This window comes from Oreochromis niloticus, linkage group LG9 (assembly GCF_001858045.2).
Source record: "Oreochromis niloticus isolate F11D_XX linkage group LG9, O_niloticus_UMD_NMBU, whole genome shotgun sequence".
NCBI lineage: Eukaryota > Metazoa > Chordata > Actinopteri > Cichliformes > Cichlidae > Oreochromis > Oreochromis niloticus.
The window spans coordinates 29,587,771-29,731,949 of NC_031974.2; the positions used below are offsets into that span (position 1 = coordinate 29,587,771).

Genomic DNA, 144,179 nt, shown 5'->3' on the forward strand with positions numbered 1-144,179 from the left:
CATGCAGACTCCCATCACGTTCCGTGATACATGTGAATCCATATTGTACATATTCGTCCGACCACTTTCTTCTTTTAGCCGACATAGTTAGTATGGATTAAAATGTTAGAAAAAATCACACTAAGTACTACCACAACATTCACATGTTGACTACTGCGTGCACTACATTCCCCGCAGCGCTGATTGGCCAACCAGTGTAGCATGATCATCTGCAGCCAGTGATGGCCAGAAGGGGGCATGTCATCACAAATTTACACGATAATTCGGGTGTGTCTGGACCTCTGCGACCTCCGTGGTGGAGGCTCTGCCAAACCCCTGAGACCGACTCACCGAAACCCTAGGGTTCGATCGAACCCAGGTTAAGAACCACTGATATAGAGAGACGAGACGATGAGGCTCCAGTTACAGCAGTGCAAGTAAACAAACAATAAATATTTAAGAGTAAAAAAATAAATATACACTTTAGGACTTGGGGTAAAGGGATCAATAACAATTTAAAATGTATATTTTATATTTTGCTGATTTAAAGTCTCACACACAACCTGTTTTTAAAGTTTAAAAAAAAAAGAGAAAAGAAGAGGAGGAGTGTAGCGACTTCTACAGTCGCTAGAGACCGGGGACTGAGCCTGCCTATTTGCCTGACGCGCTGTCAACTTTACGCAATAATGCGAGAGGCGGAATTGCTTGCTTGTTTATTAAAGTGCTTGAAAAGTTTACAGAGCAATGTGATCGGCTCGCGATTCAAACTCTTAAAACATCACAGGCTCTAATGCAACAAGGGCAAACTCGTTGTGCTGCGGTCAACAAAAACTACGGCTACCCAGCCCTGCTCTGTCAAAATCAAACCAGTGAAAGACAGACTGACAACGCCCTCTTAATGTCGCCGCTAGCACCCACGTGACTCCCGTTACATATCACCATAGCAACCAAACAAATGAAAACCCAGTGATCATTAAAATTCAATACATTTAATTATGGCTCCTACAAGGAGAAACGAGCAAAAGATACAGGTAAGCAGATGTGTCATTGCATAATGGCAGGTCATGTATCCTAAAACATTAGGGATCAGAATACTTTCTTAATCCCTAAGGAAATTATGTGGGTTACAGTTCCTCCAAGAAGAAATGGTAAAAATAGTAACAGTAACAGACTAAACTCCAAGCAATATATACAATAATATAATATTAATTAGTCAGTGTCAATTGTTGATTTGTCCTGTTCTCATTGTATGACGAATTATGATGTCTGTTTAGTAGCCATTTGCATACAATGCATACTCTCTCTCTCTTCATGGGTGTGTGTGTGTGTGGAGGGGGGGGCAGAGGGGGTGTTCGCCCAGGGCGCCAAACAGGCTAGGACCGCCACTGAACATCACTATCAATAAACAAACATATAATGAAATGATAATGAAAGATTAACTCCAGAGTTACTAACAAAAGTCTATATTTGTTTTCTTTTTGCTCTAAAGGTAAAACCTGATGGATGCGGGGTTTTAACATTTTGTTAAAAGTATTTTTAATGCCGATGTTCCGATTTATTTGACAACATTATTGACTATGTATGTGGATAAATACGAAATAAAGAAAGCGCAGATCCGTTTGACTTCCACAAGATGGCAGTAATTCACATTTCAGGTTCCTTTGAAGTACACACAGAACGTCAGATCAAGTATTTACATGTCTTACAGAAATGTAAACCGGAGAGCTTTACAGTGTGAACATCTCTCTCATAAATACTAAGAGTCTAAAAAAGAAACAGTATGTCAACTCTGTTAACTCTGAGATCACTCACCTGTTAGTTCTTTAAACTGATGTTTCAAGTTCTCCAGGATGTTGCCTGTTTTAATAAGTACACTGAGAACAATCCCAGTTCCTTCCATGTGTAGTACATAGACAGGATTCAGGTTTTCATTCTGTTCTTATGTGTTTATACAACACTCTGCATTTAATCATTACTTTTTGTAGCACCCTCAAGGATTGACGTACGCACGATGTAGTTATAGAACAGGGTTTATTCTGGTCTTGGCAACCCGTGAGAACTGCTCACGGACAAACAATAAGACAAAAACATCACATCAAAATGCGCTCTTGTACTTAGTGTCAATCAATCAAAAATCCTTAATTACAGAAAATAAAACATTTAAAACACACAAACCTCGTGAGCTGACATCCAGGAGGTGCTAAATAGTCCTTTATGGCCTTATCCTCCATCTTCTTTCTCAATTATTTCCACTCTTTAAACGATATTTTCTCCATGTGTGGAGCTAACTGTGAGCTGCAGCATGCAGACACCAGTCGTGTCCAAATTCATGGGCTGCATCCTCCTGAGGCCGCATTTGTAGACCGATTACGTCACAGCGACGCGCCGAAGGCTATCCAAATTCGTAGACTCCTCCGAATGCAGCCGACAAATGCGTCCTCCTTTTCCCCGAATTTGAAGGATGGGTCGGGTGTGTCCTTCGTGGCCCACCATATCCCAGAATTCATAGCGCGGCCCAGCCAAACTCCAGTTTCCGGCAATGGCGGCCGCTACTAAGTTTTAAAATTACTTTTATTAATCTTTCTGGGTCACAAAATAAACTTTTAACATATTTTCAGGCGAGAATGTAGCTGTGTAAACTTCAAATATCTGCTCGGTTTATCAAGGTATTGCATATTTGCAAAAGTGCTTCGACGTTTTCGGAGACGTCTGTTACCCACCAGCTTGATAGCTAACCGATAGCTAACTGAGAGCTCGAGGGTCACTGAAGCCGCCGAGAACGGCACAACTCCCGGCACATCATTTTCAGATCACCGCGGACTTTCGCTACTGAGGTTAAACGTAACATATAAGTCACTTAGACAACCTAAAAATGATATTGTTTGGCTTTTTTCAGTGTTTTATTTGTTCATGAGTAAATCGGTTTGGCTGAGATTAAAGATATTAGATTAGATTAGATAAAATAAAACTTTATTAATCCCCTGGGTGGTTTTCACACAGCTGAATAAACGTCAAACAGAAAACCGATTAAACAGAAGTGTGAGATGGTCGAAAATTTACGCCAGTGTCCTGTTATATTTTAGATAGCAAGGAGCAGACGGCTGAGTTCATTAAACTCCACCGAGACAGCGGTGACGTTACTCAGAAGGCTAGACCGTCCAATTTCACAGCCGTTTACTTCCGGCCTACCCGACCTTCTGAGGACCCGGCCCACGTAGACCGCGAAGGCCGGGTCCTCAGGAGGATGCAGCCCATGAATTTGGACACGACCACCATGTGCGCTAGCAAAAGAAAAAAGTGGCTGGGTGGAGACCCAAACAGCAAAGCTGTACCCTACACAGTTCACCACCAGAGGGCGCAAAGGAACAAAATCCAGACATACAGCTTAACAAACATCAAATCCAAAAAACTTAAGGTTATGTATATAACCCCGGTTCTCTGAGTAGCATGAGTGAGTGTCTCACTATGGGGAACGCCTCCTGCGTGACCTCATCAGAAGCTCAAATACCATTACGCCAGCCCTTACAGGCTGGCTAAGTGACGCCCATGTCAGGAGGGGCTAGCACCTCCCTATATAATAGGCTGACATAGCGTCAGATGTCATTCAAAACAAGCCCACCTCTTCCTCGCTTCCATAGCAAGGAGGGCGGTCTGGTGAGACACTCACTCATGCTACTCAGAGAACCGGGGTTATATACATAACCTTAAGTTCTCTTTCATAGCATTCGTTTCGTGTCTCACTATGGGAGAAATACTGACTCCCGGATTGCCAGACATGCCTGTTAAGAAGACAACTGTCCCCAACAGCACTTCACAGGGGAGAAGCTCCCACCTGGGAAGAACCTGCACTGAGGACTGAATGCGCCAGGTTAGGTGCTGTTACATCTAACCTATAAAACCTAGCAAATGTGTGAGGTGAGGCCCAGCATGCAGCTGCACACACCTCCTGAATAGAAACTCCCCTAAAAAGAGCCCATGAGGTTGCCAGACCTCTAGTGGAATGCGCACGCAAGCCAGCAGGAGGCTGAAGGCCCCTGCTAGTATAGGCCAGGGCAATTGCTCCTACTATCCAATGGGAGAGGCGCTGTTTAGACACAGGCTTCCCCATGTGTGGTTTAGCCCAGGACATGAACAGCTGGTCACTTTGTCTGACATTCTGGGTTCTGTCCATATAAATGCGCAGAGCACGGACTGGACACAAAGTATGCAGCCGCTGTTGCTCCTCTGAGGAGAAAGGCGGTGGGTAAAAGGCTGGCAGTTCTATAGGGGAACATGTGCCAACAACCTTTGGGATAAAGGCAGGGTTGAGCCGCATACTGACCCTCGTATTATCCGAGGAGAACTGAATGCATGACTGATGCACTGAGAGAGCGTGGATCTCTCCTACACGCTTAGCTGAAGCTAAAGCAATTAATAGAGCTGTCTTCAAGGACAGAAATTTTAACTCAACCTGTTCCAGGGGTTCAAATGGGCAACAGGAGAGCGCAGCTAATACTGTGGGAAGGTCCCATGATGGAGCCAGTGGCCTAGATGTAGGCAATTTACGCCGTGCACCCTTCATGAAACGGCATATTAAGGGATGCTGACCAACAGTCTTTCCCTCAAAACCAATATGGCAGGCTGAAATTGCTGCCAAATACACCTTGATGGTGGAGAAGGCTTTACCTTCATCAATCAGGGCCTGAAGAAATGACAAAATCACAGCCACAGAGCACTGAAAAGGGATGGCCTGTGATTCTAAGCACCAGCTTTCAAACACACGCCACTTGTGCTCATATAGCGTCCTAGTAGACGATGCTCTAGAACTCTGAATAGTGTCGATAACACTATGAGGGAGCCCCACTGTGTTCAGGTTAAACCACTCACGGGCCAAGCCCGTAGAGCTAGCCTCTCTGGGTGGGGGTGGAATATTTCCCCCGTGCCTGAGACAGGAGGTCTCTGCGTAGTGGTAATGGCCAAGGTGGACCGCACAGCAACTGAAAAATCTCCGCCAGCCAGTGCTTCCCTGGCCAGTGCGGGGCTATCAGGATCATATAATGACCTCTCTCCCTCACTCTGGCCAGAGTTGGAGAAATGAGGGCCACTGGGGGAAAAGCATAGAGGAGGGTTCTTGGCCACTCGTGAGCTAGAGCATCCACCCCGAGTGGAGCTCTCTGATCGTGCAGCGAGTAAAACAGGGGACACTGAGCATTCTCCCTGGATGCATAAATGTCTACGGTCGCCTGACCGAATCGCAGCCAGATCTGCTTCACCACCTCTGGGTGAAGCTTCCAGTCCCCATACAGCGGGTTGCCCCTGGAGAGAAGATCTGCTCCAAAGTTCAAGATTCCCGGCACGTGAGTTGCTCTCAGTGACAGCAGGTGGACACTGCTCCAGACTATCAGTCTGTGTGCCAGTGTGTGTAACTTGGGGGACCCCAGACCCCCCTGTCTGTTGATGTAGGCAACAACAGTGGAATTGTCTGACCTCACTAAAACAAGATGACCTCTCAGCCAAGGGAGAAAATGTTTTAGCGACAGGTGAACTGCCAGCAGTTCCAGACAGTTTATGTGGGCGGAGCGCATGTGAGGGCCCCATTCCCCATTCACTGTTCTGCCTTCGTGGGTGGCCCCCAGCCCGAAAGAGAGGCATCTGTGGAGACCACCTTCCTGGCTGAAACTGCCCCCATGGCAACGCCCTGAGACAAGAAACCTGGCTTCTTCCACTCGCGGAGAGCGAGTGAACAGTCTGCAGAGACTCTCATGCGACAGTGGCCGTCTCGGTGAGGGTCTAGTCCCCGCGAGCCCACCCAGCGCTGAAAGCCTCTCATGTGCAGGCGTCCCAGTGTTATCGCCACTAGAGAAGAAGCCATCAGACCTAGCAGCCTCTGGCACTGTTTGAGGGTCACTGTGTTGCCTCTGCGAAACAGTGCTAGGGATGACCGTATGGTCGCTGTTCTCTCTGGGGACAGAAAAGCTCTCACCCGGAGGGAGTCTAGGCTGAGCCCTATGAAAGTAATGCACTGAGTTGGCTTCAGTGTGCTCTTTTCCATGTTTATCTGGAAACCCAAACTCTCTAGGTGGTGTATGAGAGCATTTGTGTGACAAGCCGCTTCCTGGCGGGTTGGGGCTGCCACCAGCCAGTCGTCGATGTATGTGGCCACCCGAATGCCCTTTTCTCTGAGCGGGGCCACTGCTGCCTCGGTGCATTTTACAAACACCCTGGGGCTCAGTGAGAGACCAAAAGGCAGGACTACAAACTGGTATGCTATCCCCTGGAAAGCAAATCTTAGATACTTTCGGTGTGGGGGATATATGGGAATGTGGAAATAAGCATCCCTCAGGTCGATTGATGTGAACCAGTCGCCCGCTTGTACAAACCGTAGCAGCGAGGCGTGCGTCAACATCCTGAGCTTGTATGTCCTTAAATGCCTGTTCAGGGCACGGAGATCCAGAATGGCTCTCATCCCCCTCCCCCCTTTCTTTGGCACAAGGAAATACCTTGAATAAAATCTGCTGTGCATTTCCTCGGGAGGGACAACTCTTATAGCTCCTTTGTCTCTCAAGGTGGAAATTTCCTCCAGGAGAAAGCCGGCAGACTCGCCCAGAGCACGAGAGTAAATGATTTCTTTGAAATGTGGTGGAGCGACATTGAATTGCAGCCTGTAGCCCTTTTCCAATGTCCTCAGCACCCATGCTGACTGAGTGCAGGTAGCCCAGCTCTTTATGTGGAGAGACAGAGAGCTCACTGGCCACTCCACCGAAGATAGCGTTTTGGCGCCCCCTTGTGGTTGTAGCGTGAAACATACGCCATTTCGGTGTCCCATCACCTCTGTCGCAGGCGAGGGAGGTGACGGGCTCATCTGCACTATCACAGCCGTGGAAACGCGAGTCTCCACGGGCTGCGTTATGGCAGACGTTGCTCTGTTTTTCAGCATGTTTGATTTTTTCATGTGTTTTACAACACTCAACAGCGCCCTCGGCAAACTGCCTGGATGCGCGTGTCGGGGCTTTCTTAATACAGAATGCATGAGAGAAGTGCTTGTGAAACAACACTGCGAACTTTGGCTCTCTTTCCCTCTGGCGGGTCCAGTGACAGGAACGCCGGCCAGAGTTATGCACTCTGTATGGAGCATGTCCCGTTGAACTTGCTCTGGAACGGAGCTGGTTGGCGGCAGAGCGGCCCATGAAGGGGGGAAACTGGGCTCGCTCTCGCCTAGAGGAGAGGTTGTCAGGCCGGCCGCTTCTTCCTCCTCACGGTCGCGGCAGCGGGGGAGGAGGAGGGGCCGCTCGAGGTCTGGCCTGGGGAGACTGTTTCCGAGTCCAAGGATTCTTAGGAGCCCCAGCAGCCTGGGGGGCTGCCTGCGTCTTAGGCACTTTGGGGATCCTGAAAGCGGGGACCGGGTGAGACGCTGCCTGCGCGAGTGACTGGCACGGTGCCGCTGGGGTGGCGTGCTGGGCCCTCCTCGGCAGGCAGAGTTTCAGAGCCTCATCATCTCTCTTTTTCTCCTCACATCTCTTCTGCATGGATGTAACAGCCGCACCGAAGAGACCTTGAGGGACGACAGGGGTGTCGAGGAGTTCCTCTTTTTCCTTAGTCGTCAGGTTGGTGAGCCCGAGCCAGCGTGCTCGCTCCTGAAGAACCATGAGGCCCATGGCTCTCCCAGTAGCCTGTACGGCTACCTTGTGGAGGCGGAGGACGTGGTCAGTTATAACGCAGATTTCTTCCCACACTGTGGTATCTGGTTTAGCTGTCATGTCCTCTTCTAGCTCAGCTTGGTAAGCCATTAGCATAGAGGAGGCGTTGTGGGCTCTTACCGACAGAGCCGCTGCCTTGTAGCACTTATCTGTAAGGCTAGACTGGAAGCGGTCTGTCTTGGAGGGGAGAGATGGAGCTGATGAGGACAGAGACGTCTTCGGGTGAAGATGGCTCGCTACCAACGGCTCCACTTGTGGCATCTGGCGGAGGCCGATAGACTCCATCCCCTCACAATCCAGCAGAGAGCTCCCCGCGATGGGGTGTTTCTCGTTGTAAGGTTTTGCTTTCCACGTCACCGCTATCTCATCGAGTAGCTCCGGGAAAACAGGTAACACATGCTTCCCCGTCTTTTTCGCCTTCGGCAATTTCTTACCGTCAAAACGAGATTTTACAACCTCTGTTTGTATGGCGGGCCACGGGATGTTGAGCCTAGCAGCTGCGCGCTTGCACATGTCCTGCATGTCGAGATCCAGGGGAGACGGCGGTGTCGGTTTTTCAACCTCGCCGGTAGCCGAGTGCTTTGCAGCCCAGCTGATGCTAGCCAAGGAGGTGGAATCTTCCTCCTCCTCGTCAGACAGCAGGAGCTCCGAGTCAGCCGACTCATCTCCGTCCTCGTTAGCATCTCCTCCCCGGGTGACTCCAGCATGGGGGAAAAACTCACAATCTCCGTGTGCCTCCAGCGACGGGAAAGCGGTCGCGATGGGCTGAGGGTCTACCTCTGCCCAGCTCGGCCCTGGCGTTGCGGCCAAATCATCGGGCATCTCAATTTCTCCTTGCACCGCAGCAGCCTCACACAGCAAAGGGTCGCCACCCGACAGGTTAGCCTGGCGAGCTAGCCTGCGGCGGAGTAGTTTGCGTGGGAAAGCCGCGCAGTGGATACAGTCGTGTGCGGGTGTCAAGGCAGCCTGAGCGTGAGATAAACCCAGGCATGCCGCACACACGAGGTGTGTATCCCAGGCAGAAATCTTCTTGCCGCAAGGACAAAGTTTTGCAACTGCGTTGTCAGTCGTAGCCATGGTTAGCTAGAGGGTTGCGCACGTTAGCGAGACCGACACTGAGTGTGGAAAATATTGCTATTCCTCAGCTAGCGTGGGGTGAAAAGTAGTGCTACTTTTCTACAGGTATTGCTACCTAATGTGTAAAAACCGCTAGCGCCGAAGGGTATTGCTACCTGATGGTAAAGCTAGTGGTACCTTTATTAGCAAAGTGTTGCTACTTCGCTTTGGGAAAGTATTGCTACTTGACACCAGCACTAGCTACAGAACAGTATTGCTACTGCTTGTATGCTAGTGGACAACTGAAATGCGGGGAACAAAGCGCCCGGCGACCGAGTTGTTCACTCGAATCTGTGGACAGTTTAGCTTAGCACCCAATAGCACAGTTGTCTACAGGCTTCTGTGAGACGCAAGAAGAGGTTTTTTGAATGACATCTGACGCTATGTCAGCCTATTATATAGGGAGGTGCTAGCCCCTCCTGACATGGGCGTCACTTAGCCAGCCTGTAAGGGCTGGCGTAATGGTATTTGAGCTTCTGATGAGGTCACGCAGGAGGCGTTCCCCATAGTGAGACACGAAACGAATGCTATGAAAGAGAACATCAAATGCAACAAACATCAAATGCAAAAGACCGTTACACTTTTTATTCATTTCTGGCTCTCTTCCACAGCGTGTCTTTTGTTCTGTCTTCGTGCCCTCACTCGCAACTGAATTCCACATTAGATAAGAGTAAGACGTTGAGATATGTAGAGTAGATGGTAAAGTGATTAATAGTGCTGGTTGGCTGCTCAAAGCTTAGAATGGTAGTGTCAGATTTGAGTCCTAGTCCTGGATATCGGTGTTGAGTAAGTGTCATAGGATTACGAGATGAGAGGGCATATGTAGGCTGTTTAAGTTGGGGATAGACTGCAAAAGTGTATCCCCAACTTAAACCTCAGTAAAAGGTTTCAGAACAGAGATGTGTGAGCCTGCAGGTCAAGCTGACCTTGGATTGCTGTTTCATATGGTTCAGTAAGAATTTTGCCCTATAATTTTAATTTATGATCCACTTTTAAGAACTCGAAACACTGAGGTGGAAATGATCTTACCCTCTAATAGTGCAATCAAGCTTCGTTCAGTCTCCAATAGGTGTAGAATGATAGCCTCCACCCTTCTAACTACACTGATATTCGTGGGGATGTTATTCCAGATGTAAACACAGTGCCTGGGAGTGTTGTGAAAATTAGCCAGGGCGAGATGTGAGGATACACTTTTTTCCCTCCAAACCACGTGGACAGCAAACAGCTGGCTGCAAGCTCTGTTTTTACCGGGGGGAGCGGTGATGTGGAGGCTACCATAGGAAATCTGTATTCTTGTTGACAAAAGGATGATAGTTTTTATCCAGCTTTAATGAGCTAGGTGTCTCTTTGGTTTTTACACAATATGTGTCTGTCTGCACAGCGTTTCAGCTCCAGTGTGCGTCACTTGACCAAAAAGATCCAGCTGTTGTTAAACCGCTGCGGTCTATCCACAGAGGAATTTTACAGAATGTTTCCAGCGTCTCAGTAAGAAGGCCCAAAGGTCCACTGCTCTAACTAACATCTTCCTCCTCCTCTACACCCTCTGTCTCTCCATTGTGACCAAAAATCAGAGAAAAAAAAACAAGTAAGCATTGCAACACTAAGACTGTCGCTGTGGCAGGCAGTATTTTTTTTATTTGCCGGACTGAAAGAGTAGAAAATCCAGAGTGAGGGGAACATCTGGCACAGATCAAGCGAAGAAACTGAAGAAAGGCTCTGTGTGGATTTTCTGGAATGAAAACTTCCGAGGCAGAACAGCCTCACTTGAAATGACATTGCAAAATTATTTGAGAGTTTTGGGAGCACACAGTGAAAAACATGACTTCACTTTGGGGAAGGTACGCCCAGATGAGCATCATGAATGCTTGGCCAGCTGAGAGACTTTGTGCTTTGTACCATCACCAGCTGCTGCATTCATAAGTCCTGCATAACAGGCCATTTTTTAGTAGGCAGCCTCCTTTTGCATCTGACCAATTATGTAAATTACCAAAGTATATACTGTATGTCAGTGGAAAGGAAACCTGCTTTTAATTATTCAGCCTGTATAACAGTTGGCCATAAACATTACAAGGCCTAACCATCAATTATGGATGAAGGTTAGAGACCTGAGTGGCACCAGAGTTGCTTTGAGGAGACGAAGCGCTGAAGGTTTATCCTGTCAAAGCAACAGATAAACCTGTTATATACACATGTAAAGGCCCATGTATTGTGTTCAAAAGATATCAGCCTAAGTTTAACTGGGCTGGGTTTTACTTTTGTCTTTATACAGATATATACCACACTCATGATGGTGCAGCGATTCAGTGTTACCTTTGAAGTGAGGAAGATTTGTCTATTCCTGTCACAGAGGTGGCAAAAAGGACCCAAACACAGGACTCACAGACAAAAACAAAGTAAATGAAAACTAACATGTAATTAGGGTTGAAAATGAATGAATAAAAGTTGCAAAATCCACAGTGGCACATACAATATATTGCCAAAAGTACTGACTCATCCATCCGAATCTTTGAATTCAGGTGTTCCAGTCATTTCCATGGCCACAGGTGTATAAAGGGCAGACAAGTCCAGACAACACTGATGAGTGTTCAGTGAGTCGACCTGGTCATGGAGCAATGCACAGGAGCATTTCTGTGGGTCAGCCTGAGCCAGGCAGTACTGAAGACTGGTTCAGAGGTTCTACCCAGAGGATGAGCTAGGCTGAAAAACCCTTCAGGAGGCCAATCCACAGGCTGAGCAGAGCAAACAGACCTCTCTGGAGGGCAAAGACCTCTGGGGCTGGCCCTGTTTCCAGGCAGCATCATTTCTGTCAGGCCAGGCAGCTGCCAGGTTTGGTACTGAGTTGCTGCTGCTCAGACGAGGCTTCAGTGCTGGACTGCCACAGTGATGAAGAGGAAAGTGGAATTTGCACAAAAGATAATAGAGCAGGGATGTCAAACTAATTTTACATCATGGGCCACATGCAGCCCGCTTTGATCTTATGTGGGTCAGACTCCAATTTCTGTCAGTGTAAAGTTTAACTACACATTTAATCTGTGCAAAATTTTAATACTGTATAAGCAATATCAATAGTATGTCTCAGTTTTTCTGCATGATAAAGAAATGATAGTGTAGTAAATGAAAGAAAGCTGTCAGCAGAGCTCTCTGGGGTTAAACTATATGTAAATGTGCAAAATGACAGAAATCTATCATTAAATTACTTTTTGATTGTTGTGGATGACCACAGGTGAGCACTGTATCTATAGGAAAGGCTGGAAAATGTGAAAATACAGCTAAAAGTCCACAATTTATGTCTCGCTTACATTTTCCAAAGCCATCCAGTGGGCTGGACTGGACTCTTTGCTGGGCTGATTATGGCCCCAGGCCTTTTGTTGCTACCAGGGTATAAAAATAAATAGGAAGCAACAAACAGGATGCAAATACTAGAGACCACTGGGGAAGAGAAATAAATATAAACCAGTACTCAAAATGTGAACAGAACCAAGAGAAGAAAAGCAACCAAAGCTAAAGGCTAAAAATCCAAACGACTAAACTGAGAATACAAAACTCAAAACTCTGAGTCCAAGACACAGGACCATGACAATTCCTCAGTTATTGTTAATGAATAAGCTTTGAGGTAAAAGGTTAAAGAATGCATCCAGGCAGTGAGGTTCCTCATAAACATGGCCATGCAAACATGTGTCCACACCCTAATTTAAAGTTGAGCAGGTCAGAGGTTATCAACAAATGGAAAGTTTGGAGGGTGGCACACATACAGAGAGCTAACCTTCCATTTGCTACTGGCTTTGTTGATCAATATGAAATTACCTGCAAACAATGCCAATTTTTAGCTGATATAATTGAAATCATAAAATATACTTTTGATATTTAATACCTTTTAATAAATGTTAATGAACAAAAACAGATGTGATAGCTATGGAATTTTTAAATATTTATGTGAATGACAGCAAACTTATTTCTTGTTTACTGTAAGTCTGTAATTGATTTTATATAACTAAGTACTGGTTACAGGACCTGTGTTTAGTTTATTATCCTGCCATGAGTCCACAGTTTTACTGTGAGACCCCACAGCTCACTGCACACTCACTGCTGTGGCCTGCTGCGTGGCTACTGAATTCATTCAAATGAATTCATCTTGACGGTGTCCACATTTTTGCACGTACAGTATGTCCAGTATGCACAGTAAGCTACTGTTGATGTGTATCATGTGTTCGTGTGGGCTGAACGCACTGGAAACTTAGCTTGACTGACCACAAGCAAATTCTTCAAGTTGTTGCCATGTAGTGATTAAACCTAGACTTCTTTTCCACATAACTGGCCGATTACAGTTATCAGCAGGTTCATCGCATGTCCTGCTTCTGTCTGCTGCAGTCCAGAAGTCCTGTTCCTCTGAATCTACGAGGGCCGTGCGTATGAAACTGAAAATGCTGACTTTGATAAAGAATTTTTATGAGGATGTGAAGATCAGAGCAGGCCAAGAATTTATCTAAAAGATTTCTAGCCGGCCTGCAGCGGACTGAAATGTTGTCTGTGCTGACCACAAAGTTAGTTTAATTAAGTTGCCATGACAACTGCGACCTCCCCCAGTATCCTCTTTGCCCAGGGAATAGAGAGACCACAAGTTTGTAATCTTTCCCCCAAAGCCAAACCTTTCATTTACTTAAAATAATTTGTGTTCCCATTCCAGCCAGCTCACATTCCCAGGGTGTCAAATACTGCTGTTCTGGCTGTATCTCTGCTGTTTCTGAGACATGTACAAGCTCTGTTTTGACATCAGTGCCATAACTCACCAGATTATGGCACTCCAAACTCATCTCTCATTAATGACTTGGCTTCTCATGTAAACGCGCTGGGTAGCTTTACGCATCATTTTTTCACATCAGGGAAAAATTTTCCATTTGTTGAACAAGGACAACTGTGACACACAACAGCATGTCGGCATTAGAAATTCCAATTGTACAGAAGGTAAGCGATAAACTTCTTGAAAACCAAATGCCAAGCAAAGCCTGCCTTGTGTTACAGTTGATGGAGATAAATATTCAGTCCAGCAACAACAGCCATTTGCATCCTTCAACATCAAAAGAGCCACTTTAGTTCCTCCTAGCAAACTCAGCTCAGAAGGTAGAGTATGTCGTCTGCTAATCAGAAGCATTTTGGTTTGAGGCCTGGCTGCTCCAGTCTGCATACATAAGTTGCTCTCTGATGCATCCATTGGTGTGTAAATGTTAGATAGAAATCACTTACATAGAAAAGGCATTGCAAAATGAGGTAAGTTAAGTAAAGTGCTTTTCTACTCAGAGTAGAAAATCACTATAAAAGAACACATACAACTACCAACAACTCTTACAATTTGATCTCCTTTAAAAAAAAATGGAGACAATAACTCTATGAATTGCGGCTTCAGCAGCTTCCAGCATCAGATTTTACACTAAAGTTGAAAACTTTTCCACTTGTGCAGATGTTTATTTGGCTTTATTTGCATGTCCCAGTGTGCATCAATTCATGATTACATTTGGTTTGAAAAAAAAAACACTTCCAAAAAACACTTGGCTGTCTGATAGCTGTGATGCACATGCAAATAAGTACTTTGGTATATTTACATTGACTATAAATAGGTTGTGAGCAGTTGCAGTGTACTACAAGTGTATGAAAATGTTTCTAAAATACTTATCCACATTTATTACTCTTACAGTGTGGACACTGCTGTGTGTCCTGAGCAGAGAAGCTTTGTTATAAATGTATGGCAGCAGTGGGGTTGAGAAGAGGAGAGGATGGATGTACTGAGAGGTGGGAAGGAGTGAGGTAGTACTAGTAAATCAACATAATCACGCTGACAACAGGGGCGGACGAGTTGGATGACTGCGGTTGTAGAGACCACCCTGGATCTGGCAACCCAACAGACAGAGTCAGTGACCGAGAGGCCGGGCTACTGCTGTGTCGCTGACAGAATCTGACAGTGACCGAGCAGCTGTGGTGCCATAGAGGTTGGGTTTCTGTTGAGACAAACACTCATGCACATACAAGCCAGGGAGACGTAAACTAGGTCACACAAACAGGCCAAATGAGACCAAACAAATGCACAAAATAGCTCCAGGCAAATAGATTAGTGCAACTATACACTACAAAGTCATTGACATCCATTTTAGATGTCTATGACTTTGTTTTTGTTTTTTTCCACGTATCCATGTATATTCATTCATATGAAAAGAGCCAATCGGGTCTTGGGAAGCAGCAGATGATATTTGACTCTAAGGAGGTAACTGAGATTTATGCTTCTCCACAAGGTGTCACAAGTACAGACATGGTACTTCTTAATTCTCAGTTAGATACAGGCTAAACAGTCTACATTACCTTCCACCTTTAGCATGTTCCCAAACAAACATACTCTGTTCCCCACATTTGGTCTGTTAGTTTGTCTCATTCAAGAATAATGCAGCACTTGTACAGTTTAATCAGTTATGCCATATTTGTAACTCTTTATTTTGGGTACAAGGCTTTACACTTGTGCCATATTTGACTATTTCAGACATCACAAGCTCTAAAAAGTATTTTATAAACACATTATGAACTCAGAAGTTTTCATAATTATTTGAACTTGAGGAGAAGTGTAGATTGAAGTGATAATATGTTGCCTGGGGTTTAAAATTACACAGAAACATTTAAAGCATTTTGGAATTTTCAGTGAAGTAATCATGAAGAAGGAAATCAGTCATGAAACCAAAACCCTTTTTGTGCCAGGCTGCTGACATGTCTATTACCTCCGCCAAGGAGTTTACGTTTTTGCTAGCATTTGCATTCAGGCATGTTATTCTTTGTGTCTGTGAACACAATAAAGTTATGAAAAAATTCTGATAAAATTTTGTAGGGGTGTAGAGTCAGGGTCATGTAATAATTCTGCCTTAAGTACACCAAGGTCCTCAAAAACTGAAAAGAAAAGCTTGGGAACTCTGATCCTTAAAAGTGTGGTGTGTATTGTCAACATATTTAAAATACTATAAGTATTTAAATATCATGTCACACTTGACCTCTGACCTTTCCTTCAAGGTCTAGATTGAAGGTCAAAGTACTAATAATGCTAGAAAGAGCTATTAAAAAATTTAATTCAATTGAATTCAATTCAGTTTTATTTATATAGCGCCAAATCACAACAACAGTCGCCTCAAGGCGCTTTATGACAATAATAAAATGACAAAAAGTTTTCACACTGACAAGAACATGCTGGCCTTGGATACTTTTCACATTTGTATGAGTTTATGTGCGTTACAGTGATACTTCATAACCGTACAGTAAAATATGTTTCTGAATATTTATTTATGAAAAAAACAAACTTGTGATCAAAAACCTTTTTCATTTATTATTTATTACTAAACATTTAAATGAATTTTACTAAACAATGAAATGAATGCTAAACATGTACAGTATCCACATGAATGAATAAATTAAGTATAATAAAATGGGTTTCAACAGAACAAACAAAAAAGCCTGCCTCAAGTGGTCATTTGAGGAACTGCACTCATGTTACAGTATTAGTTCCATGTTGCGATGCTGTATGTTATCTTGTCTTGGAGTTTGCTGTGAATTCTGCAAGACTGATGTTACAGTTTATTTACTAGGAACACTTTAATGTTTCTTCTTCATTTCTGGTCATTTTCTGCATTGATGCCAAGATGGAAGTACAGCAACTCTACCGTCAGCATAATAACCTTAAACCTTTCACCACTGCATCACCAGACTTAACACCTGCTTTACCTTTAGGCCCGCAAAAGAGAAAACAAAGCCTCTCATTTCACAGGCTTGGTCTTCACAACCATAGAAATACTGGATTACACACATGCAAACAAGTTGTTTTGATAATCAGCTCATACAGCTGTCTTTCACTTGTGTTTCCTCCCCTCTTTTCCTGTTCTCATCTTGTTATCTTCTCAATTCCGTCATGTTTTCTGTTGTCCTCTGTCTCTTGCGTGCAAAGATTTCCATCAACACAAGTCTCACTTGTAAGCAACAAGAAAATTGTTTTCTGTTCCCTCTTTAATCTGCACAGCCCGCTGAGCTGTTGCATTATTTATATGTTTGTCATTATTCTCCCTTTGAGCCCCAGAGGCACACGCTTTTCTCAAATATTGTTCATTTTTCCATGTGACTCTGGCAAGAGAAGAATACCAGGCGTGGTTACACAGATACTGATTGACTGTGGCATGCATGGTTACAAAGGCTGAAAAGGTTGTGTACAATGTAGCAACGGGACAGCTAATTAATGCCATCCGCCCATTTGCACAGATCAGGCTGAGAGTGTATCCAGCTGCCACTCACTAGTCTCCAAAATTTAGTTTAAAAGCAAAAAGAAACAAACTTTCTCATAACTTCTGTGCTTATGAAATCAATTGTGCTCTATTTGCGAATAGGCCTAATATAGTAGTTTTAACCGTGTATTGGGTAAACGAGGTCTTCTGCCGCAATCACCTCTCAAAAGTCTGTGATTATCCGTGAACCACGACCTTACTTAAAGTGACTGCACATTATATCATGCACTCCTTCCAGCCCACATCCCAGCCATCTCACATAGTTTGTTGTTACTTCACAATAATCAGCTGCAGATGTGAAATTCTCATGGCCTGGCCTCATTGCGGGGTTGTAATCTTAGAAAAACACAACCTTAAGAAAAGCCCTATGACATACAGTTTCCTTAATTCGCCAGCACGTAGGACTTACAGTTTTTACACCTGTTTTTCATTTCTACCCACACTAAAGGATGACATATGCACCATGATTCTTCATGCTGACTCTGATGCAATACATCAAAGGGCTAACAATCATGTTTAACACAGTACAGGGTCTGTTATTTACCAACTAAATAATTGTGAAAATCACAGTACTACTAGAGCAACATTCAAAGCTGAATCAGTAGTATTATTAATAATGCACACATGAAAAACACAGTTGTCAGTTCTGTTTAAGTCTTCTCAGTAACTGATGTAATGGGTACAAAATGTAATCCACCAAGTGCTATTGTATCAAATTCTTTCCTGTTTGAGTCAAATTTTCCACACATGATTAGTTCAAATATGACAATTTTAACGCCACTCATGCTTTCAATCTCACAGATTAACGTGAAATAACCGCAACCTCTTTCAAACGCGTTATGTGGTGGTGGCATGTATTGTTTTACAATTATGTTGCTACGCCACAGAGTAAAAGGCAGTCAGTTCACAGCATTGTTGTGGTAGATACATGAATTCCCTGGTGGTGATGCTACATAATAAAAAATAGTTGTCAGTAAGAGGTGCAGCATGCGAATACACGACTCACACCATGGAGAACTGGATCAAAATCCCTTGTGGGGACGTAATAATTAGATGGAAGCAGTTTTTACTGTTGGTTTTGTAGAAGTTTGGGAAACAGAATTATTAAAATGTGGTCATGTGAGTAAACTGATTTCTACAGCGCAGGAATGGAAGCGTGGTCTTTTCATGTATTTCTGAGAAAACAAAATATTTTTAGCAGATACTATATGTACTTGTGCAGCTAGCAGCTAGTTAGCCTATAGTACTTTATATTCTTGGCTGACTGGTCTCTTGATTGGGTCACATGCTTTCATAATTTCTGAGCCTAATTTAATAAGGAGAACTGTGCTACAGGAATAGCTAACCAGGATTAATACATTATTTTTTCACCATCAACCTGTAACAGTGACAAACTGATTGATTGAAGACCAGGCCTAGCCTAAAGATGAAGTAGGTTTAGCTATCCAATAATTTTTTCTGCATATCCAGTCAGAGTCATGCAGGGTCTGGAGCCTACCCAGTATATCATAGGCTGAGATTAAGGGCACACCCTGGACACTGCGTCTTTACCAGTCGATCACAGGCATAATTGAGTAAAAGACAAGTTTTCATGCACAGATTTAGACTTATGGCTTTGAGAGAACCTTCACAGGCACAGGAAGAAGAACACCACACAGAAAGACCACAGCCAGCTGGATTCAAACCCAAGACCTTGATATGAGGCATTAGTGCTAACCACCACTCTGCCCAAAGTTAAACACTTTGCCTTAATCTGTCAAAGATGTGTGACTCTTTCTTCAGCCTGCTGGTTGCTATCTCTTTTTTCCACAAGGCTATGCTAACGTAGCCCGCTGATATCTCCAGCTTTACATTAAAAGCACAGATACTATATAAGAAAGTTTGTGAGCTCCTATTAAAATTCTCTACAGGAAAGTCATTTAAAGATTAAAAGTTAAAGTCCAAGAAAATCAAAATGATAAATGTTAAAAAATTTTTAGTAAAAGTTACTTTGGTGTAAGAGCCTCTTGCTTACATCAAAGTAGCGAATGCTCTCTCAGTCAGCTTAATACCAGATCAACTGAACCATCTCTTTCAATATATATGTTAAACAGGTATGAAAACATGTTGGGAAATAAGGCATTTATGTTATAATATTGGGTCAGTTTGATGCACTTTTATGTTTCAGTGCCACATTATTTACCTAATTTACCATTAAAACAATTCTGAAAGTGACAAGTTGAATTGGATTTTTTTCCTGCACCATCACCTCAAGCCAGTACTGTTACCAAAGGCCATTGAAAGCATGCAGATGTAATTTGTAGGGCTTAACAAGTGGAACAAATTTATGGGGTCAGTCTGGAATTAAATCCTAACAGCCAGTGACTTACAATAGGTCACTTCCACCCCCTGCCTTTATCCTCCAGTCAGTGATATAATGTGGGCACATTCAGAACCTTCATGGAAACAGTTAAGGAATCTAACAATCATCCGCATGTATTCCAAAACTGTAAGTATTTTTCAGGCTTAAATAATGTCAAATATGCAGGTTATTGGCTTTGATTTGATTAATGAGATTAGATTAGAGCTCTATGTTCAATTCTTTTTCTGCCCCAATTATTCTGCATAGTTCAGAGAACATAGTGAGTGGGCTGTAATCACAGTTTATAAGATCTTGCCCCAGAAATGTTATTTCCTGGATCAACATATCATAGTTTTAAAGCAAGTTCTCATGGAATGGCTGAAACACATAAAGTATCTTTATGAATAAATTTTAAATTCACATGAATTTAAATATTATGCCATACACAACTTTGCACTGCTGACCAAAATAATAATAATAATAATCTCTCTTCATCGGAGTGCCAGAGATTGTTAGTTTTGTTGCTGTTGTACATTTGAAGGTGTAAACTCTAAAAATGGAAATGGTTTGCTGACAGCATCTTGGCTGGAGTCTTTTTAACAAGCGCATCATTTATGTGAGAACTTATCCTCATATTAGCAACCAAGCTAGCAGGCTAGCCAGTCAACAGTTGCAAAGGCCACATAACAATGAAACTGCAACCTAGATGACCGCTTGTTAGTTTATCTGTATGTTATAAATATATAAATAAGTACATCATTTTAATAAACTGTGTGAACCAGTTAGAATGTAAACTTGGTATAATGTTGGAGCCAGGTTACTTGCTAGTGGGTTAGCCATTGGGAGCTAAAAGTCCATCCATTAAAAAAAATTCCTTTTTCACCATAGGAATTTCATATATAGGAAGATTTATGGTATTGCTAAAGTCTTAAGGCACATAGATTTATTGGTATATGAACCAAACATTCGCTCAATAAGAACTTTGACTTGCAGAGCTTCCAAAGCAATATGGTGCAAACAAGTTTAAGTTACATACAAAACTTTTTGCTTATTTTTATGTTTTAAAACACAATAAACGTCTTAACTGTGGCAGATTCAAACCTTTGATTTTTAGGCATGTATCAAAGTGAGGCAAAGTTCAGCTTGCTGAGTGTGTTTGTTCAGGGTTACACTATACTGCATACAGGCTCTGGCTGAGAGCATGATATATTATTGCTGTGCAAAACTAAACTGTGAAAATGTGTTGTGCTTCTTCTAAAACATAAAGAGAGTCAACTGGAAGACAAAGTTCTGAGCTACACAATGTGGTGTACAAACAAAGCTCTAGGGGAGACCGGGGATAGTTGTAACGTGGGTCAGTTGTAACACTTCCAATTTCTCCAATCAGGGCTAAGTTTCAAATGATGTGATTCATCCTGTGCATGCCCAATTCAGTTCTTCTATGTGAAAAATCAGCACATTTTGTCAAACACAGACAATTTAACAAAAAAAAGTAATTTGTATGCCAAAAAGTAAGTTTTTCTACTTTATTTCAATTTCTAATAGCATTATCTGCTTTGCAGTTAAACTCATTAAACTTAAATGATGTTATTTGTATGTCTATGGGGATATATTCTGTGTAGGTCTTTAGTGCTAATGTTTTAGCCGTTGGCTGTAATGTTAGCTAGTTCATGGCTATAGGAGTCTGGGTCAGTTGTAACAACAACAGTCTGGGTTAGTTGTAACAATAATGCAGATGTTACAACTTACCACACTATTACTTTAACTTATATTAAACAAGTTGGGGCAACGACATCAGCAGAGAGAGGTTCACTGGTCGCCTTTGTATATGCGGTTAATGCCATTGGCAACACAATTCCTCCACTGTTTGTGTTCCCACACATACATTATGCAGACCACTGTGTCAGAGATGGACCAGTAGGAAGTATTGGTAGTGGTAATAAATCAGGATGGATGCAAGAAACAGATTTCCTCATCTTTCTGAAGCACTTTGCAAACCACACCAAGGTAAGCCATGATAAAAAGTAATGGATTTGCGATGCTGGTGCACAACTACATTTTTTCAGCTTCATTGTTATGTTCAAAATTGGTGCAAGAGTTGTAGGTTATAATGCCCACTGAGCCAATGAGGCCAAACTCAAGGAAGACCAACCAAAATTAATGAAATATTCAGTTGCAGAAAATTCCATCATTTGTCTTTTTTGGGGGGTTGGAATATGTTCAAAAGCTAGATTTCTGCATTCTGTCACACACACATAGCTACATAAATGGCTCTAAGTGCATTCATGTGTTGAATAAAAAAGATTACATGTTAATGTTTTGTCAGTACCCTTATTTCATTGTATTACATTTCACCCCACGATATGTTACAACTAACCCAGACTATGGGGTTAATTGTAACATTTCACTCTTTGTGTTTGAGACCATACCATGCAATGGGTAATTGTGCTGCAGAGAAAATAGCTGCACTATTTAATAGCAGAGACATGTAAATACTTTGCATTAAATTTTCAATCCACTACCTTAAAAGAGCTCCAATTTACAGACAGAAATGTCAAAAATGTTACAACTATCCCCGGTCTCCCCTACTAAAGTCCAAGATTACTCTCATTAGAGTACATTATTGGCCTTGAATAACATCTCATTTAGCCAACTTAGGCAGCCACTATAATTTAAATGCAGAATATAGATTGCACTGGGTGAAATTGTTTAGCTTGAAAAATGCAAAATGTTGTAGCTGGTGGTGGGTTTTTTCTCTCATTAGGCCATTTCCTGCTCTCATGCCAATGGAGGTCCATCACCAGGCATACTGATGATGAAGAAAGTTTTCTTGAAATCTTTTCCTCATATAATTTCTCTGTGATAACCATTATGAGTCCTGAATGCTGCATTTTTCTCCACAATAGGCACAAAAGCTTCTGCACTCAATCGATATTGTCAGTGGAAATTAAAAGCAATAAAGGGAAACGGCCTTTGAAAAAACATGGCTATAAGGTAAACAACACCGAGTCTAGTCCATCCAAAGATACAACAAAAGGGAATAAAAGAGGTCTTGTTAGTGTTTCTGAAGCTGCCAGAGTACATTGCTACTTTGACCTCATTACTGGGGGCTTACTAGTCACGGGGTTGATGAGGGGCAGAGCGGCACAGTTAAATGCCCAAGAATGCATACTCATTTACAATGCAGCAATGAGACAGACCCACGCAAACCCAGCTCGACCATTGCTCTGAAACCTCCCAAACATGACTATGTACAGCAAGGGCCTGAAACATTACTGAATAACATGCAAGGCTGTGAAAATAAGAGCACATACATGACAGTCCTTGTATTTCAGGTGACTTGTTCAGATAAACTTTCAAACTATAAAGTGGTTGTTTAACTCATCACATTTACTGGTGGAAAAATGCACAGTGTTGGTGCATTAAGTGTGTAACCACATGTTATCATCAACATGATGGGAAAGTCATCATCTCCTAGCTGTGCCTCTGGAGTCACATTTGAAAACCTCTTTACTCTTTGATGCCTTCCCAGTTTGGTTGGAAGTTCCTGACATACATTCCAAGAGCCCAGTCTTATCATTATCTTTCCATTGGTGGCCCATGGTCGGCCTTTTTGAATTGGCCTTATGCATTTTGGTGTGACATTAGGGGCAAAACTGTTTTTGTTTTTGTGTTTTTGCTTTTTTTCACTTCTTTTAACCAATGGTCTGGAGGGCTTTGACCACACACCCAAGTCTGCTTTGAACCATGAAGATGCAGAAGCCTGTTAGTGGAACCCTGCCTCTGCCCAAAAAGCAAGAAAACACACGGTTGTTCAAAAAATCCATTCTTTCTTGATGGATAAAAGCATCACAGTAGCCCAAACCAGTACACCTCCTCCACCTCGTTGCCTTCTGACTCTAAGTGGTGTCCTTTGTCCACTCATGATCCAGCCGCGAGTCCATCAAAAGTCCCTCTTATTTCATCTGTCCATAAAACCACTGAAAAATCTGTCTTCAGTTAGTTCTTTGCCCAATCTTGACTATTCAGCTTGTGTGTCTTGTACAGTGGTGGTTGTGTTTCATCCTTCCTTACCTCAGCCATGTCTTTGGGTACTGAGCATCTTGTACTTCTGGAAGCTATTAGCTACTTCAAAAGTGCTGCATCCTTCTGAAAGACTTTTTTTTTTCTTTTCTTTTTTTTTTTTTACAATTTTTGAGCTATCTGTATCCTTTATGTCCCTTTTTTGAACCATTTTGCCTGAGGTAAAGAAGCTGCCTAATAACAGTGCACACTTTGATATGAGGTGTTCCGCATTCTGGGCCACATTACACAAATAAATATCACCTGAGAATGCTTAAATCCAACAAGTATTGCGGTTTATGTAGCTTGGAGTGAAAAAATATGCATAGAAATAAAGATGAGGTCAAAATACTCACTTGCTTAATAATTTTGCACAAAGTGTATATGCCACAAAAATATTATGGCCCTGCCATTCCTACTGTAATAATACAGAAATAAATTATAGCCTCCATTAGCAACTTGGAGTTAGTGAGAATAACCTGGAGGTACCTGCATCATCAGATTAGGCTAACAACAGTGTAAGCAACCTGCAACGGATCAGATGTTTCTGTACAAGTGCAGTTCTACAGCATTTTTTGCAAACAAGCAATTTTTTGTACCATTTCCTGACATTACATTTCACGGGAATTGGGAAATGGTCGCAGTTGTATTTTCAGAGGATTCAATTTTCCAGGATTAATCCATATTGTGTCCAACTTGAAAAGCTCTGAAAGTTCCCTGTGAATTTGTGAACTTGTTAAGCATATTAATCCTTTCAACTGAAGGTATTTCCTTCAGTGACACTCTCAGGAAAGACGTATTTTTAACTCCATTGCTTGTAACACTCTAAGAATGGACAGAAAAAAGATCATTGTTCTCTGCATCCGTTCATCCAACGCATGACAAATTTCAGGATGTAAAGAAATGACAGCCTGCAGGGATCACTAGAGGTGCTTCTGACTTTTAATTTTACTTGAAAAGTAACATCATGTCCATTTGGATTGTCTGAGCTTTACAAAATCACAGAAAACTTCTTTGGTGATATATTTTTTTAAATCATAAATTGTCTCTTAATTCTTTTGCTTTGACAAGATTTTGACAAGATGTACAAGATGATGATGTTTTTCAGATGGCTTCCACTCAGCATGTCTGTGTTTTATGTAAAGGCTGAGCACATCGCGGTTATCCTGGCTGTTCAACAGATGTCAGAATCATGTGTGCAACATGACAGCCTCAAAGGTCAGCTGGAGCCACATGTGGATCTTGTGGAGTGAGTGCCAAATGGAATTGCCATCAAACCAGTCCTGAAGTGCTGGAGAACCTGGTTTTGCTTATAAACCATAACACTCTGTATTTCTGTCAGACTAAAGGGTTACAGTTAGAACAACAATATGGAGCTCATGATACGCTTTCCCACCATTAAAAAGGTGAAATTAGTATTGGCCTTCATCTTTTTCCAAGAAACAGTGCTGGTAGAGTGCGCACACATACACACAAAGGTGCTCGCTTGAAATGCAATATGGCAAAAGGGAAAGGGGGGGAAACATTACTGTAACCTAGATGTACTGTGATAATGTTATGTGAAAACAGCTTCAAAGCCTGGTATGAACCTGGGGAGCTGGGGAAGGGGGAGAAAGAATTCCCGTGATGGTTGGTGGTCCTCTTACAGACAAAAATGGACCCGGTGGGTTGTTTTTCCCCTGAAGCTCTACTGACGGAAGGCAGGATTCTCAAATTTGAACGACTTTGGTTTGTTAAAATGAGAAGTAAATACATTATTTTAAAAAGCAGACATTTACACCGAATATTTCACTGAGAGAATTCAGTTAATTTGCTGTGGCTAATTATTTCCCCACCCTCAGAAGTAGTAACACAAGCTTCTAACTTAAACTTTCTTACTTTCTTACATTTTTGAAGGATTTTTTCAACAAATGGAACCGATAAAGTACATAAATCATCTTCAGATTGTTTGATTTGATTTTAATCCAAGTTTATAATTAATGTTAGTTTTGAATTTTGATTGCTCAACCATTTATACCAATTTGGTATGTTTCTAAAGTCCCATCTAGTCTGAGATCAGGCTTAAATAATGCTATAACTACCAGCTGGACTGACATAAAATATCCACCATGAAATGCTTTGCTGCTTTTAAAATGTTTGAACTAATGTTTTTTTTTGAGTCTTTAGAGCATAAAATCCCAGACCCTTCATTTAGCAGCATTGTTTGGTCTAAAGTTTAACACTTTTGTCAACCAAATACCTGCTTTTCCATTAACTTATTGCTAATTAGCATGTTAGCATAGTGCATATAACATGATATTTACATGTTGTCATTGTTCTAAGCATGTCAGCATTTAGCTAATAGCTGTGCGTACGAGTGAAAGCTATTTGCTGGTCTAAAGTCTTGTGTCTTCTTTACCTTTTTAGGCCATTTTAAATACAAGACAGTAGTTTTTCTACAGTATTGGGTCCCTGGCACTTCCTTCGGGATAATATTATGCTGTTTATGAAAGATGGTAAGGTACTAGGTATAAATACTCTGTCTTTGCCGAGTCTTAAGGCTATGCCAGCATGAAGCATGTCCAGCTTATCAAGTTAAATAACCATTTGCACAACTGCTTGATGGACCCTTGCCAACCTGTTTTAATTATCAGGTATTCATTCTTTCATCAATAATTAGAGAAATCATACAGGAACAGGTGCATGTACACAGACTTAGCTGTGAGCTTGCCTTACTGAATAAATAAACATCACAGCTTCACTAAAAGCTTATGATATTAATAAACTGTTTCCTAATAGTTTTTATGTGGATGATACTGTAATATTAATATGTTTAATGTGTCCTCTCGCTCTTTCTCTCACACACACACTCACACACACACAAACAACACAGCACCTCTTGTATAGTTTATCTCTCGCTGTCTGTTACACTTGGTACTCATATGTAACTCATGCTCATGGTAAAAACAACTCTTTTGTGATCTGACCACTTCAAAAAGGAATGAACACTTTTATTTATATTTGTCAGGAAAATGAAAAAAACAAACAAATAAATAAAAATAATAATACAGGCAAATAAATTTCCTCAACACTCGTTTTTCTTTTTTTTGTGAGGGGCAGCAGGCGCTTCCCTGATGAATGTCTTCATTTCGGTCCGTCCAGAGTTTGGGCTCATAAATCCACTGTGATTGTGAGCTGTTGTTACAGCTGACCTCCAGATTAGCTCGCATGTTGTCTTGTCTCAGCAAGTTTAACGTTAACTGCTTCATGTTTTTATCTGAATTGAATGGATTTTAAAAAGTCAATTTTCAAAAAGGTTTCACATTCGTCATTGGCTAACCTCATTTCTACCTGGTTCATTTTTTTGGGAAGTAGTCTATCAGCGATAGTTAGATGAGTTTGAGAGAAACTACTAAACTCAGCATTGCGGGGCACGAAGGGGCAGGTGAAATATGGACTACTGTATATAAGCAACAAATATAGGCCCAAGATTTTCTTTGCTTCTTTTCCCCTTTTTTGCCTCTTGGATGGGTCCCCAACTCTGCGTGAGCCCCTGAACATGTGTCTTGAATGTCCATTACATAATCTGGCCAATGCAGAAAGTCACCCTTCGAACTGAACAGTAAACTCTTTAACTGTCTTTTAGTACAACTGAACTCCAGGGAAGACTAAACTGGATCCACTTGGACTCTCACTAAGAATGACATTTCTCTTCATTATTGAAAGCCATTAATGTAAAAATTCACACAAGCTGATGTCTTTCGTGAACTGAAGAATGAGCCAGAGACCAAAATGGTTTTAAAAATGTCCACTGGATGCTTTAACATGAGCACAATTTTAAGAGCTGCAGTTCCTGGCACTTTGAGCAAGGTGCCATAGGAGCACATCATGGCATTTCATCAAAGTGCCTGTTGGAACCCACTGGAACAGATTTCAACATAAGAAGCCTTTTAAAAAAACAACAGCAAAAAAACCAAACAATATCAGATGCCTTGTGTTCACATCCATCCAGTGTTTACTGAAAGCAACCTGTTTCTAATCAGAGAGAGCTAAGAAATCATCTGATATCAGCAGTAACAGCAGAAGGTCACTTGGCAGCCTTTGCTCTATCTGTCTGTCTTGTGTGTGTCTGATTTACAGCTTTTATATAGCTGGTGGCATTTATGGAATGCTCTATTGAACATCATAACTGTGATCCTTTTCAGCAGCGTGAAACATCTTTGGTAGCGTTTCAGCATCAACAGAAGCATTATGTATGAGTCCTCCTTTGTAAACAAAGAATCTTTGCTCTTTCATGGTTAGCACATAACTGCAACAATAAGACAGAGAACTGCAACCACAATTCTGCATAACTGGGAATATTATCCTACACTGCAACTAGCAGGTCCACCCCGCTCTCTCAATGTTTTCCATATGGCTGCTGGAGAGTTTCGTGTTTACTACAGGCTCATCAACTATTCTGACTGTGGTTGGGGATCATTTGTTTGCCATTGGCCTGTTTCCCTTAGCAACCTGCCTCAAAACCTGCTGCTGCGCAGACCATTCAAAGGAGGCAACGCGAACAAAGAGCAGAGGTGACAAGTCAGTCAAACAAAGTCACATGGTTATCTTTCCACCTCAGCAACTCACATCTGATGGAACACTTTTAACCTCCAAATAATGTATCCTCTCTTTCAATGACAGCAAGTAAAAAAAAAACCACACACACACACAGACCTATTCACCTACAGCACTTTGCATTTTACAAGGCTGTTAAAGGATGGAGTCACAGAGATAGGAGTAGCTCAAACTGTGGTCACGCTGAATGTTGATCTGGGCTTGTTTTTAATGGAGGGGACATGTGGATGGTTAACTCTGCCATTAGAGCAGAATGGGAATTGATTGTCCTTTGATCTCTTGAGTGCTTTGCTTTGTGTTTCTGTGCATGTGTGAGTGTATCAGGGAGATTGCTGGCATACAGGCCAAGCAATACTTCATGAAGAATGAGGAGGAAGTAGCGGCTTCACTTTTAAACACAGGCGCAGCAGCGACAGATGGCATGCACTTCCACATTGATTCTGGAGAGAAAAGTAAATGTGCTGTTTGAAAAAGAATAGAGTCAAGTCATACTGTAGAGCTTAACCAAGATACTGAGTTCAGCGCTAATGGGATGTTGCCTTCAGAATAAAAGTCCAAAATGTATTGTTTATACTGTTGTGTTGGTGAGATCACTTTTGAAAATCAAAATCAGCTGTGAGTCATATGAAAATAATAAACTGAACTGACTGCTTTTGATGCACATTTCTCAGTTTTCACTTTTAGAGGGGTAACATGACATTTGTTCCCTTCTCATAAAGGGAACTGAAATGTGATGCACATTTGTCCCACTTTATGTATGACGACACAGCATTTTTATCTGTCCAACATTTTGACTGGCGCTGCTATTCAGACGCCTAGGCCGCAGGGAGGATACTTGTAAGTAACTAATGGCTTTTAAGTGACAGTATAACAGTGAAAACAAATACAAAAGAAAATAGTCCAGAAATAAATATTTTTTGTTTGTTGCTTATTTATTTCATGTACAAAATACATTCATTACACAAGGGAAAAGCTGTTTTGTACCAGATTTAGCTAGTAGCTAAATTCCACCTGCTGTCTCTGGAAATGAAAAAAAAAAACAAACCCTGTGAGATAGTTTAAATCTATTAACAGAGACACACGTACACACAAGTACACAGATACAACTAATTGAAAAATACAAATATGAAAATTTGTATCTTATATATAGAAAATTATCTTCAAATTCAGCTTATTGCATTGCAGAAAGCAGTTATCAGAATTAAATTAATGCCCACAAAACTACGAAACCACTAAAAATCTTTTTTTTCACGTCACGAGACGTTTTTAAATTACTTGAAAACATATTTCAGGCAATAATTGCTTTATTTGCTGCGTAAAAGCGGTGCTACAGTCTCCCTTTTATGGTTCCTATCAGCAAAATATTTGAGTAAAATACCTAAACGCCAATCAAATCACGATAATGTTCAAAAGAAGAACTGAATTATGAAAGCAAACAGACGCTTTGTTACAAGTGTATGTTTGGTTGGCCAGTGTTGGCTATTTCAATTAAGCTTTTATTTTGAAAACCTCCTGCCGGCAGCTCTCCTTGTAGATGCAGTGGACTTGAAGTGAAGGCGTTTACAGAGGGCGGCGGATTTATGCGTGTGAGTGACAGTCTGTGCGCGTGCTTGTGAGTGTGAGAGTGTGTGTCTGCGGGATATTACCCGAGTTTGCGTTTGGTAGTGCTCTCACAGCCCTTTAGAAACAAGCTCTTCCACCCGGGACAGCGTCGGTAAGTGAATGCGACTGAGTGTTTGTGCGTGTAAACTGAGCTAGTGCGGCTTTCTAGCTCGACGAAGAACTTAAAACATCGTTTGAACTTGGCAGTTTTTTCTCAGAGCTGCAGAATAAGTGGAGTTTAAGAAGTTTGAAGGCTGTCAGCGCGATAACTTGTAACAAGACGCGATAGGAGCTAACGTTTGATATCAGTTCTTGAGCGTCGGTGCTTTATTTATTATTATGGCTCTTTATATAATGCATTTAAATGTGGGTGTATTTCAAACATAAAGCGGTGTGGCATTTATCACGTGAGCCTTGAAACACTGGGTCGCGCGCGGTACGGTACATCCAGGTGAGCCCATCCTCTCTACAGGTGGAGGAGGCTGCTCATATTAGGCGTCACCATCCACACATTACAGGACGGCAATGAGGCTTGGTTTAGACAGCTAGTGAAACTAAAGACTCGAAGCTTAGGTCACAGTAGACATTTTTCTTTTATGTTACCATGTACTATGACACCTAAGACCGCTGCAGGGAGGCCGACACTGCTGTATGGAAGGACAGCAAAGCCAAGCTGCGTTCTGTGTTGGTAACTTGTACATAGCCAGCAGGATGGACCTTTAGGTTTTGCACCAACCAGTACACCCCTGACTTTCATGCAGCATGTATGTGCTTACATTTACAGAAATGGAAAAAGAAACATTTTCTCTTCTAAACAGTGCTGGAGTCATCCATCATTGGACTGCAGGGTAGTGGCAAATGTGCTTACACACTTGGATAAATGCACATTTAGTCAAATTATATTACACACTTTATACAAACCCACACCCACATGCATACACAGAGTAGCGTCCAAGTGTATTTTATCCTTTCCTCCTTCTTTGGCCCATACTCTGCTGCTAGGAGTCTGCCAAAATAAATAACCTGCAGGTAATTAGGTAGGCTACTTCTGTGTTCTGTTTTCACTGTTGGAAGTGCATAGGGAAGTTAATTAGCGGCAATTCCCCTTCACCAAACTGATGTGAGATCAGCAAACACAGAGGGATCGTGACAACGCTCTAGTACCCTGTGCTTGATTACTCTAATAGCCACAGAGTGGACTGACTGTAGACTGAGGTGTGAATTTTGAGCTTTCCCTGTGCCAAATTTTGGCGCTTCCCTCCCTCTGCGGATCACATTTAATGTGACCTTTTGTGGATCCTTTTAAACAGCAAAAGAGTTTGTCATGGTTCTGAACAGGAAGCTTTTCCCTTTGTTCATGTTGCCCTGTCTACATATTGATGTGTAGCTTGAAGAAAGTAAGATCCATTTCAGTTTTGTTGCTGTTTTCTTTTTTTCTTTTTTTTCTTTTTTTGGACACTGGCTTCATAATCTTAATTTTAAGTGGTGGTTCATAGCTTTTGTACATGCTCCCGTTAAACTGACTCTAAGTCCACTTAAAAGCTTGGCCTTCAGGGCCTCTTGGCTTTAGCCTGCAAAAGAAACAATGTCCTAAAAGTATAAGAAGAAAGAACTCTTGATCGCTGGTGATGATACCTGGGCATGTGTAACTAGTGATTATTATCCAGAGCCTTTTAGAGAGACGCATATCAATCAGTGAGGATGATTAAGCCTCCAACCTGTTGGAGGACTTGATAATAATCTGTGGTGATTAGTTGTGTAACCAATCTTTTTATTTTTGCAGTCTTTTATATTACAGATTATTAGTGCTGACATCACTACACCAGCTATAGAAGTGTTTTTTTGTTTTGTTTTTTGAAAAATTGGAAATATTTAGGACTTTACTGCAGTGGTAACACTTTGCAAATCCATCCAGGGGGATAAAATGCACCCTTTGGTGAGCCGCTGCTGGCCCATGATGTAGGCCAGTGGTGTTAAACATTACATCTAGGTTAGATCTGAGTGAGCGTAAACCCCAATTTGGCCTAGATGTTACCTAGATGTGTGGCCCGTGAGTTTCACAAGGATGATCTTATGTTTGTTTTGTTTTTTACCCATCCTCTAAAATTTCACACAACTGTATTACACCAGTTGTTCTAAATCCATGATCCACTTGTTTTAGCTAGTGAACTCCGTGGTGTTGTGTGTATGGGATAAACAGCATCCAGTCTGAAAACCTTGAACAATGTAAACATGGACACCATCTTCCGGAAAGGTCACAGTGTTTTAACTTTTTTATTCGTAGTCCTAATTTCTTAAAAAAAAAAAAAGTGTAATATTCATGACTTATATTAAAAAGAGAGAAAAAATTACTAGAATACATGTTTGAACAGCTTTATGATGACCTATAATTATGTTTGGTTGCTACTTCCCCCTCTACTGGCCACAGTTATGTCGGAAACAAAGGAGGAAGTAAAAGCCGTAGAATCAAGTATGCGTGGGGAAGAGTTTGGGTTGGATGGACTGATGATGATGGTCCTTTCAAGCTTTGACTCTTGACTTGTGGTCAATCTCTGGCATAAACAGTGTTTTATGTTCACAACCATGCCTTTCCTACTAACTTTCCAAGTTTGTGCTAATTGCAGCCTTGACTACGTTTCTGTTATTGTTACCTTGATCGTGAATTTCATCCTAATTTCTTTTTCTTTTCTTTTTTTTTTTTAAAAAAAAATCCCAAACCCATTCCCTCCCATCAGACTTGCAGATGTTTGGGAGTGGTTATTGCAGCCTAATGAGTTATCAGCTCAAGTTACGCCATCTTCTCTTTTCCTATTGTGCTATGTGGTTTACTTGTGGCGCAGCTATGTTTGATTCTTGATGCTGATCAGGAGGATGGTGTGATTTTTCTCCTCACAGCTTTTTGCTCTGCCAGTGATTATATTGTTATACATGCTTTCCAAGCTCAGTTGGGTCATGTAGGCATTTTGGAAGGGCCGTGTACCTTGATTTGCTCATTTTTCCTCCTCATAATAACTGAGCTCTAGCATGAGAACTAGTTTTTGCAGTGCAGCTTTATTTATTTACACAGTTAAGTGCAAATGGTGACCTATGTGAACTTGCTTTTAGGCTAAGTATCAATTTCCAAACAGCTGGTATGACTGGGCTCCAGAGGAGATGTGGTTGAGAAGAACCCTCCTCTGGGTCATTGTATGCAAGTACAAGCGCATGTGTGCTCTCAATTACAGTGGAGTGTTCCCAGGGTCTCCACCTTCTGTGTTTCAGAGTGAGAAGCTGCTAGAGGAGGTTGGTTACATAAGCCTGTTGGGTGTTGCATCATTGTTTTGGGGGCCCCAGTTCAGAGAGCTGGGGCTGAGACTTCAGTTGGGTCTGACCCACTGCCTCCCACAGACCCCCCCGCCCCATTGAAAGCAGATGCTCAATGACTCTCCTGCTGGGAGACATGGCTCAGTATTGGCAATGAAATGAGGCTCCACCTGTAACATGGATGGACCGCTTGCATTTGTCTATCAGTGTGTGTTGATTAGCTGATGTGGAAATCTGTTTCGGGTGGGCTCGGTTGCCATGACATCAAAGAGGAAAACATGCAAAACAGCAATGATTTATAGATCTGCAATCCTCCAAACATCCCCACCTCTTTAGCCTCGGTACCAGTAAATCAACCTCCCAAAATCTCATAAATATTCATAAAAACGTTGTGGGTCTGAGTTGGTTTCTAGTTAAATACAGTGGTGTTTGAGAAACAAAACCAAAAGCAATACCCTCTGATTGTCCTCATCAAACGATCGGGAGTGGATGTTTTTGCTTTTTTAGTGTTTCTGTGAACTGGATCTTGGGAACAAACGGCACAGAAAACCCGAAAAGAAAAAGTCTGGAATTGTGTGCTTTTAAGTGGCTGAGTGACCTTTTGGGTCTGCACTCGTATTATGTTCCACATCAGTGCTCTTTGAAAACAAGCTTGTAAGTAACCCAGAGTTTCCCTCTGCGTGCTAGAAATTCCCCAGACCTGCAAATGTAAGAGCCTCAGGTGTGTACCAAGTAAGTGAACTGTACTGCAGAGTCTTTGGTGTCCCTCTCCTGCTTTATCTTGTAGTCTGGTTAATTTCTCTTGTCATAAAAATAAAAATCAGTTCTAAAAGCTGGCTCTCATTACAGTACCCACACCCTGTCTGTCGCCAAGTAACAAATGTAGAGCGTTGAGCAAGAAAAAATGAGCATGGCCGCCTTTATTGGGTGGAAATGTAAATGGTTTTGGAGGATGAAGTGTTAGTCGAGTCAGTTTTTAGCACAATTAGCAAATTCATGCAGAACAAAAATTGACCAAAGTGCTGCAAATGTTTAAGTAAAGGGATCATTTAAACCATTCTAAGAAATTACATTTAATGCACGACGGGAGGGGGGTGACCTGATCTGGAGGGCGAGGATGTTCCAGAATTTAGAAACTGCAACTGAGAAGCCCAGCGGGCTGTAAAAGCCAGTCTGAGAACTCACAACTATTAAAAACTGCTGGACAGCAGAGCTAAGCAGAAAGTGTAGCTGATTAAAAATGGATGGATAACCTGAGGGAAGCCCCTGCAAGTGAGCATTTTTATTTTAAACATGATCATACACTTCCCAGGAAGGTAGTGGAACAATGCAGAAAGAGATAAAATGTCTCAGTGTTTAGTCCAAATATGACGCAGCGTGCACTCACATTAGGACTACTTTACAGTGTAATGGCGGATAATGATGTCGTATGTCTACCCTGTTGAAACTACAGTGTCCTAAAGATGAACTACAAAAAGTGCCTCTTAGACCAGGGGTGGGCAATCTCAGTCCACGAGGGCCGGTGTCCCTGCAGGTTTTAGATCTCACCTTGGGTCAACACACCTGAATCACATGATTAGTTTGTTACCAGGCCTCTGGAGAACTTCAGGACATGTTGAGGAGGTAATTTAGCCATTTAAATCAGCTGTGTTGGTTCGAGGACACATCTAAAGCCTGCAGGGACACCGGCCCTCGTGGACTGAGATTGCCCACCCCTGTCTTAGACACTTAACCCATCCCGCTGTTTCATGCAGGCAATATAGGCATTTAACGCAGTGGTAGAGGCTTTCCAGTCACAAAGTGAAAAGTGTTGCTCACACTGCTGTCTGCTCATTTCTCTTACTGCTGAAGAATTAATAATAATCATGAAAGCAGGAAGATGAGTTACATTTGCACCATTCACATCACTTTTATCATTTCAGTAAATAATCTTCTTCTTCTTCCTCTTCCTCCTCCTCCTCCTCCTCCTCCATCTTACTAAATGCTCCAAAGAAGGAAATACATTTAGAAAAGGAAAACTGAATACAGCAGCACAATGTTCATCGTTTGTTTGCAGGAATCAAAAGTTTTTAAAACATAACTACATATTAGCAAGTTATCAGATAAGATGGGAAATGCAGCAGAAAATAACTTGGTGATCTGTGTCCCTCCTCAATTCTGTTGACTGTTTACTAATGGAGGTAGTAACAAAGGAAGTACTGAGGAAGCACCTCTTCTTAATATTTAGATTTTATTTTTGCAGCCACGCGATGGTGCCACGTCAATCAATTAGGAAGTTTCTAAAGTAAAACTGACTGCAACCTGTGTTCACATCTACTAATCAGAAGTCCAGCTGTGGCAGTTTGATCCGAATGCAATCCTTCAGTCTCAGCTGGGGAGCTGAGACTGAAGTCACTTGGATGACTGACGAAACGTTTCTTCCACTGAAAACGCTACATCCAGATGAACAGAATCCATTTTTTAAGAACAACAACAAAACTGCAGGAATCTTGTCATGATACGATGAAAGCATAAATGGCCTTCTCAAGACCATTAAAGGGAAGAATGTATTGGGCTGTTCAGGCTGGACGGTGTTTGCTTTGATCCTGACAAATCTTGAAACACCATAAATTTCATGGCATTACCCATGGTGTACTGGAACCTGCTGAGATTCTGTCATTAAGTGCTGTCAGGCACCGAAGCCTGTTCCTCCATATTGGCTGATGTAAGTCATGGAGACAGTGTTGCACAGGCATGTCATTAGCTTTTGTAATAGTTCATCAGTTCATTTCTTCAATTTCATACTTTTCCTCTTGTCCACAGCATTATAACCTGTTATGTTGTGAAGAATAACCAGATATTTTCACACTTGATTATAAATATGAAGCTATACTCCTTGTTTTCATTTATGTCCGTGCAGTTACAAGAACAGCACACAATGTTAATTTGTTTTTGTTCTCTGTACTTGCTCTGATAGAAAGTTGAAATTTCCAGCATGCTAGTGACTGAGTTGATGATTTGTTGTTTCAGGATCAAGTGGCATTGAGAGGTGTGGATGGTGGAGGAAGAAAACTGAACTCTTAAGTGTTCATCTTGTAAGTATTTAAGTTGGGTCCATTTGTACCTTTTGTTAAAAAGCGACTCCTCTGAAACTTTGAATGTTTTGTACGATAGAAAGAAAGAAGAGGACAATCATGTCCTATATTTCCTGCGGTCAGCCATCCATGAACCTCTGTGTGTTTGGCTGACCAGTTATTAGTAACCATTTATCAGGGACATAATAATGTGCAGCGATAATGAGGTGAATGAACGTTGCCCTGGCTGTGCATACAATACACGACTCCTCACTGGTGCCTGCTGTTATGTTATGTTTCCAATTTTCCATCAGTTGATATTTTCCTCTCAAACTCTCTTCCTTTTAATGAGCTTCCAGTTTTTGATGTGGTTTGATGTAGTCTGCAAACATTTACTTAATATTAAGTAATGTTTAATCAGAGTCTGGGATATGTTTATGATATAATGGGGGGAAAAAAAGCTGAGATCGGTAAAGTCCTTTGAAATATTTGTATTCACATTAATTATGCTGTGTTTTTTAAAGCTGCCAGAACCTTTGTTTTTAGAGAATTTATCTTGCTTCATCCCTATGCAAAAATAATTCATGAAGGGGTATTTTGTGGCAATATTATATTGTGTATTCAGCTTTTTTTAAACAAATTAAAATACCCTGGAAATGCAAATAATTGCAGTTTAATTTATAAATGCAGACAGTTTGCCGTCAAGTCTGAATGTGTCTTTGTCAACGAGCACAGCTCAACTGGCTGCCAGCTCATTATATTCTGGTTATATTCCTATAGTGCAGAGACTGAGACCAAATGTAATGGTTAAATATGAATTTCTGCCTATGTAGACAGCTGCAGACGCTTGATTTTATTTTTAATTTTTTTAATTTTTTTTTTTTTAATTTTTTTTTTTTTTTTACAAGTAATTGCCGTACTGTCACAAACGGATTAGATGTTATTGCCAGCCTGACTCCGTTTAATAGCTGGCTGATAGCTGGCAGTCTGTCTTACTGCAGGTTTTAGTGGCAGTAATTGTTTGTTTGACAGCCTCCTTTGTAGCTAAAAAATTAAAAAAAAACTGATCTCACTGGATAAAATTATATTTGTAGCTGCAAAAGGTGAAAAATTGCAATATGTATTATTACAATACTCAACCACAGTACCGCAAGATGTTAAGTTACAATAATGTATTGTCAGTGAAGTATTGTTATAATACTGTGTTGTATTCCTGGATCTAATTTATTGTAAAAGACAAAATATTTTAAGTTTTTAAAATATCAAAATAAAACCCAGCTCAGTTTGTTTTCCTAACATCCCTCTTCCTCATTACTTAAGTTCACTGTTGCCACCTTGATACTTTTGTCACTGGATCAATCCTCTTTATACCCATAAAGAAGGGTTTTACAATGTTGCTTTACAATGACATCTTGCTCTTCTTGCACAGGACCCGTCTTTGTCTCTCTCTGCTGTTTCTCTGCTGTTTTAATTGGATGAATGAGCAGTAAGGCAGAGCAGCATGTGATCAGTGCACATTGTGGTGTGGAGAGGATGAGAACCCTTGTGCTGCGTCTAACTTTTTCTCTGAGCCATCATTTTGCATGTAAAAACAGCTGAAATCCCACCATAGCCTGTCTTCATGGTTTTGTTCATATTTGCTGCATTTAGAAAATCTGACCTGATTTGTTCTCCTGCTGGCACTTGCCGGCGTTATTTGCCGTTGATTACCACTTAAGCTCTAAAGCTCAGAGAATGGTATTTGGGTCGGCCCTTTTGTTTACAGAAGTTTCTAGAAACTGACCAGATTTATTTACACCTTGGACTACTTCAGATTTCTCTGAAATGAAGCAAGCTCATTTAATGGCAGCAATGACACAACCTGCTCAAAGACTTGCAACACTGAGGCTCTTTTCTCATTGTTGCCTGTTTTCTCATTGTTCATTTTACTGAAGCTGAGTTAAAGGTGAAGAAGAAGAATGGGTTGCTGAAAAGCTTCATATTTCTCTGCTAGTCTTTAACAACCTGGAGGAACTGGCCCTGACAGTCTGTTCGGGTTTTATTGTTGGCTTCTGGCTGGCCTCGTGTCTGTTTCTCCCCATTGCTTTGTACCTCTTTGGGGAGCCTAGCACATACAAACAGTTCCTCCTCTGGGCAGCTGACTTTCTCTCCTGTCCACATGGATACCTGCAGGATTTAAATCACATCAACCAGTTCAGATTTATAGTGTCTCATCCTGCTGTTGTAGCAATCATGGTTGTGTGAGGGTACGCAGAGCTTATAGTTTCTTATTGGTTCTTCCAAAGCAGTTATCTAGGTAGTTTACACTAATAATTCAATATTTTATTATTAATTAGCTAGCACCGTCACTGCCATTAATGGCCAAACTTTCTGCTGTTTATGTTGTGCGTCTTTGTAGATGTTACAAAGATTGGACCTCAGCAGCTGTGTGTTGCCATAATAGGGTAGTATGTTGCCAAATACACACACACGGGCTTAAGTGGCCTAAATATGACACTGAGTGGTAGAATGCACTGAGTGCTTATATGGAGACCCTCATTGAGTCACACCAATGTTTTATTTTTATTTCTATTGTTACAAATAATCAAATATATTGCAGTTCTTTTTTTCTTAAGAGTGATCGGTGGTCCTGTAATCTAGTGTAGTTGGAGAAAAGGTCAAAGTTATTAATTGTACAATATTTTATTATGAATATCGATTTGAAAATCAATTAAAGAGAACTTTTAAAAAGTTTACAGTGTATGCTGCCAGAGGTCTTAAAAAAAAATTGCATCAGAGTAAATGGGTAATTTTTAAACTGAACTCGGCAGTAAAGCGGCAGTAAAGGAACAGTTGGTGTTCCATTTTGATCACTTGTGTAGTTTTATTTGGTTAATGTTTATATATTCAGACAGCTGGAATTTGAATGCTGGCAAGTTTTAAAGGTGGGAATCTTCAGATTACAACCTTCCTTCCCACAGAAAGTGAACCTGGCTTTAACCTGAGATCTGCAGTAACAATCCAGAGTTTTTCTGAGGCTAAGAAAACACATGTAACCCTTTAAAACCCTGTGCTTATTATCCATCCAGTCACTCATTCATTTTCTCCCACTTATCCAATTCAAGGTTGTGGAGGGGTTAGAGCCTACCTCAGTTATTGCAGGCCAAGAGATGGGCCAGACTATTGCACAGATAAACCACTGAGGCTTCTATTCACAACTACGGCCAATTTAGAATTAACAATTAACTTAACATGTGCATGCCTTTAGTCGTGGGAGGAAGTCGGAGTACATGGATACGAGCAGGGAGGACTTGCAGACTTCACACACAGAGGCTCTAGTCGACCAGTGGGTTTGAATCCAGAACCTCCTTGTTGTAATTTTTTCTACCACTTGGAGGCTAATTCTGGTGAATTATCACCAGGCTGCCCTTTGTCACCCATAATGTTTATGGACAGAATTTCCTGACATAGCCAAGTGGCTTTCCCTTGGGTGGTCTCAGAATCTCATCTCTGCTTTTCGTGGATGATATGGCTTCATCAGGTGACGGCCTATAGCTCGAACGGTTTGCAGCCGAGTGAGTATCAGCACCATGGCCTCAAGGCTAAGGCCTTGGTCCTCAGTCGGAAAAGGGTGGAGTGCCCATTCCAGGTCTGGGACAAGTTACTGCCCCAAATGGAGGAGTTTAAGTATCTCAGGGTCTTGTTCATGAGTGAGGTGAGAAGGGAGCGGGAGATCGACAGATGGATTGGTGCTGCAGCTGCAGTGATGTGAACGCTGTACTTGTGAACGTTGTGGTGAAGAGAAAGCTGAGCGAAAAAGCGAAGCTCTCGATTTACCTGTCGATCTATGTCCCTACCCTCACCAATGGACACAAGCTTCGGTAGTGACGGAAAGAACAAGATCACAGATACAAGCAGCAGAAATGAACTTTCTCTGAAGGATGCCTGGCCTCTCCCTTAGAGAGAGAATGAGGAGTTCAGCCATCCAGGAGGGCCTCAGAGTAGAGCTGCTGCTCCTCCACATCGAAAGGAGCCAGTTAAGGGTGGTTCGGGCATCTGACTAGGATGCCTCCCAGATGAAGAACCAGGACACACTGGAGAGATTATATCTCTCGGTTGGCCTGGAAACGCCTTGATGTTCCCCCTGATGAGCTGAAGGAGGTGGCCAGAGAGTGAGAGGTCTGGGCTTCTCTGCTTAGGCTGCTGCCCCTGTGACCCGGCCCCAGATAAGCGGAAGAGGATGGATGGATTCCTTCCTTCCTATCTTTTTATATTGGTTGCTGGCATGTTGTCTTTCATAGTCAGATATTAGATTCTCACCCATATAAGGTAAAGTGCTAACGTATCAGCTAACAATAGCTAGCTTGGGTAGTAAGCCTTATTCTTAAAGTGTAAAGGAAGAATACAGAGAGACACATGGACTTCTACGTGCTAACTAACACATTAATAAAACACTGGACTTGAGTCAACAGAACTGAAGTTTCTGGAACTTTACATACCAGACAGCCATAATATTAGTCAAATAATCCACTGAAAAAAGGCTCTAACAGTGTTTATGCACACACAGTTTAATCGTGGATGTGGCCTTTTCAGACACTGGGTGTCTGGCTCCAGTACACCTGTCAGTCAATGCGGCTATAATGATGCCTTACAGCTGGATGTTTAACATGGAAGCTTGTAGGGAATGACTCAGATTTTGAGTACCTACAGGATTCACTTCATGTTTCAGCTCTGGAGGTTGCCCAATGGTCTTGACATTCACTGTGTTTTGCAGCTTGCCTGGTTTGGTGGAGGTATACATATTTTTTTTTCCCTCTATTTCTGAAACAAAACCTCTTGGTTTAAGCCTTTGGATGAAGTTGTTCTGTGAACTGGAAGAAACATTGTGGCCTTCAAAACCAGAATCTGTGCATATTTGAGTAGCAGAGGAGTCTTTGCTGACAGGTTTGTTACAGCTTCCTGCTGTTTGCTTAAACCATAATTTACTCCAAGTTTTCCTGAGTTCCTTCAGTCTCCATACATACACGGACCCACCTCCAGTACAAATAAACACTCTCTCCAAATCCACCCACATGGTTCTCTCCATAAATTAGGAGTATGTGTATGTTATGTGTCTACAGTACATTCTTATTACGAAACTTTTTTTTGACATTCACCCATCAATTTAACTTCTCTCTCTTTCTCACATATATAAAATCTGTGTATGTGTGTGTGAAACTTGTAGCTCACAGAGCTGTGTGAGATAAATATGACTCATGCTGAAACAGGATACTCTCTATGACAGCAGGCCTGAAACAAGAAAGAGGTTGCAGTTAGGTCATGTCAGTTGTGTCAGTTCAAATATTTGAAATTAGTTATACTTAGTCATGTCTGACTGACTGTTATGGAGGAGCTCCACATGGCTTAATCATCCAATAAATGGATTGGTTTGGCCAAGAAAACGAGAAACCTGACGCAGCTGAGTGAGGTCATGATGTGTGATGTTACCAGGTGCTTCCAGGTGCTCCCATCATCACCCTTCCTCCACCCTGTCACGTCTAGGCAGTTAGGGCTGAACAGAAGTAGGTGATGACTTAAAGATGGCGTCATCACTAAGTGCCACAGGCTGACAGACATACAGGAACGCACACCTACACCTGGTGCCGCTCATCATTGTCCTTGGTCTACTGCCACACTGAAGCTTACTTTCCTTTTATAGGAAAGCATTTGTGCAGGATGCCTGAGATGGCATGGCCACGTGGCTGTATGTGTAACCTTGATACACAATTGTAGAGCTGCTGAAGACTTCTGAACACACCGGTGATACTTGTTTATTTGTTATTAATCTGATGATGCATTTCCTGCTGGTTATGTTGAAAACCAGTTAGGTTACCAAGAGCTTTAAAAATCAGTAGTAGATTTTAAAAATGACAGTTTTACTTGTTTTCCTTTCCACATCTACACACTCTCTTGTTGATTTTGATTACCCTAAACCAGTCTTTACTTGGGCTGTTGGTCAGCTTAGTCTGAGATGGTTACTGCACTTTTTTCACAATAATCATTCTGCCTTAATGCTCTTAAGTCAGATTTATTTGGGTTTGCTGCTCTTGTTGCTCGCTGTTTGGTTCACTTTCTGTTCCAAGCAGCAGGCAGCTGCTAATAATAATAATAATAATAATGCATTGGATTTATATAGCGCTTTTCAAGGCACCCAAAGCGCTTTACAATGACATTATTCATTCACGCTCACATTCACACACTGGTGGAGGCAAGCTACGGTTGTAGCCACAGCTGCCCTGGGGCAGACTGACAGAAGCGAGGCTGCCATATCGCGCCATCGGCCCCTCTGGCCAACACCAGTAGGCGGTAGGGTAAAGTGTCTTGCCCAAGGACACAACGACCAGGACAGAGAGGCCGGGGATCGAACCGGCGACCTTCCGGTTACAGGTGCCCTTCCCAACCCCCTGAGCCACGGTCACCTTGTTGCTCGCTGTTTGGTTCACTTTCTGTTCCAAGCAGCAGGCAGCTGCTAAACCCTCTGTTCTCCGCTCAGTGAAAGTGGAGCATTCAACCTTAACATTGACAGATGACAGTGCATTGAAGACCAAACCGAAGGTCCAAATGAAAAATGTTGGTTTATGTTTGCTGATTGCTAACTTTTTAAGACTTTGATGCTTACAACACCATCCTCTTTAAACTGACTTATGGAAGAAGTGATATTTTGTTTTTATTTTTCACTTCTACAGATATTTTTTTTTTTTTTCTTAAGTCCAGGATAATGTAAAAGATGCTTGTAATCATATTTAAATTCCGTACTCTGTTTCTGAGGCTCTCTGGTTATGACTTTTTTTCACAGCAGATCTTTTGAGTCCTTGCGTCATATGGTCAAAGGTGGTTTGGTGGCATCCAGAGAACCAACAACACAGGGTTTTCACTCATCCTAAGATAACGTGGGTTTAGGTTATTCTGCTGATTTTCCAAGTAGGCAAAAGCTTATAAAAGTCTTCATAAAAAAGTATTTGGGAGTCTAAGGCAAAGCTGAAGCTTTCTATAACCTTTGAACAGTTGTTGCTTTTCATAAGCTTTAAAATGGTAGTAAATCTCAAAACTTCAGAAACTTCTTTGAAAGCAAACAGTCTATTCAGGTCTCACTTATTGGCTTTATGTGCTTAACTTTTAACTAAAGATTGAAGATTATTAAGATTCATATTTTTCATATTTTTAGACCTGCTAAATACTCTCACAACATGTAATGTAGAACCTGAATCCTGCTTGTGCCTGCGTTTGTTGCTTATGGCTGTTGGGCTGCAGCCATATGGGAAAGTAGCAGCCTCTGTTTTTGAGCTGTTGCTTTTTCTGGTTTATTGTTCCTCTGTTTGAGTCATCAGGGCCGCTGGAAGGAATGGTAAGGGATTCCTCCCCTTCCTATCTTTGCCGGGTGACTCGGCCACCCCACCCCGTTTTCATTCTCGTTCTTTGTTGGAGCTCATTAGGACAGATTCCCATTTCTGTTCATCACCAGCATGATGTTAGTGACCGCGGTCAGACACACTCCTAGTTGTACTTCCCCTGACTGGTTTCATAGTGATCCCTTCCCAGACGTCTTGCTTATTTGCTAACTGTTGCTGCCTAAACAGGTCAGCACTTGTCACTGCCAAAAACCCACCCTGTTTTGATTTGTAAGCTGTGGTTACTGGTGAGCCACCAGTTGATTCCACACTGGTCATTTGATTCCTAGTCCGTCCAGTCCTAACCTTCTGATAGTCTGACACTCTCTCCGTCCTGCTTCTTTCTTTTTCTTTTGACTGTGGATATTTTTCCTGGAGACAATCTGTTCATAAGGAAAAACTGGAAGCAGGGGAGCTATGAAAGGTACAGCCCACTCATCATGCCCTCTTTCTGCACTGGTCAATCATTTACTAGTCTCAGCTGCTCTTTTCTCATTTTTGTCCCTTTTGAGCTGTATAATTGCTCTTGTGTTGGACATATCCGCCCATTAATGTCCTTTGAAAGCCTGTTAGCCTAACTGGGGGCCCAAGCGGCAGGCTTTGGTGAAACAGGGGTCTGGTTAGTGTAATGTCATTTCTGCTGCTGCCGAGTAGACATGTAGGTCAGTGGCAGTGTAGGATGATGGAGGCGAGATGGGGAGAGAAGACTGGAGAGCTGATAGACACAGAGGGAGCAGAGAGCCTGGAACTGTTATCGACGGGTGCAGTCAAGATAAAATTTTGGCTTTGTAAATAAAGCTTTGGGGGGAAAAATGCATCTTTTATGGTCATCTCTTTGCTTTTCTTTGCAATTTTAACTTTTAATCCGACATCTTTTTTTTACCCCCACTTTTTTTCCTTTTTGTTTGACCCTCTAACCCCTTTATCTGCCCTCTTTGAAGCTCTTATCAGCTCTTTAACTGGCTATTCATGGCCACTGAGTGACACCTTGAAATCTTGTGCTGCAGTATAAGGTGCTCATGGAAGGTCTGGACCTAATGCACATTGCACTAGAAGCTGAAAGTAGAGACTGTGAACTGTTTAACAAGAGAAAGAAACTTTGAGTGCGGCGGCTCATCTGGATGCTTAGTGTGTAGTTTGAGAGAACAGAGCTGTGTTGAATGAAGGTTCAAGCTGGGCTGTAATGGGCATAAACAAGCAGCAAAATCAAGGTGAGGTTTGAAGTTTTGCTGTGTTACTGAACATGTGAATAGCACATGTCCACCTACTTAAATTTTGTAGATGGAGCATTTAGTTGCAAAATATTTGGTGTACTTTTTATTCAGCTGATGTTTTAAATTAATTCACTGGATGTTATGTATTTAAAAACTAGACGTCTAGGTTAAAATAGATTTTGAAACTTGTCACTTTTCTGGAAAATTAGCAAACATTTGGGAGATCCAGCTTTTTGAGAGTGCTTGCTGGTTGTTCTCATTTCATTGACTTGTTACATTTGCTCATTACAAAAGTATGACAGTGGCTTTTCTTTCATTAAAGTCTGAATCATATTCAGTCATGGAAAACAGTTGATTCTTTAGTTACTTTATTTATTTGCGGTTTACATGTAAACAGTCACAAGAAATAATCTCCATGCAACTCTTCTCATAAAGATTTAAAGGATTATTCAGGTTTATTTAAACAAATATTTTCGCTTATGCTGTGGTTTTGTGCGTAAAACCTGCTACAGGGATTCTGCAAAATGATCTATGATGGTGATTACTGTTTCAAAGCTAGGTTGGAAAATATTAATTATCCTTGCAGACACAGACTGAATGCATGTGTTAATGGGCCAAAATATTACTTTCATTGAAAGCATTATTTAAATTTATAACTTATTTCTAATCTTAAATCTAGAGCCCGACTGATATATCAGCTAATATTTAATATTTGCTGATATATTGCTATTACCTTTTATCATGACCAATAAATGAAAATGTAAAAAGTAAAGAAGAGTCAAGAATAATTGCCCTTCATCAATCTTATTAAGAAGTAATGCCTGCATTAGAGAATTTTTTTTATTTTTTTTATTTTTTTTTTTGATCCCCTAACCACTTCAACTGGCTCCTTTCGATGTGGAGGAGCTAATGTGCTCCAAGTCCCACTTGAATGATTGAGCTCCTATCTGTAAGGCAGAGCCCAGCCACTCTTGGAATGAAACTCCTTTCCGCTGCTTGTATCCGCAACCTCATTCTTTTGGTCACTATCCAGAGCTCGGGACCATAGGTGAGCGTAGGAATGTTATTTTTTTTTTTTTTTTGTGCTCAGCTCTCTTCACCACAACAGATCTGTTCAGCTGCCCCAATCTGTCAGTCTTGCGGACTTGTGGATAAGACGTCAAGACACCTAAGTCCACTTTACACAAACTGCTCCAGTCCAAGCTGGAGGTCACCACCTGATGAAGTCAACAGAACCACATCATCTGCAAAAAGCGGTGTTACAAATCAATAATGTTTAGAATGAATTTGAGTATTTGGGCTTAGAGTTTTAAGGCTGATATGGATCTGTTTTAAAAAAGGGAATTACCCCCCCCCCCCAGCTCTTTGCTAAAACATTCATTATGGCTGTCTTTAAGTAGCTTTTTCATGCTCTAGGTGGATGTCATCCAATGCTGCTGGGTGGGTTGTATAGACACAGTGGCATGCTCTATTGTATCTCAGTAGCCATCTACTTCACAGGCTCTAATGTGGTACAGAGTCTTCCTTTAAAAGAGGAGCTGCTGAGTATGCTCAGACTGCCTGCATGGCTGATCCTCATCAAAGGACATCAGCCAATGAGGGGAGAGGGTTTAATAGTAGTCATAGTTCCAGTTTTTCTGCATCCCGGGGCATTGTTGTGGTCTGTCTGCAACTGTTTATGGAAAAACAGGAGTGGAGTGCTTTTTGCCCTGATTTTTCTGTTTTGCTGACAGTTCAGTGTGGTCCGGGCATGTTTGCAATCAGCATTCAGTTCTGACTTAACAAGGGGCTAAATTGAAATCACATTTGCTCCCACAGTTCTCTGCTGGCTTTGGAAGAGCTAATGTTTCTCCAACTGCTTTGCTCTGCTAATTAGCTCTGGAGCAGCTGAACCCCATCGCTCTCAAAGCTCAGAGCACAATACTACAGAAGCTCAAAGCTTGGCCCTGTGCCCACAGCTGCTTTTTATACCAGCTGAAAAAACTTTGAATTACTTTTACAGTTTACCTTTTCACACAGCCATAAACAAGCCAGAAATTCTGGAGAATGAGGTGATGTCAGGAATTGGAAAGCTACTGAGGCCTGTATTTATACTGTGGTTATGCTGCATGACCAGCACTAGATGGTGCTGTTTGCTGTAAAGCTTCAAACCACAGTGGAAGTATTTGTCTCTGATTCTGTACTCCAAAATATGTATAATAATATTTATTATTATTCTTATTCTTATTATTATTCTTATTATTATTTATTAGTATTATTATTATTATTAAAAAACCAAAAGACATGTAAAGTTTTCTCTGCCTACCTACTACACGAGGCTGCCTGTCACGATGTCCTGTCCTTTACCCGATGTTCTCCATCCAGTGGCCAGCTGAAGCAGAGCCCCCACCCTTATCTTTGAGTCTTTGAGTTCCTTCCTCTCAGTCTGTCCAAAGACTGGACAGACTGAAAGGAAGGTGTGATAGAAAGATGAAGCTTTCTCTGCTTCTTGAACAGACTGTTTACAGACCTAAGCTCATTACTAAGCCCATGGTTTATGTGTTTGGAGACCAGTAAGATGACCTGAGCTTTTTGTGCGAGTCTGGCAAAATGCACATGCATTTGTCTGTTTAGTTTGTGTACACTGGAAGGATTACTGGCCTGACAGCTGAAATTGATCCAAAAGACCAGCAGAGGTCTATTTTAGGGAGATTGAGTGCTGTCAGAACCTCAATGTCAAAGTTCTTAAACCAGTTTTGCCAATGACTTTATTTTTAGACACCTTCCATTAAAAGCAAGTTACTTTTATGTCCGAGGGGCAAGCATGGAAGAAGAACTCCCAACTATTCCGTACAGTTTTCTTGACCTCTGCAGTACTATACTGCCTGTAAGAGGAGTGGTACTATTAAGTATTATAAATAGTACTATTAAGTGGGAATGTTTTGGAATCAGCAAATTTCTGCATAGATAACTGATGTTTATCAAAGTCACAAACTAATTTGGCTAACCTAATAACTCCAGAGTTTGTCAGGTTTTTATTTTTTTTTAAACTTAGGTGTTATCTTAGTTACCATCAGAAAATATAGTGTGTGTGACCACTTTTTGCATTAACCTTTTTTTTTCTTTACTCTCAAAAGAATACTTGCTTACAATTTCTCCAAAAACTACTTGGAGTTGGATGTTCCAGTTAAAGTGATGTGGGTTGTAAAGATGCCCTTTCTCACAAAATCTGTTCTGAAGACAGACTAGTTGTTGTGAACCATGCATGAACCACATTGTTCAAAGGGAACAGATTGAATTCAGTACCTGCAAAGATTGCATCTGACCTTAAAGAAGTTAAATAGAAGCAAAGGTAAACTGCAAAGCACACTCAGTGACTCTAAAATGGTAAATGGTCTGTTATTTATATAGTCCTTTATTTATAAGGTTTATAAAGCAGCTGCTTTGTTTTCACAGTGAGCAATAAATTCTTAATTTTATCAATAAAATTTAGAGGAGTGTCATGACAGCAGTTCATAACCTGAAATCTAAGAATTGATGTTATACAACAAGAAAAAGTGTGATGGAAAACGTGTAAGTAATATATTGTTTTTGTTTAGGTTTTTTAAAAAGAAGGAAATTCAGGTTTGGGATGGTCAAATCAGTCCTTACTATAACTATGAGCTTTTTTAAGTTCCTAAATTCATCCCAAGTTTATAAATGTAAATTTCAATTCCAGCTTTTGAGTGCAGCGTTTTCCTTTGATTTGACTTCCCACTGTCCTCGGTTTAATTGGCCTCATGACTAGTACTTGTGATTTTCATCATTTGATTGATCTGGCCTGCCGCTGTTGGACTGGGAAAGCACCGTTCTAAATTTGTCACCCACCTACCCACCTCTCGAGTTCACGCCTGCTGTAGATCTGGCCACCGCACATGCGCCCCTAAAGGAGGCTTGTAGATAGAAGGTGGGTGGGGGGTATCTGGGCCTGTGGGCCTGTCAGTCTATCTTTATGTCCCAGTAGTCCTATCCCACAAGCCTCCAGAGCGCTGACCTTCCACAGGGCTTAGAACTGTTAGACCCCAATATCCTGGAAAGAGTTCTGTATCCACCAGAAACACTAAGGATCCTTGGCTCTTTGATTACCTACATCATCAAGGTATGTTCTCTATGGCTAGACAGCTAGTTTTAGATTGTTTCCTATGAACACCATAGTTTTCAGACTTGCTGTTCTAAAATGTCATTTTTAAGTTGTGTCGTTAAAATACATTTTAGATTATAATACATACAGAGGCTTTAATAATAAGCCGGTGTATTTGAACGTTTCTCAACTTTAACAGCTTTAAATTGCGCCAGCCTATACATGCCTACTTTTAACAGCGACTTGTTGCATATTTTATATATGATTTTTGTGGAAAATATGTCGGGTGGGAGTTATTCAGTGATTTTTATCTGTGTACGTTTCAAGCAAACAAATGGCCTGAGTGAGATTTGGAATCTGGGGGGCTGGTGAGCTCCTCCATCTGTGATTCATTCAGTGGTGAGTGACTGGTTGGGGAGACTACAGTTGCTCATTGTGCTGCACCTGCTCTCGCTCCGTCAGGACACACAGACAGAAATAGAGCCCTGCCTAACAGGGCAACACACACAAAACATTTTACACAAGCTTTTCCATTTATACAAACCCCATCTTTAATTATTACTCATGACGAGCTTTAGCAGTGTTCTTGAGCCAGCTACAGTCAAACTGCCTGCAGGTGGTGTGTGAGGAAGTATTTCTCAAAAATGTTTTTCGTGGAGAAAAAAAAAACAAAATAAAGAAAACACCCAAACTGTTTGGAATGAAACATTCAGGCTTCATATACAAACACTCCTGTATACATCATTTAGTCAGAAAGCCCAGAGCAAAGGGAGTTATTTTTACCTCTGCTCCAAAAATACACGAGCCCTGGTTCACAGTCACTTAATTGGCTGAGGTCTGATCTGATTTCCGACTTTGAGGAAGAAGGGAAAGCAGAGCGGTGACGCTGTGACCGTCTTCGGTTACACATTGTCAGTGGTTGACTGTCATTTACTTTTCTCAGCTGTTTGTCATGATGTCAGACTTTCTATGATTTCACTGGCTGAGATCCAAAGCGCCTAATCCAGGAAGCGTGTGTGTGTGTGTGTGTGTGTGTGTGTGTGAGAGAGTATTAATGTATGTGTTCTGTCATCTACAGAACTTGAGGCAGTGTGATTGTCTATCATTTCCTTCCAGCGACTTGAGTTCAGGATCTGATGGCTGGTTTACTTGTCAGGATGCTAGTTAGGTCCTGTGCTGTTCTATCAGAGGACATGATAAATTTGACTTGGACCTTTATTTAATTGAATAGAATAATCCTTTTATTGTCCCACAAGGGGAAATTTGGGTGTAACAGCAGCAAGAAAGACACATATACAAACAAACAGTACACAAGACACAGAACAGAAACATACACAATTCTTACATATTTACATCAGGGACAATGGTTACCAAAAACAGAGTTCTGGAACAGGACGCGCCTTTATGAAGGGTTTCTCTCTGACTGAACAATCTTCACAGTGTTGTTCACAGCTTTATTTTAGCCTGGACATCCTCTTGTCATTAGCCGGGGTTCACTAAACACAGGACTGATGCATTAAATAGTACTTAGAATAGCTTAAGCTTTGTTTTGTTTACTGTTCTGTCATTACAGATCAGCCTTTAACCTTGTAAGGTTCCTTCCTTTGACATACTTTGCCTTTGTCAAATCACTGGATCAGTATGACACGTGACTTCACAGGTCATAGCTTTACCTTTCCATTGTTTGATTAGCCATTGAATATTTTTAAGGTAAGTGATCATAAAATTGTGAAAAATGCCACTAGAAGTACACTGGCTTCCCGTGGCTTGGTTATAGCTCCTTCTGATCTTTCTGTAACATTTAAAAACTTTTTAAACACTGAATTTCACTTAGCACTGTGCTAATGTGTCCAAGTAACAAATCTGTGTTGGCACAGCACAAAAAGTATTTCTACCTTTTTAATGTTTTAGTCAAACACTGGAGAATCAAAAAGCATAGATTGCATCTGATGGATGGGTTTATCTCACCAGTTGGTTAGTGAAGACTTACCAGGGCGTTAATCCTCCTTTCTGACTCCAATGACCAAAATTTACTAACTGACCTTTCTTCAGTATGACCTTGAACTAGCGATTGAGCCAATAAAATCGTCAGGGAAGTGTTTGATGGGCTCACAGAGTGAGGAATCCACAGACTGTACAACCTAAATTCTTTTTGTAGCCAGAGCAGTCGCCCCCTACTGGTCTTTATAAGAATGCTTATTGAAGGCACTTCGGCACTGGCTTCACTTTGTGGAACCATGAGCGTAGTCTGTTTTTATATTGTCTATGGTACAAAGGTTTGAAATTTGGTACAGTCATTTGGAGAAAGTCCTCTGGATTTGTGTTTATGCTAGCATTTTTTTTAACCATGTCTCTGTAACATCTCACAAGGTTCTGGAATCCTGGACTTTTTGAAAGTTAGTATATAGAAAATTTAACAAGCCACAGATACTTCAGACAGACAAAACTAAAAATATATATACTGAGGACAATATGCATAATTTGGAGAGATTAGAAAGTTGGGTGGTACAGAAAGCTTGTTTGGTTTTTTGGTTTTTTTGGGGGGGGGGTTGCCGTGAAGCCACTTAGATGCATATACACCATTCTTTATGTAGCAGCCAGAGTCTTGCAGGAGGCTTATTAGTCTTTGTGATCCCATGTGGTGATGCTTGTTCATTTTTACTCCTACATGGCAGCTTTTCTTTTCTTTTAAAACCACAAGCTCTGGGTCTGATATCTTATGAATGGTGATTTATGGAGCGCAAGTAATAGCATGTAGGAGGTGAAGTATTTGTCCTTGGCACTGACCTCAACTTTTGGTTTTGGACTTGTGCTCCAGCTGAAAGCATAGTCATTTGATTTTTGTTGCAGTCACGTGTGGTTCAAATGTTCAAATCAGATTGTGTCATTGAATCCATGTCCCATTTTGGCTGGTTTTCTTGCATGAAGTCTGCCTGGATTATCTTGAAACGTTCAGTGTTAGCTGCAGCATTGAGCTGTGGGGTTGGATTTAGTAGATGAGATGTAGCTGATGTAAAGTGAGGGTGAACCAACTCTATGAGAGTGTACTGCCAGCACTGTATTGACAGTCTATCCGCAAGTCTATATGTTAATGAAGCTCAAGAACTCATCTTAAACTGATGTGAATGTTGAAAAACTGGAATCATTAGGTTTGATACTAAGAGAAGACATAATTCCCCATGTTCTGTAAACTAGGGACGGATTGATCTGATATCTGTGCGATCCTGGCTCATATGATTGGATCAGTGAGCCCACTGATTGAGCCAGTCAGTGGACTCGGTTAGTCATATTCTCTGTTTACTCTAAAAGTGTGCAAGTTGCTAGCAGGAAAGCTAACACATAATGGAGGAATGCAGGAAGTTTGTAGCAAAGGACCAGCGGAAATATTTGACATGTGCAATAACTTTTCTTTGAATGTTTGCAATAGTTTTTAACTGGACTGCAAACTGTTGTCAAGCAAGTTGATGAAAAGCTCGGACATGTTTTAAAAACAAAAAAAAACAAAAAAAAAACGTCTTTGTTTAACATTAACTAAACCCTGTTACTCTCTAACATTTTCTAATGAATTCCAGTAAAGGTATATATTTTTTGGATGTATTTGTTTTTTACATTCTGTTATAAAAAGTTGGATTGATTCTCTTCCTCAGAGATATAAAAATGAATGTAACCCTACTATTGAATCTGCACTTGGTATTGGGAGATACCTTTATGCTTCATGTATCTGCCAATCTGAAGGAATCTGGAAAAAGTTGGGACTTTGAATCCGTGCTTGAAATGCTTTCAAGGTAAAGCGTTGTTCTTTTTTTTAATCAGCGTGTAGAAGTCAACACGGGGGCTGACTTGCCACGTCTGCTTTTGCTGGCCAAGACATGACGATCACTGTTAGAAGAGACTATTTAGCAAAATAGTTGAGTTTATTTAGGTATTTCAGTCCTTTTAGCTGAGTACCTGTGCCATTGATAATGTTTATTCGGACATAGCAGAGCTGGACTACCGAGCCCATAGTTCACTGAGTTCCCAGCTCTTAACTCTGGAAATAATTGCATCTTGCCAGGCACTGATCATTGTAGCTACATTTGGTTCCCTTTACCAGTGGCAGCCTCCACTCTGTTGGCTCACCTCACTCTGGGTCGAGACATGAGCTTTCCTCCAGTATCTCTCCTTACCCTTAAGCGTTCCCGTCCTCCAGGATGACAGTTCCTGGGAAGGTGTCCGTGGCGCTTGAGGGTGGAAACAAATTCTCTGGCAAGCAGAGTTGATAAAGAATCTTGGTTCTGTAGCGCTCTCTCCTCTCACCAGATGTGCAGTGTTTATCACTCTCAAGCACACACGTGTTTATTTAACAGCTCAAAGCCGTGTGTGCGGACGCGTGTATGCACCCTGACTTGGGTATAGATGTTTCCCCAGGGCTCAGTTGGAATCGGGTAGTTTAGACTTGTTTCAGCATTGCAGGTGCATCACATGGCTCATGGGTCGCATAATCATTAAGGAACAGATGGCTTATATAATTACATATTAATCCTAATTGCAGTTACAGGTATGGAAAGCATGTTGTCCACCGACTGTTAATATTTTAATTTAATTACGGGAGGAAATAATTCATTAAAATTTGTTGAGGGTTTTTGTTTTTTTGTTTTTTTGGGGGGGAGTTGTGTTATTCTCTGGATAATTTATTCAAAGTAGACTTCAGATAAGCTTGGTCACATTTATTTGCAGGTATTGGATCTGCATTTGGTATCGGCAGAAAGAGAGAGCATATTTTCATATTTCTATACTGGCTTCTCTACATTTGCTCCTTGTTAAAAATCGGAATCAAATCTAAAATCCTTCTCCTCACATATAAGGTCTTGAATAATCAGGTCTTATCTTATCTAACCGTATCACCCCAATAGAGCACTTTGCTCTCAGACTGCTGCCTTACATGTAACTTCTATGGCATGGAAAAGTAGAATGGGAGGCAGAGCCTTCAGCTTTCAGACAGGCACTATCTCTACTTTTAAGATTAGACTTCAAACTTTCCTTTTTGATAAAGCTTATAGTTAGGGCTGGATCAGGTGACCCCAAAACACTGCAATGGGTCAAGGCTCCTGGGGGCTACCCATTATGCACTGAGTATTTCTTTTTCACTCACCTTTTTATGTATGTATGTATTTATTTAAACAAAGATAATTAAAAATCAAAATGCAGAGGAAAAAACAGACAAGATTAACAAAAATAAGGGATGGCATTTTCCTAATGGCTTTATGGGAAATTCAAGTAATTAAATTCTTTTCTACCTCCGTCCCTCTAAAAAGTCATACAATATTAGAACATTAGTATAGCTGAAATCATGTTTTAGCTCTGTGTTGGTCCTAGAGTTGAGCTGCTGGAGCACTTCAGAGACAATGAAGTCTGCTTACGACCTCTTATCTGTGTTATTCTGGGAAAGCTATGCTGAGGTGTTTGTGGGGGGTTTTCTGGGGGTTAATAGAGCGCTATTGCCAGAGAAGGTCAGCGTTGCTGGATCTATTTTCAGTATAACTTTTTCAAAGACCGTTCTGAAAGCAAGTTGATAACGAGTTTTTAAGATCTTGTTCAGGAACGTCTTTTGAAGTCTGATATAGGTCTGATATATCTGACCTGAACGGCTTTTCAGAGCTCAGGCATCCCATAAAGTTTCACATTTGAGTCAGCTAGCCAACTTATGTTAACACTAGCCCTTTTAATAGGAATACATATGTCGGGCTTTTTTATTGGGTGAAATATGTTTAGAAGCAGTTCAGTCCTTTTATTTCACACAACCCACCCACCTTTAGGGAGCAGTTGTCACTTCTATACAATTTATGAATGTAGCTTGATAACCAAGGTTGCTAGCATTGGATGATATATTGGTGCTCCACCATCTGGTCTAATTATTTTCACTTCTGGATGGGGTAGACAGCCTAGCTTCAAAGTTACATCACATTTATTATTTTTTAAATATGATATATATATGTTCACTACTTTAGCAAGAACAGTTTTCTTGCATATGTTGAAAATACTATACCTTGTTGAAGGTTGTTCAAGTACCTCCCTTTTTAGGAAATAAATCATAAACAGAGGGGACATGGAGCTCTCACACTCAAACATGCCCGGCTTGTCTCCTTGCTCATACTATGGAACTTGGATGCAAAACATTTCTGTAGCAATGACCTAACAATGTGACATTTTCATATTGCATAGAAATGTGTGCAGATGCTATAATAGGGCACAGCCCTACTTCTCCATAAAACTGACGTGAGGCTAATGTTAATTGTTAGGTCTAATTGTTGAATGTTGCCATTGTGTTTCTTAAATTTGTACAGTCTTAGTGCAAGCAGTATTATCAAAGCCATTCCTTTGATCCTGAGCACCTCTAACCACTTTGTGTTGGGGGAGGTTTTATTGTAGATACATCCTATCTGAAAGATCTGTTTCTTGTGTTGTAAGCTTCCTGCTTTTATGACCCTTTTGGTCAGCAGGAGGTCACACAAACGCACCCCCAAAACACACACACACACACACACACACACACACACACACACACACACACACACACACACACACACACACACACACATATATTCCTACTTACATATAGAAGTTCACACATAAGATAAGATAACCTTTATTAGTCCCACACGTGGGAAATTTGTTTTGTCACATAGATACAATGCCTTAGAACCATGTGGGCGTTGCTTGCTGTGTTTTGTGTGAACTGTCTCTCAATAAAAGGCAGCGAGAGGAGGCCATCGTTGGGGTCATTCGTGATGAGCTAAGATACCAACGAGGCCTCCCTTGCGCAAGTAATCGATCGATCGACTGTCTTGTTTTCTTTCATGATGAATAAGTCTCTAGAACTAGCGGGGTTTGTGGGAACAGACCCAACATTAATGATGCAAAATGAGTCCAGAAATTATGATGGGACAGTAGCTGTGTCTTTCGTATATATTATAAAATATAACATTTCTAGGCACTCCTGTGTTTTAGTTGAAGAGAAGACTTAAAATCTTGTTTTATCATATTTGGGTGGTTTTGGTGTTTTATTTTAGATACCGAGCTGTTCTAAGAAGGGTCAGCAGACCCAGAATCACTGTGGGGTTACATTTATACGAACAAAAAATTAGTGATCATGGTCCAAATTAAAGTAGTCAAAAGTTCAAACACCTCCAATAAATTCAGCATCCAGACTGGGAGAAGAACCAAACCTCTTTTAAAGTAATCGCTCTATATTGAGATCGAGTTGTCAGTGACATATTGCAAAAAACTTCTGTCTTAACACACTATTTGAAGGTCAAAGGGCATCTAGAAGAATCTATTTGCTTCATACTGAAAACCCATCATGCCCAGTAAAAGACATTAAACAACATGGCAAATGGAGTTTTAGTCTCAGCCTCCCCACCTCTAACTCCTTTCACGTGTGCATATGAATATCTTTACCTTTCATTCGGCAGCCCCCCTATATGGAATTTATGACTGTGATGCCGGGGTTTGAGCTCTGTTATGTATCTGCAGAGACAGCAGGGCCACATGTACTGGAACCGTGCACTGCTCTCTGGCCAGACAAAACGGATATCTTTCCTCGGGGATGCTATAAATCTGGACTTTATTTCTAGGAGTGCTGCAAAAGAGCCCAGAGAAAGAGAGTGCCTTGGAAAAGCTCGCTCCTTTCCCTCTTTCTCCATATTCTGTCTTTAGAGAGGTTTTCCAACCGGGAATGTGATGCAGCCATTAGGCACTTCTCTCCTCGCAGACACGTTGGGATGCCTCTCCACACAGGGGTTCATTCTAAGTGCAAACATGTCCTATCTGGAAGTGTTTATCTAATAATGACCCCGTGACTGGCTGCACATGTGAGCTTGTCCAGACTGAAACAACGTCCACCTTGAATGTGAACATCTGGGGAATGATGAGTGGTGAGGTGTGTCTCTGCTATTATGATATTAAGCACAAACTTCTTCACTCTCAGTGATGCTAAACTTCAATAACGTAAAGTGTCTTTCTCACAGTGTTTAACACCTTTACCTACCGATACATCCATGCATTTTAACAACCAACTGCTTACATACCAAATGACACTGTTTGTAGTACATATTTAAAGTATCTTGGGTAATGCAGCTTCACCTGAAATGTTGCTTTCATAACTTGAACAGTTAAGCTGCTTTTCTTTTCATACTAGTTACATTTCATTTGTTTTCATGGCTTAAGCTATGAATTGATTAGCTGACAATTCAGTTGTTTTCAGTTTTTATTGCTTAGCTTTTAATTGAATGCAAACTAGCAGTGCAAACTTAAATTTGAAACATCTCACCAGAAGCTCAGTGACAACTCAAATTATTTTAATCCTTGCCCTTAATTTACAGTATTTTTTTTTTCTTTAGTTACTATCATCCCGAGTGTCTGTATTGGGCTGTCACAATCTCTGGCCATAACAAAAGCTTTGCACTCACACTGAATGCATGCTTAGTTTAGCATAAACCCATCATCCCTAAGCTTTGACCATCAGAACAAATTCTTACTTGTCTCCTTTAATAGATGAATTTTGGTACTGTCGTGGGTTCCTCAAAAAGCTCTCGTTCAATAGAAACACTGTTGTAGTCAGAAATTTACATACCCTCATCATGGGCGTCAATATTTTTCTGTGTGACAACAAAGATGTCTTAAATATCTGTGTTCACTGCCATTTGGTCCAGTTTATGGTCTCCATTCAACCATTCGTTTACGTGTTTTAGGCTTTATAGTCTGCATGTGAGCATTTACAGGAGCAAATGCAAACTGGTTCCCACAGAATTTCTAAGGAGAGTACATGGTCCCCCGCATGGGAATTGTTTTCTGTTTCATTATAATGTGGATTAAAGAGTTTAAAAGAAGTAAACACAGTGAAATTAAGCTTAAACACATTTATTTTTCAATTGGGTAATCTGTAGCAGGGTTAGGTCAGCTGATTTGTTTCCAGTATTCAACAATACTCTGTTCACATTTCCCATATTTGATGAAACAGTTTTTAAAAATCTTTTTCTTTTAAAATTATTTTGTGCGCACTTGTTTATACAGTACTGCGTCATACTTTTCTCTAAGCATCCTGTAATCCTGCCAAGTAAAATCTGATTATCCACCACAAAGACGAAGAAAACAAGAACAGTGCATCATTGCAGCAACCTGTAAAGTCTTGCCCATCCTTGGCAGTGAAGACTCATGATTGGTAATAACAGGGCAGAAACAGTCTAGTGGTTTTGTTGAACTGATGTCATTCCTAAAACCGATGAGTCAAAATCAAACATTACATACAAGCCAGACATCCAGATGGGAGGTAAAAGTTTTTCTTCTTCATTAGTACAGTTACCACACACATTTAGAAATATGTGTGGGTAGTGTGTATGTGATTTTGTTTTTCTTCTTTTTTTTTGGTGGGGGGGGCGTTGACATGTTGACATTAACGGCAAGAGAAATGGCTAAATGCACAAATTTAAAGAGGCTGGTTGACTTAAATTAAAAGTGAAAACTGACCTTAACTTCTGTAAACAGATATGAACATACAGAGACTGTAGGCAAGGACAATATTGAGTTCTGGTGATTAATCAGATTTAAGCAGGCTTTGGTTGCACGCATTTGAAAACATTGAATGGTGGATGGAAACGGATAACTGCCTGATGCTGTAAGCAGTCCCACGGTGAGTGGATGAGACTTTCATACTAAAAGACGATGCTTCTGTTAACTACTTCTGATAACCTTTTCAGAAGGGGAAAAAAACATCCTCAGCACGTCCTCAGACCATTGATGGTTAAATAATTTGTTTTTCAGCACGAATCACAGGAAAGTTTATCTAAAGTATATCTCTAGCCTTCATACCCTGTTATTGAAAGTAGTAGGTCTTTTTGGTCATTCCATGTCGAAGCTTTGACAGTGCATGCAAGGCCCACTGATATGTAAAAGGTAGAAAGCTGAGGGTTAATTGAAACTTAGGACCTGAAAACTCACTTGAACAGGGAAGTTGCAGAGTGGCCTCTAGTTAAACAACAACACTCATAATATTGTCGATGGTTGTTTCTTGCATTTTAAAATTTCCACTAATCAGCAGTTGTGAATATCAGTAGCTAAAGATCGGCTAACGGCCAGCATTGGCTGATAATATCGGTGTCCTTTAGCTCCTTTATCTCCTTAGGTAAATTTCACTTATACGCAAATTCATTCATTTTATGAATACACTGCATCAGTTGTCAAGTGTCTGTCAGTCTGCGAAACCACTGACATTGAAAGTAACACTTTGAGCGTTGCGTACAGGTAGCGCTTCCCCCACCCACTCAGCCACGGTGTGAACTGGCAGCTCTGTGATGGATGTGTGCATGTGCGCCACTCACACGCTGAGCCAGATGAGCTCATCCTGGAGAGGGATTCAGACATGCCACCTCTACAGTTTACACACCATCGTCACTCAGTCCTGTTACATCTTAGCACACCTTTATAGTCCAAGGTGGTGGAAAAAGGCTGATTTATGTTCTTTGACAAATGTTATGATGTGATATCCTAGATGCATGTTTGTGCTTTTGATACAGTCCAAAAACCTAGTTTAGATTTGCAGGAAGTTTAAAAGAGCTCCATTGAGATGCATATATTTTAAAGAAGGTGGTTTTTATTTTTTTTCCCCCTTTGCCACCTTTCAGCCACTGAATTGAGAAACTGACATTTGTGGATGGTTCCATCCAAAAGATCTGCTTTATGTTGACTGCTGTGTGTTTGGTGCTGACAGCTTTCTCTCTGTGTGCTGCAGAAAGATAAGATGCTTTTTTTCCCCCCACAGTATCTTCTTAAAGCCACCATCAGGCACTGTGCCAGCCTCCCTGTAGTGCCCTCACACTACAGTGATAAGCATGTCGTTGTCACATTGACGTATAGGTTAGGTGTGTGAGTGTGCAAGCACATTTGTCTTGTTCTTGGCAATCACATAAAGCATATTCATACAATAGAATAGAATGGGTTTCTACATGCCATGACTCACTGTGTAACATTGGTTTATGTGGGCTTGAGTCACACAAACAAGTTTGATTAGTGTGTTAAAAGGAGAATTGTGGGGATATCAATAAATCAACCTAGTTCTCTTCCCCTTGCACCTCTTATTAGTTGTTCTAGGAAGAAGCAAACTGTTGGTGTAATGGTACCATTAGTCACGACCAGACACATTTCTGTTTCCCCCATTACAGCTCGCACGCTCCTTCATTCTTTTCCTGACTTTGTTTTGCCCTTTCTTTCGTACCTTCTCTTTGCCCTTCCCACCTTTTTCTTTTTTTTTCTGCCTAGCTCCATGCTGTTCCTTTTATTTTGTCCCTGCTGAGAGATGACTGGAATTTCTCATCAGACTGAGAGGGTCATTTGAACTTTCTCCTCTTCTCTTCATGCCCTCATTATTTCCACTCTCGTTCTCCAGACCCCGCACGATTTCTCTTCCCTCCCTTTTCTGACGCTCTGCACCGGTTTCTTTGGCATCCCACTTGAGTGTGTGAGCCAAGGGGAGGCAGTGCTCTCGTGGGACTCGCATAACTATCTCTCTCTCTCGTGCATGCACAGTCCCCCCCCCCCCCCCCCCCCGAGGCTCACTCTGAAGCATGCAGGACACTTTGCTCCAGTCTGCAGTAGAGAAGGGGCCTAATTTTGCTCCCTTGGCTAATGAGCTTAGCTCATGCTGAGCAGCTTTTAGTCCTGCAGGTTGTTGTTATAGTGGGTTGGTGAGAGGAGCCAGAGCAGAAGAGTGAATCTGAGAAGAGGTGTAGTGCAGCAAAAGCTTGAGCACTTCTCTGTTTGCCTGTCAGGACCACCACTGCTTATGCTGGCACTGCGGCTGGGACATCTTTCTCTCTCCCCCTCCCTCCCTCTATCCTGCTTCTCTCTAATACTACCTGACTCCCCTCTCTCTCCCTCTCTGCCTGTCCCGGAGCACTGACGGAGTACTTTTGTAGCTGCATCACTTCTCGGTCAGCTGTTCTGTCTTCCCGTGTCTTTCACTTCTTTTCTGTCTTAAACTCTCACCTGACTCTGTTGCCAAAATGTACCGGAATCCGTGGATCTCAAATTACCTGAGTCACGTCAAGTTCTGCAGCCAAGGTAAGTGCAGTGACTTGGGGCTCTGTAGCTCCGATTTTGTAGCTCAGGCAGAGAGCTTGGGGACAGGTTACTCTGGTTTGGGCTGTTGGGACTCTAAGCTCGTAGAAGTTGGCAGGCAACAAACTGCAGACTCCCTTCCTCTCTGCTCACTGTCCTGCTTTCCAGCCAGCTGTCCTTGCACTGCAGCTGTAGCCTCCAAGGACACTATGTAAAGATAAGGGATTCTTAATACTGCAGGGGGCTGTTTTATGTAGGCTCTATAGCTACTTGGACATTTGAAAAAGTAGTTTTATGGATATGTTGTAAAGTTGTATATGGTTTTGCACTGAATTAAACAAAATTTACTGACTTTGGAACATTTGGGTCATTAGGGGAGTATTCAGTAGTTTTTTTCTTTTTCTTTTTATCAGTCTAGATACAGAGATACATATGGAGAAATATAGATAGATACATATATATCAACACACAGAGATGCTGTATGGATGTGATCTGTTGCACAGCACTTAAGCACTGTGTCATAAGAGAGCAGTGAATAGCTGAGCTCAGTAAGCTGTTAAAGACGGTCTCCATGTGCAGGGAAAAAAGGAGAACCTGGTAATCAGGACAAAGTAACTATTTTTAAGCAAGAAATGGGGTGTTGCAGAAATATCAACTTTCAACATATTTTTGTACTTGACACAATTTATTTGACTACATTTTGTCACTACACATGTCCTTCATTTATAACAGCGAATTGTCAGAGAAGCTAGTAGTGTAGAATCTGTCAGTATTGTCATTTATAAAAGCTGAAAAATGAAAGTGTCATTGCATAGGTTGACCAACAGAGGGCACACTGCAACTTCACTGCTGGCAACAATTTTGTTAAAATTTTTGCTTCAGAATTTGAGTTCCTTGTTTAAGGTTAGCTCTTTCAGACGAAATTTATCAACTGGACAGGAGCAGCATTCAATGGAAAGCCAGCAAATTTGTTGCAAAACACCAAAACGACAACCTCCTTAAAACTTGTATTGACTTTAAACTACAGAACGATGGTATTTAAAGACAAACTTTAGCCGCAATAAATGATTTCATGTCACTCATTAATCAACAATTTTGAGTTCTAAAGGTTTGAATAGAACGCAAAGCTTGGTCTACTGCTCTAAATGACCCAATTATTCATGTCTTTGTAATATATAAATGTCATATTGTGCATATCAGAAGCACTGGCTGAAGTCCTGACAGGTACAAACATGTGAGAAGTACTGACATGTTTGTACCTGTCAGTACTCAGCATTAGAGACAATGTAACATCACAGATTAATATTATCACTGTTGAGGTCTACATTACAGTTTTTGCATTCTTTCCTTCACCCTCATTTATACACCCACTGATTGGCCACTAGCTGAGTGTTTGAGCACATCACATTATATTTTCTGTCTGAGAGCTAAGTGTTTAGATCTGCTTGTCTGTGTTAAGATGGATGTGAATCTGCAGCAGGTGGCCCTCAGTTTCAGGCTTTTATGTGAGCATGCAGAATAGTCTTGGGTTGTTCGGAGGAGGATGTGCTTTGAAGCTTGTTTAAAGAGTTTAGGTTGTAGAAGCATGCTTTCATTCAGACTTTGCAGCTGAACTGCTTTTACAGTCATTAATACTAGTATTTAAGACCTAATTGGCTTATTGTGGCATCCCTGTGCTTAGAACACTGTTTGGTAGCAGTGGCCTCATCTAATTTCTGTCTCTCCATCTGTTTTTTTTTTTTTCTTTTTCTCAATGCCTTAATTCTTAAGCTCCTGTTAGTGTGGAGGCTTTAGTTGCAGGTTGAGCCTCCCAGCAGACAGAATAAGTGGGCAACTGGAAAATTGGTGGGGGGTGTTGAGACTTAAATGTCAGGCACTTCAGGTGTGATGTAATTCATACAGATAAAGGGTGGTTACTTTTGGGCCTGCTGTAATCCCAGGAATCAAAGTTAATCCTGGATCGTAAATTAGACATATGGTCAGCCACTGATGCCTCTTTGGCTGCCACACTGGGTGTATTGTGGGTTAAGACATGGAGCTTTAGCCTCATGTTACTGTCAAGTTTATCAGAGCCTTCCCAAAGTTAGCTTAGCTTCTTTGTTAACAGACAGTGTTATACAACAATCTTTGGACTTCAACCTTTGATACCATCACATAAAAGGCTTGTACACTTCAGAACCTCAATGGCACTCCACTGAATTGTGAAATGATTTTATCCTCATTTTTTACCAGCATCAAGCTGCCTTTACAGTCTCGTCGACACACACGGGACACAGTGCTGAGGAATTCCTGGCGTATTCCCTTGCGGCTATAGCAGCCATAGCGTTTCTGTAGATTACAACCAGCATCAAAGGCTGTGCGACATCTGTGATCTTTGTGGAGGTTTTTATGCCTGTGTCTGGAATGATGAATGAATTGAGGCCCTTTCTGGGAACTGTGGAGGGGGTGGTGGAGGGTGGTGTCACCCCTGATGGACCACATGCCACAACATATAGAGTATATGAGGTGTAAAAGGAGTACAGGTCTGGTTTGTGAAGAATTAAGTCTGAGACTTTACAATAGCATAAGACTGCTGCTCCTAAGGGTAAGAAGGCGTGGGTTATTTTTGCAAAAGCAGCTAGTTAAACTTTACATCTGGTTTTGTTTCACACTATAATTTAAATGGAAATTAAGATATTTGTCAGCTTTGTTATTCCTAAACATTTAACTCCACTGACCACTTACATTATAGAGATCTGAAAAGAATGAATGATGCCAAGAACAATTGGGGTACTGGTTTGGTTCATAACACAACCACACGCGCACACACACGCACAGACACACACGCGTTTTCATATCTTAGTGAGGACATCTAATTGACAATGCTTTCTCTAGCCGCTTACCCTAACTCTAGCCATGAAAAATTAATGCCTAACCCTTACCCTATACCTAACCATAACCCAATTGTAGCCCTGGCACTAAAACCACATTTTGAGCCTCAAAGAAGCCTGATTATTTTTTTTTTAATTCCTTATCCAAATGTCAGCAAATTAACTCCTTTATTTGGATGTATTTCCAGTTTACTCATTAAATTAACCACGTTAGACATCTTTAGATTTCATCAGACTTCACCTCCTTTAACTTGGCATTCATAGCTCCATGTGGGTATCACAGTACAGAAAGATGAAACGGCGATACAATATTGTGGATGTTTTTACAGTAATCTTGTGGTTGCTGTGGCCGTGGTAGTCTGTATTAAGACACCCAACAATTTGTATCAATTTAGTATGGTTATGTAAAACATAACATTAGTTGTGGAGAAAGGGTAAACGATCACTTTCTTTTGTTATTTATGCTTCTTGAACAAGCAGTGGGATATAGGACACACACTGGCTTTTTACCAATAACAAAGGTTTCGATTTCACTTAAATTACGAGGAGTTGTAATTGTTAGCTTTGGAAAAATGTTGTCTTTCACTTCACCTCGGTTGTCTCCACCATGGCTGTTAGCTGTGGTGTATGGAGCTCAACATAGTCTTCACTTATTGAATAGTTTTGGATCCTAACTGTGACAGTTGAGCCCGACTCGGTCACATGTTTAGTTTGGCATCTGGACCAGAGCTGGAAGGCTGGCCTCCAGTACAGCAGTCTAATATTCAACACTGCTTGTTTAAAGAATGCTACATTTGTAACGTCATCCACATGTTAAGTGATACTGCTTTGTGTATCATCAATATTGTGTATTGCTTTGTAGCTGATGTTTGGTCAGTAGTGGTCATTCCATTGTGCAGATAACTCATGTATTTATTACCTCCTTGTATATTATGTGTATTATTTATAGCTTTAACTCAAAGTTGTGAGAAGCTTAATTCAGGACTGTCTCATTTTGTATTGCTAATGCAAATCTCAACAACTGTAATTTAAAGAATACTGAATGATAGTGTTATTGGTGCTTACCAAAGAACACATACAAGATGAGGTAGACATATAGCTAAGCTTAACAAAAAAAAACACTGTTTGAAAGGAGAAAACCACCGAACACGAATACCTTACTGTTTGACAAGTGAGAAGCACGGTGGAGGGAGCATCGTAGTCATGAGGGAGCAATGGATTCAGCTTTTTACAGGAGAAAGCCAGGGATACCTGTTCAAGATTCGAATCTTGGGAAAAAATTGAATGATGAAAACACTTTGACCCAAAGAGCACAACTAAATTAAGAATAAAATGGCCTAGTCCTGACCTTAATCTGTCTGAGATGATATCATAGAAAATAAGTATCATGATATCACAGAAAATAAATATCATTATAGATAGAATATCATCGATATTTGATAAAGAAATATCAAATATCAATGAATAATAGCTTCCTCAACCTTTTGCTGGTCTCAAAAATTAGATGTTCAAAAGTCTGTTACTACCAAAGATTATACAAGTTTAATTGTAACTTAGATGAAGTTAGAAACAGATTTTATGTGTGATCAGTAAAGAAAATCCCATTGGCCAGGATTTATCTAAGGCTTTATACCTGCTTGAATGATGTTGACTTAATCTTTTGGACTCTGGTCAAAAGAAAACGCAGTCAACTCTGATGACTAAGATTATCATTCAAGGCTCACTGTGTTTCAGCAGCCCTATTCTATCCAGCTGAAACAATACACAACTACCCCTAAACCCATACCCGCACACCACCTTCTCCAAATAGGCCTCCTTTCTTCTCAAATTACTCAGATGATGTTTTGCTTAAGTAGGAGGGATTGAAAGCATCAACCCAAACATCTTTAACAGGGACTAACAGATCTGCAATGGGGAAAGGAGGGGCGTGGGTTAGTTTGGGGTGGGTAGCCACTGGGGAGATGTTAGGGGTTTGGGTGGAGCAGTGGGCAAGTTTAATGGGGGGAGGAGGGGTCATTTGACCTTGAGGTGAACTCGGAGGGGATGGAAGTGGGACCACATGTTTCTCCCGAAATTACACAGCTCTGGCTACTCAGAGGTCCAAGTGCAGCCAGAACCGCACGTTTGAGGTTTAGAGCAAATAGCAAGCATAGATGTTCCCTACAGGGATGTGTTGCACAACTTGGGTTCTGTTGTGACTGTTGTGATGTTTAATACCCGCTAATGCCCCATTTTGGTGGGATGGGGGGTACTGAGGCTGTATTTCTCTGTAGGCAGGCGTTTATACCACATTGTTCCCATGTTTACCGACTTGAGTTTTCTTCCTAATACACACCAGACTGTAGAAAGTTGGTTTGTTTATGTAATTAGGTTTTATCACACAGTATGCTTCTGAGGGCTGAGGAAACTATCTGTGCTCTCTGTATTCCTGGAGGGTGCAGTGTAGAAATGTGACAATGATCCCATCTGCACTGCAACTTTGATGTGAAACTGCACCGGTACACAGGCCGTCAAACGCTCTGATGTATGACCTCATGCACAACACATAGACTGATGCTTAAGAAGGAGACAGTGTGTCTGAATATAAAGGCAACAATGATTAATGTGTCTGCCTGGTGTTTCGTGGGATGGAGGGCTTGGGGTGTGAGTGTGTGGCCTTTAACTAACATAGACTACTTATTGTGTGATACGATTCAGTGGGTCAGGTAGATTGTTTTCCACATCGTTCGTTTTCTCTGTGGAAGTCCCCTTAATTAATGTTGTCCTGTGCCAAGGAGCTGCAGAGAGAGCTGCTTCACTTTAACATGCCTAAGCTGCTCTGATCATCTGTTCATCTGAAGCCACAACCCTGGGTTCAAAGTGAAATTAATGAACAATGGAACATGAATAAATGTTACTCTTTTCTTCTTTCCACAGGAATTGGGAGTGAGAACCCCATTAAACCAAGCAATCCCAGATTGCTACAGAAGAGAGCACTTAGGTAAGATGTGCAAAAAGACATTTAAAAAGTAAAGGTGCTATGAGTGAAAAAGCAAACCAATGTGCACAGAAACACTTTAAAAGACCTCGAGAAAGAGTGAAGAATTTAGCTCAAGGCACAGTGCTGTATGCAGAGGAATAACTTTCAATACTGCAGAATTGCTGATGATAATGCATAGTGAATTGTAAGAGTTGCACCTTGTCCGTTATCAGGGCTTTTTTTTTCCGGGATAATCTTTTTCCTTTTTCCTGTTTCGTTTGCTTACTCTTCCCATGGTATACAATAAAGAATAGGAACAATGACATTTCACAACACTGCTTTACTTGTTCATCAATACACGCACTTGCTGATATAGACTGCTGCACATAAACAAAGTGGCTTTGGCTCTCTTAGAGATGTTATTTTCTTTTCATTCTAGAACTAGGAAGCAATCTTCACAGTGGTCTGTCCTGCATCCCTCCTCCACGTACACAGACCTGTGTTCTCTTCTGCATACATGAATCACATTAAAAAAATATTCTCTTTAATGCAGTTTTTTTTTTTAAGACAGTACTTCAGATGGGTGAGGAACTAACTTTGCAGGATTGTGCTCAATAATGTTGTTGGCTCTTTGTCAAATACACCATCAGGCCTCCTTATTAACACTCTAATCTGTGAAGTTTCCTTCACAACACTGAGACTGTTGGGCACATCGATGCCCAAAATCTGGTGCCAAAATATTTTCACATGGCTTTGATTTGAAAGCACTGTGCATGCATGGTGAGCGTATCTAAAGATGAAGAAGTAGAGATGAAAAGAGATGTTCCTGTGTTGTGATGAGAAAGGATCCACCATGCATGTGTGTATCAGGGTGTTCACAACTCCATGGTTTTGTCCCTTACAGCAGCCACAGAGTTCGAGCGAGTTGGGTTTTCCCAGTTCTTGACTGTTTCCTCACAGCAGTAATCTGCTGCCAGCTCTTTTATAGCTATATTGCAAATTTGTGGTTTTGAATCAAATCCATAAATGACTTCAATATGTTGTTTTTGTTTTTGTTTTTTTTGTTTTTTTTGAGAGAGAGATTTGCTGCATATCTGCGAGGCTCGGGGTGTTAACGGGTCAGAAATGTCTCATGTCTAGATAAATATTTGGAGATGGAGAGGTTGATGAAATTTACAGTCTCACTTCCAAATGTACAGTTCGGATGATTATTTGCATACTTTTGTAGCTTCATCCATAATCCACCGGCTGATTGACTAGATTCTTGACCACCTCTCAAACGGACCACGCTTCTAGCAAATAGTTCAGCGATTTGGACAAGTGTTTGATCAAATTCAGATTGATTCAGTGAGCCCCTCAAAACTGCTTACATTGTAGGTCTATAAACAAATCCAGTTTCCCACAGCTCAGCCCTGTTTCAATAAGAGTTGGTATTTTTTCTGCACCCCTCAGCTTCCAGAAAGAATTCTCCTGTGACGAAAAGGACGACCCAGCCAAAAGCACCAAGGATATAGATGTTAGTCTCTTGGCCAATCTCCCTAAAGGTGAGTGAAGTGATTTTATTAAAAAAAATAAAAAAAATAAAAAAAATTCTTGCTGAAAATGACCCTGACGTTGTCAGTGTTCCCACACTTTTTCAGAGTTGCTGTTGTGTAACAGCAGCCTGTTTGCCAGGTTGGAATTAAGTCAAGATTTGTGTAAAACCAGTTTTTATACGAGGCCCAGCTTTGCAAAGTGTTACATATGAACTGCTGTTTTTATGCTGCTCTTGTTTTCTTGACAGGGTTTATTTAATGCAAAATGTAAGTTCCGATAAAGATCCTGTAGTGGTTCACACTCAAATGTGCACATAACAGTTTGAAGACCATTTTGATTAGCTGTTTATAAACTCTGACTCATATAAACTCTGTGGACTTTGGTAACATAGTAAGTAATCAAATCAAAAGTAAACATTTTGAATATGATTATCTGATTTTTCTTCACTAGTGAATAGGTGTTCAGTGTTTGAAATATACCTTTTCTTAAAAATAAAGTACAGAGAAACACCAGTGATCCTGGATTAGAGGAGCAGAAGTGAGTGGATGGATCCATCTTTTTAGGTTGTGACAAATAATTACAATAATTACAACCAGCTGTTTCTTCGGTGAACCCATCACTCCACAGATTGGCTTCATTCTACTCTGCAGTTCTTACAATACAGTGCTCTACAGTGACAAAGCCAAAACTTTGTATTTTCTTTTTTTATCTAAATAAATGAAAGGCAGACGTTTTTGGCTTGGCTGAAGTATCTCTGTCAGAAATGGTGGTGTCAAGCTTTCCTGAGAATGACCCTTGAAACTTGGAGGGTTTATTACTGGGGTTTTTTTGTTTTGTTTTTGTTTTTTTAAATAACATAAATTGTAAGTTGGTTTTGCTTCTACATTGTGAGATTTTCTGTGTCGATTAGTGGAAAAAAGTATTTTGGAAATGATTCAGAAACATTAAACGTATAACATCAATGATTTAATCCAATTAAGATTTTATGATAATGTGTATATGCGAGCTCAGTGGTATGTTTTCATATTACACATTATCAAAGCATGTCTACAAATATTTCCTGTGAGCGAAAAGCTATCCAAAATTGGTCGTCTTAGACCTATTAAACATTTAATTAGATCTGCTTATTCTGTACTGATTTTATTATTCATTTATTTATTTATTTATTTTTCTTAAGTCTCTGAATTGAGGAAACTATTTGAGGGGATTACCACAAGCACAAGTGACTTGGAAATGAACAGGTAAGATAATGATGCATCTATAAATATACTACAATAATAAAGATAATACTAAATAGGATAATAATGTGTAAAGATGACTCTTCTCTTTCTTTCTGTGCTTAGAAAGGAGCGCATTGCTCGGCGGTTGGAGGGTATAGAGGGTGAAGTGCATCCGTCTCTGCTGCCTACTTTGGTGGCCAACCGGCTTCTGGAGGAGGACACTCCACGATACACTAGGGCCTCTGACCCCTGTGAGCCCTGTGCTGGTGAGACAAGAACAGTACTGTAGACTATCGTGTCTCTTTCTACACAATAAAGATATGGCTTGTTTATTCTTGCACCAGTTACAGTTCAGCGTTATGGCATGGAGGGATTTGAAAGCCCAGAAATGCAGTTGATGGCTCCAGAGCGCCAATCCAGAGCTCGGTGCAGGCCTGAGCCTCAGTCCTTCATCCACACTGAGCCAGTTCACATTTCGGGTCCGACCAAAGGTGTTCCTGAGTTGGAGTCCAAGGCTGAACGCATTGCCCGCTACAAGGCAGAGCGGCGCCGGCAGCTGGCCGAACGTTACGGCATCTCTTTGGATCAGGAACCCGACTTGGACCATCACTCCCGCTACCCCCGCTCTCAGAAAGAGTTGGACTGCTCAGAGAGACGTAATAGAGGGGAGCTGGTGGGAGAGGAAGGCAGGGATATCACCCTAAGTGCTTACACCAGTACCTTAGCTACTAGCCCAAGGGGAGGCCGTTCAGCTCCACCACACGGCTACCCGGACCCAGGCTGTGATATTGGTCACACCAGGGTGGAGTTGTTCTCGGAGAGAGAGAGGCTGATGAACCTGGAGAATCAGCGCAGGGCCGCTCCGCCTGAGCTTCCATCCTCCTCTTCATACATGGACGTGATGTCATCTTCCTCCTCTGCTAAGGTGCCTGCAAAAGACTACACAGTAACCGGCATACCACCCAGTTCACCCAAGCAGGGCAGGCACCCCCCCCTCTCCTCGCCTAAACATGGAGCGTCTCCTGGTGACCTGTTCATTGAGCAGCAAGCCCAGAACGTCCTCAGCAGACAGGGGTGAGTGTTTTGATCTCATCTTTGTTTTTGCTAGGGATATATTTTTTAGTTTTATTTATTTTTAATAAATCCATTTATACATAATGATGGTAAAATACACTTTTGCAAAAGTTTTTGGAGTACTTTAACTGTTTTTGTTTTTGAAAAAAGCAAAGAGCAAATTTTATACCAAAGTGCGTAGTACTCCCTCTAACACAACACATTGACTCTCAACACAACATGGAATAGAAAGGTCAGACATCACTGCATTTGGAGAAACATGGATGTATCCATGTTTTTCTGCAGGTAACTGACACACCATTGTTAAATTATATGCGCGAGATTAGCTTGTTGTGATTTGTGGACGGAGGAGGACACATTGTTGTGTTGTATCAAACCTTTTTCTTTTTTTTAGTTTGATTCAGTTGAAAATGGACAACCCTGAGTTTTCTAAGTGACTCCAGATTTTTGAGAGGTTTCATATTTTACTTTATACATAAATTGTACCTTGTTTCGGGAGGCTTTTTCTGCATTAAGCTCCCAAGATTCCCCTCACATCCAAACATAGGGTTTGAACCAGAACTTTACCAGCTGTTCACACTGCATTGTGTTTAAAGGATGGACTCGCTGTGACAGTGTTATCCATCTCTCCATCTATGTCTGTCACTGTTGCTCTGTTCGTTCCACATGTCCAAGGTCGTTGTCTTGGCAGGACTCTTGTTTGATACAAGGTCATGCAATCCGAGCTTGTTCTGGAACAGATCAGTTCCCACAGTCACCTACAACTGGGCAGATTAGTCTGCCTGTATGTGCTGTGCTGTATGTTTATTCTAGAGATTTCAGGTGGATGTCTTGAAGAGGAAATTGGGGTATTTTTCAGATTCACAGAGGAACTCTTACTAAGTTGTGGATAGTACTTTAGCATGTGCACCGTAATGATACACTACATTTACTAAAGGGAGGGATGGATACCACTGTCATTGTGAGTCCATCCTTTAATGGTATGTTTAAAATGGTGGCTAAAAGGACAAAAATAACACCCAAATATTAAAACACCTGCTAACAGCTAGCAGCTCAGTTGCTGCTGTAGAGGGGAAGTACTAAGAGTCGTTTCAGCTCCATAAGTGCTGGAAAAGAGAGAATCAGTGTGTGCACCTCTGTTTCTTGCCCAACCCAGATCACGACCAGGCTCTAGCCCTGCACTGTTCCACTGCAAACAAACATATGAAGGTGCATTCCTTGCTTCTACATCCGCCCGGGACATTATTCCCAATCCATTTGTGTTCCTCTCTGCATCGCCCCCTCTTTCTTTTCCTCAGTTTCCCTCTCAGGTTTCAAAACTTGGCCAGGTTGGATGTGTGTCCATGGTGCAGGGAGGGTGTTGTGTTACTGGGCAGCTCAGTGTGACTCCACAGCTACATCTCTGACCCACAGCTGGGTCTGATCAAGACCAGTGAACCCTGAGGAGAAACAAGCAAATAGGAGTGTCTCCTCTCTCCTTTTTCATTGGGTGTGTGGGAGTCTAATATGAAATGCTACGTTTTAGCTCTTGTAGTGAAATGTTCAGAGTCTTAAACCAAAACCTCTTCTCGACCTTCGAAACAGTCTCTTTGGCACGTCACAGTTTGAAGTATTTTCAAGATGCTGTCAGTGTTACCCCCAGTATTCATCACTTGAAAAAGATCTTTCATTAAACAGAATCCATCCTGCTTGACTTATTATTAGCAGTAATGTTTGGATCCATTTTTTTGAAATTATTAGTTTATTTTGTTATTGTATTCTGACTGGTGTACACCTAGACCTAACCAGAAAAGATGTGAGGGCACTAGGAGGGGCTCAATAATAGCAACCCAAATGTCATCATTAGCAAAAGCTTGATGCACTTTTATTCCAACATTATCATTTTCATCTCCTTTACCAGCATTGAAACTTTCTGTAACTGGTGACAGAAAATAATCACTTGAGGTGATTTTAAAAAACTGGTAATTAACTGTAACGGTACTTATATAGTGCCTTTCCACAAAGTTGAGCACTCAAGCTCAACAAATGAATTTCTACTGCAAGTCTCATGCATCCTGGACTTGGAAGAGTGTGGGATCAAGTGACCCTTCAGTTTGTAGACCCACTCTACCACCCAAGCCACAGCTCTGCAAGCCTTGTTATAGTTGAGGAAGAGCCAGCTGATTGGTCCAGTCAGAAGACGATCTGTAATTTGTAATCGCCAGTTACCCGGGTAAAACATTTCTACCTCAGGACCTGCGTCAAGTCTGTTTCCCCACTTGAATCCAAGGCTAACAGATATGACTTTGTGAAGCAAATCTTTTTTAAGGATATAAGAACCTGAATTTAAGACCTCACTACACAAACTGATTTTTTTTTTTTTTCCTCCCTTGATTCTTCAGTTCGTCTCTTAATGTATTTATAACTGATCAATATTTTTTCCAGTTTTGCTGAACTCTGATCTGTGCTTAGTGAAACATTCACACTGTTTGCCTTTATTCAGCATCAGAGGGCCAGCATGACTCATCTGGCTCTGGTGGAGTGAGATGGCATTTCCCCCGAATATCTGCTTCTGCAGATAAAACCTCGGCTACAGAGGCGTACTTTTAAAGAGCCCTCTTTCCAGATACCCTCATTCGTTGATAACACTGATCTGCAGATACGATCTATAAATAAGATCTGATGTAATAGAACTGTACTGTCTGACCATTGGTCTTAATTCAACAAGCGTTAAATACGAGACTTATTATTCATATATTTAGTGTGGCAGTTAAATGTATCATGTGGGAATTAAACTTCTGTTCTTGGGATTGTGCTGAATGCTAAACTCAGTGTCTCTTCAGTCAATCTTAATGTCAAGTCAGTGGAGTGTGTAATATAGTTGTCTCTGCTTATATGCTTCAAGAAAAAGACCACAACACTGAATTCAGACCCAACTGCCCAGTCAATCACATGTTTCCTAATGGGTTTCTCTTGGTGCAGTGCAAAGACGAAACTTAGTACTGATTGGTTCCTCCAGACTGATGCTGAAGGCGACACCCACTCCCTCATCAACTGGCCTTCAAGGTAGACCAAGGCTGGTTGTTTCTCACCCCCAGTTATCATCTACCATGTTCCCATTCATCTGGACTTAACCAAAACACACAAACCCTTATGAGCTGTGCTTTTTAAACAGCAACTCATTACAGGGCTCCAGTTTTTTAAATATTACTATTATAGATTTCTGTGATGATGCTGCATTTACTCACTTAGGGTCCTGAGTTGACCGGCAGGTGAATGTTTAATAATCTCTGCTTTTGAGCTTTGGATGTCTGCTGCACAGTCATCCTCATCCTCATTGTCACCAGCTCCAGTGCCCTTGGCTTCCAACCATAACTTCATTTTTTCACTCACCTTTTGCTGTGTTTAGCTTAAACCCCATTTGGTAACAGCTGTGTGATGGATCATATTATGTCAACAATGACAAATGCTAGTATTGCCTTTTTAACAATTATGCTGTCGGCAACTGGATTTTCAGGGGTTGTGGGTGGTTGCGTTTTTGTCTATTTTTGAACACTCTTTCTTCAAGAATCAGATCCAGTAAGAATTTAACCATTATTACCACTGTGAGAGAGAGTCTGGAAACAATTCTAAACCAGTTCATATCAGGCAAAGCTGAGATGTATGTTGGTTTTAATCTGGCTTGTATGGTATGTTTATGGTTTTATGAAATATTTGAGTCAGGAAGACTAAACATCTGAGCCAGTATTTATACTGGTGTTACATCCAAATATCAAATCTTGACCCTGCATGCTTTGTCAGTGTCCAGCCCTAATGTCAAACAAGAGGCTGAGCTCCTCCTTTAATGCTCAAAGGCTTACACACAAAGGATCACAATCAAAGTCATCTTTCTGAGCTTCTATGAGAGCTATGCTTTGCCTATTGATGTTTTCCAAATGTTAACCAGTCCTTTGTCTCCCTGAAGAATCAGAGTTAGGGAGAGGCTTGTCAGGGAGGAGGGCCGGCAGAAGAGCCCAGAGTTCGGAAATGTTACAGAAGGCCTAGTGTACCGCAGACAATTTCAGCACCAGCCCCAGGTTTCTACACGCTACCACGCAGACCCACTAGGCCCACAGCAGGCCTATTCCCACCATCATCCACAAGTTCAGCACAGCCGGTCCGGTCCACAGGGAGGGCAAGAAGTTGGCAATTACCCCAGTTATTTGTCCATGACCTCTGGTCCTACATCCAGAACTGGGCAGCAGCAACAGCAGGTGGAAGAGGAAGAAGCTGGTGAGGCTGAGGAGGTCAAGACAGAGGGCCTTCTGAGGAGCAGAAAAGCAGTCTTGCCTTCACAGATCCGGCGCAGAGAGAGGAGCACTGAAGACCCACGAAGAGGGCGAGGTGAGGAGGAGCTGGTCATGTACAGGATGCAAAGAGAGGCTGAGGCAGAGGAACCTGTTAGAGGGGGACTTGGAGACAGACCTAGATGGGAGGAAGCAGAGTATACCTCCTGTCTGCAGGCGGCAGAGCGCCAACCAAGAGAGCGGGAAAACGCTGATCGTGTCCACAAAAGACCGGCTGCAACCCACATTGAGCCCAGAACATCTCACACAGGGCCAGGAAGTTCCAGCTCCACCACAGCTCTGAGCCGATCCGTGTCTGATGCTGGAAATCAGCGAGGACCCAATCAGAGGAGCTTGCAACACCAGACCCAGGAACCCCGAGACGTCAGAGAAAGAGAAAGTTTGAGTAATGGAGAGAGTCACCAGGACACCAGGGTGTCTGTGGCACAGCTCAGACATTCCTACATGGAGAGCACCACCACTCCTCCAACCAGCCGCAGGAATGAGCTGTAGGTGGTAAAATGCTGCATGGCCTGTACTCGCTGGCTGGCTGCTGTCACTCTGACGCTTATTACCTAACATCATCTGGCTACTCAGCGACTAACAAGCAGCTACGTCTGGTGTGACACTAACATCCAAGCATAGTAGTTCATTTAATCTGTAGACATGGCATACATGCATTAATTTCTGAAAACTAATCTTCCTGCAGTACGGTGTTTTTCTACTTTAATGGCACTGTGACTTGTTTGGATACTGCCTGGGGCTCGTGTGTGTGTGCGCGCGTGTGTGTGCGCGTGCGTGCGTGTGTGCGCGCGTGTGTGTGCGTGCGTGCGTGTGTGTGTGTGCGCTTAAACTATTAAAAAAATCTGCATGGGCTTGCTCATAGGCTCGATTTTAAAAACCAGAGGTGTGGTTGAATGTTCAACACCTCTGCTTTTAAACAGTTTTATTTTGCACCATGTCCCTCTCTATTTCTCCCTGACAACTCTGTATTCTCTTTCCTCTGGGTTTTCTGTCTGTTGATCCCTCTCCCTGAATGGCCCCTCCAGTGAAATGGAGGAGCGTAGGGCACTGACGGGCTACAAGGCCCCATGGAGAGGGGAAAGGGACAGGGGGCGCAGGCCCCGGCAGTATGTCTATCCTGGGGAGAGTAGAAAGACCTCTGAGAGGTTTAGGACACAGCCCATCACTTCTGCTGAGCGCCATGAGACTGATAGGTACTGCTCTGGATTCAAGAATGCACGGCTGAGTGTGAAATGCATGTGTGTTGAAAGAAATCGCGACTTTGTTTAATTTGGAATGCAACGAAATGTTGATTTTAGTCATGTTCGGGTGACCTGTAATCAAATATATATTAGTCTCTACCCAGGTACTGTTCCCATAGTCATATTAATATCATCACAGTAAAACAGGCCAGTGAGAATAATGCTCACATATACAGACCTAAACACCCTCCCTCTCCTTGATTTCCATTCTAACAACATTAGCAAACAAGGAAGCTTAAAGGCCAAAGGTCCCTCTGATTGGGCCTTGGCAGTGGTCATCACATGTGACCACAGTGGGGACGCATGAATTGGCCTTTGTCAGTAATCAAGTCCCGAGACCATGGATCAGAGCAGACTTCTGTAATGCTGTCTAATTCTCTAGCTTAGTCTGCTTTCTCTCCATTTTTCAATTCTAACGCGAGCTGTAACATTTCCAACATACCACAAACTACTGCTTTTCTCAGCACGCTGCTACCCTTCCTATCTCAAACCACTCGCCACCGTCTGATTTACTCACCTTATTTTATTGTTATACATATGCTTTGAACTGATTACCTTTTTCTTTCTGTGCTTTTGAAGGTCTTGTGTGAGTTCAGACTTTGCTTCCACTGAAGGTAAGTAGTTTTTCCCACTAACCTCAGATTTAGATTTTCAGAATACAGGAACAGTAAGTAGGTATAATATTAGGTAGATAAAATGCAAGGCTCATTGCATCTTATTTTCTCTCTGGTATAGATATCGTACAACAAAAGTAAATCTCATGAACTAAAATAACCACATCTAATATTTCTGTAGACGTCCATGTAGAAATGCTGAATCACATGGACATTGTTTCAGTTTCAGGGTTTTCTTGGTTAATTCTACATGAGAGCCAACTTGAACGCTACACATTGTCATACCACAGACTGACACAGCACAGTTTCTTTTTTTAATTCTTTGGATGGCTGCTGAGATCACGAGGATAGAAAAAGAATGCAGTTACATTCATGCTTTAGTTTAACTGCCTTTCCATTTATATTATATCTGCTCTGTATTATAACTGCATAGTTTCATCTAATAGTATCTGCAGTTCAGTGGTGAGTGCCTAACTATGAAAACAGCATTACTGATTATTTACAACTGCACTCATCTTTAAGTGAACAGAATGAGTTTTCAGTGGCTTCAGTGATAGACACAAGGATGGAGGCCTGGTGACTTAAATCAGTTGTTTTTTTGTTTTTTTTAGGTGGTCTTTATTTTATGGGAAAGCATGATATTTTGAAGTGGAGTTTACAGAGTCATTAATGGTGCTCACAGTAGCATAACATCACTGTGGCCCCGCTTAGGGCAGAGCCAGCTCATCTGCTTCTTATAAACATGACTTGGCCGGGATGCTTTGACGAGTATTATGTAGGCCAGAGCTCAGCGTCAAAGGGATAGCTGTTTGATGATGTCATGGCATGTGTCTTGCAGAGAATAAAGCGTGTATATTCCTCACACCTGTCCGTCTTTTTATAGTCTCCTGAGTGACTCCAGTGACTGATTTAGTGGTTTGTTTGTTTTTTCCCTGCCATTAAGCCGGATGGTGTTAATAATGACTGATAGGTATCACACAATAGTTGTCATACTTCTGAGTGTTAAATAATTAGATTATTGGGAAAGGTTTATAGAGCGTAAATTTCTTTATTATCTTAAGATGCTTTTCTGTTACCATTTTTATCCAAAGCTAGCTAGAGTGACTTCAGTTTTTTGCATATTATAATAATGTCACTGTTACTGCATAATATTCTTTTTTTATTGACTTATAATTTAGGAAATATATAGACTAAAGTAGGATCTTTAATCAGCGACTCTGACTACAGTCAGCTGAAATAACCACAGTTAGTACATTTTAGACAACTAGAGCAAGCTAGCTAATTGAGCTAATACTAGCTTAACGAGTTTGTTCAAATTGTCTGCCTTTGAAATGTCCTTATATGATGGCAGTTTAATGCCATATTATAAGTACAGGGTGGGCCATTTATATGGATACACCGTAATAACATGGGAATGGTTGGTGATATTAAAGTCCTGTTTGTGGCACATTAGTATATGTGAGGGGGCAAACTCCTCAAGATGGGTGGTGACCATGGTGGCCATTTAGATGTCGGCCATCTTGGATACAACTTTTGTTTTTTCAATAGGAAGAGGGCCATGTGACACATCAAACTTATTGGTAATGTCATAAGAAAAACAATGGTGTGCTTGGTTTCAACGTAACTTTATTCTTTCATGAGTTATTTACAAGTTTCTGACCACTTATAAAATGTGTTCAATGTGCTGCCCATTGTGTTGGATTGTCAATGCAACCCTCTTCTCCCACTCTTCACACACTGATAGCAACACCGCAGGAGAAATGCCAGCACAGGCATCCAGTATCTGTAGTTTCAGGTGCTGCACATCTTGTATCTTCACACCATAGACAATTGCCTTCAGATGACCCTAAAGATAAAAGTCTAAGGGGGTCAGATCGGGAGACCTTGGGGGCCATTCAACTGGCCCATGACAACCAATCCACTTTCCAGGAAACTGTTCATCTAGGAATGCTTGGACCTGGCACCCATAATGTGGTGGTGCACCATCTTGCTGGAAAAACTCAGGGAATGTGCCAGCTTCAGTGCATAAAGAGGGAAACACATCATCATGTAGCAATTTCAAATATCCAGTGGCCTTGAGGTTTCCATTGATGAAGAATGGACCCACTATCGTTGTACCCCATATACCACACCAAACCATCACTTTTGTTGTGCCAACAGTCTTGGAGGGATCCATGCAGTGTGGGTTAGTGTCAGACCAATAGCGGTGGTTTTGTTTGTTAACTTCACCATTCACATAAAAGTTTGTCTCATCACTGAACAAAATCTTCTGCGTGAACTGAGGGTCCTGTTCCAATTTTTGTTTTGCCCATTCTGCAAATTCTGTGCGCCAATCTGGGTCATCCTTGTTGAGATGCTGCAGTAGCTGGACTTTGTAAGGGTGCCATTTGTGAGTAGCTAATATCCGCCGAAGGGATGTTCGACTAATGCCACTCTCCAGTGACATGCGGCGAGTGCTACGCTGTGGGCTCTTGCTGAATGAAGCTAGGACAGCCACTGAAGTTTCTTCATTAGTGACAGTTTCTTGCGTCCACATTTTGGCAAATCCAACACTGAACCACTTTCACGAAACTTAGCAAGCAGTTTGCTAACTGTAGCATGGGAGATGGGTGGTCTCATAGGGTGTCTTGCATTGAAATCTGCTGCAATGACCCGGTTACTGCGTTCACCAGATATCAACACAATTTCTATCTGCTCCTCACGTGTTAACCTCTTCGACATGTCAATGGCTGTGAACAAAGAGAAACTTGTAAATAACTCATGAAAGAATAAAGTTACGTTGAAACCAAGCACACCATTGTTTTTCTTGTGACATTACCAATAAGTTTGATGTGTCACATGGCCCTCTTCCTATTGCAAAAACAAAAGTTGTATCCAAGATGGCCGGCTTCTAAATGCCCACCATGGTCACCACCCATCTTGAGGAGTTTGCCCCCTCACATATACTAATGTGCCACAAACAGGACTTTGATATCACCAACCATTCCCATGTTATTACGGTGTATCCATATAAATGGCCCACCCTGTATAATGCTAAGGCGTTGTACATACTGTACAGGGTTGAACTAGCACTGAGGTCGCAACAAGAGACCGTGCACATACAATAAAACTCACTGATTCGTAGCCATGCAGAGCTGTTATTGGGGTGAAGTGGTGGGCAAAGGACTGAAGTGACGGCTATGGAAGAGGAGGATATTGTTGACTGACAGAGGAGGAAATGCTTACCTGTGCAAGAAGCCTGGAATGTGTTGGTGCTCACGGAGAAGTAAAGTGTCTCTGCTGTTTCTGTAAAGTTGTACCCCGTGGTTTCAAGGACATTTGTTGAAACCCTTGTTTTCATTTTGTGTACTCAAAGTATACACTGAATTGAATCATTAGTGTATGAATAGAAATGTATGTAAATAATCACATCACAAAACTTACTTGCTCTTTCTGGCAATATAATTTGGTGTTTTAGTGTCTTTGGCAGGAATTTTAAGTAGTGTTTTACAGAGTGTCTGTGGTAGCATAAAATATTAAGATTAAAAAAAAAAAACGTAAAACAAAATATAGATGATACAGAGAAGTGTGAAGCAGAATTTATGTAGTTGGAGACTGTTTCTAACTCCAACTTTTTTTTCCTTTGTTGCAGCTGATGAAGAGAAACTAGATGAACGGGCCAAGCTGAGCGTCGCAGCTAAGCGCTCTCTCTTCAGGGTGAGTTTTTACTGTTGGGCATCTTATATTGTCCGAGTACATGCAGCTTCCAAGCTGAGGAAAAACTTCATTCCAGTTATGGGTATGATTGTGGACTCTGGGATTAATAAAGTATTCTGATTCCGATTTCCTGTCCTCCTCTTACTTTGAGGATTTAGAAATTTTGATTGGAGATGTGAGTCACAATTGAGCCAGGATTATCCCTGAAATGATTTGTGCCATAATTCAGCAGCTTGTAGAATCACATTTAGCAGGAAGAAGTTGAAGGAAACCTTTTCTGTATGATTGCGTCAGGCTCTCACATTTTTGTGGAAGAATTGTCTCCGTCCTCTTCACAGTGTTGCTTCAATCCTAAGCCTGTTCATTTCTCAGCCTGTAAAGTCTCAGATGTAGCTCTTATTTCATATGGAAGCAGTAAGGTGTAGGTAGTTTTTCACACACTGCTTCATTTTGCTTTAAAAAAAAAAAAAAAAAAAAAATTAAAATTTTATTTATTTAGTTGCAAGATCTGCTAAGGACCAGAGCAGGTCTGTACAGTTTGTTTAATCAGCTGTGTTCATTTCTAAAGACCAATGTTTACCCTAATTATCTCCATCCAGGAACTGGAGAAGAGCGTCGATGGCGGAGCTCCTAAACTGCGGTCCAGGAATGCCGCTGTGGACAGGAGACTAAGACGGACACAAGATCGATCCAGAACTCAGCCGGTCACCACTGAGGAAGTAGTCATCGCAGCCACGTAAGGCTCTGTCACCTTGTTTGATGCTGTGTAATGTGAAAGACACATCTAACAATAATAGGGTAACTTACTTTCTTGATAGGCAAAGAAAAATTGTATAATTATATAGTTCTATCAGGAAGAATGACTAAATAAATGTAAGCTTGTAAATGAGCCCATGGTGAGTACAAATGTGACACAAGAAAAAGAACCTTATGACTTTTTACTTGAAAATGAGTACCATTATAGTAATAAAAATTAAAGTCATGAGAATAAAAACCCACATGTGAAACATTTTCAAAACCTTTCACAAAGAAATGTTTCTGGAGACGATTTAAAAGAAGCTAAAGATTTAATCGCTCAGTATGATGAGAGTTGCATAGTTTCGGGGCTATAATAGCAAAACCTCAACCCTCCTCTTTTTGTCACAAGCTGTGGCCGGGGAATGACCACTAAGACTCCATCTACAGATCTGTGTGTTTCTGACAGCACATATCAAGTCAATAAATCAGAGGTGTAAAATCTTTAAGTGCAATAACGTAAATACATGCGGATCTGGTGCTTCAAGGGGAAGTTCTCCTAGATTATCAAAGCTGAACAAACTCAACTGTGCACTTGAGTGTACGCATCTATCTGCAGAGAGACCTTGCTGTGAAAATGGAGTAAAGAATTTTTCCATACTGTAAGCACTGCTGTGAAATTCCACTCGCCTTCATTATATTTGGGTCGCACTTTAGTGTAAATGTATGAAGAGTAAGTAAGACCATATCAGCAACTAAGACTTTTTATTCCAGGCTATTACCAGTTTTTGTAGATTTAAACTTTTCTTTCTGTGTGAAATTGTTTCTTAAATAAAGCTGTGCCTCTGACTTTTTCACTGTCCTCACATCTACATGCAACTTTAACCACCATCCTAGTCTTTATGTTTTCATGGTCACCTTCCTGTCTTCTCTGTCGTCTCTGTGTGTGTGTGTGTGTGTGTGTGTGTGTGTGTGTGTGTGTGTATGACTGTGTCCCCTGTCATTGACCACTGTAGCGCCCCATCTCACGTGCCACAAATGGTGTCCACTCACGCTGCCGTAGCACGCGTCCCTAGCCCCACCCTAGTTTACAGCACTGTCCCACCATACAGGTACACAGCAGACATGTGTGCACGGATATGTATGCTCATATCGAAGTGCGGTGTTTGACTAACACGTTTGAGTCTTGGCTGCTATGCAGTTTTTCTTTGTTCACTGTGTTTTAATCTATAGGATTGAGTTGCTGGTAAAGTTCTAATGCACAGTTTTAAGGATTGGTGCCCTCATGTGTGATCAGAGGAAACTACATGAATTAATTGCTAACAGAGGACCTCTTGGATTGTAACTCACTGCTTGGTGAGCATGACTCACCCTGCATGTGTAGCAAACCTTTTTAGCTCTGTGTTGGCAACTTTTACTGGCTGTCAGAAAATGCACACAGACCCACAATCCTCTCTGTGACATGCCACTCGCTGGCTTGCATGAACTCCTCCCATGCTTACAGAAGTCTCCGTTTTCTTCTACCTCTTTGTCTCTTGGATGTCGTCTCCCCTTCTCAGCCTGCAGGCATCCTCACAGCAGAGTGCTGTTGCCCATGAGCAAGTGAGCGAGGCCCGGCAGGCGCAGGATACCAAGGAGATCCGGGGCCTGACGCAGACATCATCGCTAAAAGAAAAAGATACGAAGCAGAGCGAGACTCAGGAGGAGCCTGACCTCTGCACCCTCAGCCTGGCTGAAAAGATGGCGCTGTTCAACCGGCTGGCTCAGCCTCCAACCAGGGTCACCCACACAAGAGGGGACACGCGACAGCGGAGGGCCAACGCTCGCTACCAGACACAGCCAATAACACTGGGAGATATGGAACAGGTGGGGAAGCAGCAGGGTCACTTTGTTTCTCCAGTGCTTCGGTTCACTAGGAGACGACCTCTAAACTTTGCTTTCTCACTGTATACATTCAGTCTCATGTTAGTGTTTGTTAAATCACATCATACAAATGTAAAGAAAGAGTTTGCAGGGAAATCAAATGAGGAAAGAGCAAAAAACCCTCAGCAGGGGCAATAGAGGTATTTACTGGAGTGACACACAATACAAAAATGTAGTATAAATGTAGTAATAATGTATCGTGACTTACTCGGTCAATGCAGTGTCATACGCACAGAATATGTGAATTAGAGAACACATTTTAAAAACAAGAGGAAAAGTGAAAATTCTGTTAATGATTATAAATGATGATGTAACTAAACAGCTGCTTTTCGGCTCTGGGAGCAGTTTGCTGATTAAGGGTAATGAATGTTAACAGAGTTTTAAGTGGGCATATATGGAATCATATGACAGAATTATTCTAGTGTTCACTGAAAATTCAAAAAATGTGAGAGCACTGAAGTGATGATATATGGAAAAAGGGAAAAAAAACATTTGAAGGTGGAAAAATTGAAGTTGCAATGATGACATGTTATCTGTTAGTCAGTGGGTTTGCAGGGGTTATAATTGCTCCTGCTACTAAAGTAGAAAATCCATGAAACAAGAACTGCAGCATGCTGGTGTTCCTGCTCCAGGAGCTCTCAGACGTAGACCTCAGGGATGAGCAGGAGCTGTGTGACAGTCTGGTAGAAGACCTACAAGTAAGCTTCCTCTGAACAGTCACCGAACCACCACTTGCCTGCATCAGTGGAGGCTGACACAGCCGGAGCACTCTTCTCAGAAATGACCGTCCATTTCTGTGAACAACACGCTCTGTGTGGCTTTTTTCTTTTTTGGCTCGTCTCCACATTGGTGTGATTTCATTCTGAATGTACGTTGCATGGCCCAGCTTGTAATAAAGCTCTGAGTCATCATCCCCAGTTCAATAAAGAGGCTGTGATGTGTAGATGGATGAAGCACACATATCAGCGAGTCTGCGGGCTTTAAAAGATGTCTCTGTGACAAAGAAGAGGGAAATTTGAAGCAAAGGGGATTTAATGGATGGATAGATGTTGCAAGTTTCCTTGACATGGCTGCTTTCTGTTGCTTGTCATTGGTTCCTCAGCGAAAGTGCCAGGTTAGTTCTCCTCTATGGATTATGAACCTAGTTGTTACAAACTGAAAGTGTTTGTCATGCATTGTGTGTCGGCGGCTGCTGGCATGGCTTTGTGATGTGGGCTGACCATTAAGAGAGGCTGCTGTTTGATGCCCAGGAAGTGCACTGAGTCAGGCAGGCTGTGATTAGTCAGCGTGATTCTCTCAATTGTTTGTGTGTGCACTTTGCCCGAGCCGTTTCTCAGCCTCTGTAGCAAACTGACCCACTTCTTTGTCTGTCTGCTTTACACAGCTTCAAAACGGCACAGGCTCCCGTTTTGGACACCACCTATCTTCCTCATCTTCCTCTACACTCAGAGCAGGAGGGACGGTGTCCAGTGACCACGCCGGAGACATCCACATATCCACGGCAGCCTGCGTGGAGCCCACCTATGCCAGCTCTGACAGGTCTCTGCCCCCTCGCCAACCGGACAGCCCAGTCAGGGGGTCCCAGGGATCCTCAGATCACCACAGGCATCACATTTTGCCCCAAGTGGAAGACCAGATTGATCTGGGAGGGGGGAAGAGGAAGTTGCCCTCTCCTGAGAGAGCAGTCAAGCAGACCACACTGCCCCAGCCCCAGAGTGGAAGAGAAAGGAGAGAAGAGGAGGAAGAAGCAGAGGAGGAGCAGCTGCAGCAGCGGGCGGACAGAGCGATAGAAGAGGAAGTGCTGTGGAGCTCAGAGCACCACAGGCTCCAGGACAGCCAGGAGCAGAGCCAGAAGAGCAGGGCCACCAGTGGAGGTAAGAAAACAGCAGGAGGAGGAGCTCAAAAGCATCAGTCTGCTTTTTATTGCCTGAACTACTCTGCTGTTTCTGTCTTTACTGAAGTTTATAAAATCGCTAAGTTTACATTAAGATTTGGGGAGAATGATAACTGTAACTTGTCTATATTAGTATTCAACATACAAAAGTGTTACAGACCCTGAAGAGGAGAAACGGAAGAGGATGGATGAATCCATATTTCCTTTTTTTTAGTAACTGGAAATATTTGGATCAGAGGGTAGTGCTGTGGAGTTGTAGGTTAAAGCTAGCAGTAGGTTAAAGCTAGCAGTAGGTTGTTATCTTGGTTAGTAAGGTGCACCTGCAACTGAATTTGGTGTTAAATGGGAAGCTTATTTTGGTTACCATGCTGAGTTAGTGTTTCTAGTAGAACTTTGGAGTTTTTAATTTATTTTATTTTTGTTAAAAGTGAAGATAATCAGAACACTAAAATAGGTTTTAAATATTTTAAAGAGCAAACTCTGTTAACAGTTGGTATCAGTTTCCGTCAACAAGTTCTAATCCAACCCCACTTCCTGTGTGTCTGAGTGAAAATGTTGAGTTCAGACTGTGGTTTTCAGGCTTCCTTTGTATCTGAGCACTGCAGTAACACCGGGCCATTCACTGTCTCTGTGTCAGCGTGTAGCTTGTCAGAAAACAGTCAAACTGGAACTGTGGAACTTGTTTCGGGGCAGGGGGAAGGAATAGTGCATTGACCTGAGTCTCCAGTGTGGGTTATTTGACAGCTGTGGCAGAGATGTTTAAAGCTGTGAAAAGTGTCTTTGCTGCTTCTCACGAGGTGGATGGGATTATTTTGGTGAGCATGAAAGATGATTGCTGCGATGCTGCTTGAGATGCTGAGTCTGCACTGTGACACCTCTGACGACTGTTATGTTAAAGGGTTTTACACCCTACACAGCGATTCTCAGTTAATGTATTTTAATGTGTTTTCAAAAGGTCATTAAACCTGTCACTGTTAATGTTTATGGTGTTGCTGCTGAGTTACTGATTTTTAATTATTTTATTTATTTATTTTCTCTCTCTCCTCTCACTATTTGCGTGTGCTCACACTCACAGAGCTGCTGGAATCCACTGTGGTAACATCCAGAGCAGCATCTGGCTTCCCCGAAGCAGCGGACCTGCACACGGACAGCAACGCACACCCAGCCGGCCCGGTTGAGCCTGAGCAGGGAGACGAACTGAGCGACAGGATGATGGCCCGACACATGTCCATCAAAGAGAGGTGAGCATGGAAGTGTGTTAGGATAGGATTTAATATATATTTACTATTTTTTTTAATTTATTATTTATGAATGGCCATCAGTCGTAACACATTTGTGATCAACTCTTTAACTTTTGAATTAAGAATGGATGAAATGTGATGACTGAAAATTACATCATGAGGATAAAGCGGAAGGAGTTTTTAGGGTATTAGGGTTTTTTTCTTAGTCTTTACTGTTGAGCTTCCTGGGATGAAGTCTGGAGTATTAACAGAAGCAAAATGCTGGCTATGATAGAGAAACTATAGATTTTTGTTTCTATTGAATGAGTTTAATTACATTTCATTGTTGTTACATAACAAAACTAAAGCTGAGTATTGGATTCCCGAGCAAATCCTTACATAAGTCCTGTTATGTCATACTGGGATAATTGAGCTGTTCCTGCTAGTTGACTGGCAAACATAGGACACTAATCATGCTCTAAATTGACTGATGATATAATAAAGTTGCATGTAAACTGGTGTTAAAGCGTGTGGAGTCTGTACCAGTTATTGTGCTTCTCCTACAGCTGACTCTTTGACCATGTCTTGACTAATTTGTGTCGTTCCCACGTTCAAAGCATTTCTCTGGAGCAAGGGTCTGTATCCCAGATACAGCTTGCAAGTTGGACTCAGTGCTGCTTTCATCCTGTTTTTGCATTCGCTGTGTAGCCCTGGGGGCAGAACAGGACATTTCCTCGCTGGGTCACAGAGGGGTGCTTGTGATGGAGGGCAAGTGGGGCACAGCCAGGACCCTGACCTCTTGCTTATATTGGTCCTGTCTGCCCCCAGCTCACAGATGAGAGCTCAATAATTGAGCCCCTGTTCTTGCTCACATTTAGGTTTTTAGACTTGTCAAGTACTTTAAACCTAATCCCAGTTTTCCTTATTAAAAAGATGAAAAATTCAAGTTTGAGGTTTGAGTTGCTTTCCCAGCTCCTGTTACACTGACTGGCTTCTCTAATCAATGTTTATGTGTAAGTGGATCAGAGCTGTCATTGCTCTGTCTGTACACTGTTTACTTCCACGGCTCTCAAACTGCCTCTGTTTAATGTCTGCTGTCTTCTCATTCATAAATGTAAAGGAGCATGGCTGCTTTTTGTTGGCTTTACTGTTGTGACAGGTTAGGCTAAAAGCTCTGGGGAAGTAAGGTTTTGTGTTTCTTCGGCACATGTGGAAATAAAGAGTCTGCCTGTAGCTGCAAACTCAGTGGCTCTTCATTCAAACCACAGCATGTAATTGTTTTTGTGCCATCCTTAACATACAGTTTGTCATGTCACATTTGACAAAGTGTCTCAAAATCATCTTCATAAAACTCACCTATTAAACAAATTGCTCAAGTTTTCCATAAATGCTCTGGATTAGATTTGAAAGCCTAGCCAAAATAAGGATTCATTGCGGTTCTTTGTTTTGAAACGTGTCCTCTAACTACAAAAAACTCAACTGAAAAACATTATTTGTATGCTACAGCCCATGATCCTCTCCCCTTCCCCACTCAGAGTCGCCTTGTTGAAGAAGAGCGGCGAGGAGGACTGGAGGAACAGGATCAATAAGAAGCAGGATGTGGTGAAGATTGCTGCAGCAGAGCAGAACGCTCAATTCTGGGAGGTGGAGCAGAGCTTCAAGAAGAAGGTAACCACCTGACGTGAGCACTCACTGCTGAACTAACACTTCAACAGAGAAGCCTGAGGTTGTCCCTTGTATCGCTCATGTTTTTGCACGTAGTCATAGCAGCATGCATTCATGACTGACTCTGCTACTTTATGTCCACGAGACCTGAATGCAGAAGCGATGCAGTGAGTTGGTTAATTTGATTTGATCGACTCTGCCGCATTACGAAAGCAAGTATTTCCTGTGTCAGCCTCTGAGATCATGCTGCTCAGTAGGTGTTGTCGATCTTCTATTGCTGACGTGTACAGAAAAAAAATCTGATCAAAGACTGATACTCTTTAAATAATCACTTCTGTAGAACAGAGCTACAAGGAACATGGTAACAATTTTCAATATCTCTAAACAGAGAGGTCGTGTTTTTGTCTGTGTCTTTTGATCTTTTTCTCTTTTCTCTGTTCTGTCTCAAGCAGCTGTTGCATGTTTTTGTTCTTGGACTGTATCAAAAGATAATCTGCATGTATTCCATCCTGGCAGTAGAATACATACTGTGGTGTCTGGATCAGTCACACAATACTTCATGGGGCATGCTGTTTTTATTTCCTCAATATGGAAGCCTGCGGCTGCCACTATTCAATCATGAACGTTTTTTTCTTTTCTTTCCTTTCTTTTTGGGATACTAATTTTTGCATACGTCATTCATGCATAAACCTTTAAAATCCAATTTGATTTTAGGCCGAAAATGCATAAATACAGTGAAATTAAATGCATGCAGTTCAAATACTTAGGTAACTTTTACATTAGCCAACATTTTAGCTTATCAGATTTCTAATAGATAGTGAAACCCTATTTATAATAATAATAAAATCCCAATTCCTTATGAGGCTGACAATCACAAATGTAGTTTTGCGTTGTGATGAATCATTTCTGGAGTAGCAAAAGGGAAAGCACGCTTGCTATAATATTCATAGGGCCACTCTTCCTAAGCTATTCACTTAATTCTGATTAATTTAGCCCCGCATGAATTAATGTAGTAATAATTAATACATTTAGCCATGTAATAAACTATACATAACTGTACTTATGATAGTATACCTGGTACTTGAAATGGATATTTCTGTAAGTCATAACATCCTCTCAAGTCTCTAAATAAGTTTTGGGGGAGTTGGCATAGAATAATCCTGCTGTTTAAGAGTCTTGTTTCTCTTTATGAAGATAAAATATTATGAGAGAATTAATCAGTCATGATTAAATCTCATGTAAAGAGTGTGTGTATATAAATGTAAAATGTAAAAACTTGAACATCTTGGAAACAGTAGCCAGTCACTCATAAAAACTTTGTTGGAACACATGATTGAACATCAGTATTTGCATCCTTTGACTTCCATATTTGGACGTTTTGCTTTATATGTTTTATACTTGTTATCAAGGTTAAAGAAGCTTAATTAAGCTGGATTTGAATCCTATTTGTTGCCTGAATGACTCACTTACTGAGATGGTTTTCCCCTCAGAGAAAAGCTGAGAGCACTTTGTAGGGTGTTTAACTTTTCTCTGAGAGTTGAAAAGTATTCAAACTGTCAGCAACACGTGAGAGTTGTACGAACTGAACTGTAAAATGTAGCCTCTATGTTTAGTCATGCTAGGCCTTTGTTTCTATTTAACTGCATGTTACATGTAAAATTTCACTCTTCTGTTTGTCTCTGCTTGCATGTCCTTTACTTTTTCTTTTTTAAATAAAAAAATAAACCTGATTTCTTTCCTCTGCATGTTGACTGCGTTTCTGTTTTTGAAGGAAGGGTTAGGTCAGGCACAGGACACGCACCTCTCTGTTTAGACATATTCAGCTGCTGTGGCACAGCTGTTTTTGTTTCCAGCAGCTTATCAAGGTTTGCTCAGCTCGACAGCTTTACACATACATATTTTCATTTTGGGTTAGTAGTTTATTTAAGGTCAGGAAGTACTTTGCCTATGTAGCTTTGGCTCATCGTCTGCAATCAGACACACTGTGATTGAGGAGCCTTTTTTTTTTTTTTTTTTAAAGCTATGATGTCTTAATCAAATCAGGGAAATCTTTCAAGACTTAATCAACTTGAAGTGATGGCCGAGTCCAGGTCAAGGGGAAGGGCAGTTGATGTTTTTCATCTTGTTTCCATCCTCCAATTCATCCGAGCGAGTAGATATGATTCAGCAGGTTTCCTGTTTTGAATCAAAGAAGTGCAAAACTACAGATAAAGCAGATACAGAACAGAGTCAGTGAAAAACAGCAAGTAGAGCAGAATAAAGGCTGTTTGGACAACGTAGCTTTTTGATGGACTTTTTCTTTTTACTCCACACATGCTACAAACTTGATATTTACCTAGAAATTAAGCATTCGCCCACGTGATAAATGTCATACCTGGAGTATAGAATTTGTAAAGACTCACAGGGAGCGGGTGTTATGTGCTTTGGCCTGTGTGTGAAATGAATGCTGGGAACTGTCCCTTTTTCTTTGGCTGCTCGTCTGTAGGATGATGAAGCGATGATGATGATTGACGAGTTTGCTGTGTCCGACCAGCTTTGGGTAAGGCCCGTGTGCAGAAAGCAACCGTGTGTGCACGTATGTGTCAAATGCATTCAGTTTTCCAATTTTTCCATCTTTAACTTTGTTTCCTGTAACCTGGAAACTCACTCTTTTGAGAGGTATAGCCTTGGTGGAACACACAGAGCTACGTGTGTGTTTCTGGTGGTAGTGGTGGTGGAACTCCGTGTGGGTGTGTCTTAAGGAAAAATTGTATTAATAATCATTCTGATTGTTGTAATTATGCTGTGTTCCTCATCCCACCACTGCTCATCATGTTTCAGGTTTATAATTGTGTTAAAATTTCCTGTTCTGTCTTACACTATGAATCTAATTTAATTGAGTTTAAAATTTCCCATTTATCATATTCACTTTACCACATAACCTCTGCTTCTCTAATCGACTCACATTTATGACAAATCTTTCTTGTGGCGTAAGATTTGTCTGAAAGTTGGTCTAAAATCTCAAGCGTCAGTTCGGCGCGCTCCAATCTGCTTCCAGTTTCGTCTCTGTTCCAGTGGTTCAGGGCTGTGGCTGGGCATGTCCTTGGTAATATTAATGTGGCCGCAGGGATTTTTCATTAATTTATTATTAATGTGTATTGTTTGCACAATGTGTTTGTTACATTGGTGGATACAAATAACAAGAAAGAATGATTTAAAAGTGAGGAAAACCATCAATAACCACTAAAGGGAAATTTTTAAATTCTAAAAACACAAACATGACATGATTCTTTAAATTCAGCTTATGGTACATTAGTGAAAAAGTAAACAAAATGTCCAGGAGAAAATGTTTTTTTTCCTGCTCTCATTTTAGGCCTGATTCAGGCCTGATAGTTAAACCCTCACTGTGAAGTTAACCATCAGCTAAGCGAGCATGGTTGTGCACATGTGAATACAGAGTAGACCAGGCAGCTGTACGTCTTGGGGAAACACTACTGAGACAATAGCTTTTTGGTAATAAATGAGAACCATTCAACCAAATGAGGTCAGATTGTCTTATACACAGTACTTACCCGCAACAATTGAACCAGACTGAATGAATGGTAGTGGTATATGACGCACCTGACTGGTTTGAGTCTAAATGCTGTATTTTGTTGTAATTTGACAGCAAAACTAGGTTTCTTTAAAGTAACTGAACTGCACTTTAAATTAGATTATCTTTTATTGTTACACTCCCTTGAATATGACACAGGCTAGAATACCCTGACTTTTACTTACTAATGTGAGTCAAGCTCCTCATCAGCCCCTCCCTTGTTGGTCACCACACTCTGGAATGAAGACTTTCTGCTGTAAGTTTGGAGCCTCTAACCCCAAACTGAGATCATCCCAATGCCTCGTCTGTGACACAACTTGTTATTTCCTGAAACTTGTTGAAAAATCTCCGAAGCCGCAGAGTTCATTGTACAGTTGTTTTTGCAGAGAGTCTCACACTACATGTAACTAGAAAACTGATACATTAAAGCCTTGTTTCGCATGACGCCAGTGTTTCTAAAATCCCAGCGACACCCCTGCAGCTGCAATACTCCTGATCATCCCCTTCATGTGTATGTGTACATTTCCTATTTCTGTGGCTTCCATAGGAGCCAGTGTTTGCTGCTACTTTCTCTACTCCTCCTGAGCCTCCTTACAATGCAACCGAATCAGCCAGTCAGGTAGGACGTGTCACCAGGTCTTGCTGCCTTACATTGCTTGTTGTACTTGCTCACACACCTGCTTCACTAAACTCACACATTACAAACCCTACTCTACAACTTTACTCCTTAGCCACATCACTGTGGTTAATATGCACTATTAATGTTTTCCTTCTATTCTCAGGTTCATAAATATTTGGACAGTGGTGGAATTTAATTTTTGCCTCTGTACACCACCATTTAATTTTGAGTTTCTGAAAAACTGAGACTGTATAAAAATGTCCTAATGGTTAATTAATGAACTGGTAATTAGTGAATTAAAGCTGAAGTCTGCACTTTTTTAATTTAAAATCCACTGTGGTGTATGGGAGGCAAAACCATTCAGGCACTAGCACACTGATATTGATATAAGTCACACATCTTTATCAGCACAGGGCCGGCATGGCAGCCCCTGCAGCTTCTTGTGCTTGTGCAGAGCTTGGATCTTTTCTTCCATCTTTTCATCCATAATCCTCATCTTTTCTTACCTTCCTCATCCATCCCTCTGGTTGTGAAGGCCATCAGATCTCGCAGACCCGTGCAGGTGGATGAAAAACACCCCTGGAGACGGAAGGTGACCCTTTTGAAACTATACACGGCTTTCTGGGCAATTCCTCCCCCTCCCACTCACCGCTGCCAGCCTCCACACAAACACAGCAATCAAAGCTCCAGTCATGATCGGCACCATGAGTTGCAGTCTGCTATATTAAATAGATTTCTTCCATGTTACTGTCACGAGTCACTTTAAACACGCACACAGTCACATTTCATTTCTTAATATTGTTCGGATGGAGGTGAATGACTTTAGCGCTGTGTGAGACGACAGACTCATTTGCTGTGTGTGTTGTCTTTGTGTATTTGGGCACTTTGTTATTTATAAGTGTGGGAAACATTTAAACACAGGGACTGCAAAAGATGCAGTACTGTGTCTATTTTGATGGGTAGATTTTAGTGACAACTGCAGTTTGAACAGGGGTGTCAAACTCAAAGGCCACACTCGAAAATGAGAATCACATCTGGCATTTCCCCAAAATGTTGATTTTTGTCCAAATAAAACCCACATCCAGGCACTAAGAAGTCCAGAAAAAGTTTTCATAATAGCCGTGCCATTTAGCCCAACAACATCGCTACCTCACCTCACAGCCCTGCTGACCACAGTGTTAATTAAAAGCCTGAATATTACAGCAAGTAGGAGACTGAAGGTGCTTAAACAAAATCATCGTCTTTACATTACAGGTTTAACAGAGCAAGTTAGCTGCACTGTACACCCAAATCTTCTGGCACCAAGTTTCTGTGCATAAATGCCTGAAAGCTGTGAATAAACTGCAGTTTAAGTGATTCGTCCTTCTTCATCGCTATTTGGATCCAACACATATTTTGCATTACAGTTCAGCAGCTTCCTGCAGCACCTCTATGACTCCAAACCTCTGCTGACGTGCAGAATAAAATTAGAGGCCCTTATTTGAAAAACTGAGTTTATATCTCAGCAAATGGATCCGTGGGCCTCTCTTTGGTCGATGCCGAGAAGCATTCGGTCTCCCATGTCTCTGGAGACTTTCTGACTTTATTATCAACAGTCTGTTTACTTCCATGAAAGTAGAGGAAACGCTGTTTAAAATTCTGTGTGACACAAATGTGGTGCCTAATGATCATAGTGCAGCTTCAGCTAAGCAGGGTAAAATTTATTGATAGTCTTGCATGATTTTGTGGCCACATGACAATTTGTGAAGGGCCATATTTGTCCTGTGGGCTTTGAGTTTGTATAGCAAGCACTTTTATGAAGGACATTTAAATAAATGCAGGGACACGATTGGTTACCCATTCACAAAATGCTCCCTGGAATGCATCGCACATTACAAACGATGCAGTAAGGCACCTGAGAAGTGTTCTCTTACATTTGACACTGACTTGTCCTCCCTCTTTTCTCAGAGGTTAGCAGAGGCTGAGATGGAGTCTCAGAGCATCGAGGCTCACATGTCCATTGAGGAGAGGAAGCAGCTGATCGTGGCCCGAGAGGAAGCCTGGAAGTCCAAGGGCCACGGAGCTGCCAATGACTCAACCCAATTCACTGTGGCTGCACGCATGGTGAAGAAAGGTGAGAGGGCAAAACACACTCGCTTTCCACTGGCATACCTGTGCTTGTTATGCACTGCTGCAGTGCAATAAAGAGTTAACTTCAGCCTCAGCTCTGTGTCCTGAATCCTTAAAAAAAAAAAAGCTTGCTCCACAACTAGCGCTTGGGGAAAATGACTCTCGTTTTCCCTCCATCAGGCCAGAGTAGCTGCTCCAAGGCCTTCGCTGAAGCAGAAAATGATTTAATGGTTGGAGCTTACCCATTAGCTGTGCACTTACCCTGATGTGGCAAATGATGGACAGTTTCATTAACTAGTCCTGCTTATTATTCCAGAGCTCTGTAACATACAACACATGTAAAGACACCCACACCTGTTGTTTTCTGTGTGAACCTACAAACTGATAGTACTGCATCCGCCTGTGAAACTATGAAAACGAATGAATTTGTGTTTTTACTAAAGTCACAAACAGCCCTTCCCCTTCAGATTGCACCTGAGTCATTACATGAATATGTACGTCTCTGTTCCTGCAGGTCTGGCCTCCCCTGCTGCTCTTCAGACTCCTGTGCCGTCCAAACCCAAGAATGGCAACATTGCCATCTCTAAACCACAGGATGGTCAGTTGCACTTCATTCCTGTGTTTCCCTGTTAGAGCATGTCACCCTGCTTTCATGTTAACAGATGGTTTCAGGAGGGTTTTTCAGGACTTTAAGGGTTCAGCCATTAGTTAAATCTGATTTAAATTAATGACACGACTTTGTTACCTCGTTAGCCTCTGAGCTCATGTTGCGTAGGTGCTAAATGTGTACTTTTGATGTTATTCTGTTTTTGCTTTTCTTTCCAAAGACATGGAACAGATGTCTCATACTGAAGGTTTAGTCTTTTTGTCTTTTTTGCCATTTATCACGCCGCTCATCCAAACCACCAATATCACCAACACTAATGTGACTTATGTTGCTGTGAGACTTCGATTGGCTTGTAAAGCCTAATAGAACGTAGTCCAGGGGAAGGCAGTCACCTGGATTAATGTGCATGAGTCTGAGTTGCTGAAGAGTTCACATTCAGTGGCCTTGGAAGTGCTTATGACCATGTTTAGATTCATGGCATTGTGACTGTAACTTTCCATCATACTTATTATTCAGTCAACAGAAGTAACATTAGTCGTGACATGTACGAGCAGAACCTCACATCGCTTTCCTTTTCACCTCAAATCAAACGCTTTGTTGGCTCTGTCGTGTGTGCGCGCGCGCGCTTGCGTGCGTGCGTGCGTGTGTGCGCTTGCGTGCGTGCGTGCGTGCGTGTGTGTGTGTGTGTGTGTGTGTGCGTGCGTGTGTGTGTGTGTGTGTGCGTGCGTGCGTGCGTGCGTGTGCAGAAATCAAGGCCATGCCAGATCTGAACCTGGAGTCAGACAGGAAGCTGGACAAATTGGAGTCATTCCTGGGCAAGCTCAACAATAAAAGTGAGTCCTTCACAGACACATGAGCATTAATGGTGCATGCTTACATGTAGATAGCTGCAGAAACAATCTATTCTTGATATCATTAGACAATACAAGTGATATCAAACTATTTTCTACAAAAGCAACATTTGACATGGAGCAGTTGGTTTTCCTTTCAGGACCTGCTGCAAAACTGTTCTTTTTAAATTTTGAAGAACCAGGTAAACTTCGATCTTTTCACTCAGACGTTTCTGAGTGGGCTTGTGTGACAATCTGATAAATATTCATCTTTCATTCATTCATTCAGCTTTCAAATGAAAGTCAATTTGTGTAATTATGTGTTAGATAAAGCCCTTACGCAGAATGGTTGGTGGTTATTTGTGAGGCTGGTTAAAAGTCACAAAGAAAGTGAATAATTTCCATTTTTTTGTCTTAAAATCTGTATTTTTGTGGTTTTTAAAGAGTCGCCTTTTTGTGTCTGTCCTCAGTGTCTGGACTGCCAGAAGCAACCATCACAGTGACGGAGAAGAAGGTAAAGGAAGTGATGACCCTCGAAGACGAAACTTTTTCCAAGTTCTACCGCCAAGTGGAGGAACTCCCTTCCATCACCAACAAGCTGGAGATAGATGACGACTTTGATGCCATCTTTGGTCCCCAGGTGCCAAAGTAAGCTCTCGATGCCTGATGTAGTTTTGACTCATCACTGAGGGTGAGACTTGCTCCTGTTAACTGTGACCCTTTACCTCTGACCTCTCTGCAGGCTGACCTCAGAGATGGTACAGCACAAGCGGGCAGTGCGCCCAGCGCGTAATGTCCAGTCATCCAGGAACCCTCTGAAGATGCTGGCTGCCAGGGAGGACATCAGACACGAGTACACAGAGCAGAGGCTCAACATCGGCCTGCTGGAGAGCAAAAGGATGAAGGCTGAGAAGAGTAAGTGAGGATGGATGAGGAGCAGCTGTTTAAAATAATATATAGTCTCCTTCACGATGCTCTATTTGTCCAAGTACCAACAGGTTGTTGTAATTTATTATTCCTGCGGTTGTTGCCAGGCGCATTGGACACTGCCTTTCCTGCGTGTCAAACTGTGCCGTGTTGTGGGAGACTGGTGAAATTGACAGATGCACAAAGAGGCCAAAAATCTCGTCTCTCTTCTTCCCTGTGATGTGTGCATTCATGTTATCAGCAAATGCAAATATCTTGCCCCTAATATTGACAGAGACATGTATTGACCAATTGAGTCAGTGTTTCTATGGAAAAAGAGGGCAATATAGCATCACTCTCATATAGAAAGGCTCACTTGTATCATGCACTCTAAAACCTTCTCCACTTGCTTTGAATGAACCCACGCACACCGCTTTGGGATGTGAGCAGACCTGCATGCATGTCCCTTTCCTGTTATTGTGCCGAGCAGTCCTCGGAAAAGTCAGCTTTGTTTACGAGCTGCACGTGCTCAGCAGCTTGTTTTGACTGTGAAGATAAAGAACCCACACTCTTTGATGTGTAACTTCCTCCTTCACCTCCTCTCATAGCATTAAACCTTCAGTACCTGCTGTAGTGAGACACAGTGGAGCTTTGTGGTCATGACTGTGTGTACTGGGTGGAGGTGTCTTTGCTGTATAAGAATGAAGAGTAATGAATTAAACTTATGTGTGTTTCTTGCAGTCTCATGACGGTTCTCTGTGCTCTGCTCTGTTTCCTGCAGTGAATAAGAACTCTGGTTTCTCTGAAGTGGCTCTCGCCGGTCTGGCCAGCAAGGAGAACTTCAGCAACGTCAACCTGCGCAGCGTCAACATCTCAGAGCAGATGTCCAACAACAGTGCTGTGCCTTACAAGAAACTCATGCTGTTGCAGGTCAAAGGTCAGTTAAATATACTGGAAACACTGCACTAAATGTACAGAAACACCTACCCTCACAACAGGAATACTTCTACTTCTCTTTTTATTCAGTCCACTGCACCATACTTGCATACTTTTGTTAAAAGCGAAGACAATAGCTCTTCGGTTTCTGCAATTTTTCAGAAATTCTTTGATTAATGTGCTGTGATTCTTCATTGTTTTATTCAGGTTCACATTTTAGGCTTAGCACTCATGCTCATACTGGTTTATTTCCATTAATCCCACATTTTAACCTGGCAGCGTCTTGCTAAGATGCTAAACTGTGTGCTGCCTGCTCAATGTGTTTGGCCAAAGAAAAATAATAAAATAAAATAAAGACAGTGCAGCTGGTGTAGAGTGGAAAACAATTCCAGGCAATAATTTGTAGTACAAAAAAACAAGGTAATAAACTGTGTGTGTTCAGTAAAGATGCTCAGTATTTTTAAATTGCAGTCAGTGAGTCTTTAGCAGCTGCTACAATTAATCGTTTAAGAGGATGGAAAAACAAAAACCAGTTCACACAAAGCTCTGGAGGATGCTTCTTCAAGGGTGTCCTTTCCAGAGGACCAGAGGATATCTAAAACTGGAGATGAGAGTTGGTCTATTCCTGGTATCTGTGCATCTCCTCCTTATGTCTGTTGGTGACAGCTGTGGCTCCAAATCATTCTCCCCAGGGTGCCTCACACTGCCCCAGGGTGCCTCACACTGCCCCAGGCTGATCCACTCCTCTAAAGCCCGCTGTCTGTAGTTCAGAGTAAATCCTCAACACTGGGGTCACTGTTTTGCTTGGAGGTTAGCTGTCCCAACCTGATGGTTGGTAGATGGGTATGCTTAAGCATTGCTAGTTTCTTATAAGCCAAAAGCGTCCTAAAATCATAAAATTCTAACAAATATTTGTTTTGCTGCCCTTATTTATTTGCATAAGGAAAATTAGAAGTTAAATGTAGATAACATATGTGGTGAAGTGGTGAGACTAACAGATCTTTGCCCTGTTACTGCAAGTGCAATAATGTGATAATCAGACTACCTGTCTGTGTCTGTGTGAAACCAGGCCGCCGGCACATCCAGACCCGGCTGGTGGAGCCACGAGCATCCTCCCTGAATAGCGGCGACTGTTTCCTGCTCATCACACCACAACACTGCTTTATCTGGATCGGAGAGTTTGCCAATGTCATTGAGAAGAGCAAGGTGGGTTACGTCTCAGAGCGCTGCAAAACGGTGATTAGAAAACAGCTTATTGTTGGTACGCTTAGATTTGAGTGCAGTATACTTACTATTTGGGAATTTACAGCCCTCTCAGAACTAAAATCATGTGGTATAAGAGTCTCACTGCTGCATGTGGGACGGGCTTCAAGTGCAGGATGTGTTAGGAGGAAGCAACCGTGGCATAACTCAGGAAGCTGTGTGTGTGTTCTGATGACCTTTTAGCTGAATAAACTAGTGACCTAAATCTGACACAAAGGATTGTTCTGAGCCAGTGTCCACAGCTTTCATGGGGTCATTCTAGCTCACTTCATAAACTTTGGTAGTTTATATTCTAACAGTTATTTCGTGTGTTAGAGGACAGCGAAGTTCTTCTTCTCTAAAATGATTAATAGATTTGTCATGTTTTTATTCCAACTGTTTCTACTTTTTTGTTTGTGCTTTTATGATGCATTGTGTGTGTGTGTGTGTGTGTGTGTGTGTGTGTGTGTGTGTGTGTGTGTCCCCGTCTGTCTTTCAGGCTTCAGAGTTGGCCAATTTCATCCAGAGCAAAAGAGATTTGGGTTGTCGAGCCAACTATGTCCAAGTCATTGAAGAGGGCATTAACACAATAAACCATGCTGTCAAGGAGTTCTGGAAGATCCTGGGGGGGCAGTCGAGTTATCAGTGTAAGGATTCAAAAGTGAAAAACTCCAAGAAACTGTTTCAATAACATGAAATCCAATGCCTCCGTGTTTGCTCTTGCAGCTGCAGGAACGCCAGATGAAGATGAGCTGTATGAGGGCGCCATTGTGGAGACCAACTGCATTTATCGCCTGATGGATGACAAACTGGTCCCAGATGATGATTTTTGGGCCAAGATGCCTCGCTGTTGTCTGCTCAATCCTAAGGAGGTGAGACAAATTAAGTTAAAACTGTTGCAAACTGTAAATCCATCTCAAATCTAAAATAAAGTTTTAAAATCATATGCAAGCATGTAAGATTTAAAATGACTTTTGGCTCCCTCTAGTGGTGATAAAAACACCAATGCTATTGAGAAAACGCCACCTTCTCTGTTTTCTGCAGGTTCTAGTTTTTGACTTTGGCAGTGAGATGTACATTTGGCACGGGAAGGAAGTGACTTTGGCGCAAAGGAAGGTGGCTTTCCAGCTGGCGAAGCACTTGTGGAATGGCACCTTTGACTATACAAACTGTGACATCAACCCACTGGACCCAGGAGAGTGTAACCCACTCATACCCAAGTATGGATACACATACTACAGCTTAGATGCAAGGTTATGTACAGATATTGAGAATGTCAATCACAGGAAGTCTGCATACACATGGTGTTTTTGTCCTTTGTGCAGAGAGCTTTAAAGAATACACTTATATCAGATAACCTGAAAGAGACGGTCATGTTTTCTCTTTGTGGTCCAATTTTTCTTTCTGCTCAAAGTAACGCTTCAGAAATTCACTGACATTGCAGGAGTGTGTTTCAGGCATTTTCATTGGTTTTAATAGTAATGTATCATGTATACACTGTGTCCGCTTCACATGTAGAAAAGGCCAGGGTCGCCCTGATTGGGCAGTGTTTGGCAGACTGACTCAACACAATGAGACCACCCTGTTCAAAGAAAAGTTCCTGGACTGGAGCGACTCCAGAAAAACTCCCAGTCCCATAAAAAACAGCAGCGATCACAGTACTGATCAAAAGGTATCAGCAAACACTTTATTCTACCAACGTCTTCATTCTTTGTTTTTTGTGGGAGTTACATGCTTCAGCAGATTCAGCACAAACTTATTTCTTTCTTCTACTTCAATCCTCACCAGGAGCAGCCCAGCAGTGATCAGCCCAGTGCATGCAATGCCTCACTGATGCTGACCCTCCATCAGACACCCGTCTGCACCATCCTGGATGGCTTCAATGTGGGCCGGGGCTACGGCCTGGTGGAGGCAGAGGAGTGGCGCAGCTACGAGATCAGCACTCTGGCAGTGGAGGTGTGGCACATCCTGGAGTTCGACTACAGCCGCCTGCCGCGCCAGAGCATTGGCCAGTTCCACGAGGGTGACACCTATGTAGTGAAGTGGAAATACATGGTCAGCACTGCTGGTGCGTGCTGAGCTCATAGATTACACCTTCATTGTAAACCTTGTAATTTAGCAGTAGTTGATTAACTGCATTCCTAAAGGACCACTTTTGTCAAAACAGACTGGTTATTGCCTCTGCAGTAACATTTAGTAGTATGAGTTCAGAGATCAGCAGACCCTCACTGAACAGAACAATGACAGCAGACATTGATAGCACGAGATAGAGATCCCAAGGTGGAGGGAGTAACAACTGTGGGCTAGCTAAGTCGCTTATGGTGTCCAATCTACCACTTGTGCATGGATGTGTTTAGAAGAGTCAATCATTCAAACCGGCCAGCAAATGGAGTGATGGAGACAGTGTATCAGTCATGTTTATTATAATTTCTTCATTTGTATGCAGTTTGCACATAATGTTTTGCTTTTTCCACTGCTAAAAGTTGTCCTATTGAGTGAGTTGTAGTATTGACTACAATACTAATACATTTATTTCTAATTTACCTAAACCACAGAACCACAGGAGCCTTGATTTTGTCTGTTACTGCAGATCTAGGCCAATTTAACCACATAGCACATCCTCTCTGACTCACTCCGAGTACTTCCAAGAATACCAGAGTACACCTTTGGGGAGGACTGTTGGTGAAATCAATTATGTACCACGCAGCCAAATGTCTGCAGATTCAGTGAAGCTGACTCAGCTCCTGCTGCTGCTCTTGACTTGCGAAGCAGAATACCACAAACTCCATTTTTTTTGTTACAGATTAAACAAACTAAATGCTTGTTAGAATACAAGAGGGGGAGAGTACAAGGAGGAAAGAAATAGTTGGTTTTGCCACTGCTGTGATCAGTTTTAGATGCAGCCACAGAAAATCAGTGGTTATGCTGGACCTGTCTGCTATGTTTTAATCGAGTAGTGCTGTGCCTGGTGCCATGGTGGTACACTACTGTTTTCCCAATACTCAATTCTGTAATACTACTTGTATATTATTACTAATATTATCCTGTAAGCTACATCCAAAATTCCACACTAACATGCCGTTAGCAGGTCAGAATAGTATGAGATTTAGTTTGTTTATGGGGACCTCTTTCAGAATATAAGCAGTAGCAAAGGTGATGGTCTTAATCACTCATACAATCACTCGGTGCTTTGTAGGTGGGTCTGACTATGGTCTATACTCTATTCCAAAATCAGAAGAATTATGTGACAGTCGGTCTGTGATATCTTTGGCTTTGATCAAACGTCTATAAATCAGTCTCACTGCTGCGCAGCCTTCTTGAAATACCTCAGAACCATATTTGAGCGGTTATGTTGAAGCAGCATCTAAATGAACTTTAATTTAAACGTCCACCAAGACATGAAAAACAGATGTATAAAATCACCAGTCACATCTGATTAAAGGCTGCTTGGCTGCCTTTGCCTCAGAACAGGGTTTTAAGAAGCTGTATTTCTCCTGGAAGTTGTACTTCCAGCAGTATCATTGCTGTTGTGGAATTCCCCCCAGATGTCGATTCACGAGCGCCAGGTCTCTGTCAAAGAGTTTTGGAAAAGGGCACTGACTGAATATCGATACAGAAACAGACATTTATATTTGACTTGTTATTCTGTTACATAATCTGCTATATTCTTTGTGGTTATTGCCTAGCAACATTGAAAAGATTGAGACCACGCATTACTCGAATGACCTAAAATAGGACTCTGCAGAAAACTTGCCAAGTTCGAAGCAGGTCAGACATTTATCGATTTATTAGAGAGCTCATTTGTTCATTGAGTCACACACCAGCTTCATGCCTGCAGATACAAAAACCTCTCATCAGCTCAGAAGAGATGACAATCATTTCGGATCTTCATAACTCGAACAAGTCAGCTTAGGATTTTTTTAATTCATACCATAGGTAGATCTACTAAAATTCTCAGGCGAGTTTGAATCCTGATGACTTTAACCTCAAGGTCAGAGGGCCTAGGATTTTCACATTTATATCACAGGTGCATCTACTAGGACGCTGAGGGGTAGCATGTATGTTCATGAATTGTGGTTTTGTGGCCGTGTGCAGACACAGTCCTCAGATGAATGTTTCCCTTACAGTTGGGAAGAGACAAAACCCGGAGCAGCTGAAGACGACAGGAGCGGGGAAGGAGAAGTGCTGCTACTTCTTCTGGCAGGGCCGCAACTCCACCGTCAGCGAGAAAGGAACATCAGCACTCATGACGGTCGAGCTGGATGAAGAGCGTGGAGCACAGGTACAACAAGAGTGTCTGAAAGACCAAGTTTGCATGTAATAGAAATTTGTTTCCTGCCTTCCTTAGTCTACAGTTTCATTTTGTGGGAGTATGATTGCTTTGACATCTTTTTTTCTTTAGGTTCAAGTCCAGCAGGGAAAGGAGCCTCCATGTTTCCTACAGTGCTTCAAGGGAGGGATGGTCATCCACTCAGGAAAGAGGGAAGAGGAGGAGGAAAATTCGCAGAGTAAGCTTACTGCAGTGGACAGCTTTTAATTTCTTCGTTTTAAACACCTCCAAATAACTTGGCCATCTCCTTCACTTCCGTTCGTCTGCCCTCTTTGTCTCAGATGATTGGCGTCTGTACTGTGTGCGTGGGGAGGTGGAGGTAGAGGGCCATCTGCTGGAGGTCGCCTGTCACTGCAGCAGCCTGCGCTCAAGAGTCTCCATGGTATTGCTGAGCGTCAGCCAGGCCCTCATCTACCTGTGGCATGGCTGCAAGTCTCAGGTGCACACGCGGGAGGTGGCACGCACTGCTGCCAATAAGATCAAAGAACAGTGAGTGCAAACCTCTGTTTTCCCCTTGTCAGGACTTCAGTTGACCCCGTAGTCTGACACACTCTGGTTTTTTGCAGTTGTCCTCTGGAAGCCGGCCTTCACAGCAGCAGCAAGGTCACCATCCAGGAATGTGATGAGGGAGCAGAGCCCACGGGCTTCTGGGAAGCCCTCGGGAGGCGGGACAGGAAAGCCTACGACTGCATGCTGCAAGGTGGGAACACTTGTCAAAATTCTCCTTTCCAAGTAAAAGTCCTGCATTCACAATTGTAGTGAAATTATTTCAGGAATTTCTGAATAGTATCACTAGTAAATATGAGCTTAAGCTGTGGTGGTCAGTGTATGTTCAAAGCAGGATTTTAAATCAAGCTTTAGCATAAAATAATGCATTATAATATATAATGCTATTTTAACTCATGACAGCAGAGAGTAGATTTTCAGTCTATTAAGCCCAAAGTTTGTTCCTGATTACCTTTAAGGGACCTCTAAAACATCAGTAAATAAATTATTAAAGGCAAGAGTGCTGATTTTGTGTTTTGTCAGAAATATTCTGTTCCTGGAATTACTGAGCACATGAACTCAATATTCATCTCCACTGAACTAGTAAATATCGTATCTGCTCAGAGGTTATTCCCCTGAGAGATATTTTTAGTGTTTTTAATTAACTGATGACTTCTATTACTTACTACGACCAAAAAAAAAAAAAAGTCATTTCAGCAGTCAAGTGCATATCTTGATCATCTATAGCAGTTTTAATACTTAGAAAAGTATACATGACATAATAACGTGTACAGATGGTATGGATCCAGATCTGGGAAGCTTTGGAAAGAATTTAATTAGTGTGAGAGGGCAGAATTATTTCACGTCATACCTCCAGAAATGCATGTCATGTTGCAATAATAAAAACTGGAATTCACCTTTTTTTTGATGTTAAGAAAATATCACAAGCTAAACACTTAGTGCAGATCCATCGACTTATTTCTTTCATCTGTGCCTGCAAGTCCAAACACTGCAGCCTCACATAATATTGTTTCTTTATTGTCCCTTTCTGATGGAGAATACGGATAATATTGTTAAATATAACATTTATTGTGGCCATGAGATCATCTTCCTGTCACATGATACCATAAAACGGTAACAAAATGGCAATGACACCCTGACTGTCATTAAGTATTCTGAGTCCTGGGCCTCATGTGGTGAGAGTATGCAGGCAGTTCCTGGAGGATAAAGAAATTTACACCATTGACTGGCCCCCGACGCTCGCCTGATCTAAATCCAATAGAACATCTGTGGGACATTATGTTGTGGTCTATCCGATGCCACCAGGTTGAACCTCAGACTGTCTAAGAACTCAGTGAGACCCTGGTCTAGATCTGGGAGGAGATCCTCCAGGACACCATCCATTGTCTTATAAGGCACATGCTCCAACGTTGCCAGGCATGCATACCAGCATTTAGGGGTCATACATTCTTATTGTATATATTGTATATCTTATTTATCTGTTCCTCTGTCTCTCCTGCTGCTTTGAGCATGTACATGACAAAAGAATTTCCCTCGGGATAAATAAAGTTATTCTTATTCTTACAAACTATTGAGTACCATTGTTGCTCCAATGAAATTTCACCAAATTGTACTAGCTTGCTGCATCATTTTTTTCACTTTAATTTTCAGGCTGTCTTTGATTTCAGCTGTGTGTAGGTTGATACTGTAGTTTTCATTTCCATCAAAGGATGTGGCATCCTCGGGATATGGTCAGATCGGATATGTTTTCAAAGTATTCCTTTTATCCATTTATTTTTTGAGCAATGTATTTGTAAATTTCTTTTCAAAAGGAAAATCCAGCAATGATATTAATCCATCCCATATCTACATCATTGAATTCATCCAGCTATAAAAAAAATGTGAATTGCTGTGATTTCACAGCTGTTCATAGGATTCAGATTTTAGAATGTAGTAGAAAAGCATATGTGCATTAGTACAGTACACAACAAACACACAGCACTTAAGTAACTGTACTTATTAATTATTTTATTAATGTTTTCAGCTGTAAATTTGTCATTTTGTTGTCTGTTTCTCCCTCTGACCTTCAGATCCAGGCAGGTTTAATTTCACACCTCATCTGTACCAGCTGAGCAGCAGTTCAGGAGAGTTTGCAGCTGTGGAATTTCTCTATCCTGCCAGAGACCCCAAGCAGGTCAACTCCATGCCCTTCCTACAGGAGGACCTGTATGCAGCTTCCCAACCAGGTACAGTAGAAACACACGGTGTCTGCACTCATTTTGAAGCAGCGTTAATCTCTTAGCACAAGTCCAGACAAAAACTTTCTAAATTTGTCTATTGAGGAATGTTACAGTCAACTTGTGCTCAGGATTTTAAGTTTGGATGCAGCTGATGAGATCAGCAGAGTGCTACAAGTAAGGGTCGCACTTTGGACATGGTTGATAAAGTTTTTTCAATATGAAAACAACTTTAGAAATTCAGCTAAACTCAGCAGAGAAGACCAAATATTTTTAATAATTGGAAAGGTAGTAGAATTTCAAAGGGCTGTGTGATTAAGGAGAAATTAAATGTTTGTAATGCAAGTTTGGGTATCCTGCCAGAATCACTTCCCTATAGGTTACTTCCATAACTCCAGTTCTCAGAATGACATGCATGAGATCCCTCACTCTGGGGTGCGAGTCCTTGCATACTCCACGTAAACAATTTATCTTATTACATCAATGCTGACTGGTTGGTGACCACAACAACCATGTCGAGCAGAACCAACTAAGTAGCTTGCACTACTATGCAATCATTATTCAGGTTAAGCACTTTTGTCTTTTTGGTATAATTTTTCCTGTCGTCCTTCCCTCACCCCCAAATGGTTGCAGCAGATGGCTGTTCCCCCATGAGCCTGATTCTGACAGAAGTTTCTTCCTGTTAAAAGGGAGTTTTTCCTTCCTACTGTTGTGAAGCGCTTGCTCAAAGGAGGTTGTCTTCTTGTTGGGGTTCTCTCTGTATAATTGCTGTTTGTTTTTGCAAGAAAAGCTTATCTCAGCAGTACCAGTAAGGGTGCAGACCTCAGCATTGCTTGAGGCTACACTTGGAGCAGAAACGTCCCATTGCTGGAGACTTTTCAAGCAAAACAAGCTGGCCTGGTGTCTTTACTCGATACTTTGTTCCAAAGCACAGTTGAGCCCAGAGGAAAGAGGGTTCCATCACTGCTAGCTGGAGTGATAAGTTTGCTTTGTTATTTAACATGACTGGAGGGGAAGGAGGACTGTGTGTGATACCTGGCATTTTAACCTACCTTACCATGCAGCTGTCTGTAGAGAGTTAAGCTAACTAGTCTGTCTAGCCCTCGGTTGGGAGATGCTCCAAAACAAGACAAGTTGTTTGAATAATAACAGCGTAGTAGTGCACGCTATTAAAGGTTAGTTGGTGAATGGTTCTGTCCAACATGGTCATTGCAATCACCAGCCAATCAAGAGTTGCTTAAGGACATAAACGCTTGTGAAGGGATACAGATTGAGGCACATCCATGAATGCTAGGAATGACAACTTTAGTGTGTGCTGAGAGTTTTCACCAGAGCCAGCAGGAAGGTTTCTGTCTAGGTTTTCAACTGTTAGGACAAATCCATCAGTCATGTCCAGCGCTACACTGAACAAAAACGACCACTTAACTGAATACTTGAAAATCTGACAATGATGCATACCAGATGTGATCATCTTGTTTTTTTTTTCCCCACCTATTTATCAGCCCTGTTCCTGGTAGACAACCACCATGAGGTGTACCTGTGGCAGGGCTGGTGGCCTCAGGACAGTGAAAGCACTGGCTCGGCCCGAATCCGCTGGGACTCGGACAGAAAGTGTGCCATGGAGACGGTTCTGCAGTACTGCAGAGGTATTCCACTTTCTTCCTAATAAATATAAAACCCATCCAGTAGTTGTGGAAATTTTTGCTAAACCAGCCCCAGGATCTTGGAACCCAGATAAATAAATGAAATCTCGGATGTTAATGAAGGATGTTTGCCTGTTTTAAAATAAATTTCTTGCTTTTTTTCACCTCAGAAAAGAATGAGAAGAAGCCTCCCAAAGCATATTTGATCCATGCTGGTCTGGAGCCACTCACCTTCACAAACATGTTCCCCAGCTGGGAGCACAGAGAGGACATCGCTGAGATCACTGAGCGGGTGTGTGGACCAAACGTACTAATATCAAATATATGAAGCACAAATAAATAGTGCACAAGTCAAAGACTCGCATACAGGTCCATCTGGAGATCAGCTCAAAAAATTATGTTATCATTTTGGTGTCTAGGAGGCAGAAATTTATCATCAGATTATTCTGGTTGAGGATGTGTTGGCCCGGCTCTGTAAGACCACATATCCACTGGCAGATCTCCTAGCACGGCCGCTGCCTGAGGGAGTGGACCCCCTCCGCCTGGAGGTCTACTTGTCTGATGAGGACTTCCAGGTAAGAATGTCCAGTGTAAAGAGCCTGTGATTTTATTTTAAAGGTTGCTTCCTTTTAGAACTGAATGACTAAATGACTTGTCAAGAAGTCTCTAAGAAAACATTTTCCAACTAAGCTGACAACAATATTTTTTTTTTAAGTTGGTCTGTGTTGGCTTATTTCAGTCAGAAGAACGACAGCCTTGGGTCGATTTAGCTCACCACCATGAATCAAATAACTTGCTGATGTCAGCCCTCCACTTTTAAATTTGGCCAGATGGGCTGTATTAGCTTCCCTCCAGGTAATGATGGTCAGCATTAATTTACCTGGTAACTTGGGCATTACGAGCTAAGCTTAGCTTGCTTCTGCTCTAATGTTACTACCGAAACACGCTCTGAAGCCACATAAGTTTGTGTCCTCATAGAGTTTCTCTGGACTCTATTTTGCCGGTCACAACACAGACTACATCGACTGTAGTCTGTAGTTTTAGACTACTCTGGCTGTTAGTATTCACTACTGTAAAACACTGCAAGAGAGCACAAGACAGGCACTTAGGGAAGGCACTCAGGAGCTGCCTTTGAATTTTCCAGAAAATCTGTCATAGGAGGTGGGGAAGCACCAGGAAGGAACCTCAGTTTGTTTGTTTTTAAGTTGTTTTAAGTTCATTCATACATAGGCAACAAAAAGTAGTACAAACCTCTACTGAAGTGCTGCATACAGTACATTGTAGTTGCTTGTTGTGATGAACCAAGACAGGATCGCCCCCTAATTTTACAGCTCAGTCAGCACTTCAGGGAAATTGTCTTTCAAGTCATTGGTTTGGTTTAATGACCCAGAATGTTAGCAACTTTCCCCAGAGCATGAGTACTGCTGTTGCACCTTTTGATTCTCCATCTTATCCTCTCTGCTTGTCTTTTCCTTATCTGTGACTCAGCTGAGGTCATGCATCTTTGCAGCCAGTGTGTAGTTTGCCTTTTTTAAACAGCTGGACAGCTGGACGTTACTTCTCACTTCTGTTTGTTTTTTCTTAAGGATTTTCTCTTGTTTATTCCTCTTTTCATTCCTTTTCTCCAACTTCTTCCATTTGTCTTTAATGGTGTCATGTCTCGCTCCTTTTGTCCCTTCATGAACTTACCTATTTCATTGATCCAGGGTGTGGGGGCTTATGGGAAGGTGAGTTGTCAGATTTGGGATGTTCACTCCTTGTTCAGCATTATCACCCATTTTCTCTCCTTTCTAACACCGTGTTTCTACTACAGCATGTTTGGTTACAGGCTGTTCACTCATAACTAGGGATGGGTATCGAAAACCGGTTCTTGTTGAGAACCGGTTCCCACTGTTTGAATTCCTTGGAATTGTTTGCCATTTTTGCAAACGATTCCCTTATCGATTCCAGTCGCCCCGAATGACGTCACCACGCTGCGGAGCGTCATTTACCTGGCAGGGCGCCTAAGCGGCTCAAACGCTAAAAAGTTTGGTTATACTTTACGAGAACGGATGACAACAGGGCAACTTGCAATACTTGCAAAGTAGATATTTCATTTAAGGGAGGAAACACTACGAATATGCAAAAGCATTTGCTCACAAAACACGCGATAACCTTAAATGAATGTCGTGTTTTTAATTCCACTCCGGACTCGTGAATCTCAACCCAGGAGCAGCGGTAACGTTTGCACGTCCTCTCCCGTTAATGCGGCAGGTGAATAATCAACTAACAGTGCATATTATGTTAGCGCGATCTGCCTTATTACAAAACCTGCCATTACTGTGCGCTGCATTTAGGTGACCATGATGAGACAGTCTGGCTGGCAGTTCTCGCTGCAGTCTACCGGTAGCGTCTCCTTTCAGGCCAGGATAGACGAATGTCACCGAGCAGTGACTAAGTTTGTGGTAAAAGACTTGCACCCATTTGCCCTGATTTTCGGTAAGTGAATGTGTTTAATTGTAGGCAGGGACATTACTGGATATTCTTGTGTAATTGCTACAGAATAAGTTATGTTATACTTTGTTATTGCTACAGAAGAATATTTATTTTATTATTTTACATTTACAATTTTTTTTTCCTGGGGACCCCGTGACACCCCATTGAAGAGCCGTAGGCTGTGGATCTCTTAAGATCTCACTGTTGGGTTCATAAGGCCATGTTACTCCTAAATTTCTATCTTGTTCAAAGAGAAGATAAAACAAAGTTCTAAGCTAATCGACCTGTGTGTTCTCCTTTTTTAAAAAGAATCGACAAGAGAATCGATAAAGAATCGAATCGTTAAACAGAATCGAAAATGGAATCGGAATCGTGAAAATCCTATCAATACCCATCCCTACTCACAACCCACACGCGTGTGAACTGAATCCTGGAGATGTGAGCACTTTGGAAGCTCAAATGTGTGTTTAATCTCACTGACGCATGAATGTGTTCAGATGTTTGTCACTCACAGTGCAGGCTACAGGACTGAGTGCTTTGAGTTTGCGATCAGCGTGTGCAGCAGAGCATCATGTGTGTTTGATTCTGAGTGTGACTGATCCCACAGAGAGCCCTGGAGATGAGCAAAGAGGAGTTCGGCACTCTGCCCGGCTGGAAGCAGATGAACTTGAAGAAAGCCAAAGGACTTTTCTGAATGATGAAAAACTGGGCGCTGCTGAAGTCATCAGAAAACTCCGAGACTCCAAGGGTGGGGCTGCCTCTTCTGAGTTGACCCTTGAGCAGATGAGGATGGATGAGAGGAGCTGTGGGCATGTGTTTTGGTTGTAGGAGAGGATTGTGAGTGGATGCATGTTTTAATGGCAGTCATGTAAATTCCCACTCTGTTAATGTATGTACTTGTGTACTTTGAGCAGGAGCACCTTACACTGTCAGCCTTGCAGCCATGGTGTCGGCAGGTCTGTCAGCCTGCTGAACTCCCTCTACATGATACTCTATGTTTGTGCATTAAAAATAAATTATATTTATATTAAATCCATGTAGAATTTTTTTTTTAAAAAAAGGAAAATCTCAATAGATATTGAAAACCTAACAAAATAAAGTGTATAATAAATGTTGCAGAGGTTTGCATCTCATGTTCCAGCTGTACAGATCAGTTTGCTGATCAAATGAAGCTCTTGGTATGACTTGGTGTCATTACTGTGGGACAGATACAGAGTTGATTAAAGGCAAAAAAAAAAAAGTTTGATTTTTAATTCTTTCAGTGTATAGTGCCTTGCTTTGTGTACAGTTTATATACAGATCCTAGTCTGCATTTTGGAGACTGTTGTGATATAAAGATGTATTCTAGAAATAAACCTGGAAAGTTTGATATCTGAATATTTTGGGTTTTTTCATTTTTCCAGTTGCCCAAACAGACACTACATACACTCCAGTTTCCTGTCAAACTCTTGTGTTTTTGGAGTGATCCTCAACTCACTCGGCTGATGTCGCAGTGGCCATGTCCTTTTTTGATAGTGAAAAGGATTTGTCTCTGTTACGTTCCCCTGAGGGGTCTAGGCAGCGAGGGGGAAGTAACAAAAAGTGTCTGGGTCAGAAAAAGGAGTCAAGGAGGCAAAGCGGTTAAATTAAATAATTTTATTAAGGTAGCTCAACTAAAAGAGACAGACAAGCCGCTATCACCATTCAAGGAAAACAAACAAAACTCAAACGTTGGTCAATAAAGGATAAAAGTCAAAAAGAGCTGCTCACTAGCTGCGACCGAGCTGCTGGCACACTGGCCCAGAGCTCACCTTTCCCTGGGCTTAAATACTTTTAATTACTGACGAGAGTCAGCTGCACAAAAGAAAAAAGGTGGCAGCTAAGGCAGGAGAGATGGTCGGACACGCCCACACAGACAACTTCAGGAGGCAGCCCTGCTAGGGCCGTAACACCCCCTCCCATAAATACAAACCCGTGGTTTGTCACATGATTATGATAACCAAAACAACTAATCAAGTCCGTAACCATTGCATCACCAAATTGCAGGCTTTCCTCCTACCAAACCCCATAGCAACGGTTAGGCATCGCCTGCAGAAGCTGCCAACCCCATCTCAATGGGTTCAAAATACTGACAGGGTGGCCGCAGACCCTCAAAACAATGTCTCATGTGATGGCCAGGACCAGTCAGAAGACCTTACTGCAACAGTTTTCAGACGATTGCTCAGGTCACGGGTACAGGCGTGTTTGTTAGTCAGGGGTGCAGGTCTGAGTGGTGGTGTTATACATGATCTGTCCACCTGCAGGTTATTTTGAGGAACTGGGACATTGTCAACCAGCAGCAGCTCAGGGCTAGTTGACCTCTTACACTGACTACAGGGCGCTACTGAGCAATTGTGCTCCAAGTTTAGCCTTTTAGTAGGCCTGGCAACCTTGTCGGTTTGAGAACCACGACTGACCTTTCTCAAAGCAGGTCCTTTTTGCTTTCAGTGGGCTTTGAGTATCAACTTCCAACAGTTAGCAACGAGGTGTCCAGGTTTGTGGCAGAAGAAACAAAGCTTCGTTTTGGGTCTCGAAACCACAACTTTTTCACCCTTGTTAGCTGGCCCACTCTTACCTCTCCAAGATGTACTATGGCACAGAGGGGTATCACATTCTACAGCATTTATTTTATGACTTAGGGTAAACTCATCTGCCAGTGTGGCAGCCTGCTGTAATGTGGAAACCCTTTGCTCACTTAACAAGCAATAGACTCAGGAACAGAGTTTTTAAAGTCCTCCACCAGCATAATCTCACGTATGGACCCCACATTGTTAACCTGGCTTGCAAAACACCACCTATCAAAGAGCTTTGCCTTCTCCCTAGCAAAGTCAAGGTAGGACTGACCCTGTGCCAACTCCAAACCCTGAAAATGCTGCCTATAGGCTTCAGGTACAAGTTGATAGGCCTGGAGGACAGCACTTTTAATCTTTTCATAAGCTAGGCAGTCATCCCTAGACAGACTGGAACAAGCTTCCTGAGCCTTACCTGTCAATTTACACAGCAACATCACCCCCCACACGTCTTGAGGCCACTGCAGTGCAGTTGCTACGCGTTCGAATACACTGAAAAAGCTTTGAACACTGGATTCACAGAAGACTGGAACCAGGTGGATGTTATTGCTCACAAACGAGCCTCTAGACACCTGTGCACTAATAGCTGTGTCATCCATTTTGGGGGCGGAGAAGGCTCCGCAAACACACCCTAATTAGGACACCACCACACCCCTCTGCCAACTCGATCAGACTACCTAACAATTAACCAATTAATGGCCAACTACACATTAACAAATACAACTTACCCAGTTCCTAAGCACACCAAACTATACCTACCCATCTTCTGGAGCGTGCTGGGCTCGAGGCGACTTGAAAGGCAAAGCTTCAGCGACCGGAGCCCTGAATTGCCTACCCCCAACAGGGAACTTATCCCCACCCAGGATTACTCCGAAAATAAAAAAGGCAAAACAACAAAAGAGTGCCCGATGGAAGAACTTAAAAAGCTCAGCTGGACACTCACCTAACTTAACTGGGAAGTTGTGGTTCTCAAAAGGTGACAAAGCAAGATAATCAAAAACCAAATCCAACTTGAAACTCCCTTTTCAAATAGCCCGGATGAGCCCCCACTTGTTACGTTCCCCTGAGGGGTCTAGGCGGCGAGGGGGAAGTAACAAAAAGTGTCCGGGTCAGAAAAAGGAGTCAAGGAGGCAAAGCGGTTAAATTAAATAATTGTATTAAGGTAGCTCAACTAAAAGAGACAGACAAGCCGCTATCACCATTCAAGGAAAACAAACAAAACTCAAGCGTTGGTCAATAAAGGAAAAAGTAAGTCAAAGAGAGAGAGCAGCTCACTAACTGCAAATACACAGCTTGCTAGCTGCAACCACACTAATGGCACACTGGCCCAGAGCTCACCTTTCCCTGGGCTTAAATACTTTTAATTACTGACGAGAGTCAGCTGCACAAAAGAAAAAAGGTGGCAGCTAAGGCAGGAGAGATGGTCGGACACGCCCACACAGACAACTTCAGGAGGCGGCCCTGCTAGGGCCGTAACAGTCTCGAGTAAACATTAAAGTTCTGATTTAAAAACTTTGTCTATGTAAGATCTTACCTACTCCCATGAGGTTCACTGACATCACAGGGAAACCTCGTACACCTTTGTGGGAGTACAAACATCCCACAGGATGATGGTGCCCTGGGAGCAAATGGAAGCTGACTGCTAATCTAGAATTACCACCTCTACCTCTTCATAAGGTGGTGTCTGTGGATCATCTCTGCATCTGCAGTTTTTGGATTTAAAGTCAGGCATCGATCCATGCCTGTATCTGGGCCCAGCACTGACCGGTGGTCATGTGAAGAGTACCTGCTCTGTGGAGCTTCTCACCTGCTGGGTGCAGCTTTGCTCTGGGCTTTCTCTGAAGCTCTTCTCTGAAGAGGACCTTCCTTCATGCATTTTAAGTAAACTGTGATTTTAAAAAGAAATAAAAGCATTTTAGCTGAGAAGTCAGTTTAGTTCCAACTAGTTTCCATCATTTGATTGTCATAGTGAACTGATTTCATCACAGTGATTACCACTTATTGCTTGTTAAAAAAAAAAGAAAAAAAAGATAAAATTACTATGATCTTTGGAAATTACTTTTTCACAGGACTGCTTCTGTGTCGGGTGAAGCCTGATCCAGCTGCCATAGGATGAGCAGTGGGGAACACCCTGGACAGGTTTCCAATGTGACACAGGGCTAACACAGAGACAACCATTCACACCTATCCGCAATGTAAAAGCACCAAGTTCACTAAATACACATCTATGGGAAGAAGCCAGAGAACACACAGACATATCCCAGCCAGTAGGTGGATTTGAACCAAGGACCCACTTCCGCCATCATTAAATAGTGAATTTGAAAAGGAATATTTTCAAAGAAAAATGAATTGTTTCTGTTAAATATTATTGTTTATTAACTGACCTCTGGTGTCATGTCTTCTTTCGGAAGAGGTCTCAAAAGGGTCATGCATACCAAGCTAAGACACTTAAATCAAAACTCAGAGTGGTGTTGGACTGTGTGAGACCAAAGTGTCAACCCTTCTTAATAAACCAACAGAGGGCAGTACAATACAAGTTTCTATGACTACAGAAACTCTGGGGTCTGCAGATTTCTCTTACAGTGCACAAAAAGTGAACCTCGGGGAGTCGCACTCAGCACATGATTATTAAAATGGGAAAGAAGCACAAAGTCAGGTCCTTTCTCATTGCAAGGCTTCTTTTTTTCAAATAAAGGGAAAATTATTTATATCTTCTGTATACTTTCTGTTTAAAGTCAGTAAAACTGGAGGATGCACTTGTCATATTTTACCAGAGATCTTAAGGCGAGTGTGTTAGGAATCACTGGTGTCAGCTGTCACCTCTGTCTGCGTCAGCATGCACTGAAACACGAAGCAGAACAAAAGCTGACTTAAAGTACCTCACAGGTCTTTTTCACAGCACTCTCGTCATGGCTGGGTAAGCAAAGGTGCCACTGTTAACATTAATGGTGACTCCATCCCAGAGAGGCAGCAGGGCCCTGAAATTCAGACATCCTTCATTACACAGTTCACACCTGCTTTTCTTGCTGTCAAGTGTCAAAGACTGTTCTGAGGAAAGCTCCGCTTTGAGAGAAACAAACAGAGTATTATCATTAAAAACATGTGAATTTGGAATACCGCTTTTTTATGCTTCTTCTTCTTCTGAATCACCATTATTATTAGTAGTATTTTTTTGGACATGTGTAGTTACAGGACCTTTGATGCAAAATATGACACACGACTGAAGACTTGTGTGTGCTCAAATATTATAGAAAGGAGTTAAAGCAGAGGATCCCAAAGTTTTAAAGCCAGCGTGTGACTCGTCCAGTCATTTGTCTGATCAGAAGATGGCAGTTGAAGTTATTATTTCTTCCTTTCAGACAGTTTTTCTGCCATTTTATAGTTTTCTAACAACAGAGTGAGGCATTCCTAACGCTCTTTGGCCTCAGCTGTTGCTGAAGGTTCAGTCAACTTTCACAGTTTGAGTTGAAATGGAAGCAAAATGGTCTTGTGCTACATCATGTAATGTGCTTGCATATAGCTCTAGTCTTACTGAGCACTTTTTTCCTACACCTGAGTGCTTTCTATCGAACCTTCCTGCTCTGATGAACACATCAGAGAGCAGCCAAGGATCAAATCACCAACATTCAGTTTAGCAGGTGACCTGCTCTACCTCCCGAGCCACAGCCAGCCCTAAATTAGTGTTGCCACCTTAGTTTCTGTTAATATTATTAAAGAGGACTGAGACTGACTGAGGACACTGAAGCTAAAGATTCTGAAGGTTCTGCCTCAGAATCCTAAACCAGTATTGTTTTCAGTCTGGTGAAGCTACTTTCACCTAAATAGAGCTGCCTACACACTGACAACTTGACACAGAGGAACATTTAACATAGATTATCTCATGCGCACTATGGAAGTTTATTAGAAACAGGAGGGAAAAAAATATGCATTATATTTTTTGTAACTCTTATCCAGTTCAGGGTCTTTTGGGGGGGGTCGGACCCTATCCTGCCACAGAGGGTGACCTGGTCAGGTTGCTAGCCTGTCACAGAGAGAGATGATTTAGAATAGTCAAACTCTATGTCGTTCTACACAGAGACCAGATGGGGGGACTCAAACCCAGGACCTGCTTTCTGTGGGTGGTGGGTGGTGCAGCACTAACCACTGCACCACCCTCATGCCAAACTAAGTCCTTGCGTTTCTTTTCAGGCTTTTACTTTTTTCAGCTTCCAAAGGCAAATTAAGAGGAAACGTTCCAAAACTACAAAGATGATAATCCTCAGCACAGCGTTGTTCAGAAGAGAAAGATCAGATGTATGTCTTTGAATGAAGTCAGGGGCACATCTGTCAGAGGCTCCTGTCACTTTTGATCTGTATGGTCTCCATATGGCAGCTTTATGGACCCCTCTATGCCCACCTACACCGAGTCGCAGGTGAAAGCTACAATCAGCCGTCCAACCTGTCAAACATCGCTGCCTAATTTTCCAGGCTGTCCTCCAACTCTACACATAAACACACACACACACACACACACACACACACATTTACACTAAGAGCTCTCAGATGTTCTCAATATCAGCTGTTGGCCTGTGTGGGGGAACAAGAGCAATTAGAGGGGAATTTCATGCAATCACAGTAGAACAATATACACAGCAGGTTTCCACCCATCCAACTGTTGCTCAAATGTGTTACTCAATATTTTAACAGCCTGCCTAGAAACAGCAACAAGAGCAAGAAGAAGAAGAAGAAGCTGCCGCCTTCTCCGAAAAGATTGGCAAGGCTCTGCATGCTTCTCACTGGTTTTCATCTGCTCGCCCTCTCTTGCATGCTAAGTTGCTGGATGCTGGATCGTTGCGTTACACATGCCTGCTCTGAACTCCTCTGGCCTGCGAGGAGTTTGATGTGGCGACCCGGTGCATATCCACCCACCCGCTCCTCCACATCCCTCCCCTCTGTGTCTCCAGGAAGACAGTGGGATGCTGCTGTGCACCCTGCAGGTGTGTGTGTGTGCACGAGTGTGTTGTATCTCATTTTTTGACTCCGAGCCCAGTTTCTGAGCTTACCTCCACCAGCTTTCCTTTGCATACTACCCCTTTACAGAATGCAAAACATGAATGCAGCACACTCAGATGCTCCTGTTGTACTGCGGAAAAACGAGGGCAGTATCAGTGTTTGAAACTCCTCCTGTATTTTCTCTTTCCTGATTGGCCATATATTTAGACTTTTTGTGCCTCCTGATGATTTTTTGCACTAGAACATTTTCCCACCTTACATCATCATTCATCAGCTTCCTGTGACGTGTGTTAAATGTTTTCATTTGGACTGAAATGTTCCAAAAGCCCCGTTAAACATTTATGTGTCACAGTAAACTCAATAAAAAAAAAAATTTAAAAAAACCTGCTGCTAAGTCTGGGGATTTTGAGCACATTTCATGGGCAATGTATTACCCAGAGGGCAATGCTGTGAAAAGAAGTGATTAATGACAATTAATTTATGTTTTAAGGTGGGCCAATTACTTTTTCACAGCACTGTAGATAAAGTAAGCCTGTGTGCTTGTTTCAGAAAACAAGCGCACAAGCTTATGCATCTTTTTGCACCTTTATGCATCTTTGCAGTTACAAAGAAAAGATTACTTTCAGAAAGTAATGTGCTTAAATTTTGTTCCAACTTTTAAATGAGCCTACATTTTGCTAATTGTCCGAGATGCAGGTCTGCAGCTACATCCATGCAGTTCCTCAGGTGGCCACTTGACCCGGGTCAGTCTAAATGTGGGTCAGTCTCCAGACTATTTACATATTTAGAATGTATTTAAATAAACTCCAGCAATGAAAAGATGAAAAGTTGAGTTTTTAAAATGTGGAATTGCAAAACCAATTAGTGCTACATCCATCTTTTATATACAGTCTGCAGTCATGACCTGAAACCTGTTGCGGTTCAGCACAGAAAAGGTGTGTAGACTTATGGAGGCTCTCTTTGGGATTCATCAACATAATGTAGTCTGTCATTAGGAGCTGGTTTGCTTCCCTTTTAGGCTGCTTTGAAGAAGGTCCACAGGTTGGGTCTCGGGTCCAATTCCAGTCTCTCCAGCCTGGATATACAATTCGGGGGAATATTATTTTCAAGCATGTGAGAGCCAATTGGATTTGTAAAATGTGCCCTAAAATCCACAAATATGTGTTCAGATGTAGACTGTGATAGAAAAGAAAACATTTGATTAGATGATGAGAGAAACATTTGCTGAGAAAAACATATTCAATGCAAGCACCGGAAGGCATTTCATTAGGAGAGAGTGTTTGCTCCATGACGCCACATTAAAAATATGAAAAACTCTTAATCCACAGAAAGTGACTGTGCCTGTTTAAAAGCGGCACCGGGTAAAGGTGAAACTGTAATGTTTGTGATTAATTATTAGATTATGCAGAGGGTAATTAAAATATCAGTCAATATTTACTGGGCCATATGCCATGGGCGCTTTTGCAGGCATGACTCGCCTGTGAATTGTAATAGCCCAAACAGGGGGTGAAAAGCACCCTTTGGCGGGTATCTCCCTAATGCTCTTACCCATCTGTCGATGCTCAGCCCGCTGCCGCGTTAACATAATGTTTTGTTTATGATAACGGTGTTAATTCAACACAGGCTTAGGTGCAAAGTGGCAACGGTTGAGCTTTAGCGCCATTTATTCCACAATATTTGCATTTGGCAGCGAGCCTGCACAGCGCCACTCCTCCCCTCTCCTCCTCCTCTCCTGCATCCACAGAAGATGACAAGCAGCAAACAATGAGAGGCCAAACCGGGCTTAGCACATATTCTTCTGCATGCTGCGCGGCGTTTCTATTTATGTGTGGATTACTACTTGCTCTGAGCATCACAGCACATATGTGTTCCTCCTCTCATCTCCTCTCTTGTTTTTCCTTTCCTTGCCTTTCCTTTCCTCATTCCTCCCCTCTCTGTCTTTGGGTTGGAAAAAAACCCTAAGCCCGACACTTCCTGTCCAAACTCTAAGAAAGCCACTTCAAAGAGTGTGAGCCGAGATGATTTATGGGAAATGAGTTTCAGACAGGAGACTTTTTCTCTCTTTTCTCGTGCCCTGGGCTCTTAGCGGTAAGCTCTGCTTGTTAACCCAGATTTAGATCTCTACCCTGATGGAGCCCATAAAAGTGCTGTGGATTTATATAATGTGGAGCGTAGCCACGTGCCTCAGGTCGCCCTTACTCATTGCGTCTCTTCCCTGTCTCCTGTCCATTCCCTGTCTCCTGTCCAGACCTGGACAATCTCTTTTAAAGGCTTGGACGGAGGCTCTGTACTACCTGAGGCTGCACAGCTGGAGGAGAAGAAAGAAGGGGACCGCACACCACATTATGAGATCTACAGGAGTTTAGACTTCATTCCACAGGTTTAGACTTCCTCTGCACACGTTCTGAGTAATAGATGGGACATCAGACAGACAGATGTGGGTAATAATAACATTGTTTTTTCAGTTTGATGGTGAAAATCTTTTCGCCATATTAAAAAGAGACTTGACAAGCTTTATTCTGAAATACTGATCATTCTTCCACTGCACACTTTATAGTGTTAATGAAAGAGTAAAATGGGACAATATCAGCTACTTGGAAGATGAAATGAAGAGACTGACAAAACAGAATCGGACCTAAATACATGTCACAATTTCCTGGAGGAAGTGTGTGAACAAGGACTTTACATAACTGAAGTCCTTCATTTAAAGATTCCCCCATTAAGTTTTCTTGTTTACAAAATTATTGTTTACATTTACTGTCACCAAAAGTCATTATTTACATCAGGAGTTCTCAAGGTTTTTAAGAACATCTGGGTGGGGTGTACATGCCCACATCAACATTATATTTTTTGTTTCAGTGAGTTTTTGCTAGGTAGGATGTGACCATATATTCTGCGATACATTATGCTTTATTCAGTAACATTTTTTTCAGTTCAGTGTTCTCTATATAGTGCCAAATCTCAACAACAGTTGCCTCAAGGTGCTTTATATTGTAATGTAAAGACCTTAGAATAATACAGACAAAACTTAAATGGTCAGATGGCCCTCCTAATAGCAAGCACTTTGGTGACAGTGGGAAGGAAAAACTCCCTTTTAACAGAAAGAAACCTCCAGCAGAACCAGGCTCAGAGGCAGCCATCTGCCACAACCGTTTGGGGGTGAGGGGTACTTTTTGGGAGCTTTGGGGTCCATGTTGATATATTAAGTTATTAATTAATTAACTGTGATTAACAGGGTTGCACAAAAAGTTACAAAATTTTTGATATTTTTTTCCCGTTAACAAATAAAATCATAATTTAAAAACTGCAATTTTTATTTCTTGGGTTATTTTTGTCTAATATTACAATTATTTTGATGATCTGAAACATTCAAGTGTGAGAAATTACCAAGGGGGTAGCGTATTATCAGCCCCTCTATCACAATGGTCATATCCAACAAGTGGTATATCAGTCACAGTGCAATCAAGGAATCAAGCAGATCCCCACCACCTAATCACAGCAGGGCAGGGAAACTAGGTGATTACCCTTTGCTTGCTGTCCCACCTCTCAGCATCACTGACTCTGTACTCCAAAGTAGTTCCTTAGAGGAGTCACTGAGTGGTTATGATACCATTTCACATTGTGCAGGTTGGTTTCTCCAATCAGCAATCTTTTGCTCTAAAGAACCACGTCCTGCTTTCTTCATTTCTGCATTTCCCATCTGTTGCCACAAACAGTAACAGTGTAATGAAGTCCCTGTTGAAGTTGACAAGATTGCCATTTTCTTCCACATTTGGTGGCTCAGTGGTCTGAGTGGGAGACCGTCAGAGCCAGCAAGCCCATATTCATTGGTAGCCGATATTCCTTCTCTTTCTTTCTTTTTTTTTTGTTGACAACCATCCACTTCCCCACTGGGACTATGTGAGGTGAGTAATTAAATGGCTTGATTTTGTGGAGAGGATCAGCTTTTTCTTCCTGTCTGTCTTCAGTATTGTTGAAGTGCAGGATGCCAGCTCCTTGGTACACTTGGCTGGTTTGTAACAAAACACATGGTTCTTATATCACACTTTTCTGCTCTACAATATGCCTCATTCACTTAGGTCCTTTTTTTCTCTACACCTCAGAGCTATAGCTACCACTCGCACACCGATGGATGCAACTTGGGGCTCAGTTTCCTGCCCAAGGATACTTTGACATGCACACTGGAGCAGCCAGGGAATGACCTCTACCAACCTGTACCTCTACTACTGCCAACCAACCTCTACAAATTAACCTCTACTTTCTGACCACCAGCACATGTATAACAGTACCTAGGTGATTTGTTCGTGTCACATTGTGTGGTATATAGATTTGGCTGCTCTACAGCTACACACTTTTTTTTTTTGCTGTTATAACAAGTCATGGATGACTCATTTGCACTCCTCGTGCTCTACGTTATGTCAAAATTCAGAAATCAGTTGGGTAGAATAAAGGTTGATGACTGGCTGACTCCATTTTAACCCAAAAAACACAACTTACGTGGTGCTTGGTGAGATGTTGGCATTCATTTCCCTCTTATGTGGCTCCAGCTTGTGCATGCTACATCCTGTGTATAATTTCTTTTCCCTCTACAATTGAAGGCTCAAAGCAGAAGTCTGGGTCAACTTATTCCCTTCACCAGGGTAAAGAAGTGTAGCTGCTGCGTAAAGAATCTGCCAATCAATCAAAAGTATCTTTTTAAAGCCGCTCCCCTACCACGCTCTTCATCATTACATGTATTTGTTTGTGCGCTTTTCCAAGTGTTCAGCACACCTTCAAATCGAAAGCCTTTGGACCGGAGTCAAGAGACTGCCCTCCCACCGCCACCTGGCATCATTAGAGATCTGATCCTCTAATCAACACCAACAAACACACTCCCATCCTCCTCCTGCTCCTCCATCCGCAGCCTCTCCATCCTGTGGCCCAGCCCCGGGCCTGGCAGCCTGCTGTGGAGAGCAGACTAGTTGATGGTTGAAGGGGCGGGGGTGGGTGCTGCTAACCAGGTGGGTGATGATGAAAGCAGAGCTGGCTGCATGCTGGGTGGTGGTGGAGAGTTTAGTGAAGGGGAGTTTGCTAAAATTCCAGCTCAGTTCCACTGACATACACAATGCTGTGCCTGCTTTCTGTTCAGCAGCTCGCTGCACAAGTTATTTTCTGCTACACTTGTAAGCCAGAGGTGGATTTTTGGATTTACGCAGCAGGAAGAGGTTGCTTGTGTCATAAAGAAAACATGTGTTGGTCAGAAATTTTTCTTTTTTGGAGGGAAGGGGTGGGGGGAGGACGTCAGGTGTGTAATTTGAGACAAACAGGGACCCAAACACAAACACAAAGCAGTGTAACCAAGAGGAGCGAGTGACTCAGTCTCAGGACTCGCTGCCTCAGTGTTGGGCTCTCCAAACCCCAAAGCTGGGGAAACAAAAACACCTCACTCTTCTCTTTAGTTCATCTCCAAATGTTGAAGTGTGTAATCCCAGTCCAAGTCCTCAGCCACACTGCAGAGTGATGAGGAGACGAGCTGAAAGCTCCGAGGCCCCTAACAGCACATTTCCATCACTGTTATGGCACTGTTCAATCTCAGGTGACTAAGAGACTCGTTTAATATCCCACCTTCTCTCTCTCTCTCTCTCTCACACACACACACACGCACACACACACACATACAACTGCTATCTGGAGAGTGCGAGAGCTGCAGTGTGCAAACATCTGGCTGATGTCTGAAGCGTAATTAGCATTTAATAAAAGAGGCTAATAAGGACTTACCTTGAGTAGTGAAGAGCTGAATGAAATCAGTCAGAGGAGGAGGACATCGACAGGCTGGCGGACTGATCAGACTGATAAAATGTTTGACCTACACCTGTCCTCCAACGCTGCTCCAAACTTTCTCTGTTCAGGGACTCCAAATAAAATGTTATGTGTTGGCAGAAAGAATGCAGTTCAAAATGCAGGGTTCATATCATTCTCTGGATGACTTTAGCCATGCTGCTGGCAGGTAATTGGTCAGTCACTTCTACTCGGAGGATGTGTCATCACTCAGCTTTGCCACCAGGAGGTTGGTATTTGTGGTAATGTAGTGTTAAACCTTGTATGGCAAAGTTATTTTCACAGGACCTGGACTGTTTTTTGGCTAAATAAAGGCCATGCACATGCTGAGCAGGTGCATGAAAGAAGTGTACAGACTTCATGTGCTTGATGGGCACTGCTGACAGAAGAAGTTCTTTCTAAACCGTGTCAGATAAGACACATCACATAATGAAACAGGAAGATAATTAACATGGTTTTTTTTTTATGTTAAAAAGGGTTAAGTCTTTGTGCATGGAGTGGACACTATGTGGTCAACCTATTACAGTAAATGTAAACTGTACCTTAGTACCATTTATAAAATTTAGGTGTTACTGTTGTTTCTCTTATAGCCTCACAGTCAGAACAGTTAAACCATTTATCTGTGATGGCCTAGGTCAGGGGTCTGCAACCTTTTACACCCAAAGAGCCACTTGGACCCGGTTTCCACGCAAAAGAAAACACTGGGAGCCGCAAATACTTTTTGAAATCTAAAATGAAGATAACACTGTATATATATTGTTTTTTTTACCTTTATGCTAAAGTAAGTAAGTAAAGTTTATTTATTAAGCGCTTTTCACAGACAGGCAGTCACAAAGCGCTGTACACAAATATTAAAATAAACAATACAATCAATAGACATTATACACAATGTAAAAGATCAAATGTAAATAATGTAAAGAATATAAAATACGTAGATCAACAAAAGGCTTGTTTGAACAGAAAAGTTTTTAACTGCTTTTTAAAAGAATCCACAGAGGAACTAAGGTGTGTTGCTTATGAAATCCATGAAGTGCTACAGAGAAAATTACATTTTATTTAAATAAATAACACATTTTAAACTCTTAAAGAAATATAACAAAAGGAAAGAAACCCAGCTGAACTAAAATGATCCATGTAGCAAACAAAAGCTGTTGTGAGCCGCCACCCTTATATCGCCTTTGGGCTTTTGGAGCCTTGACCTGACTTTTAAAAAGTAATTGGGAAAAAAAGCACTATGCTGCTAAAAAAAAATAGATATTTGCAAAATTGGTTAATGTGTGTGGCGGGGCGTGGTCTGCAGTGCCGCTGCATGCGAGTCGGACGCACCTGAGCGGCACCCGCAATCACGCCTCGCCGCCTTAAAGTCTGTGTTGTCGGGCTGTGAGCTGAAAAGCTACAGCCGGCTGTATGCGTACAGCAACCGTGTGTGAAAAGTGGTCAATAAAGAGATGCTGAAAAGTATGTTCGTGCAAACATCGTCGGGTCTGCCGTGATATGTTTACAATAAGCCTTATGGTCCCGAACCTCTGCGCACAGCATCTGCAAATCGGGGCTTTCATCTTTACGCAGGACTGTAAGCTGTCATCTGTGAGGCGTGAGCGGTGTTTGTTTTTAACATAGTTCACGGTGGAGAACAGCTGCCGACATAATGTGGATCCAGATCCATAATTGGCCTACCTGGTGTCGAAAGTCTCGATAAATGCACTTTCGGTGGGTACACCGGCTTCCGCGAGTGTGAAGCTTATTTTGAGCGATGAAAAAATAATAAGATATCATTTTATTTTTACATTTCAAAATCACAATAATCTTCCAATTTAGAACTACAAGTTAAAAAAAGAACTAAACACAAATAAAATACACTTCAGCTAAATACTTCTAATTTATTTTCCCAAACCACCCGGAGCCGCAAAATAAAGACTAAAGAGCCGCTGACCCCTGGCCTAGATGAAGATGACCGTAAGTGGTGAAGAAAACAGAAGGTGCATCCTTTCAATTTTAAATAAAACTGAAATGTGAAAGGCCAAAATTTTCCTGAAAAGACAGGTTGATGACATAACTGTAGATTAGTGGGTGAATGTGAGGTTTAGACAGACTTTTTCTTGTACCAGAGAGCTTTATGTGAACTTTTTGGTGATATGAGTACAGAAAAAACAAAGTGGATGACTGAGTTAGTATTCCAGGACAAACGTAGTAACCTAAGCCAAACCTAAACCTTAGCCATTGTGCGGATACAGTTCCTCAATGGAACCCTATGCTCTCTCTAATTTGGGACAATCCAGATTTTCAGATTAACAGAGCAACACTTCACTTTACAACATGGCAGCAGAAAGGAATCTCACATCTTCCTCACATCTTTCACGATGAAAAGTTCATGTCAGCCTCTAATCTGTTTCAAAGATTTGAATTAGACAGCCAAAATATTCTCTACCACCTTACAGACACATATGTCTGTGAGCTACGAGTGTGTTCACCCGTGGCTTGAAACAACTCAAAAGCTTTCCTCTATCTCATCATTTGTGCTTCCTCAGTGAGAGAACCGCAATTAGTCTTCCAACCAAACAAGCTAAACCCACACTCACTGCTTCAGCCATTGCCAAGAAAATAATACTCATTAATTAGAAAATTAAACAATCACTTAGCATTAATCACTGGTTGAATAATCCTAATTGAAGAAATATTAGTGAAAAGAGTATCTGCCTCCTTAAAAAATGTATTACATTTGATTTGGCCGACTGTGCTTAGTTTGCACATACAGGCCCAGCCATGGGTCTGGCAGCCTTGTTTTCATCCCCTCCCTGATTTCTCTGTTGCTCCACCCCTTTCTGGTTGCTTTCGTCTGCCTCGCCTCTGTGACTGCAACTACTGCAGGAGGTGTAGGAGCCCGCCGCACCGGCGGTCATAATTCATCAGTTGCTTTCTGCGTCTGTGGAGATTCCCGGGTGGATGCTCCTGCTGGTGGGGGTGGGCTAGAGACTCCTCTGGGTGCCGGATCTGTAGGTCTGCAGGAGGGTGGGGGATTGATGACTCTGCCTCTTCTTCAGTATCTCTCGCTGGGTTGGTTTAACCTCACCTGTCTCACTTCTTTTAGTCCACAGCACTAGTGCACTGACACTGACACATACGAGTCATAACTATATTGATGAACTATATTGCAGAGCAGAATGCGACTCACTGTAAGTGGTGAGGGTAGGCTGGGATGGTGGTCAGACTATCTGCGACTGGCTCGTTTTCTCCTGTCCCACCTGCCATCAATTTTAATGCAACTCACTACACCTCTTATAGGTGCACTTATAGGTGGGGCTCACACTAATCAGGCATGTGGAAAATGTACTTAATTAACTTTAAGAATTTATAGATGTCCCCAATCAGGAAGCTGGATAACATACATGATGTAAATACATATTTATACAATTTTTTAAAAAACTAAAAAACAACTTGTGGGTTGGTCCGGCTTGTTGTGAGTCCTGGGGTTGGGGGCTGCATCGACAGCCCGGGCAGGGCTGGATTAATGCAGGATATGTCAGGGGAGACTGCCAGATCCTGCCAGTTCTTTCGGACTTGGCACCCTGGCTCCCCGCCCTTCCCTTCCCTTCTCTTTTCCTTGATCTGCCTCCCATGTATTGTGCTGGCCTGTGTGATGTATTCCCTGCGTGCTCGCTGCCCTATCCCTTCACCCAGCTCATTGGGTTGGGGTGGGTGCCTCTCGCTTCAAGGATTGGTTGGGTCTGAGGCCTTTGGGGGTGGGCTGTGGCGCCTGGGTCATGCTGGCCGGTGCCCCGCTTGGGCTTCAGGTCTGTTCGGTGTCCCTCGGCTTCTGCAGTGTTCTGGGCCCTTTTCTCTGGGTGCCCTTACTACATCTGTGATGCTGTGCTGGTGGACTTACACTAGATCTCCGTGCAGACTTTCATGCATGTTTTTCACACAGCACACTGATGTTCTCAGCTTATTGGTCTTTACTATTGTTTTCCAGACTAGGGATTCTGGGCTCATGAGTTCTCATCATCTCATCAAAGCTCTTTCTTATAATGTTTGTGTTCCACTGATTCAGGCGATCTTGATGGGGCTGGTGATGTTTTGTGTACTCACCTTTGCTTGAATGTTTGGTTTCTGGGTCTCATCAGGGTGCACTTTTAACTGTGTGGTTATTATGAAGAATACTGACACAACCTCACAAATGTGCAGCTTCTCTGTCTTGGGTCCATACATACAGCTAATGGACGCAGGGGATAATCTGCAAGTGGACAGTACAGCTGTCACAAACAGAGAAACAATATGACTGTGTATTTAAAAACTAATTCACTGACTGTGCAGCTGCCAAATGAAATCTTTAAATCCATAACTGCTCTACAGAGTTTATTCCATCATGCTCTGATTAAACTAGCAATCACACGCTATTTAATGCTACCATACTGCCTATAAAAACTGCATCATATTTATAGTCTGGCATCAAATTACATCTCACCTTTCAGTTAGTGCGTGCATTGCAATCCTCTGAAACACATACTGTAAGTCCATTGCAAACCTGATCCTGTCCACTTCCATGTTGTCCCCAGGGACCTCATCCCTGTTCTTTGTGTTGAGCTCAGCATGCTACCTGGCCTGCTGTGTTCAGTGTGTGTCTGTGTCCTTTCCACAGCCTGATCACTGCTGTGATTTATCTCCAGTTATGAGGGCCAGAACACATAAATGTATATTTAAAACCTATAAACTCCTACCATACAGTAAAATGATTAAAGTCCCTGTTTTGGTTAACTCCCTGCCCACCCACTACAAATGGGTTTGATTTGTCAGTGCAAACCAGATCCAGGTGATGTTCCGCGCTCCCTTCCAGGGCGGCAGTCGATCAAAAACAGGACATGTTTGACTTTAATCAGCTCTGCGACAAACCCGACACCCACTCAGGTCCTGGCCCGGACCGGCGGACACGCCTCAGACTTAGAAGTGTAGTTTCCCCAGCGCACTGTACTGTGCCATTTTCGACCTGAATTCAATGTTGCAGCTTAGAGTTGTTTTATTACCACCTAGTAAGCACTAATTCAGCCAGGGATGCAGAATGATGCAAGCCAAAGCAATCCGCTGAGTGTGGGTAGCTTTCATCGCATTTCCATTCACCAGATAGCTGTGATCCTGCGCTGTCAGCTTTAAAAAGCTTATCAGCAGGAAAAGCACAGCAGCAGCGTTGGACTTGAGCGACTTCAAATTAAGATGTTACTTATTTTAATTGTACTGAATGTTTTTTCTCGAAGCAGTTAATTTGTTCCCTGAAAAGCAGGATTGCTTCTTTTAGGCTTCCAAATTTTAGGTTGACTTGATATTCCTGACATTTTTTACCATTTAAAAATCTCAAAGCTGGAATATTTTATCCAGAAACACATTAAACTCTGTTGGTGTTAGACTTTTAAACCTGCAAGAGTTTTTGTATGTCTTTTCAAAAATGTGTTAACAATGGATACATTTCTTCAGCTCATTATTTTGATTGTCAGGTTTACAGCTTTACTGATTTGTTCATGCCTCTTCTAATTTCCATAAATATCCTATATTTAATTATTAATGATTTATATGACTATCACAATATTAATACTGATAATATCTAACATCCTACTTTTAAGATTAGGCTTTAAACATTCCTATTATTAGAGGTGGATCAGGTGACCCTGACAGCACTCTTTTCTTTTCACTCTCTACCAGCACTCGGCATCTAATCATTGGTTATTATTTTTCTCTGGCTCTTTTCCAGCTTCCACAGCCCATCACTCCCAACTGCTCATGGCAGATAGCTGCCCCTCTCTGAGCCTAGTCCTCTCAGAGGTTTCTTCCTGCTAAAAGGGAGTTTTTCCTTCCTACTTTCGCCAAGTGCTTGCCCATAGAGCGGGGTGTCCAACTCCAGGCCCCGAGGGCCAGTGTCCTGCAGGTTTTAGATGTGTCCTTGATTCAACACAGCTGATTTAAATGGTTAAATTACCTCATCAACATGTCTTGAAGTTCTCCAGAGGCCTGGTAATGAACTAATCATTTGATTCAGGTGTGTTGGCCCAGGGTGCGATCTAAAACCTGCAGGTTAAGAAACTATACCAGAGCTTATTTTTAAATATTTCATATACAGTGGAACCCTGGCTTACAAAGACCCCATGTAACGAAAAATTCAAGTTACGAAGGCACTTAACGGCAATATTTCTGCCCGTGGTACAGCAAAATGCCCGCGTAACAAAATAGATAAAAATAGAAAATTTAAAAAAAATTAAATTCCATAATGTTATGTACATGTACACGTACGTATGTATGCATGCATACGTATGCTTTCTTCAACCTCCGCCACCTCCTCCACCACCAAGAACTTCGTCTTCAGCCAGCATCGCCTCACTCAAAAGGCGATGGATAAAGGTGCTTCGACTTACAAAAATTTTGACTTACGAAAGACCCTCTGGAACGAATTAATTTCGTAAGTCAGGCTTCCACTGTATTTGACTTTATTTTACCAGTGGAGTACTGAAACATCGCTAAAGTCTGCTAAATGTGCAAGCATGAAACTGTTTTCAAACACATTAGTCATGTTATCTTGTTTTTTAAAAAATATTTCTTTATTAATCATTGACCTACTGCATCAAATACTGTCCTTCTTTGAGATGCACTGTCATCACAGTGTCCTGTAATGTTGTGGTTATATTATGGGACTCTTTCCATTTGTAATCCAAAGCCACACAGGAGGTTTAGTTGCCCTTAGAAAAGTGTCAGAATACACTGTGCATCACAGTTTTATTGTGTAGGGGGCTGCATAGCTGCAGACCAGTCAGGGTGCCCATGCTGACCCCCTTCACCACTAAAAATGACCAACAATGTGCATGCGAGCATCAGGACTGGACCACAGAGCAATAAAATAAGGTATTCTGGTCTGATGAATCACATTTTCTTTCTTCTTTTTCTGGTGTGTTGCTTACTGGAGGACACCCGGCCTCAGGATGCACTGCAGGAAGAAGGCAGTTGGCAGAGGCAGCGTGATGCTTTGGGCAATTCTGAGAAACCTTGGGTCCTGCCATCTATGTTACTTTGACACGTACCACCTGCCTAAGCATTGTTGCAAATCATGTACACCCTTTCATGGAAACAGTGCTCACTGATGGCTGTGGCCTCTTCCAGCAGGATAATGCAGCCTGCCACAAAACAAAAAGGGTTCAGAATTAGTTTGAGGAGCACAACAATGAGTTTGAAGTGTGGACTTGGCTCCAAATTCCCCAGATCTCAATCCAATCGAGTAACTGTGGGACTGTGCTGGACAAACATGGAGACCCCACTTTACAACTTACAGGACTTAAAGGATCTGTCGCAAACATCTTGGTGCAGATACCACAGCACACCTTCAGGGATCTAGTAGAGTCCATGCCTCGATGGGTCAGGGCTGTTTTGGCAGCAAAAGGGGAACCAACACAATATTAGGCATAGGGCATCATGTTATGTCTAATTAGAAGACTGCCCAGAGAGCACAATCCTCTGTCAATATGAATGTTCAGTTGTGCTGTTTCCCAAAGAATAATCCATCTTGGTGTTTCTGCCTCAAAGACGAACAGCCAAACAAAAGCACAACACGTGATGATCACGCCCAGCGCTTACTATAAGGACAGTTTTTAAAATCTAAGCTTTACATTTTTTTGTTTTCATTTGCATCTGCAAAACTTTACTTCAAGTCTGAGCTGAACACATGCATGTACAAGTCCAATTTTATAACATCACAGCTAGCTTGGAAGCCAGTCGTAATCCAGAAAGCAACTTAAATAAACTCCCATCGACACATCCACCTACTGATACCATATCGGACAGATTATTGTTCAAAGCAAAGTATTTTTACACGTTTTAAAAGATGTCTGGAGGGGATCTTTAATGCGCGCCACTCACCTCAGTCTAAATGGAGACATCCTGTTTCACAGGAAGGTGTCACTCACAAATTATACAGCTCGCAGTAATCAGGAATCGGGCCAGCACCAGCATCCTTCAAAAGATTTTTTTTTTTTTTTTTTATCTTACTCTTTCTGTAAAACAGTGTGTATACGTGTGTTTTGACACCTTCTACTAATTCATGCATTTGTTATTAGAGCTGTCCATCAGTGTGTAATTAGATGTTAGCCCTGAGAAAGATCTGATGATACATCGTATACCATAAATACTATGCTGTCATGTTATGAAGGGAATAAGTCACGGGGATACATTTCCACAAACATGTCAGTCAGTAGAAAAGCTGTTTAATGAAAGATGACAGAGAGAACTCCTCAGGCAAAAGAAGCAATAGCATACCCAAATTAACATAAGCATCATTCCAGTTGTCAAGCTCACTCCCCACTTTACTGGTATTTTTAAGTCAGGATAAACCTGAGAAATGGAACAACCATTAAAACAAACACTGATTCTGTTTTCTCTGGCACGGGGCTGCATTTCGCAGGGAGGGAGAAGAAAAAGAGAAGAGAAAAGAGGGGGAAAGAAAACAACCACGGCTGCTTTTCTGGCAGGGGCATGAGATGCGGTGGTAGAGAGCCGAGAGCGGCGTCTCGTGCCAGCACATCCACATGTCATTTCTGTTTAGACACACCTTGGAGAATGTGACCTCTTTCCAAGCCTGGCCTGGCAAGGGGTCCGCGGTGGAGGGGAGGCAGCGGCCCGGATTGTGGTGAACCTGTGCCAGACAGCTGCCTCCCACCATGTGAATACATGCGTGCGCGCACTCATGACTCACTACATGCAAGGTATGTGTGCACTGCAACTTTGCAGCTCAGTGACGTTGGTTCTGGCACGCCAGCCGCTCACTGGCTCCACCGCTCATCTGTGATCTGTTGGTTGGCCCCGTCGGTGTCGCCACCACACTCTCAGCTCAAAAATCCCTCCTCCGTGCCAATGTACACTAGGTTTCAGCTTTTACTGAGCTTGTTTGGGGGCAGAGTTGGCGCGAGTGAACACACCACATAGATCACGGCTGTAGGGGTACAATAACAGGTGGCTGAACCCTCCCTTGCATCGGCTACTACGGTGTATCAAGGTGGACACAAGGACCAGCCGAACTCAAAGTTGATGGGTAATTTATTTATTATAACTTCACAGAAATCTGATCAGTATGACTTGACGATGAAAAAAAGAAAATCAACATTTTATTGCTGTGTCTACAAAGCTTACTTAAACAGTGAAATGACAATACATTAATATTGCTGTTACAAGATGTAAATCCCTATATGAAAAGATCTGAACTGGGCCTCATTTACTCTACGTCTTAAAAAATGGTTAAGTCAGACCTAAGCAGTTTCTTTTTTCTCAGACTTTGTGCTCGTCTCTCTCAAGCTGAATTCCGACCCGCTTCTAATCAGTTTCTGTCTCTTTTGCGCCTTCATCTTTTTCTTTAAACCTTCACTCATTTGCACCTTATTAACTCACTCTTTGATTCTGTCGCCACTGTTGCATCCCGAGCTTCTTCCTCTCAGCCCTTCTTTCACTGTCTGAGATCATAAAATTACTATTTTTTTTAAAAAGTCTGGTATAGTGTGATTATGAGCCAAAAAGCTAATATGCTTTAAAGTTAACTTGAAACAGGTCAGCGGCAATAACAAGTCTAATCAACCGAATGGATAAAATAACGATGTGCCAAAATAAGTCAACGAAACGCTCAGGAATACAATCGTTCCCAAAAGAACATCATGTTTAATAGGAACAGAAACTAGTGATTGAGACCATAAACTCATCAGGAAAGTGTTTAGTGAGATCATGAATCAAAGGAGACACGAGCTTTTCCCAGACTTCTAAACATTCAGACATCTTTCACAGTACTGGTAATTAGAACGAATCCAGGATATTGCACTTCCTCACTGGTGTCACTTATACATCTTTGGGATGTTATAGACAGGAGATATTTCCAATATGGTCATCTCAGGGACATATTATAATACAGTTGAACCCCAACTTAAGAAATTAATTCGTTCCAGAAGGTCTTTTGTAATTCAAAATGTTTGCAAGTCGAAGCACCTTTTTCCATCACCTTTTGAGTGAGGTGATGCTGGCTGAAGATGAAGTTCTTGGTGGTGGAGGAGGTTGAAGAAAACATACGTATGCATGCATACATACGTACGTGTACATGTACATAACATTATGGAATTTAATTTTTTTTTAATTTTCTATTTTATCTATTTCGTTACGCGGGCATTTTGCCGTACCACGGGCAGAAATATTGCCGTTAAGTGCCTTCGTAACTTGAATTTTTTGTTACATGGGGTCTTCATAAGCCGGGATTCCACTTTATTAGGAACAAGTCAATGCAGCACATCCATGGACAGAGCCTGATCAGTGCTTTGTTTATGGCTTATTTATAGGGAGTCACAAATAGATTACGAGTTTTACAGTTTTACTACTTTTTACATTCGCTGCCCCCATCTTGGATTGAATTGTTAACTCGGGATTGGTGGGTTTTCTTTTGGCTTTCCGAGTACAGATTCCTAGTTGAGGGGGCTTTCCAGATGAAAATTCCAACCAGGAACTGGAACAAACCAAAAGTTCAGAACTAGGAGTACAGAACCCCAACCAATCAGAATAAAGATTAAAGCTGGCATAACTAGAGAGTGACCCCAGAGGGCGAGAAGCTGAAATGGCATGTTTTAAATTGAAATTGAAAGGCCTAGACCAAAGAACAGTATAGGATTATTTTGAACTGGGGATCATGCAAAGCTACTCTAGCTGTTCTAAAAATCAGGCTCTATTTGACATGCAAAATAAACCCTTTGACAGAAGGTTGTCATGTAAGGAATTAAATACGATTGAAAGCCACACAGGAAAAAAAGCTTAAAAAAGAAACCATTAGTGAGCTGAAGAACAGGAGTTGACAGAGAAGGGCAATGTTGTCCCCAGTTTGTTCAGTACTGCTTCCATAGTATTAATGTGTTTTTGTATTTTTCTGCTGTCTGTTAACTGGAAAGCAGTTTGCTCGACTCTGTCCTAATTTTTAGATAAAGTTGGATTGGACAATTTAGGTAGTAATAGGGCCTTATTCATGTTTTCATGAATGCAAACACTTTTGTAGAGTTTGAGATTTCACCCGGATGCCATATTATATTCCTAAGGGGAAGCGTGTCACACATTACCCATCACAACCGTGGATTTAAGACGGCAGCTTAGCAGCGAGGGGGCACCCAGGTTGTGTCGAGGCTGTGTGGAGACGGGGGGGGGGGGATGTGGAGGGGTTGAGTAGACAGGCATGCAAAAAGACACTCACCTGTGTACGGCAGGGATAAGCAAGCCGACAGCCACACAAAGTACAGACACAGCAGAATCCTACTCCCTGCTCGCCATTTGGCCTCCGGCAGTGAGGGGTAACTGAATTACAGCAGCAGCAAAAAAGCTAATCTCACTTCCTCTGTGGGGGTCGCGCATGTGTGCGCTTGTACGCCTGTCTGTGGGATGTCGCGAGCGTTCATTTGTTGGACCGCGCGCATTCGTTCAGACTCAGCATGCATTTTGGAAAGCATGTCATCCCGACAGTGAGAGTGTACGTTTACTAGATGAAGATGAAGGCTCACATCCAACTGTCCTGCAGGCACCAGAAGGTGAGCCGTAACAGAGGTGAGGAGCGTGCGAGCATGCTTATATGTGTGTGTGCATGAAGCTTGTTCACATCGTCAGAGCATGTGTCCACTTGTTAAAGACACCCGTACCCCGCCCCCATCACTCAACTTGAGAAGCTGTCGTGTAGCATGAGGCAGATACAACCAGTATTTGCAAAGCCTCCGCAGACTCCCAGGAAACAGATGGAAAACCTGAAAAACGGCTTAAAATAGTGATTTCGAGCAGGCTCTGTTTGCTTTGAGCCGACTAACATACTCTTGTTGTTGGCTGTTAAGTTCACAAGTTAAATGTTTTTTGGCAGGCAGGAGCAAAAGGCAATGATAGAGTGTACAGTTACACCAGCTGACACAGCTGATAACGCCAACATGAAGCACCTGTTTAATGTGTTATTTTGCTATAGTGAGTGCTGAAAACAAAGTACAGCAGAAGTTGATGAGAACAGAATGTTAATAAGAATCTATTTTCTTAAAAGCTTATCCAGCTTAGAGTGTGGGCGGGTGCAGTCTGTCCCTGTCGTCATAGAGCGAGAGGCAGAGTACACCTGCGACAAGTCGCCAGCCCGTCACGGATCTAAGAAATCAAGACACATGGCCCCATACTTTCACTCAGCTACACTCAATGTAGAATCACCAGTTAACCTAAGATGCATGTTTTTGTACTGTGGATGGAAACTCAAACAAGCACAGGCAGAAGTTACAATCTTCCCAACCTGATGGAAGTCTGATGAATGGCACTAATTTAGCTAATCAAGCACCAAAGTAACCTTTGTTAGCCTCATGGACATTTTTTTAAAAAGCCTTCAAAATCAGTACGACTCATTCTCAAGGACTACAAATCCCTCTTGCATAATCTCATGGTTAATGGGTATGGAGCTAAAGTTTTAGAAATTACAAAAATTTGTTACAGCATTTAGTAGTACTGCATAACACATCCCACACCTGTGTAATTTAGCAACAGCATGGGGCAGTTTTGAATGGAGAAACAAATAATGGTGTCCATTCGTCCTCTTCCACTTATCCTCATCAGGGTAGCAGGATCGCAGGATCCTACCCCAGCTACCATAGAGCGAGAGGCAGGGTACATCCTGGACAGGTCGCCAGTCTGTCACAGGGCTAACACGTAGAGACAGACAACCATTCACACCTATTACCAATTAACCTATCCCCACTAACTGCATGTATTTGGACAGTGGGAGGAAGCCAGAGTACCCGGAGAGGACCCACGCAAACACGGGGAGAACATGCACACTCCACACAGAAAGGCCCCACCAGGTGGTGGAATCAAACTCGGGACCTTCTTGCTGTGAGGAAACGGTGATAATAATCGCACCACCGTGCTGCCCCAAATAATGATGTATTGTTTCTTTGGTGTGAAGTTTATTTTTGGGGGCATTTTGCTTTTATTCGACTGTTTGGTAATGAAGAGCAGACAGGAATGAGAGGGAGAGAGAGGTAGAAGACACAGAGCCCAGCACCACACTTTAGACTCAAACCTTGGCTGCTGTACTTCAGCCATGTGGCACATGGACACCTACTCAACCAGTGAGCTAAAGTTGCATCGTATTAAATGCATTTTAAACATTAATTATAAAGGGAAAAAGACAGGAATCGTAAGAGTTCACCAGGGTTTAAACCTTAATGAATTACTGCTACTTTTGTACCGAGGCCTTGCTAATGTATCTCCTGCCGAATAATTAAGTAGGAAATGAATAAAAGCCTTAATAATCCAATCCAGTGAAAGTTTTGTTCATAGTTAAGAAGTCTACTCATTCCAGTGCAAACATCCTGCCCAGTATTTAAATGGCACTTTGAAACCATGTACTCTATGTACTTATATTTACCTCTATTAACACCCATTTTAGAGCCAGCAGCACAGTCTTATGTACTAACCCAACCGCCGGGCCATGGACTGGTACCGGGCCGCGTGAAATTTTTTATCGTTATTATTTATCGTTATTTTTTAATCATTTTTATCATTAACTTGGTTTCCCTGGGTCTTTTCTCGTGTGTTATGAATAAATCTCCTTTTTTTGGTACCGGTACTGGTTTTATTTGTTGTATTTATCCACGACACCTTAAAGGCCGTGACGGTGTCCTTGAAAATATTGTCGGACATAAAGTGGCACCAAAAAGGATGTTGACTAACCTGTACCTATACACTGATACAAAGACTTGTATTATTGTAGGATCTTTACCCTACAATGTAAAGTGCCTTGAGGCAACTTTTGCTGTGATTTGTTGTAACTAAAATTGAATTGAATGCATAGGCCTGAGCAATGACAGCAGAAACAGGAGAATTAAACCTGGATGGCTTTAGATAGAAAACATGTTTTGCAATTTGCACAACCAGTTCTCCAATGCAGCACATTGGAGAACTTGTTGTCTGTACGCAAAAACCTGAATGGTTATCATGTCCTAGTGTCAGATAAAACACAAAGTGGACAGAAATACATTTTTATCCAGTCTAGAGTTTCAGGATGAGTCCAGCACAGTTTCACTATCAGCTTTTCTCAGAAATAAGAAAGAAGTAAGCCTAACAGTACTTTGTGTTGCTTTAGAAATGAGAAGAAAAAAAGAAAAACAACTAGACATCTAAACCGATCAAAACACTCCGCTGAAATATGTTTTCCAGCTTGTCGTTATTTAACATTTGAGGTCCAGCTACAGTCTCAACCACTAATTCTCTCAATCATCTTTACCTTTCAGAGCTCTTTGTAACACACATGAACGTAAATAAATAAAGTCTACTGCGGCTTAGTCAGCGTCGGTCAGCGGGATTGAACTGACTCACAGAAGTGAACGAGTTACACGTCACTCAGAGTAACGTTATGTTTTTTCTGGGTGTATTACAAAACAGAACTAAAACAGAACAATATGCCTGAGGCATGACTGGCTGACTAAAAACTTTGCATCCTTCCACTGGTGTGTAGCTGCACGCTGGATACCTTTCAGAAGCCTTTCATCACCCCTTCTCGGGCATCCAGTCTAGGAGCCACGGCAGCCAGTTGTGTTGCCATTTCCCCGTCTTCCTCCAACAGCATGTTCAGAACCGGTGGACTGGGTTAGGCTGGAGCCCAGGTTCACTTCCAAGAGCCTGGAAAGCATAGCGTGAGTGTGTGCCGTTCCACTACAATCCTTGCGGTAGTTTTATCTTGGCTTTAGTGTGTGATGTGGTTGCGATGCAGAAGTGGAACACAGAGAGCCCGTGTTTGTCTATGCTTGAATGCTTTCTTGTGCGTGTTTACATTTGTGTGAACATTCTAACATGTGATGTTTGCTGCTAAATGTCAGCAGCTGGCGGATCGCAGACAGCAGCGAACACCACCTGCACTCCAAACCATCTGACTGGCAGGGATACATTTGGCCAAAGATTTGATGCCGACTGATGGAAATTACACTTTTGTAGCACAAATGTGACAAGGACTAGTTACAGGTTACTTCTGAATAAATAAATGAAAAAAAAAATTCAACAAGTTAAAGTCAGCTTACTCTAACGGGGAGCTGACGTCCCAGTTTGTAGCCTGCATTAGAACTTTGAGGGTTAGTGTTTGTTGCTTTGCCTGTTTTTTCAAATATGTACAGTGGCCCTGAAAGGTCAAATGCACTGCAACTTAAGAAAACAGCAGCAAATAGAAAAATGCTTCACACAAAACACAGTGGAAGTTGAATAAAACTCTATAGAAATTTTTTAAAAATGCCACAAAAGCTCACAAAGACGGTAAAGTGATTGACCAGCTGAGAAAGTGACAAGCTAATAGTAAATAGCTGACTGCAAACACATATCTACAGTATTTTACATAACACAGATGACTCAGTGCAATCCTCTGCATGTTCTGGTTTTTGTCACTCACGCAGCTGTTCTGTCACAAACATGCGTCCCCTGTGTTTTTTTCTACTTCTGTTGTGTTTTTTGTGCTTTTGCAGCCTTTTTTTTAATAAAGTTGCAGTTTATTTGACCTCTCCTACATCAGTTGCTCTGGATGCACTCGGAGGGGCCAAAACGTTAAGCTCTGTCCCAAGGCCAGACAATAAAAGTACATGTATTAGGACAAAAAGAAAAAACAATCCCTCTTTTTTATTTTTTTAACTTATCAGTGAATCTTGGCCGGGGGAAACATCGCATCATGATTTCAATGCTTGGCCAAAAGTGCTGCAAAGTCTTCCTGGAGGTGAGCTTATATTCATGAACCCGCTGGGCAGATTTTTTTTTTTTTTTTTTTTTTTTTTTTTTAAATGCCACACACGCACTGCATTTACACTGGCTACCATCCCACACTATCACATGTGTTTTACCTCATCCATATCCAGATACAGATCTCTTGGGGAACAGGGGGCTGGATCTGAGTGAAACCGGTACCTAAACTGGGCTCAGATTCACTGAACTGAACACATCCAATTAAAGAGTCTGCAGAGGTAATAATATAGCGAGACTCAACTACAGCATGTTGCAGACTCTTATACAACATCGTGGGGCTATGGTAAACCCTTGTTTATCCTACTGTGCTATATGCAGGGTAATATGCTATAAAGCCTGAAAGGTGAAATAACCTCAGAAATGTTTTAAAAGCAGTAAATTAAATATCAGTTTGCACATATGAGTTTTAACTTTTGCTACAGCTAACATTTTGGGCCAATTAATTAAAAGGGGGTTAAAAAAAAAAAATCACACTGATCATGTAGACATCTCAAACAGGGTTAAGGAGTAAAAAATGCCCATGAGCCCTCAGCACTGTGAGCCTCTAATGGGCCACATTCACTTACTGTTGAAAGTAGTTTCCTTGCCCGGCTTTTCATGCATAGAAAACACAGAAGTTGACCTCCAGTCTCCTCATCAGCAGGATCAGACCACTTATCATATGCTTCCATCTGAGTCATGCTTGTTTGGTCATTTGGACAGAGTCACAGAGCTCCAATCTGTTCGACCCATTCTCAGGACAGAAGGTGAAACTAACGCTTGCGGATCAACACTACGTGTTTCTCAGAATTAATTTCATGTGCATGAGAGGCTGTAGCAGATATTATTTAACAGCTATGATTTCAGACTTTAGAAGACACCGAAAATAATAATAATAATAAAAATAACAATAACAACAATGATAATAATAATAATAATAACGATGCATCTGCTGTATATGAATTTAATAAAGAGCATCCTCAAAACTGAGTGTAAATACTGGGTAAACTGTGTGATGTATTTATTATATCTGAAATGACACAAATAGCTACACACTGGAAGGATGTATTTGTGTCATTTTTATTTGTCTCCATGCTATAGATGTAGTGTTTCCATTCAGTTTTGTGTACCATGTCACTCTTAGCAGCAACTGCTTTTCACAACATACAAATAGTTACAGACCAAGTTGAGAGATGCTTTATATTTTCTTCTGATTCTCATATTAAATCTTACAATCTAATTTTATTCATTTCTCTTTTTTTTTAAGATAAAACTGTTTTTACATTCGCACTTCCCTTCTCGCCGGTTGATAGTGGGCTCGGAGTGCCGCTCACAGAAGCCTCCTGTGCGTTTCAAACAGCCAGACTGAAGGCAGTGAAATCACCAGAGGAAGAGAGAGCTAAATCCTGCACGATAAAAACGTCCTCTTAATCTTACCTTGAAAGCCACGACAGAGGGGAGCCTCCCCTCGGAAGGAAAAACAGGCGGATTATTTCCATTTGAAAGAACATGCCAAATTACACAAACGTGTTTTCAGCCGCTCTTTTCAAAAGTGGCAACAGATGGAGGCCGGTCGGCGTTGCGAGCGGGTTGGAGTTGACGGTCTGCCGCCGCTGCGTTTCCTGTGTGTTCTGGAGTTTATCAGCACACACAGGTAGCCCATGAATCCATTATACAGAGCACAGATCTTATTCAGCCACACTCTAAAAAGAAACGCCTGCCCAGGTGTGTGCTGTCTTTCAGATTTTTTTTTCTTCCTGTTTTGAATGCAGACTATCAAGTTAAAATGCAGCAGCTGCTGCATAACTTATCTCTGCAGGAGTTTGGAACAAAGTGCACCGAGTGATTAGACGACTGAGGAAGGAAGTTGGGAGCTAGGTGAGTGCTGCAGGAGATAAATGGAAGCTGGAGGTTTATTTTAGCTGTTGTCAGATGGCCAAAACATGGGAATGTGAGAGCTCGGGTGCAATACTGACTAAGACCAGTGCTGTTTCCTTTTTCTCTTCTTTTTTTAAATGGACAAATCCTCCAAATGCTTGGACACCCCTAGGTGTAGATTTTAAAGCAAAAAGAAATAAATACAAGGTCTGCAGCAAACACACACCAAGGGTACTGTGATGTTGGGCTTTCTGTGAACTGTTTGTCAGACAAAATCCAGCCATAGAAAAAGATCAGCACAGACTGTACTGAAATTGTTATAATACATATTTACCAGTGAAAGCTTTATAATGTTGACACATAGGCTAGAGTGTCTCTTACAAAGTGAGAGATACAGATCAGATTATTACACTGAAGAAACTCAATTTATCTGTCTTTTGATTAGTACATGGTTCTGTTTAACATTCACACGCCACATTAGAAAGCAACCTAGGGTTCAGTGTCTTGCCCAAGGAAGCTCGCGCATGCAGACTGGAGCAACTATTCATAAATAGCAGATACCCTTTACTTCCCGAGCCAAACCCACCCCAAACAGGCATGAACAGGCAGTGTTGCTGAGGCTTCTCCACATACCCAGACCTGTTTGTAAAACAATAACCAGCACTTTTAAGCCATTACTTTTATGTATATCTAGAATTCTTATTTGTTTATATGGTGAACTTTATTGTCAGACTGTTATGAATATTGCTTCTCTGTTCCTGATGTCAGCATCATAAACCCAGTGATGGCACTAGCCAAACATGAAGCTAATTAGCTCAACTATGACTGAAGATGTAGAGAAAAAGACTACCAGGGGAGGGTACAAACACTGAAATGTTTGCTTGGGCTCTAAAACCCCATGAAAATACTTTGTCTGCCAAACTCCACAGGATGTGACGACTGAGCTTGTTCCCAGTTGCATTCCCTCGACATCTGTCCTCCACTTCCAGCGACAACAGTTAGCATAAATAAGTTTGTTCCAAACGTTAGCAACAAAGCAGCTGAAATCATTAACAGCAGTGGTTGTTAATGATCCTAACTGTTCTTACTCGTGTTACTTCAAAAATCTACATATCTACATCTTTATACACCCTCCCTCACAGCAAGACAGTCCTGGGTTTTAATCCTACTTGGACTGTTTTTATGCGGTGCTCTGTGTGGGCTTTGCATGTTCTCCCTGTGCCTGCATGGCATGAAGATGTGCATGCTAGGTTAGTATTTATATATCAACACAAAGCTGACGGGACAAAGGAATGGAAAACCAGTACAAAGAAACTTTAAAGCGGTCACCACAGTAAAATTTATATGTAATAACTTTTCCATGTAGACCCTCTTGGTCCATCAGTGCTGCGCAGTGGAACTTCTACTCCTGTGTCAGCTGAACCTTCCTGCAGCTCCTCTGCAGTCATACTCAGGGTTTTCCACCTTTCTGCCAAGCAGATACAAGCTTTCTTGATGTTCCAAAGATTATATCTCCACTCCTACATTTCCCTTCACTACTTGCACTACATATCAAAAAATCTGGAAATGTCTGTGAACACCACGTAGTCAGCCAAGAAAGTGAAATTGAAAAGAAGGGTTGGCTTCTGCAACACAAAAATGATCCAAAGCAGACTTTGAAATGCACTATCAACTACTCCCACAACAACACAAGCTGAAGTATCTGGAATGACCTCCACAGTCCTCTGACTTGAATATCACAAAAAGAAAAACAAGCTAAAGATCTTAACTATAATGTATTTGTGAGTCTACCTAAAATAAGTTGAAGCTGAAAAATGATCCATCAAAAACTAAGACGAACTGGTGGTTCACCAGTCAGGACAAGATGCTGAAACCTCAATTGCCCACTATGCATCCATCGAAGTGTGTGTGTTTGTGAAAGCACTCGGGTATAGAAAAAAGTGCTTGTATGAATATGAATGAGACTTGTAGTAAAAAGTGTGTAGAAAAGTACCATTTACCATTTAAATTAGACTCAGCAGGGGTTCCCATCAACAACCACAGACGTTCAGGGGCTTTTTTTATTGTAAAGATTACATACAGAAGTATTCATCACTTCAATGAAGCCCTCATCTGTGCTTCACATCTGTGCTTATTTGATCTTTGGGCATGTGACTTCCTCTTTGTGGTGAACTCTGCTTCCCTTCATTGTTCAAGCCAACTTTTCCACCACTAAGTATTCTACCTTTGCATGGTGTCATCATAGTCATACACTGCTGGCTTGTTGGAGGACTGCAATTGTGTCTCTGTAGCCTCTGTGTGGGTTGACTCCCCACAGTTCTGCTCTCTCTGCTACACACACACACACACACACACACACAAATGGATACTAACATGAGACCTATAAGTAATGACAAATAAAATGACTCTTTGGGAATAAAAATCAAAATGTTATTTAATGTGAGGCTTTTGTTGTGTTTTTGTCCCCTGATTAAGAATATTTGAGGAAAAAGTTCAAATGTGAAAAACTTTACTTACAGTACATACAGTTAATTCTTTTTCTATATATATATATATATACATACACATATATATATATATATATATATATATATATATATATATATATGTATATCTCATTCATGGCTTGAATAATCAGATGTCACCTAATCTTAAAGCCCTCCTAATACCGTATCACCCCAATGGAGCACTTTGCTTTCAGACTGCAGGCTTACTTGTGGTTCCAAAAATATTTTAAAGTAGAATGGGAGGCAGAGCCGTCAGCTTTTAGGCCCCTCTTCCATTGAAACCAGCTCCCAGTTTGGATTTAAGAGGCGGACACACTCTCTATTTTTAAGATTAGGCTTAAAACTTTCCTTTTTGATCAAGCTTATAGTTCGGACTGAATCAGGTGACCTTGACTCTCCTTTAGCGATGCTGCAATAGGCCTAGGCTTCCTGTAATGCACTGAGTGTTTCTTCTTCATTTGCCTCTTCTGACTATGTGTTTATACAAAATACATTTAATTATTAGTTATTATTAATCTCAGGCTCTCTTCCACAGTGTGTCTTTTATCCTGTTTCTCTCCTCTCACCTTGATCCAGGTTCTGTTGGAGGTTTCTTCCTGTTAAAAGGGAGTTTGTCCTTCCCACTATTGCCAAAGTGCTTGCTCATAGGAGGTCATATGATTGTTGGGTTTTTCTCTCTATTGTTGTAGGGTGTTTACCATACAGTATAAAGAACCTCAAGGCGGCTGTTGTGATTTGGCACTACACAAATAAAATTGAATTGAAATGAATCATTTATTGTGTGTATATTTTTATTGCTATATTGCTGTGAAAAGAAAAGAAAACAGCTAACAAACTTGTC

The 144,179-nt window shown here is 41.8% G+C and overlaps 1 protein-coding gene and 1 long non-coding RNA gene across 17 annotated transcripts; one reads left to right on the forward strand and one right to left on the reverse strand.

Moving 5' to 3' along the window:
* The first annotated feature begins 29,590 nt into the window (after positions 1–29,590).
* svila (supervillin a) lies at positions 29,591–111,177 on the forward strand. Of its 16 annotated transcripts, XM_019362954.2 has the most exons (44): positions 29,591–29,781; positions 35,982–36,046; positions 66,621–66,684; positions 68,116–68,207; positions 69,377–69,440; positions 69,543–69,685; positions 69,764–70,493; positions 73,455–73,538; positions 74,437–75,306; positions 75,847–76,014; positions 76,642–76,676; positions 80,308–80,372; positions 80,972–81,108; positions 82,124–82,219; positions 82,667–82,973; positions 83,663–83,728; positions 84,415–84,904; positions 86,000–86,165; positions 87,680–87,812; positions 90,295–90,348; positions 91,928–91,999; positions 92,535–92,591; positions 93,947–94,112; positions 94,623–94,706; positions 95,462–95,548; positions 96,016–96,193; positions 96,288–96,460; positions 97,233–97,388; positions 98,457–98,593; positions 99,129–99,276; positions 99,356–99,501; positions 99,674–99,849; positions 100,148–100,301; positions 100,418–100,697; positions 102,757–102,911; positions 103,032–103,137; positions 103,241–103,448; positions 103,526–103,659; positions 105,536–105,691; positions 107,185–107,328; positions 107,496–107,617; positions 107,745–107,900; positions 109,032–109,052; positions 110,408–111,177. In XM_019362954.2, the coding sequence occupies exons 5-44, from the start codon at positions 69,433–69,435 to the stop codon at positions 110,492–110,494; spliced, it is 6,855 nt and encodes a 2,284-aa protein (XP_019218499.1). In that variant the 5' UTR covers positions 29,591–29,781; positions 35,982–36,046; positions 66,621–66,684; positions 68,116–68,207; positions 69,377–69,432; the 3' UTR covers positions 110,495–111,177. The 16 variants fall into 16 exon arrangements, with proteins under 16 accessions (XP_019218499.1, XP_019218500.1, XP_019218488.1 ...); XM_019362955.2 differs by lacking the exon at positions 35,982–36,046; XM_019362943.1 differs by lacking the exons at positions 29,591–29,781; positions 35,982–36,046 and adding an exon at positions 60,362–60,837.
* Positions 111,178–129,792: 18,615 nt separating this feature from the next.
* LOC112847788 (uncharacterized) lies at positions 129,793–141,038 on the reverse strand. Its single transcript, XR_003221578.1, has 4 exons — positions 140,391–141,038; positions 137,725–137,873; positions 130,499–130,590; positions 129,793–130,345 (listed from the first exon to the last, which is right to left on the reverse strand). It is a non-coding gene; the product is annotated as an uncharacterized LOC112847788 (long non-coding RNA).
* Between the last annotated feature and the right edge of the window lie 3,141 nt (positions 141,039–144,179).

Coding starts and splice junctions, on each gene's coding strand:
- svila (XM_019362943.1), top strand. CDS start 60,780: ATGTACCGGAATCCGTGGATCTCAAATTACCTGAGTCACGTCAAGTTC. Junction 82,974..83,662: donor CACTGGGAGATATGGAACAG/GTGGGGAAGCAG, acceptor TTCCTGCTCCAG/GAGCTCTCAGACGTAGACCT. Junction 92,000..92,534: donor CAACCGAATCAGCCAGTCAG/GTAGGACGTGTC, acceptor CTGGTTGTGAAG/GCCATCAGATCTCGCAGACC.